This window comes from Ictalurus furcatus, chromosome 26 (genome assembly GCF_023375685.1).
Source record: "Ictalurus furcatus strain D&B chromosome 26, Billie_1.0, whole genome shotgun sequence".
In the NCBI taxonomy this organism is placed as follows: Eukaryota; Metazoa; Chordata; class Actinopteri; order Siluriformes; family Ictaluridae; genus Ictalurus; species Ictalurus furcatus.
This window is the reverse complement of record NC_071280.1, coordinates 5,613,311-5,729,371: the sequence shown is the minus strand read 5'-3', so window position 1 is coordinate 5,729,371 and position 116,061 is coordinate 5,613,311. Positions and strand designations below refer to the sequence as shown.

At 38.0% G+C, this 116,061-nt stretch overlaps 5 protein-coding genes and 1 long non-coding RNA gene across 7 annotated transcripts; 1 reads left to right on the top strand and 5 right to left on the bottom strand.

Moving 5' to 3' along the window:
- Window positions 1-6,354: 6,354 nt before the first annotated feature.
- On the bottom strand, window positions 6,355-21,740 carry LOC128601771 (sodium/potassium-transporting ATPase subunit alpha-1). The gene is made up of 22 exons (XM_053615139.1): window positions 21,570-21,740; window positions 15,200-15,319; window positions 15,034-15,093; window positions 14,697-14,900; window positions 14,477-14,590; window positions 14,256-14,390; window positions 14,032-14,149; window positions 13,614-13,882; window positions 11,440-11,748; window positions 11,094-11,228; window positions 10,804-10,996; window positions 10,507-10,682; window positions 10,288-10,424; window positions 10,046-10,196; window positions 9,775-9,943; window positions 9,534-9,688; window positions 9,324-9,447; window positions 9,035-9,180; window positions 8,831-8,961; window positions 8,624-8,725; window positions 8,345-8,436; window positions 6,355-8,037 (listed from the first exon to the last, which is right to left on the bottom strand). The coding sequence occupies exons 1-22, from the start codon at window positions 21,579-21,581 to the stop codon at window positions 8,009-8,011; spliced, it is 3,081 nt and encodes a 1,026-aa protein (XP_053471114.1). The 5' UTR covers window positions 21,582-21,740; the 3' UTR covers window positions 6,355-8,008.
- Window positions 21,741-23,439: 1,699 nt separating this feature from the next.
- On the bottom strand, window positions 23,440-30,415 carry LOC128601980 (sodium/potassium-transporting ATPase subunit alpha-1). Its single transcript, XM_053615465.1, has 22 exons — window positions 30,322-30,415; window positions 30,092-30,202; window positions 29,869-29,928; window positions 29,502-29,705; window positions 29,269-29,382; window positions 29,047-29,181; window positions 28,844-28,961; window positions 28,474-28,742; window positions 27,710-28,018; window positions 27,057-27,191; window positions 26,778-26,970; window positions 26,515-26,690; window positions 26,274-26,410; window positions 26,050-26,200; window positions 25,783-25,951; window positions 25,532-25,686; window positions 25,309-25,432; window positions 24,530-24,675; window positions 24,298-24,428; window positions 24,072-24,173; window positions 23,744-23,835; window positions 23,440-23,591 (listed from the first exon to the last, which is right to left on the bottom strand). The coding sequence occupies exons 1-22, from the start codon at window positions 30,331-30,333 to the stop codon at window positions 23,563-23,565; spliced, it is 3,072 nt and encodes a 1,023-aa protein (XP_053471440.1). The 5' UTR covers window positions 30,334-30,415; the 3' UTR covers window positions 23,440-23,562.
- A 5,825-nt stretch (window positions 30,416-36,240) lies between these two features.
- On the bottom strand, window positions 36,241-46,153 carry LOC128601978 (sodium/potassium-transporting ATPase subunit alpha-1). The gene is made up of 22 exons (XM_053615463.1): window positions 46,058-46,153; window positions 45,648-45,749; window positions 45,484-45,543; window positions 45,181-45,384; window positions 44,953-45,066; window positions 44,738-44,872; window positions 44,385-44,502; window positions 43,693-43,961; window positions 43,281-43,589; window positions 42,100-42,234; window positions 41,818-42,010; window positions 41,506-41,681; window positions 41,270-41,406; window positions 41,031-41,181; window positions 40,670-40,838; window positions 40,433-40,587; window positions 40,211-40,334; window positions 39,971-40,116; window positions 39,768-39,898; window positions 39,569-39,673; window positions 39,126-39,217; window positions 36,241-36,447 (listed from the first exon to the last, which is right to left on the bottom strand). Exons 1-22 carry the CDS (start codon window positions 46,067-46,069, stop codon window positions 36,419-36,421), a joined length of 3,066 nt encoding a protein of 1,021 aa, XP_053471438.1. The 5' UTR covers window positions 46,070-46,153; the 3' UTR covers window positions 36,241-36,418.
- Window positions 46,154-54,014: 7,861 nt separating this feature from the next.
- LOC128601979 (sodium/potassium-transporting ATPase subunit alpha-1) lies at window positions 54,015-65,807 on the bottom strand. The gene is made up of 22 exons (XM_053615464.1): window positions 65,715-65,807; window positions 65,520-65,612; window positions 65,244-65,303; window positions 63,295-63,498; window positions 63,096-63,209; window positions 62,880-63,014; window positions 62,201-62,318; window positions 61,832-62,100; window positions 61,350-61,658; window positions 60,992-61,126; window positions 60,710-60,902; window positions 60,429-60,604; window positions 60,202-60,338; window positions 59,690-59,840; window positions 59,430-59,598; window positions 59,194-59,348; window positions 56,751-56,874; window positions 56,499-56,644; window positions 56,259-56,389; window positions 56,051-56,152; window positions 54,360-54,451; window positions 54,015-54,087 (listed from the first exon to the last, which is right to left on the bottom strand). Exons 1-22 carry the CDS (start codon window positions 65,724-65,726, stop codon window positions 54,059-54,061), a joined length of 3,054 nt encoding a protein of 1,017 aa, XP_053471439.1. The 5' UTR covers window positions 65,727-65,807; the 3' UTR covers window positions 54,015-54,058.
- A 6,795-nt stretch (window positions 65,808-72,602) lies between these two features.
- On the top strand, window positions 72,603-89,565 carry LOC128602452 (uncharacterized). Its single transcript, XR_008384842.1, has 3 exons — window positions 72,603-73,015; window positions 78,351-78,492; window positions 89,282-89,565. It is a non-coding gene; the product is annotated as an uncharacterized LOC128602452 (long non-coding RNA).
- Window positions 85,372-93,750, bottom strand: LOC128602442 (sodium/potassium-transporting ATPase subunit alpha-1). Of its 2 annotated transcripts, none has more exons than XM_053616242.1 (22): window positions 93,643-93,750; window positions 93,375-93,485; window positions 93,218-93,277; window positions 92,748-92,951; window positions 92,451-92,564; window positions 92,232-92,366; window positions 91,199-91,316; window positions 90,793-91,061; window positions 90,129-90,437; window positions 89,812-89,946; window positions 89,532-89,724; window positions 88,939-89,114; window positions 88,685-88,821; window positions 88,441-88,591; window positions 88,176-88,344; window positions 87,941-88,095; window positions 87,722-87,845; window positions 86,407-86,552; window positions 86,166-86,296; window positions 85,884-85,985; window positions 85,662-85,753; window positions 85,372-85,540 (listed from the first exon to the last, which is right to left on the bottom strand). In XM_053616242.1, the coding sequence occupies exons 1-22, from the start codon at window positions 93,652-93,654 to the stop codon at window positions 85,512-85,514; spliced, it is 3,072 nt and encodes a 1,023-aa protein (XP_053472217.1). In that variant the 5' UTR covers window positions 93,655-93,750; the 3' UTR covers window positions 85,372-85,511. The 2 variants fall into 2 exon arrangements, with proteins under 2 accessions (XP_053472217.1, XP_053472219.1); XM_053616244.1 differs by having other exon boundaries at window positions 93,375-93,482; window positions 93,643-93,735.
- Window positions 93,751-116,061: the final 22,311 nt, after the last annotated feature.

The window sequence follows — 116,061 nt, the reverse complement described above, 5'->3', positions numbered from 1 at the left end:
GGTGCTTGCGATTTTCAAACTCACTGCAGACTTGGGTCACGATGTCATCACATTCAGCCAAAGCCCTTTTCAATTCACGTTCTTAAAAAAAAATTGTACAGTTAAAAGGTCTCAGTGACCAGCAAACATCATCGTGAAAGACCGCACAAAACAATTTGGTGCTATTTGCAATTTTGCCAATTCAAGTACTTTTCTAAAAATGTAGAAAAAAGCTGCAGCAAAATCGAGCATTTTTGGCCGAAATAATAATAATAATAATAATAATAATAATAATTAAAAAAAACGTGTGCGAGATCCTGTATGGGACTAAAATATACATGATCTGCTAGTGGGTACTTTTGCTTTGTGGCAACTTTACCAAGGAGAAATTTGACCTGTGAATAAAAGTAGAGCTACACGCATACAGTTCCCTCCACTAATATTGGCACCCTTGGTAAATATGAGCAAAATTCTTTTGTTTAATCTTTTGTTCAGAAAATTCTCAAAAATACTCTGCTCTCACGGATATCAAACCATTGCAAACAAAACACAGGTTTATTCCAAAAATATGTTTGTTAAATGTAGGTGTGCAACTATTATTATTGGCACCTTTTTAGTCAATACTTTTAGCCTGCTGCCTCTCTTTGCCAAAATAACAGCTCTGAGTCTTCTCCTATAACGCCTGATGAGGTTGGAGGATACATGGCGAGGGATCTGAGACCGTTCCTCCATACTGAATCTCTCCACATCCTTCACGTTTCAAGGTCCACACTGGTGGATTCTCCTCTTCAGTTCAAACCACAGGCCTTCTATGACTTGAAGTCAGGGGACTGGGATGGTCATGGCAGGACCTTGATTTTGTGGTCAGTAAACCATTTTTGTGTTGATTTTGATGGATGTTTTGGATCATTGTCCTGCTGGAAGATCCAACCACGGCCCATTTGAAGCTTTCAGTCAGAGGCAGTCAGGTTTTCATTTAGTATGTGTTGACATTTTGTTAGGATACATGGCCTCATTAGTAACCACCATATTTAACCGTGGGCATGAGGTACTGTTCCATACGGCTACCTCTCTGTGTGCACCAAATCCACCTCTGGTGTTTATTACCAAAAATCTCTATTTTGGTTTCATCTGACCATAGAACCCGATCCCATTTGAAGTTCCAGTAGTGTCTGGCACACTGAAGACGCTCGAGTTTGTTTTTATGATGAGAGTAGAGGTTTTTTTCTTGAAACCCTTCCAAACAGCTTGTGGTGATGTCGGTGACTTCAGATTGTATTTTGGAGACTTTCTGACCCCAAGACACAACTAACTTCTGCAATTCTCCAGCTGTGATCCTTGGAGATTTTTTTTGTCCGCTCGAACAGTCCTCTTCACAGTGTGTTGAGACGATACAGACACACGTCCAATTCCAGGTTGATTCATAACATTTCCAGTTGACTGGAACTTCTTAATTATTGCCCTGATGGTGGAAATGGGCATTCGCAATACTTGTGCTATTTTCTTATAGCCACGCCCCATTTTGTGAAGCTCAACAACCTTTTGCCGCACATCACAGCTATATTCCTTGGTTTTATAATATGCAAGAGAGTGACTCCTGGTATATGCTATCAAAAGCTTTTTTCAAGTCAATGTAATTGATGTAAATTGTGCTGTTCCACTCTGCATTCTGCTCCAAGACTTGCCTCAGGGCAAAGGGCTGGTCTACAGTATGCAGGACTTTCTTTTTATAAAAGCAGTTTGCCTGGTATACTGCTTTCATATCGATCCTTCTGGCTGCTGCTTCTGCCTCTAATGCAAGCTGTTCAATGTTTCCCTTGCCTTTTCTAACCCCTGTCATAACCTCCTTACCCTTTTCTGAGTGCTCCTTTTGAATTTTTTTTTTTTGATTTTTTTTAAATTTCTAACGAACAAAAAAAACATGCAAATACAGGTCAAGAGCTTCAGTTAATGACTGGGGGGAAAATTAGTGCTAATTTGTGCTAAACCTAAACAAATTTCACAAATACAATCTGCTTTGCAAAGGAAAACTCGACTCTCGCACAAAAAGAAAGCGATTTTGCAAATACAAAGGGCAATTTGAGAGAAAACAAAGCGGTGTAACAAATAAATGTAGTGTCTCACAAACATAAAATATGAGCCTACGGCATATACAAATTCACAAATAAATACAATCCATTCTACAAATCTGAACAATACAAAATTCAATGTATACAAATGCATACGTCGCCGTTACGTTTGTGAGAGACGTGAATGTTTTTGTAAACGATTTTCTCCACTTGAATTTGTCGACGCAGGATTTCTCGCAAATGCACCCAACCCTAACCTTTTTCCAAACCAGCAGAGAGAGAGATATATATATATATATATAAAAAACTACACCAGTCCCCCGGGAGAAGCATTACAACACACCTTACACTACACCAGGTATACAGCCAATGAAAACGAGAGCGTTTCAGTTGACACAGCTGAGTTTCTTCCTCAGTTTATCAATAATTAACCCTTTTTGTGTGGGTTTTTTTTTTTTTTTTGCGCAACCACTTGTTGCAACCCCCCTTCAGTGCATCATAAACGATCTGAGCATGCGTAAAGCTCATGATTAATTATTTTCCTTCACAGCGGGTTTGTACTTGAATTCACTCTTCTGTGGGTGACACAAGCTCGGAGTTGAATTCACCTACTTTCAGATTCTGTTCGACTGCAGACGCGTAATTCCAAGCTGGCTACGAGTTACTACACAGATATCTATCTGGCAACCACTCAGTACATACAGCACATACTGTATAGGGCCACATAGTTTTATTTTTTCTTCTTTTTAATTTCTGTATATTTTAAACTTTTTTTTTTTCCCCCAATAAACCTGAAATTCTGAAAAAGAGAATAGTCTTTGACTGCATATGTCAAAACAGAAAGGAAAAAAAAAAATCCCCCGTGTAATGATATCAACAGGTCCACCTCAATATCCTTTAAAATGAAACTGTATCCCCGATGTAACGTAACGTGTGTTGTAATGCTTCTCCTGGGAGACTAGTGTAAATTGACGTCGTCTTCTGGTTATGAAGAGGAAGGGTTAGGGTTGCTCAGCTGGAGAAAATCTCCCACAAATGTACCTGAAACATATATATTTGTATTCATTGGATTTGTTCAGAGAGTTGTAGAATGAATTGTATTTAATTGTGAAATATAAATATATATATATATATATATATATATATATAATATTTGTGAAACAGCACATTCATTTATTACACCTGTGTGTTTTCTCTCAAAATGGCGTTTGTGTTTGCAAATCCAGTCGAGTTTTCCTTTCCAAAGCAGATTGTGTTTGTTTGAGAAATGGTGGATTTGTTTGTTTAGTTTTGGCACAAATTTATCTCCACGTTTACCACCCTGGGCAGGGCCCTGCCTTCTGATAAGTACAGCATTGAGTGCAGGCATTAAGACAATGACTCACCTTTTGGGGCCACCAACAGTCTACACCTGCACTGTGTGTCCTGACACCTTTCTCTCATAACCAGCATTATCTTTTTCAGCAATTTGTGCTACAGGAGCTCTTCTGTGGGATTGGACCCGATGGGCTAGCTTCACTCCCCACATGCATCAGTGTGCCTTGGACACTCATGACCCTGTCACCGGTTCACCGGTTGTCCTTCCTTAGGCCACTTTTGTTAGGTACTAACCACTGCATACCAGGAAACCCCCTGCCCAGAAGACCTGCTGTTTTGGAGATACTGTGACCCAGTCATCTAGCCATCACAATTTGGTCCTTGTCACAGTTGCTCAGATCCTTGCGCTTGCCCATTTTTCCTGCTTCCCATACATCAACTTTGATTATCTCATCACAATGGCATCTGTCAAGGTGTGGGATATATTTGGCAACAAATCAGCCAACATGGCAACATGTTATTCACGTCACCTCTCAGTGGTTTTAATGTTATGGCTGATTGGTGTCTTTTTTTTTTCTTTATTCAAAAAAGTAAACCAACATTCAGAAACCAGGTGAGAAAAAGTAAGTACACCATATAATTCAGTAACATGTAGAACCAGCACTAGCAACAACAACTTGAAGTAAACATTTTATTTTTAAAGAGATTTTTGGAGAACATTTGACCCACTCTTCTTTACCACATTGCTTCAGTTCATTGATGTTTGAGGGCATTCATTAGTGCACAGCTTTCTTAATGTCCCGCCAGCAACTCAGTGAGGTTGAGGTCTGGATACTGACTTGGCCATTTCACCACGTTGATTTTTTTCTTCTTTAGCCATTCAGATGTCGATTTGCTGGTGTGTTTATCCTGTTGCATGACCCAATTTCATCCTGGTTTAGCTGCTGAACAGAAGGCATCAAATTTGTCTCAAGACTATTCTGGTATAAAGTGATGTTCAGTGTTATCTCGATGACTGCAAGTATCCCAGGTCCTGCGGCCGTGAAACAAGCCCAAATAATCAACCCTCCACCACCGTGCTTGACAGTTGGAAGTTGAAAAGAAAAAAAAAAAGGATTAGGTGGCAGATGTTTTTAGATTGTCTTTAATGAAACCTCTGTCCTTCACACTGTGTCTGCATGGTGTTTCTCTCCTCATTCTCTCTCACTCTACTCACTAGCACCACCTAGTGGCAAGAATCAATGGCATTAACAGTATATCATGTAGACACACCATCCCCGCAAAACAGAAATAAAATCCACTAATTCTCACCGAACAATGCCCTGATTTATATATCTATACACAAGACTGGAATAAACCTAGCTCTAAGTCTGTGTCCATGATGACATTCTCTGTTAACATAGTAATATCCAGAATACCAGAACAGATGTCTGAAGTTACTATATCCAAATTAAATATAATTACACAGGCAACAAAGAAAAAATGCTCTGTCTTTTGTGTGTGTGCAGGAGGGTATGTGTTTAAGTTTGATTTTCCCCCCTCAAGTTTTCCTGAAAAAACTGTGGGATTTGTGTGTTCTTGCTGATCGTCTCAGGTTTTTCTGTCCATTCTCTGAGTCAGCAGGAACTGAAATCTCAACTGGCTTCAGCATCAGGAAAACGCTTTGCTTGAGCCAGATGTAAAGAGTGCTAACTCTTGCCATAGTCTAACATGATGTGTTGGGCTGACTTGTTTCTCTATCTCCACTGGATCACTGAACTTGAGGCACCCTTCGGCCAGTGAAATGGTTTCCGCACCTGCACTCTGTCCACCTCTCTCGGCATCGCTATAGAGCTTCATGTGTGATTGCTCATGAGCAACTCCCTCGCGTACATCTCGAGCATGACCGGGAGAACGAGGAGGCATGATGAGTCCTCATTTTTCAATGATGGAGCAACTCAAAGGGTGAAACATCTGTGGAGATGCACGTGGAGTGGAGTGGTGAACTGGAGACCCTGTTGAGGGCTCTATTGAATCGTTCAGTGACCCCACTGGGTGCAGGATGGTACACTGAAGTGTGGATGCGAGCAATATCTACATCTATGACATAAAAACTGACAAACTGCTATTCAAAATGGTAGCCCATGAGAGATTTGTGTACTTGCAATCCCATGGTTCAGTGTCAGTGGGACTACACTATCCATTCCAAGTATGGTGTGCAGCAGGGTGTCTGGAAAAAGCACAGCTTGCAGAAGAGCAGCAGATATCTGACTTTTGGCACAACTCACACGCAGCGACTTGAGGCTGTTGTAGCATACTGTCCACGTCTAACTTTGAAGTAAGGCAGTGGCCGAGGGTTTACGACTTTAGATGAAGCAGGACATTTCTTCGCATGCTGTGTGCACAATGCAGTCAATTCCAGACAAGAAGAAAAACAGTTTCAAACTACTGTGGTGAGATTGCAGGCTGTGCTGTTGACTTATCAAGCCAGCACGGTACACGACGTCATACGTGAAGCACAGGAAGTGATCTCACTATCGGGTGATGCACATTCCTGCCTGATCAGAATATTGAGTCCGAATCAATTTTGTGGGCCATGCGTTTGACAAATTTGCTCCGAAGAGAACACTTCCAAAAGAACTTATGCCCAAGTTCCACCCTTTCTCTTAGCAAATAATCTCCCCTGGATACTGTAGACTTGTACTAAAGAAGTGCTGCTTGTAATGATAATAATACTGAACATTCTTTTAAAACACTTAACATCTTTATACGGTACACAATCGTGAGAGAAATGATTTATAATCCCACTATCGTAGAAGAGGACGGGAGTTTTGTCTCGTCACTGTCGTATCTGGCTTGCTCATTAGGAATCCAGTTCTACCTCTGGATTTCTGTAAAGCTGCTTTGTGACAGCGTCTATTGCTAACAGCGCTGTACAAATAAAACGGAGTTGAATGGTTGCGTTACATGAAACGTAGGGTAATTCCATAAAATGGCTCAGGAGACACAATACAACAGTTTGTCTTTTTATTGAGTTTATTTAACAGTCTTCATTCACATAGGGAATGCATTTATAGTAATGACTTACATATCAAGGAGGTCATAAACAGAAGATTATTGGCAAGCTCATATTTCCTGCATTTTTATCAAGATTTCAAAAAGTGGTAATGCCTAAATTAGGCAGAAATAATGACTGTACACACATTTCCTGGTCCCCAAGCACTTTCTCTGCCCCATGATGAGCTCGCTTCACACTGGACCCAGTTGCCGTTTTGTTTCGTATAATTCTTCATTTTCCAAGTCATGCAAAATCATGCACACTAAATACATGGTTTCAAATGCAAATGACATATTTTTCTTCCTGCTTTAATGTCATATCAGGCAAAAGCATACACCTACATAAAAAGTAAATCGGGTTCATGCTTATTCTTATCGTGTCAAAACAGAATGTGCTGCAATACCTTTTTCCTTTTACTGATCTTTTAAAATGTTTTTTTTTTTTTGGGGGGGGGGGGGGGGGGCGACGAAAAAGGTTGATGTGCCAGTTTCATTTGTTTTGCCAAATATTTGTACAAATCAATTAAGAACAGCACAGCTGAAAGCGTGTAGCTGAAGATTGAACCTAGACAAGTATATAGTTGTTAATGGTCTTTCCAGTGTGGGTCTCTGTTTTAGAAGAGCGGAGAAATTTTGGTTAAGTGGAAAAGATCAAGGAATTAAAAAAAAAAAAAAAAAAAAAAAAAAAAAAAGCTAATTTGCAAATTTAATTCTTACACACAGAGGAAATGTGACCTCTGTAGCCATGTGTCATTAAATAAAGTTAGACAGCACCACGGCCCATTTGCTTAAGGTTTCCTTTGTGTGTGTGAATTCCGAATATTCCCGAGCCATGATCACATGTAATGTGAGTTTAACAGAATTAGCTTTAAACATGATAAAACAGCTTTTGCTTACATGCTGGGGAGCCACGGTCACGTGCTTCCCTCCAAAGTACTGTATATAAAGAGCAGACATTAAAACCCACCCAGGAATTGGAAGCATGGAAAGACAGACCTCAATGGCTCCAACTTGGACTGTAAATCTGAGATCATTTTGCACCATGAAAGCATTAAAGCTATAAATCACATTTATAAAATGATCTGATCTCACTTTCAGAAATGGATGCTGCAAAGAGGAAGATTTAATTATTCCCGTTCTGAGCTAACAGGGATACACCGAGTAAAACTACTCTTTACATGTTTTTAAATTTCTTCTTCTTTTTTTTTTTTTTTTAAAAAAAAAAGAATTATCTAGTAAGTGGGCACTTTAACGCCCTTGAGCAAGACCCTCTCAAACTGCTCAGCTCTGTTTGTATCCTGTATCAGTTTTGTAGATCTATTCGGACAAACTGTGACAAATATATGAATGTAAAGCATCCAAATGATACCAAATGTGAGAAACGACTGGGAGTTTATTTATAAATCACAATTTTAAAAATGTAGAAAATTGGTCCGGCTTCAGAAACAAGGCACGCAATGTCTTGGTTCATGATCTCCATGTTTGTGTCAAGCATTCCCTAGAGATGTAAAGATTTGTGTGTATATTTAAAAAAACAAAACTGCATTACTGAGGTTAAATTCCAAGCAGCAGGACAGCCATGCAAGCAATCTTGTGGACAGGATGCTCTAGTAATAGGTTTCTCTCTCCACCCAACCTACAGCAAAACAGACAGTCCTTTAGTCATCACAGATCCAGTATGTAGCGCATGAAATAGAACTGCTGAAAAATCATGACCACATTACCCCTTCTATTTTGTACTAATTAATGATGCTCCTGATTTATATGTAAATATATAAATTGTTAAATCATTCATTACATGAGCAATTGGGATTCGTTACGGATAAAATCGAATCTAGATCCGGATTTCTGTCAAGCTACTTTGTGACGATGTCTATTGTTAAAAGCGCTATACAAACTCAACTGAATGACACAAAAGTTTTTATCCCCCACCCAACACTCACCTCCTGGACTGCGTCGGATGATGAGCTTTCGGATTTCATCATAAATAAAGATAAGAAGTGAGTAGGGGAAGGCACAGAACCACCAGTTTGGTCTGGAGAGGATCAAGATCAAAGATCGAATGTTAATAAATACACCTATTTGCAAACTAAGTGTTGGTTGTATCCAAGGTGGATTTGACCTCTTGGTAATGAGACCGTTCTGCTTGAAATGTATAATTCCTCATACTAACGATTAATACGTTCAAGCATATATGAGTAAGGTAAGCATAAGGAACTTACTTGAGAGGATACATTCTAAGGGCAACATCCATTCCTGGGCAGTAGGAGAGAAAAGCTGCCAAAGCAGTCTCCTCAAACAGCCCAAAGATGAGAATTTTGTTCCTGCATTAACAAGAAGTGGTAAGCTTTAAATCGCAGATCCAGATAAAAATCAATCGATTGAATTTTGAATACTATTCCAGGATGTATTATGGTCTCTCTACTTACTTCATTCCTTGTTGGAAGACAGAGTTCCTCCTGGTCTTACAGATGATCAAATCTGCCCATTGCACGACCACAATACTGATAAAGAATGCAGTGTGGCATGTGAACTCCACGATCTTCCTCTGCTCATATGTCTGGAAAGAATTTGGACACGTTAAAACGTAAAACTTGGTGAGTAATTCTTTTTCGGTATTTAATTTCACTTACCCATTGCTGCCCGTAGCTATCTTCCAGGTCATTCATATATTTGTCATCCCAGAACACGCGTATACCCAACAACGTAGAAGGCAGGAATCCATTTTCAGCCAGAATTACAAAGTAGGTAAAGAAGCCAGCAAGTGCTTGAATCATGCCTGTGAGAGAAAACACGAGAGATCAGCATATACAAGAATTTCTTTGGAGGGTGGAGGGGGAATCTCACGAACTCATGACAATTATCTTTGGAGAATTTATTTAAATAGTGCTCATAAAAATCAGTGAAGTGGCAGAGGTTCACCAATCTGTCCATAGGCCATGCTAATAAGCCTTTCATTGACCAGCTTGTCCGTCTTGGGGTTTCTGGGTTGCCTCTTCATGATGTCACTCTCAGCAGCCTCATAGGCCAAGGAAATGGCAGGTACCTTGTAATGGGGACAGAGGTGATAAAGCCCAATTTAAACACCAAACAATTCTGCTAAAAACAAGCTCTTACACCAGTTATACTTACCATGTCTGTACCAAGGTCAATGCAAAGAATGGTGACTGTGCCCAGAGGAAGAGGGATGTTTGCAATTATAAAGAAAAGAAAAGGTGTGATCTCGGGAATATTACTCGTCAAGGTGTAAGCAATTGACTTCTTCAAGTTGTCAAAGATCAGGCGGCCTGGTGAAATAAAAGTCAACTTTAGGTTGTGATATTTTTGCCGCTGAAATATCGATTATTGCTATTATTTGCTTTGTGTCCTGTACCTTCCTCAACTCCAGTAACAATAGAAGCAAAGTTGTCATCCAGGAGAATCATATCAGCAGCCTGTTTGGAGACATCAGACCCAGCGATACCCATTGCGACACCAATATCAGCCTTCTTCAGAGCAGGAGAATCATTAACACCATCTCCAGTCACAGCCACAATGGCACCCTGTTACAATAAAATATACCATTTGTACACCGTGGTCTTACCATTATTTCATTCGTTATTCTCACATCAAAATTCAACAGCAGTAAGCTCATCAGCAATTACCTGTCGCTGGCAACCTTCCACAATAATCAGTTTTTGTTGAGGAGAAGTTCTGGCAAACACAATCTCAGTGTGGTGTTTCAATACATCATCTAATTGCTCAGGGGTCAGGTCCTTAAGATCACCACCATGAACCACACATGCCTTGGCATCTCTGAAAGTGAAAATCAGTGAACAGTTGACACGCACAGCGTATTTCATCACAGACCCGATAAGAATATCCAAATACAAGAATTGCACACTACCTGGGGTTGACCTCATTTATTGGGATGTTCAGACGAGCAGCGATGTCTTCCACAGTTTCATTGCCTTCAGAGATGATACCCACACCCTTAGCAATAGCTTTAGCTGTGATTGGATGATCTCCTGTGACCATGATAACCTAGGACAAGGTAAAAAGTTTTACAATTCAAACCATTCCACAAATTATGCAAATCATTATACCTTGATGCAAATCATTATACCTTGATTCCAGCACTCCTGCACTTGCCAACAGCGTCAGGTACTGCAGCACGAGGAGGATCAATCATGGACATGAGTCCAAGAAAGCAGAGATTCTCAGTGGGGAAGTTCACATCTTCTGTATCAAACTGGAAGTCCTCAGGGAACTGATCATCAGGAAGACTGTAATGGCAGAAACCTGTGTAACAAATGGCAGACTTGTTAGCAACAATCTGATCATGCGTAACCCTTTTTTTGTTGTTGTAATAACTCAACAACAAATTGTTGACAGAGTTGCATTTACAGTAACAGAATATTACCCAGCACTCGTTCTCCCAGGCCCCCCAATTCTAAGTATGCGTTCTGGAAAGCATCTTTCAACTCATCATCCAGTGGTTGCTCTTTCCCTTGAAGCATAATAGTTGAACATCGATCCAGAATCCTCTCGGGAGCTCCTTTCATTACTAGCAGGTGTTTGCTCTCTCCATCACTGGGGTTCTTGTGGATGGACAGCTAATGGATAAAAGGCCATTGTAAAAAGACATTAGCAAATTCATACTCACAGAACGCAAACAAACTGCATATTGTAGAAGTAGGGAGATCATGTTACCTGGTATTTATTGGTGGAGTTGAAAGGGATCTCTGCAATCTTTGTGTATTTATCCCTCATTTCTTTCACTGAACCACAGCAAAGCTCAATACATTTCAACAGCGCGGACTCTGACGCATCACCAGCTGTATCTCTCTGCGGAACAGAATTATGACAAATTGTGTATTGCAAAATACCTTTTATGAGTAAACATGTTTGATGCAATCATCCGATCAAAAAACGGCTTGGCAAGTGAAAATCCTGGGAAAATGGGTAAAATAATGAATATCTGACATTAACATTTTACGCTACAACTTACCAAAAACAGTTTAATGCGTCTTACAAACCGTGTGCTTATGAACAATACCTTGAGTATAGGAACGTTTTCTTGATCTGCGAGGAAGACTGCACGATTGCAGAGGCCAGCAATTCGAGCCAGGCCTGCCCAAGTGGGAGAGCTCCTGTCAAATGCAGTTCCACTTTGGTTCTCTGTGGTATCTGCTTCATGAATTTGATTGTCAAACCACATATGTGCCACAGTCATACGGTTCTGCGTCAGAGTTCCTGTCTTGTCTGAGCAGATAGTGGAGGTGGATCCAAGTGTTTCTACAGCTTCAAGATTCTTTACCAGACAGTTCTTCTTTGCCATACGCTTGGCAGTTAAAGTCAAACACACCTGTGCACAGGGACGATGAGGGACTGATTAGAACTCGGCTAATAACCCAGTTTATGGAAGGTTGCATCTTTCATATGAAAACTGTTGCATGGAAAATAGCATACTCTTGTTCTTGTCAGTGTTTTCCATAATGAATGTTCACCCACTAGTGAGTCTGTAACAAGACTGCAATGATATTACGGAAGAGTCACTGAAACAGGCCAAGAAATATCACACAAAATTGATCTCAAATGTAGTTGGTGTGACGCTCTGCGCCAGGTGATTACCTCACATGACCGTCACTGATCAGCTGCATGAATCTACAGTGCTGGGTTTGTTACACCTAGCCTAGACACTTCATACCATTCAGTTTTTCCCTTATGATGGCAGGTGGTACTGTTAGCCTCTTTCAAAAAATGCTAACCGAATCTCTAAAAACAGTGGTCACCAACAGTGATCTGTTCCTGGAGATCTACCTTCCTGCAGGTTTAATCTCCAACCAAAATCTAACTCGCAGAATTTAGTTGATCTAGAACTTCTTAAGGCAGTGACTAGATTGTCAGGTGGGCATGATTATGATTGGAGGTAAAGTTTCCAGGAAGGTAAATCTCCAGGAACAGGGTTGGTGACCATTGCCGCAAATATGATGATAGAGATGCCAACATGGTTCAATCTGTGAAAGAATCTTTATATATATATATATATATATATATATATATATATATATATATATATATATATATATATATATATATATATTTTTAAATATATTATATATATATATATATATATATATATATATATAGAGAGAGAGAGAGAGAGAGAGAGAGAGAGAGAGAGAGAGAGAGAGAATTCAATACTTGCACCTACAATATTTGCTCCTAAAATGTTTAAAATAAGGTTTTAAACATTTTTCACAGATCTAGAACATTTAAAGAAAGAAAAGGTTTTCTTTTTATATACCTTAACCTTTTCATATACAACCCCAATTCCAAAAAAGTTGGGACAGTATGGAAAATGCTAATACACAAAGAGGAGTGATTTGTAAATGTACTTTGACTTATTTAAACAAAAACTAACGGATATCCTGACATGAGCTCGGAAATACTTTGGGAAACCTTTGTCAGTCAACAAGTTAAGGCTTTACTGTGCAAAGCAGAAGCCATGCATCAACACTGTCCAGAAGCACCACTGACTTGTCTGGGCTCGGTCTCGTCTGAGATGGACAGCAGCACAGTGGAATCGTGTTTTGTGGTCCGACGATTGAACATTTCAGATAGTTTTTGGACAAAACAGCCGTCGTGTTCTCCAAGCCAAAGAGGAAAAGGATCATCCGAGCTGTTATCAGCGTCAGGTCCAAAAGCCAGCGTCTGTCATGGTATGTGGGTGTGTCAGTGCCCATGGCATGGGTAACGTGCCCATCTGTGAGGGAAGCATTAATGCAGAAAGATATGTACACATTTTGGAGCAACATACACTTCCACCCAGAGCGGCACAACACCAAACCACATTCTGCCCGGATTACACACGCATGGTTGCGTAAGCAGAGAGTGCGGGTGCCAGCATGCCCTGCCTGCAGTCCTGACCTGTCTCTGCACCCAAGCACTTAAGTGTTATTAAAAGAAAAGGTGATGTTACACAGTGGTAAACAGTCGACTGTCCCAACTTTTTTGAAATGAGTGTATATTTTAAAAAAATAAAATTAAATTCACAAAGTAATAATGTGTTTTCAATATAGTACAGGGTGAATTTAATTTTCAAATGACTTTTTGGTGTTTTTTTTTTTTTGCATTTTCCATACTGTCCCAACTTTTTCAGAACTGGGGTTGTACCTAAACATTTCATCTACCTAGTATTTCAATACTGAGGTTTAAACTGGTACTTACAGTTACAGTAGCCAAGAGACCCTCTGGCACATTTGCAACAATGATACCAATGAGGAAAATGACTGCCTCTAGCCAGCTGTATCCAAGAATCAGTGACAGAATAAAGAAGGACACACCAAGGAAGACAGCCACACCAGTGATAATGTGAATAAAGTGCTCAATCTCAATAGAGATGGGGGTTCGGCCAACTTCCAGACCAGAGGCAAGAGTAGCGATACGGCCCATCACGGTGCGATCGCCAGTGTTGATGACAATACCTCTAGCTGTGCCTAAAGGGAAAACAAGCAGATTTATTATTATACAACATTTATAATAATAATAATAATAATAATAATAATAATAGCATAAGCAGATAAGATAAGCAGTTTATGCTGAATTATACATGAATATAGACTCGAAATCTGGAACAGAACGGTACCTTCGACACAATTAGTAGAAAAAAAAGCAATGTTCCTTGTTTCCAAAGGATTTTCATTAGAGAAGTCTGGAGTACGAGTCTGGGGCTCCGATTCACCAGTGAGTGAGGAATTGTCCACCTAAAAAGGAGGAAGGCCTCAAATGAATGAGTCACAATAGAAAGAGTTGGGTAGATATGATACGAGGCTGTCATGTTCCACTTCACTACAGTTAAGTCATGTTCACCTTGCACCCATGGGCCGAAATTATACGCAGATCAGCAGGAATTCGGTCTCCACCCTTAACCTCCACAAGGTCTCCAACAACCACATCCTCTGCATTGATGCTCATTTTCTCACCGTCACGGATGACCAAGGCTTGCTAAACGACAAAGCATTGACACAGTAAAGAACAATACAACGGGTTCTACAAGTTTGAAATGGGAATGAAAATACCATTTTCAGTACCTGAGGAACGAGATTTTTGAAGGAGTCCATGATCTTTGAGCTCTTCGCCTCTTGATAGTACGAGAAACAACCAGTGATCATAACTACTGCGGATAACACAATACCCAGGTATAACTGTAAGGCAGTGAGACAGAGATTGAAAGAAACAGGGATCAATCATCTTTGCATACAACATGCCTCCAATCTTTTTTTTCCTTCTTCTTTAAATAAAGATCATTACATTATCATTTGCTGGTTCGTCTTCTGAAGCTGCTTGAATTCCATATGCCAGGAAACAAAGAATAGCTCCGATCCACAGAAGAGTGGAGAATCCACCAAAGAGCTGTTTGCAAAATTTGACCCATTCTGGGGTGGTGGGAGGGGGGGTCAGGGCATTGGGTCCATCACGTTCAAAGATCTCTTTTGCACGAGCAACAGTCAATCCCTAGTAAGGAAAATACATAGTTAAACCCAAAACATAGAATACAAATCAAGTTAATATGGAACATTAAAAGATTCTACTAGTATTGGTCATATGACATATTACAGATAAGTGTCTAAACAAAAAGCAGGCTTACCCTGATGAGATCACTGCCATACTTCCTGTTAAGCTCCTCGGGAGTCAGCTTATGATCATCCTATACAGTTTTCATATTTGCAAAAAAAAAAAAAAAAAAGTCTTTGAGTGTAAATTTAAATTTTGACCAAAAGGTTTCACAGGTCATGTGCCAGAATATGACTCACCAAGTCCACTTCCTTTTTAAGTTCATCCATATCCTTATCCTTGTCCTTCTTGCCCTTGGACTTGGATTTCTTGCCCCCCTGTTCTGAGGTGGCTGCCAGCTCATACTGTTCCCGACCTTCCTGTGATGGACCAAACAGGAACACTTAGAATTTAGTCCATTACGAAAACCTTACAATACAACAAAGGGAAATATTTATTTAAAATAAATAAATAAATAATAATAAAAAAATATTAAAGGCCAATTTCATTGGCTGCATGTGCAAACATAGCAATTACGATGTTTATTTATATATCACACACACACACACACATATATATATATATATATATATATATATATACACACACACACACACACACACACACACACAGTTGAAATACTGAAGTAAATATTGAATTAATTCAAATCACTACATATTTAAAAAGAGTATATTGTTTAAAATGAGAACTTTTCTTTCATAGAAGTATTTGTTGCAGTGGCCGAATCATAAATTGCCATGTCATAAATAGTGGTTCTCTTCTTTTCAGTGATACGCAGGTGTCAGAAATGGAACGTTGTGCAGCGCCACCTTGTGTACTGGGGTATTTCTGCTTTTCAATAAGCACCATCTACTGTTGGGTAATGAATGTGCACTTTGATTCAGCACATCGCCGGCATTTAACGCTTAGCTGTGAACGCAAAACATGTCCCGGTGGGAACATGCCTTAACGTCACTCATCACTGATCTTAAAACTAGATGTGTGCGTGGGCCTGTTTTTAAATCCTAATTCAGACCACTCGCACAGTTACTTTCGCTTGTACCTACCCAAAATAATGTTCTAATAAACTTTAACAGCCTAAAACATTAAACAAGTCATTTATTCCAGTGATCCTGTCCAGAATAGAGCAGTTCCTGAAACCTCGCCATAGCCTTAGCTCACGAGATTCATATTTGTTACCTGCTATGATGCGGATGAGAATAAAAACCACCCACTCCTTAAATAAAAAAAAGCTTCTTGATGAATGACAATGCAAAATAGCAAAACAAATCAAAGTGCCACCATCACCACATGGTCGAGTGTGTTCAGGACTGTTTTTGCAAGTTGTAACTAGGGTGTATTCAGACTTATTTGTTTAAACAAAACAGTTTGGCTCCATTTCTGAACAAGGAAAATCACAATTCTAGCTGGTATATTCAAGATCTGCACCAATTCTTTCCTGAATCATAGCCCCTGAATCTTAAGAGTCATCTGTTAAGCTTGATACGCTCTTCACAAAACAGCTTCACTTCCTCTGACGCACGTTCACAGGAGAACCACGACACAGGCACGGGTTGACGTGAGAGCAGATGTTTTTTGTTGAGTAGACAAAAAAAAAAAAAAAAAGCAAGTCCTCCTCTAGGTCAAAATCTGCAGACATTTTGTTACAAAGATTGTTCCATGTGACTCAGTTTGTGTACAGAGTCCCTCTTCCTCTGCTGTAAACAGTGCAGCCCTTCCAGGTCCCGTTGTATCATGAGAATGCAAGAGTTGCACTGTTTACAGCAGAGGAAGAGGGACGCTGTACACAAACTGAGTCGCATGGAAAACAAACAAACAAGTTTACTCTTGTGAACGTGTATCAGATCTATGCGGAAATTAAGATTTTGTGAATAAAGATTTAGATTTTAGTTTTTTGCGCACACAAATCATTCGTTTCAAGTTATAAAATGACTAACAAACTCCGTTATACACTTTTTGGCGCTTGAAAGTTTTGGTAACTGGACTGTAAATGGAGGCACATAAATTTCCCAGGTTTCATTCAAAAAATTTCGTGTTCCAAAGATGAATGAAAGCCTTGTGGGTTTGGAACGACGTAAGGGTGAGTAACAGATGTCAGAATTTTCATTTTTGGGTGAACTATTCCTTTAATGTCAAATATAAATACAGCGCCCTCCACTAATATTGGCACCCTTGGTAAATATGAGCAAAGGCGGCTGTGAAAAATAACAGCCATCTTTGCTCATATTTACCAAGGGTGCCAATATTAGTGGAGGGCACTGTATTACTCACTTCTTTATCAGCTGTCACTGAACAGAAACCCTGAGCCAGTTTTACTCAAATGTCATGTAAAACAACAACAACAACAAAAAAAAACAAAACAAGGAAACTAGGCAAGCCTAGTTGTGCTGGACTGTCACCAGCTGCATAGCATTTGTCACAAGTTTCAGCAGATGCATCACAAACTGTACCTGGTACTGCTCAATGCTTAGCAAGATTGAAATTCACCTAGCTAGACTCAACAAAGGGACTCACTGGAGTCAGTGAGTGAAAATGGCTCCTCTAGGCCGGCCTGATAGGTGGTCTGGCAAAAAAAAAAAACTGATTGAATTGACTGAATACGACTGCATACATTAGTTCCATAAGAATGAACCGATACATTAACAATTTGTTTCTGTACATCCAACATAATTTGAGAGTGTATGTTCCAAAACCCTGAATAAATTGCTCACGCCAGCACTGGAACAAACCTGGATTGCTGGGGTACTGAGGCACCAACATTTACCACTGTACTATTCTACCACACATGCTTTAAATCCCGTTAGTTTAATACTACGGTTATTTTGTGCAGTCAGTGCGAACATCTGCACAATGTAACTGGATCATGTTGATACTACTAAACTAAAATTTATTCGAAAATAAATAAACAAATAAATAAAAGAAAAAGGTCCGGCTAGATAAAATATAAACATGATACAAACCCTCGCATACAAAAAGCTCCTGAAAAGCAACTAATATGACTGAATTGAGTTACCTTTTAATGCCTAATTAATCATTAGATTATGGCTATGAATAGGAATTTTGATTAGGCCGTTTTGTTTGGTAGGGTCCCTTCGAGTTACCACTTTTGACCAGCGCGGACTCATGTATATCTTGTGTATATTTTGTGTGTGTGTGTGTGTATATATATATATATATATATATAAAGTTTTGTTGTTTTGCCACAGAGAAAGAGTACCAAATTAGACAAAAGGGAATTTTTTTTATGCAATAGGTCATTTTAGCCACGTGCTGTATGTCTGATTATATTTTCCATAATTTCAGAAGAGCATATTGTGACAAATTATTGAAATATACATCATACTAGTCTTGCTCAGCTCTAATCTAAAAGACCAGTAGGTTTGCAGCCAACAACTAAATGATTGTTTTTGCTCTTACTGTCCATTGTCTCCTCTGTCTGTCTGTCTGTCAGCATGTACAAACACTTTTCACCAGCATGAAAGGAAAGAATAGCCGCTTGTCATTTGTTTGACGTCTATTAGCTTTCCTGATCAGCCAACCAGAGAACTCATTCCCTAACCAGCTGTAGACACTGAGTGTACATTTACACGACAACGATGTACCGAAAACGGAAAAGTTTCTCCTTTGCATTTCTTGAAAAGCTCCGCGTACAGACGACAACGTAGTAAAAACGATCCCCCTTCGCACAGATCTGTGAAAACGACTAAAAACGCTGTATTATGCATGCCAGGCCAGTAGTTGGCGATGTCACTATGCACATAGGCATTCACGTCCGCCATATTGATCCGGGAAAGACTGCCCTATAAACAAATACAAGTAAACAGGGGATCTGTGGTTCTTCTGGATTAAAAAGCACAATGACGTTTACATTTCTCAAACGATTTCAATGGTTTATGATCTACGTGGAGCACAGAAAAAAAGTTCCGTCTCCAGTTACTGACGATCTCGATAGTTAGACTTGGAAAATTATTCATTGTCATAAGGAATTGTGGAAAAACTCACAAAAGTTATGTGCATAAAGTTTTTTTTTCATTGTGGAAATGGATTTTTCTGTCTTCAACCCCATCTTTAATCTTGTGCTCCGGGTCTGAATTCTGTTAACAGATCTCCTTCATTTTTAAATACTGAAAAAAATCTACATAGTGCAAATGGTCAGACACTGGCAGTCAATATGCGTTCTATATTTTAGTACCAATTACAGGATACAGAAAGAGACCTATTTCAAGTTGACGTCCCCACGTCATGCGGCGGCAACACCGTCTGACGCCCGACATTTCTTCAACACAGGCTTACCGGGGCCAGCTAACTTGGGTTTTAACGATGTGACGACACATGAATGCATGACCATTATACTAGTGCAAAGATCAGTACTATACGATTCCTTCTACTTCTTTCTCTCTTCTTAAACCAGCTTCATTTTAACGTGATCTTTTTAGTAGATACATTTTATTAATACAAACTATTAACTGGAAATATATCTGGGTTTGCATTAAATATAGAACGTGAACGATCACATTATGGAACGAAATGTACTTTCTCCGATATCTGAACAATGCGCTCGCACGTGCACCACTACCCCCCTCCCCACAGGGGCACTAGAGCCACACCTCTAATCATTTTGAAAGGTGTCAAAATGACTGGGGGGGGAAAGTCACGTGTTATATTTAAACACTTTTAGGAGCTGGACAGTTTGGGGAGGGGGGTTGGGGATTTGCCAGCTACATTTAAGGAGAGGAAAAAAAAAGAAAAGAAAAGGAATACTCTATGATGGCAAACCATATCGCAAGGTACACAAAATTCCCGAACGGCAGCAGAGCAGAATCAAATAGGCAGGGAGGAACGTGTTACGCCACACTGCATCTGCTCCTTGAGGCCGAGCACCAAAAAAGGAAACGGCTAAGCCAGCCTCCACAGAGATGTGGGCGGCCGCTCCTCTCACTTGTAGAGACGAGAACGGCTGTAACAAAAGGGTCTCACAAGTAGTGACGGCTGAATGGAAAGAATGTTCTCTTTGGAGTGACATGATGATGGCCTTAAGCTCGGTCAACTCTCAAGGAAAAAAACGGGGAGGGGACATGAGAGAACACAGCTGTGCCCAAACACCTGTTCCTAACGCTAAACTGCTGCCAGTTATGAAGTGGGGGTGAGAGAGAGAGAGAGAGAGAGAGAGAGAGAGAGAGAGAGAGAGAGAGAGGGAGAAAGGGAGGAGCAAGAGAGGGAGGAAGAGGGGGGGAGGAAGGTACACATACACGGAGACAAATGAACATGCCTGTGGCTAATTTCATTTTTTTTTTTACACTTCAAATGGAAATGTTAGTGTAACCCTTGCCATGCCACTCCCCTGCTCCGTCAGCCATGACTGGGAAAGAACATTCCTAATCACCACTGCGACTACGCGGTGCGTTTCATCTCAACACCCTCCGTGAGGAAAGCCATCAGCTGGTGGGGGTAGTACAGGACGACAGGGGGGCGTTGTTCAATGCACCAAACCACCTCTCAGTCCCCTGTCAGTGAACGTGGAACTGAAGCGCGTCGGCGATGCTGCCGCTCGACACACCTTCAGTACACGTCAAAACCACTCGCGCCCGGTTCCCTTACACACTGAACACAACGATTTAAAACAAAACAAAAACCCCAACAGAGTCGAGCTTTCCGCGTCGAATAATAATAATAATAATAATAATAATAATAATAATAATAACCCTCTTTAAATAATGAGAAATCCTATCAAGTGAACGCGTTGTGTGGGGGTTCCTGCAGCAGCTCCCCGCTTTTAGTCAGTGGTAAGATGGGTGGGTGAGGGGCGGTAAAGACAGGAGACATGATGGCTCCACGTCTCCAACACCAACACGCTCAGACTGACGGAGATACAAAACCCCGCAGGAGCAGACGGGAAACAGACAGCCACACTGTCGCAGCAGTCCGGTCAGGAGAAGCAGCTGCTCATGCTCTGCGTCGAGAAAGCGCCATGGAGCGGAACTAGGAAAGGCTGAGAGAAACCCATGAGCGACTCTGGTACATTTCCACTTCCTACCGTTCACAACGTGTCGCGGGGGAAAGCCAGACTTCACGTAGAGACATATATATATATTTATCACAGCAAACCTGCTCAGTACTCCCAAAAAACCTCTATGCTGAGCTCTCAGGGCGTCGAGGAGGAGATTTAGAAGAGCTGGTCAGGTCACAAGACTAAATTTTCCTTCAACGCATTCAAATAGGCCAAAGCATGAAGAACTGCCGCCATCGCAGGAGAACTTCACTAACAATCTGTACTGAAGCTAACCTTTCGACCTGCCCACAGCACAAACAAGTACACGTTCTCACACCAGAACACCATCACCTGTTGCTCTTTACTACTAAATCTCCTGCTGTGTGAGAAATCGGACGAGTTTTACATTAACCCAAACCTAAACCCACCGACTGAAAGAACTGCGGAAGTGCAGTGTGGAGAAGACATCCAGACTCTCCATGATGCGTTCACCAACAACAAATCAATACAACAGCGTATCATGTTTAAACCAAATGCATTTGGTTATGAAAAATAAATATATATATGTATTTAATTGAAAAAAATATATATATATATATATATACTAAGCAGACACTTACTCCGCGTCCCATTTTACGTCTTTGGGTTTGTTTGTTTGTTGTTTTTTTTTTTTAAAAATAAAGATGAGAAATACTGTGTGTTCAAAAGCAAAGAGTTAAAAATGATTTAAAAGTCAGAAAATGAAAACTTGATGGCGGATTGATACAGGCGCCCCTGAACGCGTCCCCGGCCACACGTGTCACTCCAACCAGACACGCACCGACCAGCGGCGCGCGCGCGGTTTCACTCCTTTATACCGTGACGTCTGCTTCTTTTGCCATGGTAACATGGAGTGGGTGGAGTCTGCGGCAGTGAGACGTCTGATTCTGCTGTAGTGCACTTTATAAACTCAATGGTTTTTGTGGCGTTTTCAGCTAAGTTAAGCAATGGACGTATACTGTAGGAAAACAGATTGGTGGCTGAAATGATATAGTTCTTAGTTAGGCTTTCTAGATGTTCCTTTTTTGCAAAAATTTGACATGAAATAAAAATATATTAAAATTTATATTTTGCGGTATGCGGATGATTTTAAATATATATTAGCTGAGCTTCTTTCATTTACTAGGCTCTACAGTGCAGTGTATATTCAGTAATGTTTACGTGGTTAGCACGTGCGCCTCACACCTCCAGGGTCGGGGGTTCGAGTCCCGCCGTGGCCCTGTGTGTGCGGAGTTTGCATGTTCTCCCCGTGCTGCGGGGGTTTCCTCCGGGTACTCCGGTTTCCTCCCCCAGTCCAAAAACATACATGGTAGGCTGATTGGCGTGTCCAAAGTGTCCATAGTGTATGAATGGGTGTGTGAATGTGCTCTGTGATGGATTGGAACCCCGTCCAGGGTGTACCCCACCTTGTGCCCCATGGTCCCTGGGATAGGCTCCAGGATTCCCTGCGACCCTGTAGGAAAATGGATGGATGGATGGAATATATTTTTTCAATAAGAGTTTCAGTCAAGTGTAAGTTACGTATAGAAAGTGAATGCTAAAAAATATCAAATATTTACACACTGCAAGCTATAACCTATAAATGTGTTGCTGTGGAAACAAACATGAAGAGAATGATGTGCCCTGTGTGGGACTGTTAAACTGCTGCAGTAATAACGAGACCTTAAAGGCCTGCTTCAGTTCCAGGGTATTTTGCGTGATATATGATACCAATGTGTGTATATATATATATTTATATATATATTTATATATATTGTAAAGATATATGTGATGATTTAGCTATTGCAGTGACAGAAAGCAACACACTCTTGTAGAACAGAAGCCTAATCTAATAGCCACTATAATCACTTGTTATCAGATACAGACTATTGCTTCTTATCTAATTGGATTGCAGAACTGTAGTTGAAATTTTATTTTATGACAGTAATCAATACACTAGGTAGATAAGTTTGTAAGTCATTTCAAGAAATCAGGATTTTGTTGGATCGGCATACCTTTTGTATTCCTAAGTTAACACATGTCATTGCTGTGTCAGCAGTGTAATCCTCTGTGCACTAGTCTCTCAACCAGTTTTTGGCACAGTCATAGTGATTCACTCTGTTTGGAGCACATGGCGTGTTCTGATACATTTCATCCAAATATGAGACACCTATGAGAGTCACAGTTATGAGTTTGTTATGACACATATTGCACTGTACTGTACTATTATGCTGATGTTTTGGAAACAAGTATGCAGTGTTTGTTAGTGCTGCTGTGGTTGCTTGAAATAGGTCTCTTCTCTTTTTGTATTACTTCATGTGGCTAAAGATAGACAGTCAGACTAGTACTCTAGCTTTGACGACTATATATATATATATATATATATATATATATATATATATATAGGCATGATTTTATTTCTGGATAATAATGTTTTATCATGTCAGAATGAAATATAATAAACACACCATACACATTTCTTTTCTGAGTTCAGGTCTGATATTTATTGCATAAATAAAAATGCTTTATTTTCAGCATTGCACAATGGTTAACTGCGGACTGCGGGCGTGTTCATAGCATAGAGGTCGTTGTGGTTTAATAGTATGTCTCTTTTTCTAGCCAACCTACAAAAAGGGGAAACAGAAATGAGAGAATGCCCCTTTATCATGGAATGACAGATTTTCATGAAATCGATTTCACAAAAATAGTACGTGTGAATCTGTATTTATTGTTATCTATTGAGAAAGCAGATAATGTACGTGATGTCTGTTCTTACCTCCTGGGTTCCGACGAAGGTAGTATTTTCTGACCTCGTCATAGATGAAGATGAGGAGTGAATAAGGCATAGGACATAACCACCACCATGGTCTAAAAGAGATGGACAGTGAACATTACAGCTACATTGAAGAACATTACATGGGCTAGGGTTAGAGTTTGGATCTAGATTGCTATTTGTCTGCACAATGAACTTAGGACATATTGCAATAGAAATGGGTGACTACCATCAATAGATCATACAAACACATCCAAATAAATCAAATTTCTATTGTATCTTCTGACCTTATCTCTGGAGAAAAAAAAACATGCAAAATAAACAAACTTACTTAAGTGGATACATTCTAACAGCAACATCCATCCCTGGACAGTATGACAGAAATGCAGCCAAAGCTGTTTCCTCCATAAGGCCAAAGTTGAGCACTTTGTTACTAAAGAAAGTTTAATGAAAGATGAATGAAATCCCTCACAGTCTATACTGCATCGATGAAACAGGAATTACAATAAAACGCTTTATTTTCTCTGATAGCTTGATATAATTTCTGTTATACATACTTCATGCCCTGGTGTATCAGTGAGTTTGTCCTCGTCTTACAGATGATTAGGTCAGTCCATTGTACAATCACAATACTCATAAAAAAAGCAGTGTGGCATGTGTACTCCAGAATTTTTCTGTGCTCATAAGTCTGAAGAAAAAAAAAAAAACAAACCCAAACAATTAGAGAGGTTCACCAAATGAGACATTCCTAGTCTTTAATTCTTGATTGCACTGATATATATTACATACCCACTGCTGGCCATAGCTGTCCTCCAGGTCATTGTTATATGGATCATCCCAATTTACACGCAGTCCAATCAGAAACAAGGGCAGGAATCCATTCTCAGCAAGGATTACAAAGTAAGTGAAGAATCCACCAACTGCTTGCATCATCCCTATAAAAAAAAAGGCAAAGCAAACTCAAAATGAACTTTCCATTGATTCATTCATCTTCAATAACCATTTTATCGTGGTCAGGGTTGTTATCTTTCCCAGGAACACTGGACGTGAGAGGGGATTACAACTTTTAATGAGGCACCGCATAACATTACAGTGGCCCTTGCACACAAAAATTCACATGTTGGGGCAATTTTAGAATAGCCAATTAACATAATCACACGTTTTTTGGTGGTTGGAGGAAACTGCGAAAAAAACAAATTGGACATGGGACGAACATACAAAACGCCACACAGACAGTAACCCGAACTCAAGATCGAATAGGGACCCTAGAGCTATGAGCCGGCAAAGATACCCACCATAAAAATAATAATTGTGGTTAAATTGTGGAAATGGTTAAATGATACACAAAGCTGGGTAATTTGATGATAACTTTAGTGAATACTTTGGTACAGCTGAATACGTACCAAGTCAGGTGAAAAAATCTTTAATTTTCTCACAACTCTTCTCAAGGACCATTGCCACTCTTATAAGTACATATTTCCTTCAGTAATTCTGACTATGAAATCATCTGTGAGCAATAAACCATTCCTAGAATTATCACAAGTGTGTTAGGCAAAAAGTTAGCTTACCAATTTGCCCATAAGCCATACTGATGAGCCTTTCATTGACTAATTTGTCGGTCTGGGCATCTCTAGGCTGCCGCTTCATGATATCACTCTCAGGCCCTTCATAGGCCAAAGAAATAGCTGGCACCTGTAGGATTAATATAAAGCCACGTCGATTAGTCACCTATACACAATTAACTATAGCATATGATGAAATCATATAATGATGAAATCTCCTCATTCTCACCATATCAGTTCCTAGATCAATACATAAAATAGTGACCGTTCCCAGAGCGAGCGGAATGCCCGCAATGACGAAGAAGAGGAAGGGTGACATCTCAGGGATTTTACTTGTCAACGTGTACGCAATGGATTTCTTCAAGTTGTCAAAGATCAGTCGGCCTGGTAAGATAAGTACATTCAATATCATTTCAATGTGAGGATTCTGTTTTCACAAGAACTGCTTGTAAAATGTAATCACAGATTCAGATTGTATACCTTCTTCTACTCCAGTGACAATAGATGCAAAGTTGTCATCCAGGAGAATCATATCAGCAGCCTGTTTGGAGACATCAGACCCAGCGATACCCATTGCTACACCAATATCAGCCTTCTTCAGAGCAGGAGAATCATTAACACCATCTCCAGTCACAGCCACAATGGCACCCTATTGGAAGGAAGAGAAAATATACATAAAATGAAACAATTCTTCAGTTTTTGCATAATAGCTAAACTAATTATTGACCTAAAATTGTTTTATGGTACCTGCCGCTGGAATCCTTCCACAATAATCAGTTTTTGCTGAGGAGATGTTCTGGCAAACACAATCTCAGTGTGGTGTTTTAAGATTTCATCCAGTTGCTCTGAGCTCATATTCTTTAGATCACCACCATGGACCACACAGGCCTTTGCATCTCTGAAAAGCCAATTTTCTTTAATATTTCATAAAAGTGAACAAACACACAGACAATTTACAGCTTTGTGCTTACCTGGGGTTGACGTCTTCCACTGGGATGTTCAGCCGAGCAGCTATATCTTCTACAGTCTCACTGCTTTCAGAGATGATACCCACACCCTTAGCAATGGCTTTAGCTGTGATTGGATGGTCACCAGTAACCATGATGACCTAAAAAGACAGACGATTCTTCGATTGCAGTAGCATGGTTTTGATATTATGACTCCTGCGTCCGACATATGACGCATGTAAATGAGAATGAAATAAGGCAGTACCTTGATTCCCGCACTCCTGCACTTAGCTACAGCGTCAGGTACTGCAGCACGAGGAGGATCAATCATAGACATGAGTCCAAGAAAGCATAGATTCTCAGTGGGGAAGTTCACTGTCTCTGTGTCAAATTCAAATCCTTCAGGAAACTGATCATCAGGGAGGCTATAATGGCAGAATCCTGCAAGAAAAAAAATCCATTAGTCTTTGTATAGCCTACACTGCACCTGAGAATTCACTGCCAAAACTGTACATTAATGTGGTTTACCTAGCACTCTTTCTCCAAGACCACCCAGTTTCAAATATACGCTATGGAAAGCATCCTTCATCTCATCATCCATTGGCTGTTCTTTTCCTTGAATCATAATGGATGAACATCGATCCAGGATCCTCTCAGGAGCTCCCTTCATTACTAGCAAATGCTTGGTCTCTGAAGAATTTGGGTTCTTGTGGATGGATAGCTATTGTACACCAGATCAGTTCATGTTAGAGTTCCAGTATCGTTTAATAGTCTATATAAAAAAAAAATTTAACAAAAGCATAGTACCTGATATTTGTTGGTGGAGTTGAAGGGGATCTCAGCGAGTTTTGCATAATTGTCTCTCATGTCCTTCACTGAGCCACAGCAGAGTTCAATACACTTTAATAGAGCAGACTCTGATGCATCTCCAGTGGTGTCTCTCTGCAAAATGTGCAAAGTTTGAAATGACGCTAAATATTTGCTTGCAAATACTCTCAACCCTCAAAAATATGATAAAACGACATGATTTAACTGTGCTCAGTTTACTAATCAAACTGTTTTAATCTAATTAAAAAGTCCTCTAGGCCTATACACACCTGGCCAGTTTGCTTTTGCTCACTTGTTTGCACAGAATTGTCTGATAAATGCTACGTGGGTGGTGCATAACAACATCAACCTTGTGATTGTTGAGGGTAAAGCTTAAAAAATGAGAAATTCTGGTGAAATAAATGCAGACATTGGAAAGTCTCCAATTATTAATACTTTGTACAGTCATTGTACAATGCCCCTGAGGACCAGCATTGACCTAATTTTGATATAAATCCCTGGATTTAGGGTCTTTGGGCTTGTGGCTTTAATTCCAGTGTTGTTTGGATGACACATATTTTTATAAAATATTACATTCACATTGTACTAAACTTCAGTGATGACTTTTAGTGGTGACTTTTGCATGGACATACCCTAAGGATTGGAACATTGGCTTGATCTGCAAGGAAAACTGCACGGTTGCACAGGCCAGCTACACGAGCAAGGGAAGACCATGTGGCAGAGCTCCTGTCAAAAGCGGTTCCACTTTGGTTCTCGGTGGTATCGGCTTCGTGAATCTGGTTGTCAAACCACATATGTGCCACGGTCATACGGTTCTGGGTCAGAGTTCCTGTCTTGTCTGAGCAGATAGTGGAGGTAGAGCCAAGGGTTTCTACGGCTTCAAGATTTTTGACCAGGCAGTTCTTCTTCGCCATACGTTTGGCAGTTAAAGTCAGACACACCTACAATAATCAAGCGAAAACTGAGTATTGTTCTTGAGAAAAACCTGAGAAATGCAGAAAACTAGTTAATTGCTTTTTATGCATTTCATGCAGGTCAGAGAAAATATCTAATGTTTCAAGAAAAACAATGTTAATATCATCATAACATGCACATCCATGTTTAAGTGATAAGGCATAAGTGAGATATATTTGTAAGACACATTAAGTAGCAACAATGTTGTCAAGTACTCTATATCTTATTGTGTCTTAAAATGCAGAAATAGCCATATATCATTTGGCCGATTTTAGTTAGTTATAGAATCATTTGAAATACAACAACAACAACAACAGCAACAACAATTACTACTACTACTACTACTACTAATAATAATAATAATAATGTGAGTTAATCAAATCTAGTTACACAATTAACATTGCATAGCATATTTAAAATAATATGAAATATTTTTACTTACTGTAACTGTGGCAAGTAAACCTTCAGGCACATTGGCAACAATGAGCCCTATGAGGAAGATGACAGCTTCCAACCAGCCGTATCCAAGAATCATTGACAAGATAGAGAAAGTTCCAGCCAGGAAAAATGCCACACCAGTGATGATGTGGATGAAGTGTTCAATCTCTATGGAGATTGGTGTCTGTCCAACTTCAAGGCTTGAAGCTAGGATAGCAATACGACCCATCACAGTGCGATCACCTGTGTTGATCACAATGCCTGTAGCAGAGCCTGAGGAAGAATTGCATAATGCAGCACACATTTTATTTACATTAAAAATGTTTTAAAATGGTTTTTTTTTGTATCTAAAATAAATGACAGTTTTCATGTACCTTCAACACAGTTTGTAGACAGGAATGCAATATTCTTTGTCTCTAAAGGATTTTCATTAGAAAAGTTAGGGGTACGTGTCTGAGGCTCAGATTCACCAGTAAGGGAGGAATTATCCACCTGAAAAGTTAAGGAAAAACTTGAATCAAGTATAATTTAAAAATGACGTTCTTATAGGACAATCTGTGATTGCTTCCTCTCCTACCTTGCATCCTTGTGCAGAAATAATTCGGAGATCAGCAGGAACTCGATCCCCACCCTTAATTTCCACAAGGTCACCAACAACCACATCCTCTGCATTAATGCTCTTCTTCTCACCGTCACGAATAACCAGAGCTTGCTATAACACAATGTTTCCAATTCCAATAACTTTTGTGCATGTGCAGCAAGTGGAAATTGTATTCGCAATACCATTGAGTTCATATACCTGTGGAACAAGTTTCTTGAAGGATTCCATAATCTTTGAGCTCTTAGCTTCTTGATAGTATGAGAAGCATCCTGTGACCATCACCACTGCTGCAAGTACAATACCCAGGTACAACTAAAAGGGGGAAATATATATTGAGCCACATCCTGTTAATCATTTATTTCACGTTTTATAATGAGTAAAGTAAAAAGCAAGTCAAGATTTTACAATCCACATAAAAATGTGTTTCATACATTATCGCTAACAGGCTCACTCTCTGTGGAAACCTGTATCGTATAAGCCAAAAAGCAAAGGAAAGCTCCAATCCACAGCAGTGTGCAGAATCCACCAAAGAGCTGTTTGCAGAATTTGACCCATTCTGGGGTTGTAGGAGGAGGTGTCAGAGCATTCGGTCCATCACGTTCAAAGATCTCCTTCGCACGGTAATTGGATAAACCCTTAATGAAAAAGGAAGTATTAGTTAAGTGTTAATGTAAGCAAATGCTATCATAGATCTATTTTATTGATCCTGATTTAAAATCTAAATGTTGTTGTAAGTTCGCTTTTTGTTCGGTGTAAAAACAAATAGATTCACAAATATTACATCTTTATACTACTCACTCGAATGAGATCAGTGCCATATTTACGCTGAAGTTCCTCCAAGGTTAACTTATGATCGTCCTGCATGGTAGAACAGTTAAATCAGAAGCATTTTAAATGCACTTTTCAGAGAAGTTTCGTTTCCTTGCATATTTAAGTATCTTAACAATTGTTAAGTTGATAAGAACAGTTTTCACTCATGCTGGACATTATTGGAAATTGTTATTTTGGAGAAAATCCTCACCAAGTCCACTTCTTTCTTCAGGTCTTCCAGATCTTTTTTATCATGCTTTCCTTTCTTCTTTTTCTCCTCATTGTCAGATGTTGATGCCAGCCGGTACCTATCATTTCCTGCCTGTGTAAATGTTCAAAGAAATGGTAAACATACAAAAAAAAAAAAAAAACTATTGAAAATAAAATCAAGACAGATCCAAAAGTGATTAGAAGAGCTGTACAATGGTACAAGCCACTTACTCCTAACCCCATTCTTCTCCAAAAACGATCAGTATCCCCCCTTGTACTCCCCCTTTCTTCAGAGAGACATTGGAGTCTCTGTGTCTCAAAATCAGTTTGGCCAGCTTTTATACTCCAACATCTCACCTGGATGAAGAGGCGGAGATTCAGATACAGTTGGGACATACAGGCAGGTCATTAGAACATCTCAATGACAACCAATCAAAGACATCTATGAAGTGGGTAAGTTTTTTGTGGACACATTTAAAAGTATTTTAGATACATAAGATGTTTATACAGGTAGGTCGTATGAAGTCCTCAATGACAATTAATTGCTACCGTTGCTATATGTAAAAATAGGCATATTTAATAAAAAGACAAAGAGAGCTAGATTAATTAATATATGTATATATATATATATATATATATATATATATATATATATATATATATATATATATATATATATATATATTAATGGGATTTATTACATGTATAGGAAAAGGAAGTACCAAAGACAGGAATGAAATTCATATATTTTTGGTGGAACTATAACAGCTGAACAATTTAGTTAATAGTCTGAATAGTTTATAAATAGTTTGGTAGAAAAAGAATAAATAGATGGGAACTATTATAGCCAAATTGGCCGGTGTAAATGTCAGCAATCAGCTCATTTATCTTACCACGCATGTTTGAAAACTGATCAGTTTATTTTAATTGTCTGTTTCATACTATGAGGCATGAGTGGCTGAGATCTTTTGACACACGTTAGATGCCATTAATGAAGTTAATTACATTAAAGCCTAAAATTCACTCATTATTGCAGAAGGTTTACTGTAAACTGTTCTTTGTACTATAGTAAGAGCAACTGTATACAAAATGGTGTCATCTTCATATGGATAGTGTAGATTCGTGAACAGTTCAGTGTTTATACTATGAACATCTCGGATGTGGACGATGTGTTTGTGGACAAATTTGTAAGTACTTTGGTTCTTGTCATTGAGAACCTTAAATGACCTCCTTGTCATTTAAGATGCAGGTTGAACAAGGTATAATTCAGTTTTCCACCTGTACTCCAAACTCCTCCTCTTCAGGTGAGCTGGTGGAAGTGGCATACAAGAGACCTCAAAGGTACGTACAGTGTAATTGGTATGTCTCAGCAAAGTATAATATATAGTGGGGTATATTATGAGTTCAAAAAGAAGGGAATGGTCTGTCCTACCTGACGGAAAATCAGCTAATGAAATGGGGACAACAAAATTGGGAAAAAGATTTTAGTTGTTAAGAAGGATGCAGAAAGATGAAGGAGTTGTCAGGGCTATACTGTGATGTTATAAAGATGAGCGTACAGGCAAGGTTGAGCACTGATTGAATGATGTAGTCATGGAGAGAAAATGTAACCGGATCAAATGGTACATGACAGCGGTGACGAAAATAGCATGGCTGACAGGACATTATGTGAAGAACAACACACACAATTCAATGGTTAAACATTAAACATAAGCTACCTTTTTAATTAACAAATATTTCAAACTACATTTTATCTTCAAGACTGTTAAAGTCTCTCAATTATTCTTGTAATGAGATCCAACAATGCTGAATGGTAGAATTACACAAACTCCTTTTCGAGGACATGTGAAATGCAAAATTTTATGAAATCTTGAAAAAATATTTATAAGAGGCACTGAGTAATTCATAACAGTTACTGAACAATATGCTTTAAGATGAATAATATAGAAGACGTAATAAGATAGAAGATGAATAGAAGATGAATAATAATATAGAAGATGAATAATAATATAGAAGATGAATAATAAGACATGACAGACTGGGATTTTACTAATAATAAAGAATACTAATAATAAAGAATACTAATAATACAGTGCATCCGGAAAGTATTCACAGCGCTTCACTTTTTCCACATTTTGTTATGTTACAGCCTTATTTCAAAATGGATTAAATTCATTATTTTCCTCAAAATTCTACAAACAATACCCCATAATGACAGTGTGAAAGAAGTTTGAAATCTTTTCAAATTTATTAAAAATAAAAAACAAAAAAAGCACATGTACATAAGTATTCACAGCCTTTGCCATGACACTCAAAATTGAGCTCAGGTGCATCCTGTTTCCACTGATCATCCTTGAGATGTTTCTACAACTCGATTGGAGTCCACCCGTGGTAAATTCAGTTGATTGGAAATGATTTGGAAAGGCACACACCTGTCTATATAAGGTCCCACTGTTAACAATGCATGTCAGAGCACAAACCAAGCCATGAAGTCCAAGGAATTGTCTGTAGACCTCCGAGACAGGATTGTATCGAGGCACAGATCTGGGGAAGGGTACAGAAACATTTCTGCAGCATTGAAGGTCCCAATGAGCACAGTGGCCTCCATCATCCGTAAATGGGAGAAGTCTGGAACCAGCAGGACTCTTCCTAGAGCTGGCCTCCTGGCCAGACTGAGCGATCGGGGGAGAAGGGCCTTAGTCAGGGAGGTGACCAAAAACCCGATGGTCACTCTGACAGAGCTCCAGCGTGTCTCTGTGGAGAGAGGAGAACCTTCCAGAACAACCACCATCTCTGCAGAACTCCACCAATCAGGCCTGAATGGTACAGTGGCCAGACAGAAGCCACTCCTCAGTAAAAGGCACATGACAGCCCGCCTGGAGTTTGCCAAAAGGCACCTGAAGGACTCTCAGATCAAAGACTGAACAAAGATAGAACTCTTTGGCCTGAATGGCAAGCATCATGTCTGGAGGAAACCAGGCACCACTCATCACCTGGCCAATACCATCCCTACAGTGAAGCATGGTGGTGGCAGCATCATGCTGTGGGGATGTTTTTCAGTGGCAGGAACTGGGAGACTAGTCAGGATTGAGGGAAAGATGAATGCAGCAATGTACTGAGACATCCTTGATGAAAACCTGCTCCAGAGCGCTCTGGACCTCAGACTGGGGTGAAGGTTTATCTTCCAACAGGACAACGACCCTAAGCACACAGCCAAGATAACAAAGAAGTGGCTACAGGACAACTCTGTGAATGTCCTTGAGTGGCCCAGCCAGAGCCCAGACTTGAACCCGATTGAACATCTCTGGAGAGATCTGAAAATGGCTGTGCACCGACGCTCCCCATCCAACCTGATAGAGCTTGAGAGGTCCTGCAAAGAAGAATGGGAGAAACTGCCCAAAAATAGGTGTGCCAAGCTTGTAGCATCATACTCAAAAAGACTTGAGGCTGTAATTGGTGCCAAAGGTGCTTCAACAAAGTATTGAGCAAAGGCTGTGAATACTTATGTACATGTGCTTTTTTTGTTTTTTATTTTTAATAAATTTGCAACAATTTCAAACAAACTTCTTTCATGTTGTCGTTATGGGGTATTGTTTGTAGAATTTTGAGGAAAATAATGAATTTAATCCATTTTGGAATAAGGCTGTAACATAACAAAATGTGGAAAAAGTGAAATGCTGTGAATACTTCCTGGATGCACTGTAACTCCACCAATAAGTTAGATTTATTTCATAGACAGCTGTTTATTTTGAAAGGATAATTACTGTATATATACATTTTACTCACAACCTAGAGCCACAATGTGCAATGACGACCAGTTAGTTTATTCTAACGACCATTAACCCCTGTAAGCCACAATATGATCTTCAGTTAGTTGGAATTGTGGGCAAAAACTTAAATAATAATAAAAAAAAGTATAATTCAGTCACCATGCATATACCATTAACAAATGTTTATGTGTTGAAACAAATTTTCACAATCTGCCTAAAACTGGAGATTTAAGCTTTCTCTACAATAACGGTGTTCAGTGTCAGAGCTTGGTAACAGTCAGATGTGAGGATGTTCCTTTAACATTTTTTTTTTTGGCCACAGTAAAGTCTACGGATGTAGGACAAAGGGTTTTTTGGTTTCTCTGTAACATTCTGTTTTTTTTCTTATTCTTTAATAAATATAAAATTGCATTTGTTGGCAATTGTTGTGCTATAAGAGGAATACTTCAAAGAACATGCTGTTATTCGTAAATAATCATCTTCAGGGTGACATCCGTCATATTTGTCCCCTCATATTTTATTCTTTACTTGTTGTAGGGTTTGGGCCTGAGCGTTTTTTAAGTTGCATGTACATAACATTTATGTAGGCTATGTAATAGGAACTGCAATAACTGGCCTAAAGCCTGGCTAATACTTGGCTTTGTTGAGAGATAATTGAAAAGCTCACTTCCTGGTGTGTCTCTATACTGAAAGAAAAGCACAAAACCTATCTTTGCTCTGGATTTAACATAAACTTTACCACCATGTCAATTTAAACAGGATATATTTTACCTGGGGTTATCAATCTATCCATACATGGCAATGCAGAGTCTGTAAAAATGACTGACATTATAGATTCAGATGGGACTAAAATCCCAGAGATACATAAGAGTGACATTACCCCAACATTATCCCACCTCCCCATGTAAAACTAATCCAGTCTAAATAGTACTATATAGTGTTCAAATAGCAAAAAGGTGCAAAAGGTCAACATGTGTAAATGTTATTACTATGAATCATGAAAATCATCTACAACCTTTTTTCTTTTTCAATTATTATTATTATTATTATTTTTAAAAACACAGCCCACTTTAAGGAAGGAATTGAAGGAATTCGATTAAGCGGTACTTCTGTTCAGAGAGTAAAACAGAGAGTGTGGTAGTTATTTTATGAAATATGCATAGTCTTTCACATTACTGAGGATCATAGTGAAAATAAAGGGAATATATAAATCCTATTTTGTGCACTTAAGAAGAACAATGATTTACTGTTGTGCTCATCAATATACGTACCCCTTGCAGAATCTGCGAAATGTTAATAATCAAAATCAAAATCAAAATCAGAGGGATCATTAAAAGATTGTATTTTGTTTTTTATTTAGTGCTGCTCTGAATAAGCTATTTCACATAACAGATGTTTACATATAGTCCACAAGACACAATAATAACTGAATTTACACAAACGAACCAGTTCAAAAGTTTACATACCCTTGATTATTAATACTGTGTGTCGTTACCTAGATGATCCACGACTGTGTTTATGTTTTGTGATAGTTGTTCACGAGTCCCTTGTTTGTCCTGAGCAGTTAAACTGCCCACTGTTCTTCGATAAAATCCTCCAGGTCCTGCACATTCTTTACTTTTCCAGCATCTTCTGCATATACGACCCCTTTCCAACAGCGACTATATGATGTTCAGATCCATCTTTTCACAATTAGGACGATTGTGGGACTTGTACACAACTATTACAAAAAGTGCAAATATTCACTGATGCTCAAGAAAGCAATACGATACATTAATAACTGGGGGGGGGGGGGGGTTGAAGGATATTGGATGATTGGTGTGATTTGTTATTATTTTAATTAAAGATCTTATGTTTTTCATTTAGTACTGTCCTTCAGAAGCTACATATGATATTTACATGTTTCCCAGAAGACAAAATAATAACATATTACACCGATCATCCTGTTCAAAAGTTTACACCCCCCAAAGCTCTTAACGTATTGTGTTGCTTTCTAATAATGTGAGACTCCTGGCCTAAATTTTTGTCACTGTCACTGTTACATGGGGATCTTTTGTCCACCAATTGAAACAGCACTGGTTGTTCAACAACTTAAGTTAGAAACAATAATATAGAAGGCTGCTTCAGTCTGGCCTCAGGCAAGTAAGTAATGCAATTAATGTATGTAATATTCATTCTTTCAGCTGCAGTAACCTCTTTGTCTTGGTCAGGGTTGGAGAATAAAGGATATGGGAGATACCATGCTGCCATATTGTAAGTAGCAGACTTACATACTAAAAGTATGATTCCAATATTTACCAGTGCTTTAAAATATACTAGAAAAATGCTATTGTAAGGATGTTTGAGACTGTTGCATCCCTAAATGAAACATTGTAACCTTAATGCAAGTCTAAATCAGTCCTCTAGACTATATTTAAATACATATCATTACAGCCCATGGATAGCTTATGTTTATTTAACATACAATTTAATGTCCATTGTGTTGTATGGATGAAATAACATGGTTGGGACATTGTGAAGGTGTGGGCAGCAGGTGGTGGTTGGTATAGTGGGTTGCTTTAATAATAGGTCTCCTTTTCCACCCAGCCTGAGAAAAGAAACAGCATTTTTTATAATGTGATGAAAAGAGCAAATTGTTCACTTGCATATGCATAAAATGTACAACATTCCATCCAAAATCAGCAGTATGGAAGGTGATTTATATTACAATATGAAACTTTGCGCAGTATATGAGTCCAGTACAGTGTGGTGATGTGGTGCTTTAACACATCTACCATTCCTGTTAGTTAATCAAGTTAAATCAGGAAATTACCAAACTGTACTGATACTCCAAGACTAAAATTTTTATCCCTGACCTAAATTGTATGAGTAACAGTACTATTACCAAACAACTGTCTGAGGTCATAAAACAAGCCCAAAAATAATGCATAAGACAAAAGCTTACGTACTGACAAATGATGCTGTGGCATTTTTATTACTACTTGTGGTGAAGAGTAACTTAGTATTAAAAAGTGGTTGGGTGAGAATTAATACAGTATACAAAAGATGTGGTAAGAGATATAAAATCATATAAACTCCACCTATTCCTGTAAAAAATTGGTTCTAATGATAATACAGTGAGCACTGATGGGGATTGACTGGGGGTCCCAAGAAACAACAATAATATTGGCATGAGTTTGAAACAAACTGGATTTGAAAGTGAGTTGGCCGACTGCAAGGTGTTAAACTCCACCCACATCAGTGCAGAAAATAAAAAAGAAGTAGAACTCACTAATTTGTATTCCAGAAATACCCTTAAAATACACTCACCGGTCATTTTAAAAGGAACACCTGTACACCTGCTCATTTATACAGTTATCTATTCAGTAAATCATGTGGCAGCAGCACAATGCATAAAATCGTGCAGATCCAGTTCAAGAGCTTCAGTTAATGTTCACATCAAACATCACAATGAGGAAAAAGTGTGATTACTGTGACTTTGATCATGGCTTGGAGGTTAGTGCCAGATGGGGTGGATTGAGTATTTCATAAACTGCTGATCTCCTGGGATTTTCACACACGGCAATTTCTAGAGTTTATACAGAATGTTGAGACAAACAACAACATCCTGTATGCGGAGGGTCTGTGGGCTGAAATGCCTTGTTGATGAGAGAGATCAGAGAAAAATGACCAGACTTGTTTGGGCTGACAGAAAGTCTACAGTAACACAAATAATCACCCTTCATAACCATGGTGAGAAGAAAACCATCTCGCAACACATCAAAATTGAGGTGGATGAGCTACAACAGCAGAAGACAAGATCAGGTTCTACTCCTGTCAGCCAAGAACAAGAATCTGAGACTATCATGGCCACGGACTCACCCATGCGGATATGCTTTTCTGCTCACCACTATTGCAAAGAGTTATTGTTTGAGTTTGTGAGTGGTTGTATGACTGATTGTACTATATACTTCCTGGCAGCTCGAACCAATCTGTCCTTTTTCCTCTCACCTCTCTTATCAACAAGACATTTCCACCCACCGAACTGTCAGTGTATCTGCATGATTTTATGCATTGTCCTGCTGTCACATGATTGGCTGATCAGGTAACTACATGAATATGCAGATGTACAAGTATTCATAATAAAGTGGACTGTGAGTGAATACTTCAAAAAGTAAGGAAGCTATTGAACAAAGACTATATTCATATAAATCCTACAAACATTCAACCACTCATACATGAGATATATTGAGAAAAATCTCGGATGCACAGATAGATATCCTAAAAAAATAAAGACCAATGCCAAATTTTATATTGCAACCTTAATAATTTTACTGTTACTCATCCACACCCATTTAACAGTTTCCTCTGCAACTGTATTAGAATGTATAGTTTCTGCCTGAAACTCACTGCAAATTATTTTATTAAAAAAACACACTTATAGTTGAGAAAATAGAAACTTTCAAGGCTCTGTTGCATAACAGAAAATGAGTTTTAATTCCAGTCCCACATCAGAAAACAGAGGTTAGTTAGTTCTGAAACACTAAAACACAAAATTCTTAATATGTATGTATGCTGTCGATAAAAGCATCTGTTAGGCCACATTAGACATTTTTCCTCAGATGTTTGACAACTTTTGCTATTAACTATTTTGCACATTATGCTAATAGCTACATTACATTAGAAGTCCTGTATGATTTGAATGTACTGTATTGTACTACAGTTTTAATTTTTTTAGCTTTTTAGATTAGATCAAAAATATATGTCAAATGCATCCCTGAACAAGTTATCATTGAGCCTAGGAATTTTGTGGACAGTGTTACTTATTAAAACTTCTTTGGTAATATTAACTTTTTGTCACACAACCGTAGCAATGTTAACTTTTTCAAACATCGTACTTCTAAGCTAATTTGAATACAGTTACTTGAACATGTCACTTTTTTTTTTTTTTACTTTATTTATGCTTTTATTTATTATTATTTTTTTTTATCTTTCCCTTTCAATTTCACACTGTATGAAGCCTAGAATGGTAGAAACTCACCACATCTTTTGAAACCCATAAAACAGAGTGAATTTTTAAAAATCCTCTCACATAGTATTGTTGAGCACCTTACTACTCTATTAGGTAAATAAGAACTGCTTCACTTGGCTTGCACATGAACAACACATATCAACACAAAGATCTTGTCAATGAACATCACTAATTATACTCTTATCAGTACTTTGGTAAGCTATAGTTTTGTTGAAACAAAGAAAATACCCACACAAATACAATAGGCAACATACCTCCTGGATTTCGCCTGAGAAGGTATCTTCTTGTTTCATCGTAGAAGAAAATGAGGAGTGAATATGGTAAAGCGCATAATAACCACCATGGTCTGTGAAGATAAAAGTATATATATATATATATATATATATATATATATATATATATATATTTTTTTTTTAATTTTTAAGTGTTTTGTACAGACAAAGCTTGTAATATAACCATATTGGTACACAACATCCAGTAGTAATACATAATAATGCAATATTGGGATCTGTTATACATTTGTTAGAATATATATGATATGAGTACACAGTGGAGATGTCAAATGTGGACCTTTTGTTCAGAACTCAGAAACATCAACATAGAAAATCAAAGTGTAGTTTTACACAGAACTTCCAAATAGAAATTTTGTACAGTTCTTTTTAAAATGGGTAACGTGAAGACTTTTTCAACAACTTACTTCAATGGATACATTCTAAGAGCGACATCCATTCCTGGACAGTAGGATAAGAAGGCTGCAAGTGCTGTCTCCTCGAAAATACCGAAGATGAGGACTTTGTTCTTCCTTAGGGGAAGAACATACACAGTTTCTCTGATTGCATGTCCTAGGGGTTTTGTTTTTGAAAACAAGTCATTTATTGAGTCATTTATTTACATACCTCATGCCTTGCTGCACAATGGAATTAACCCTGGTCTTACAGATGATCAAGTCTGCCACCTGCACTACAACAATACTGACAAAGAATGCAGTGTGGCATGTGTACTCCAGAATTTTTCGGCTCTCGTATGTCTGCAGCATAGAATGTGAATTAGAAACAATTAAAGTTTTGTTTTTTTATTCATTTATCTTTGTAACATATACCCATTGCTGGCCATAGTCATCCTCCAGATCATTGTAATTTCTACTGTCCCAGTCAACACGCAGTCCTGTCAAAGTTAGTGGCATGAATCCATTCTCAGCAAGGACCACAAAGTAGGTAAAGAACCCTGCTGCTGCCTGCATCATTCCTAGTAAATCGGAGAAAGACATGATGAAAATGGAATAAAAAAAAGTTCTACAATTTTCTAAAGATCATGCATTGTGAAATAAATACATTCTTACCAATCTGACCATAAGCCATACTGATGAGCCTTTCATTCACCAGTTTGTCTGTTTTGGCATTTCTGGGTTGCCTCTTCATGATATCACTCTCAGCAGCCTCATAGGCCAAAGAAATAGCAGGCACCTGGACAAGTTTACATCACAAAAACATCGCATGTAACTCAAAATTCAGATATGATGGTTTGTTAATTCTGTTAAGATGGCTTGTTGCTGAGGACTTACCATATCAGTTCCTAGATCAATACATAAAATAGCGACCGTGCCCAGAGCGAGCGGAATGCCCGCAATAACAAAGAAGAGGAAGGGTGACATCTCAGGGATTTTACTTGTCAACGTGTACGCAATGGATTTCTTCAAGTTGTCAAAGATCAGTCGGCCTGATATGATAATTACACTTGAATTAGAAGAGCTGAAATGTGCAGACAACTGTGGAAATTAAATTTCAGCAACACCTCGTACCTTCTTCTACTCCAGTGACAATAGATGCAAAGTTGTCATCCAGGAGAATCATATCAGCAGCCTGTTTGGAGACATCAGACCCAGCGATACCCATTGCTACACCAATATCAGCCTTCTTCAGAGCAGGAGAATCATTAACACCATCTCCAGTCACAGCCACAATGGCACCCTGTTGATAGAATAACATATGTTCCCACATTAAATTTTGACACTGCCTTATCCCAAACATTTAAACATTACATGCCATAAGCAATGTAGGAATGTACACAAATGTAAAATGTGATTCTTAACCTAAATAAAACCGAACACTTCAAACTTATATTCATTAACATATTTCATCAAAAATAGTGGATCATCGTACCTGTCTCTGGAATCCTTCCACAATGATGAGTTTTTGCTGAGGAGAAGTTCTGGCAAAAACAATCTCAGTGTGGTGTTTAAGGATGTCATCCAACTGCTCTGGTGTCATGTCCTTCAACTCTCCACCATGAACAACACAGGCCTTTGCCTCTCTAAATAGAAGTTTGAAATTAAGTAACTCTATGACAACCCTGGTAATTAACTTTCAAAATAATAATAATAAAAAATGTTCCACTTCACCTGGGGTTGACCTCTTCAATGGAAATGTTCAGACGAGCAGCAATGTCTTCCACAGTCTCACTGCTTTCAGAGATGATACCCACACCTTTAGCAATAGCTTTAGCTGTGATTGGATGATCTCCTGTAACCATGATGACCTGGAAACACGGACAAATATTTAAATATGTGACAATGATCATCTAATTACATTTTTATGGTGTCATGGATAGTACATATACATGAATTAAAAAGTTTACCTTGATTCCTGCACTCCTGCACTTAGCTACAGCGTCAGGTACTGCAGCACGAGGAGGATCAATCATAGACATGAGCCCAAGAAAGCATAGATTCTCAGTGGGGAAGTTCACTGTCTCTGTGTCAAATGCAAAGCCCCCAGGGAACTGATCATCAGGGAGATTGAAATGGCAGAATCCTGCAAGATGGAGCGTAAAATGTTACATTTTTCAATTGTTCATAAACATGGAATCCATGGAATCACATGAATTTGGACTTTTAGCTGTAAGTTGTCATACAGGCTCATGTCTACATAATTTTACAATAAAAGATACCTAGAACTCTTTCTCCAAGACCTCCTAGTTTCATATATGCATTCTGGAAAGAATCCTTCATTTCATCATCAAGGGGTTGCTCTTTCCCTTCAATCATAATAGTTGAGCACCGATCTAGGATCCTTTCAGGTGCACCTTTCATTAAAAGCAAGTTCTTGCTTTCTGAGGCATTTGGGTTCTTGTGAATTGAAAGCTAGCAAAAGACAAATCAGATGTTGTTAGGACTATCAAACAATGAACCAAACAAATAAACAAACAAACACCAAACAAAAAAAGAGATACTTGATATTTGTTGGTGGAATTGAAAGGGATCTCAGCCACTTTTGTGTATATGGCTCTTAGATCCTTCACTGAACCACAGCAGAGCTCAATACACTTCAGCAGGGCAGACTCTGATGCGTCTCCTGCAGTATTTCTCTGGAAGGGTACACAATAGTATTCATTTACAAGTACTGACAGCTCAAGTCATTTGAACTGCCAAATTACTCAAGCTCATTTCTTAAATATCAATATATTTATCATACACTTAACATACAAAATACACCATCACTTTGAAATGAGATAATCAAGCTCCCAAGGAGCACAGAAAATTTTTTTTATCCTCTCTTGACTACCTGCTACAGATTGCATGGAGTCAATCCCTTGCAATCTCCTGATACAGGCGTCCATGCCTGGGAGACACACTCATGCGCATCAATTTGACCTTATATGCACTCCTGGTTTGGACAGTGTTTCGGCTGTAATTGGCATATTGGCATATCACATGGTGAGCTTATTCAATTTAGTACCGGTTTTATTCTCCCACTAAATCCAAATTTCTCATTATAACCAGTCCTTTCAAAAAGCCTACGTGCACCCATTAAAACTCAACTTTGTTCTCTTTTACTCTTCCCGACCGAATGGGAATGAGAATCACTGGTTGCTGGCTTGTGAGGCTACATAAGAAAGCTTTGACAATCGGTTATCAATAACGCACAGTGCAGGCTAAAAGCTGTTTTTATTACCATTAACAATATTTTCATATCCCGTAACTGCTGTGCAAGTAGTTTTTGCACTTTTTGAAGCTGCCACCGTTCTTTCTGCTATGTTCCCATAGTCCATGCTGTGTTTTAGAGTTACTGAAGAAATCAAACAGGTTGTGATGGCACTTAAGCCCAGCCCCGACACCACTCCTCAAAAACTGCCTTTCAATATACCATTATCCAACTACTCTTATCTCAGTTATGTCTTGTTTATTTTTAAATGATGATTATTTTTTATTTGCTATTTGTTACCTGCTTATTGTTGGTCACTCTAATGCAACCTTACGTGTGAGAGAGACATCATATGACTGAAACGTATTATGGGATTTGTTGCTGTGCTCAGTAATGAAATATTAGTTCTCTTTTGATTACTGCAGGCACAGCAAACAAATGGTTGTTAAGACTGCTAGTCTAAAAATTTTTAAAAGGGATAAGTCCTACCGTAAGGATTGGAACATTGGCTTGATCTGCAAGGAAGACTGCACGGTTGCACACGCCAGCTACACGAGCAAGAGCAGACCATGTGGCAGAGCTCCTGTCAAAAGCGGTTCCACTTTGGTTCTCTGTGGTATCGGCTTCGTGAATCTGGTTGTCAAACCACATATGTGCCACGGTCATACGGTTCTGGGTCAGAGTTCCTGTCTTGTCTGAGCAGATAGTGGAGGTAGAGCCAAGAGTCTCCACTGCTTCAAGATTTTTTACCAAACAGTTCTTCTTCGCCATACGTTTGGCAGTTAAAGTCAGACACACCTGCAATGTGAAAATAATATTTTTGTTAAAGGCCATGTCAACATTCAGTTACAATATTTAACGGTCTGATTCTGCTAACATAACATAACAATGAAAGGCTTACAGTTACTGTAGCAAGTAGACCCTCAGGCACATTGGCAACAATGATTCCAATAAGAAAGATGACAGCTTCCAACCAGCCATATCCAAGAATGAGAGACAGGGTGCAAAATGTGACACCCAGAAACACAGCCACAGCAGTGATAATACGAATAAAGTGCTCTATCTCTATGGCAATTGGGGTCTTTCCCACCTCGAGGATTGAGGCCAGGGTAGCAATTCGACCCATCACGGTGCGATCACCAGTATTAATGACAATACCTGTAGCAGAACCTTAAAAAGAAAAGCGCATTTCATTAAAATTTTTTAATTAATCTCAGTTTCCTTTTTATTGGTAACAAGTAGAATAAATTCACTGCAATTACATTTGATTAGTTTAGTACTTTAAACAATACACATTGTCACAATACGGCTTTTTTAAAACAATCCAGATGTAGACTCCCTAATGACCAAATCAGCAGTAACAGTGGCAAGGAAAAACTCTCTGAGACGACATTAGGAAGAAACCATGAGGGGAAAAATAGCTTTATGCATATAGCTTTATATCACGCATGAGGATTGTCTATTTTATTTTATTTTATTAGCTGTGTTCATTATTTTACATATTGAATGGCTAAGCATTTCACTGAACAACTTTCTATATATGTTAATATATATATATTTTTTTTTTTATAATTTTTGAGATTTTGTTGTTACCTTCAACACAGTTTGTTGAAAAGAACACAATATTCTTCGTCTCCAGTGGATTATCATGGGAGAATTCAGAAGTACGAGGTTGAGGTTCAGATTCTCCAGTAAGGGAGGAGTTGTCCACCTAAGAAAATTTCTCACTTGTTTAGAAAATTCACAAATGTTTTTTAAATAAAATAATAAAAATAATTGAGAAATGTAGTATGTAACAGTAACGGCAGACTCAAATTTCACAAAGTATAAATTCAAACATTTAGATAAGTGAAATACAATGAAAATGTTCATTTTCATTCACAATAATTAGCTATTTACTGAAGTAATTGTTATTTACTTATTTCATAGGCTGTTGAGAATCTTACCTTGCATCCATGTGCAGCGATAATACGCAGATCAGCAGGGATTCGGTCTCCACCCTTGATCTCCACCAGGTCACCAACAACCACATCCTCAGCTTTGATGTCTTTCTTTTCTCCATCACGAATTACTAGTGCTTGCTATGTAGTATATATGAAATGAAACCATGTCAAAAATCACTAGATTTTTCCAGTAATATTTGATATCTCTATTTGAATACCTGTGGCACAAGATTCTTGAAGGAATCCATAATTTTTGAGCTTTTAGACTCTTGGTAATATGAAAAACCTCCAGTGATCAACACCACTGCAGCCAGAACAATACCTAGGTACAACTGAAGAAAACAGCAGAAGTTATTACAAGATTTACATTACATGTAGTTACTACACCTTACATAAGCCCTGTACAAAACTTTAATATTTAAAATGAAAGAAATAAAACATCTTACATTATCATTTGTTGGTTCACTCTCTGTATTCATCTGAACAGTAAAAGCCAAAAAACAAAGAAAAGCTCCAATCCACAATAATGTACAGAATCCACCAAAGAGCTGTCTGCAGAACTTGATCCACTCTGGGGTTGTAGGAGGAGGCGTCAGAGCGTTGGGTCCATCACGTTCTAGGATCTCTTTTGCACAGGAACTGGACAAACCCTTACAATAATCATGACATAGTAATATTAGAGTTTTATCTAAAATTTAAGAATATATGCATACTTAATGATATGTACAGTGTATTTTTGTTATGCATACCCTATTAAGATCAGTGCCATATTTTTGGTGGAGTTCATCCAAAGTCAGCTTGTGATCATTCTGAAAATGAGCAGTACACCTTAAATATCAAACCAATGACCAAAAAATAAAAAGACACAAACAAACCCATGCAAATCGTGTAAAGTATGTTGGTGGTAAAATACCAGATCCAGTTCTTTCTTCAGATCATCCCTGTTCTGGTCTTTATTGTCCTTTTTGCCCCCACCCTCAGTGTTAGCAGCCACTTTGTATTTGTCATTCCCCCTCTGTGTAAAAAAAATGAACAGCAGAATTAGTGAAAGTATATTATACACTCTTAAGGGTCCCCTTAAAGATTTTTAAGTTGTCTCTCTGGGGAACGTTTCATAAAAGTATCATAAGCGGTTATCATAAGGTATCATAAAGAGCTCCTGCTAGACCCCTTTTGGAAGCAAAGGACTCTTATTTCTCCAGTAAAAATTTTGAAGAATCCTTTACGAGTCCAATTTGGTTCTAAGAGTATAACTATAAGAACATATGAAAAATGTAGTTAATATAGTAAAAAATATTTTCAAATTGGCTACAGTTAACTCACTCCCAGTCCCATTTTCCCACGTATTTTATTCAAATTTTAGCAGCTGTCCTTCTGCCCTCCAGTCCTCTTGTCTGTGTGCAGATGCAGCAGAAATTCTGCATCACCACATCAGGATTATAGATCTTTATACTCCTTCCTTTCACCTGTCTAGTGGGTGTGGTTTGGGTAAAACTGGACATAGGGGTAGGAAATTGTCTACCTCACAATGTCTACATGACAACAAAACAAACAAAAATATTCCCTCAACATCTGAAATGTTTGTGGAAAAGTTTAAAAAAAAAATTTATTTGTGATACACATTGTTCCTATACAGGTGGATGGCTCTTAAATTATTCCTAAACATGTTGTTCCTGTTATTGTAGTCTATAATAACTTTGTGAGGAATATGAGCACGCACAGTTATCTCCAACAACTAGGAAAAGGCTGAATTCTTTAACTTAAAATTAATTTGTGTAAGACAGGTGGGTGTTGTATTCTAGTGTCAAAATAAAGTAAACTAATTCCTTTAAAATAGAATTAGTTAATATGTGTGTAAGTTTTATTTTTATTTTTATTTTTTAAACATGCCCAGTGAGGCAAAGAAATCAAGTTTATTTCTCAATCTTTGCTAAAGGTACAATGGAATGTGGAATACAATGATTTGTTTAGACTATAAGGACTATGGATAATTTTTTCTTATTATGTACGAGTAGGCAAAGTTGAAACCACATGAACGCTTCCCTCACAGCTCCAGGGTCTCTGGTTCAATATAACGGCTTGCGTTACAGTCTGTGTGATATTTTACATGCTCTCCCCATGTTTATTTCAATGGTGCTATATAGATTGGCCACTCTAGCCTTTGGCCTTTAGACCCTGCATCCATTATAATGGACTACACATTATTTAGGGATTGTTTTTCTTTAAAATACCTAAATTAAGGCAAAGTTTACTAATTGGATTGTTAGACACTCATTGTGAGGTCAACCTATCATAACCTATATATAACCTTTTTAAGAGAAGCATGGCAGGTGTAGTAAAGCGACAGAAGAGTAAAGATTTTTCACAACTTCTTTATACATGTTTTTACAAGTTGATCCCTACTTAAAATACTATGAAAATAATAACTAAGGTTGAAATGAATAATTATTACTATTAATTAGTATTTAGTCACAGGTTTTTTTTTTTTTTTTTTTTTTACCATGTCCATTTCAGTGGACATTATGTCTTAACTGATGTCCATTACCATTTGCATAAATGTAAAGATATACAATATTAGTAATGCTAACAATTACAGTGTTTTTTAATGATATTTATGAACACGAAATGTTCACATAGAATACATGTTTGTATTTGGGCCACAAAGCATTAGAGATCCTAGAACGTTTGGCAGACAGAAATCTGTCTGAAATTGAATCGCTGTGGTCTGAGCATGAGGGTGAAGATCCAGCGAGGACAGGTGGTTAATATTGAAACATCAAAAGAAAAGAGGAAAACTGTTTTGAAAAACAACAATTCATAATTGTATTTAAAGTCATATAATCATGATTATGAATATGAACATAAGCCACAAATAAGTAAATAATAAGAAATTATAACAAATGTATAAAACATAATTGCATAATAATAATAATAATAATAATAATAATAATAATAATAACAACAATAATAATAATAACCACCACCATCATCATCATAACAACAACAACTACAACAACAACAACAACAACAACAACAATAATAATAATAATAATAATAATAATAATAATAATAATAATAATAATAATAATAATTATAATTATTATTATTATTATTATAATAATTAAGAAATAATCTCTGGGAGTTAATTTGTGCCTGCTTCCTGAACAGTGTTTGTGCGGTACCAATATTTTTATATTTGTATAGCATTGTCTGGAAAATTCTTGTGGTAACTTTGGAAATTGCTCCTAAGGAGGAACTTGTGGGGGTCCACAATTTTTTTGAGGTCTTGGCTGAGTTGATTGTATTTTCCCATGGTATCAAGGGCAAAAAGGCACTGCCTCTAGACGTATTCTTTTTTACAGCCACAGGTGCACTCCCAATTTACTCCTAATTATGTCAATTATTAAAGCAAAAGCTTCTAGAAGTCATTATATGAATTCCTGGAATCTTCCATACTATTTAAAGAGACAGTCAACGTGGTGTATGTAAACGTTTGACCCACTGGAATTCTGGTCTAATTAATTAAAGTTGAAATAAATCTGTCTCTAATCAATTGTTTTTAAATGACCGGTGTGAACAAAGTAGATGCTCTAATTGACTTGCCAAAAGAAATGTATAGGAACATGAAATGTATGGAGTTTTGAACAACTAAGATTGAATATCTTTACTTGAGGTACATATAAACCCTTTGCCTCAGCTCACTGCACTTCATGCAAAAAGTCCAGTCTTGCTGTTCCATGTGGGTTTTCTACTGTTCCTATTGTTACGTTAGCTGTTTTGTTTGCAAAGTTTTAATTTTTTTATTTTTTTTACAGAGTGTTAGCCTGCAGAGTATAAATTAAGAAATACAACAGAAAATATAACTCCAGAAGAAAGAATGTTATATTTTGTTGACAAAAAAGAAGCTAAAAGAGACCTTTCTGCACTGTAAAATATTAGCTGAAGAAAGCAGAAATGCAGATGATCTGTCAAATGTTTAAGTATTAAAAAGCACATTTAAATTTTTTCTTGTGCCTAGAATGTGAATCAGGTCTGAAATTGTTCCTAGGTACGAATGAGTGTGTGAATTAGTGTGTGTATTGTGCCCTGCAATAAACTAGCATCCCGTGCAAAATGTATCCTTGTGTTTGTCCGGGATGGACTCTGGATCCAACACAACCCGGTTACTTTCACATTTTTTTTAATGTGAAAATATTTACCACAATGACAATGAGGCATGATACAAATGCACAAATTAAAAGGAAATATGAAAACAATGTTAAATAATATATAGCACATTACCACAACACGATGGTTTGCGGATAAACTTGGCTTTGTATACGATACACACCCACAATGTGGGCAAAATATTCATCCGAATTTTCCAAGCATTTCAGTCAGAGAATGAGCTTTTCCATGATTCTGTTGACACAATTTCATTTTCGCAGAACTTGGCCTGGAACTCCCAGAACTTGTGCATTTGCCTTCCAGAAACAGAATTTTTCAGTTAACCCATATTGAAAACTGTATCTATTCTAGTCAGGTGTCCAGGTGAAAATAATTTTGTTTTAAAAGCATACTTATACCTTCATTTAAATGAGTGGAAGGGAGCACCAACCAAGATCATTCTTATTATATGATTTTATTTATTTATTTATTTATTTTTAAAAGAAAGTGCTTCATGAAATATGACTTATTTCAAAACTAGGTTATTTGTGTATAAAAGTGAAATTCTCGGATAATCTATTCTGGGATATTATGTGTTACCACCAACATAGTGGTAAATTGATTACTACTCTATATTGGTACTCTAAATTACCCCAAGGTGTGAATGTGTGTGTGTGTATGTGTGTGTGATGGACTGGCATCCCTAGTTCATTAAATATAAGTTGTGCATTAATATTTGTAATTTTTGAAAAATTATTTGCTGTAGAAGTTGTGTTTATTTCTTTTCACTTTAAGAATACATGGAACATGTAATTTGGGCAGGGGTGCATATATATATATATATATATATATATATATATATATATATATATATATATATATATATATATATATATGCACCCCTGCCCAAATTACATGTTCCATGTATTCTTAAAGTGAAAAGAAATAAACACAACTTCTATATGTATAACTTTATATAACTTTATATGTATATATATATAGTTTAGTCAAATACATTAAAATCAAAACCACATGTTTGCTCTTGCTCTAATATAAGTTGGGGTTCAAGTGCACCACTGCTCAACAAATGTATAATATTATATAAATTTAAGTCCACAGTGAGGATGATGGTCAGCTATTGCGTGCTTGCCAAGACACAAACATATCACCAGGCCAATTTTGTGATAGAAAAAGTATGGATTCCCAGGTATAAATCTCAATTTCATTACAAATTATATTATTGGCAACAACTTGAGTGAAATGTTGAATCTTTGAAATATTTGCATGAATTTCAGAGTATTTAGTGTGTCCCCTTTTTGCGTTTATGACTGTGCACTCGAGCTGCATGGACTCCACAAGTTTGTACAAAACCTTAGGATCCATTTTAGATCAAACGTTTGACCTATGTTTCAATAGGAGAGATTAGGCATGAGGAAAATCTGACCTTTCTGTACAAAGCAGTCAACATGGTCAATATCACAAATTTTCTTACATTTAAATAGGGATATAAAAATAATATAGAGTCTTGAAAATGAAATATTCTAGATATTAACCGCTTACTTTCTTTGTTTTAAAACGTTGACCCCACTATACATGTATGAACCCATCAGTGTTTATTTTAATCAGGGATTGACACAAGAGATTATAACTGGTGCAGTTGTATCTTTCCAGCAGTGTCTAGAAAAGTGAAGATGCTCAAGTTTGTTTTTGGATGAGAGCAGAGGATTTTTTTCTTGAAAAAAACAAAAAAAATCCTACCAAACAACTTGTGGTGATGTAGGTGACTTCGGATTGTAGTTTGGAGACTTTCTGACCCCAAGACGCAACTAACTTCTGCAGTTCTCCAGCTGTGGTCCTTGGAGATTTTTTGGCCACTCGAACCGTCCTCAAACCGTACTCGAAAAGTGCGTTGAGACAATATAGACACACGTCCAATTCCAGGTTGATTCATAACAGTTCCAGTTGACTGGAACTTCTTAATTATTGCCATTTTTTCAATGCTTGTGCTAGTTTCTTATAGACACTTCCCATTTTGTGAAGCTCAACAACCTTTTGCTGCACATCACAGCTATATTCCTTGGTCTAACTCATTGTTATGAATGACTAAGAGAATTTGGCCTATGTGTTTCCTCATATTTATACCCCTGTGAAACAGGAAGTCATAGTCGAACAATTTCCTGTTCAAAGTCATCCGGGTGTACTAAAACTTTTATATATATATATATATATATATATATATATATATATATATATATATATATATATATATATATAAATGGAAATATACTTCAAATATATTTTTTCACATATATGCCAATAATTGTTGCTCACCTATATTTAACAAAGATGTTTTTTTTGATAAACCTGTGTTGTGTTTGCGATTGTTTGATATCAATGAAAGCAGAGTATTTTTTGAGAAGGATAAACAGTAAAGACATTTTTTTTCACAGCCTTCTTTGCTCATATTTACCAAGAGTGCCAATACTAGTGGAGGGCACTCTATCAATCAGTCAATCTATCTATCTATCTATCTATCTATCTATCTGCATATTTGTCACTGCTAATTTCCAAATTAGTGTTCATCTCTTGTCGTGGACACTATAGTCATCCTGAATTTCATTGTCTCCATGGTTATCTCATGATGTTTGAGATGCTGCCTAAATGGTCTGTGGCTATCAAAACAAATGGTGATCAAAATATTTGGAAATAGGATGTAATTACTGCAGAATCACCAATACATGACAGTGTGCTGCTGGCCACAATGATGTAAAGCGAATATGCTACTGCTAAATGTGACGTACACAAAATATATGGTCACATTTTATGTTATTTTGTTTATGTTTTTAATTTGGGAATGTTATTTACGTATGAGGAATATTGTAATATGAGCCAAAAGGGTCAATTATTGCCTCTTGGTGAAACTACAAGGCATCTTTATAATACACTTTGGGCATTTCAGTGTTGCCATTAGGAACCAGTGTGACACTTTGCTTCTCACGGGACCTGATTTACGAGCAGACTCTTGTTGCTTCCTCTGTTTTACAGGAAATCTCATCTGTTTATGGGTTCTCAGTGTGACACCTGTTTCATTAAACAAACAAAGAAATGTACTGAGCTAAAAATAAAATAAAATGTTAACAAAACATATGACAGGAAGTCTGCAGTTCTTCATTATGCCACAAATTTTATCAGCATACATGATTATAAAAGATGCCTACTCTGACATTTTGACTGCTCCACCAATCAAGACAGGCTAAATCTGGTCATGCACTGAAGCTGGTTTGAATGTGAATGTCTTTCTCAATATGTGATTTTTCTCCAGTGCATACACTCCTAAGCACTGATTTAATTCCACTGAAACAATAGTTTGTGATTCTAATGCAATGGTACATTGCAAATCACACATCTGGTTGAAAAATGGCACTTGAGAAAGAAACCTTGAGAGGAACCAGATTCAAGACAGAACCCATCATCATCTGGGTGACACCAGATAGTGCAAGTAAATAATTTCCCTTTTTATAACTGTATGCTATATAGCCAAAAAGTGCAATTATGTAACCAGGAACTGATGAGCTTATGAGCAACTTATGAATATGAGCACCAGTGTTATTTCTGAATTCATTATAGTTTTAACTTGAAGTCTATTTTGTTGAAGTTACTGTTCAATGATGGAGACTTGAGTGCAAAACTGTTTGTAGCAACTGTAGTCCTAAGGCTATCCAAGAAAAAATGTCCACAGCCATCTTTATGATTTCTATCCCGTACCATCCACAGTAATCTCATTGATCTTTGGGCTTTCCATATGGGGTTATCTTCAGCAGCAGTTAGTAACTTTTTCATGTGGTTTTTCTACTGTTCTTTTTTCTGTAAAAGAAAAAAAATGATGTGTAAGGAGTGGACAATTGGCTGCAGAGGTGCAGAATAGGACACAATATAATTATTGGAAAGGGTTGCCTTTAGATGGAGGCAGTGGTGGCTCAGTGGTTAAAGGCTCTGGTAAGATCAGAAGGTTAGGACAAGCCTCAGCACTGCCAAGCTACCACTGTTGGGCCCTTGAGCAAGGCCCTTAACCCTCAACTGATCCATTGTATAAATGAGATAAATGTAAGTCGCTTTGGATAAGGGTGTCTGCTAAATGTCGTAAATGTAAATGTAAATGTAGATACCCCAGAACAGGAATTGAGGCATGGGAATCGGTCATATAGGGAATAGGGCATGTTGTATAAAATTGCCAGAGATGAAGCAATTCACATGTTGATGCCAAATCCCAGTGTACTGCATCAATTTGCAGGAATGAAAGAGGGTAGGAAGGAAGGAGAGAAAATTAATCTGCAATATTGGCCATAGTTCATATTGTTCACAGGCCTGAAGTTTGACCGTGCTATGTTTGTGAATTATGCTGATAAAAAAATTGGAGTATGCACTCTAAGAGTTTAAGAAATTGTTTACATTACTGTAGCCATTAGTGCTACCCTGCTATGAAAACTGCTGACCAACTCAATTTAGTCCTTTTGGATATGCACAAATTCAAACAATTTGTATATGCACTCAGGGGTTTAAAGATATATTTTTCTCTGTTTTCACTTTGTATTTACCAAATATGTCGTTTTGCTATGAGCATTGGTTAAAACTAGTGTTTTTATTCACCTTTCACTCTACAAGTCTTTCTATCTTAGCTGAGTTAATGAGAAGTAGAATGAAACATAATTAGAAAAGTGCCTTAAAACTGCATTTTGTATACTATTTGCTTTGAATAGATCCTAAAATATTATAAGTTTGCAACAAATTCTTTGACTGTCATAAACCGATCATTTACACCATCATTTACATCATCAAAATGCAACGTTAAAAATAATGTTTCAGTCTCTCATAGCGCAAAGCTATGTGTATTGAGATGCATTTATTGATCAATTGCTCTCCAAGAAAATACAAGTTTAGTCTGTGGTCTTGTTGTTGCAATAAGGAAACGCAATAAACACAACACAAGTTGCATTACTTGACTTTATTGGTCTGTTGAATATCATTACTTACAGTTATTTCATACCTTAAATAATGAATTTACATTGTTTTAATAATTATTGCTTTACTGCAATTAAAAATTAAATCCACCATATGCATACTTATTATGGATTGCTTAATGTGTGTCCATGGAAGTGGAAGTAAGCAAATCTTCTTTATTTAGTAATATGTTTCCTTTTCCACCCAACCTTTAAAAACAGAGAGAAAAACAGAATTATCTGCCAGCACTTTTCTCTATTTCCTTTATTGATGAAACTATATGTAATATTTCTATTGCTCATTGATATTTATTGTATTATTTGTACAATAGTTTTATCCAAAACTGACAAAATATTTCAAGTTGGAAGCAATATAATAAATTTTTAAAGGCACTTAATAAACTCAGTAAGTATATTATACTTGGTGCTCTCTCAGCATTTTCATAAGCCAAAATGAACATTGCAAACATATCCGTCCTTACCTCCAGGGTTCCGTCTAAGGATGTATCTTCTAGCTTCATCATATATAAAGATGATGAAGGCATAAGGTAAGGCACATAACCACCATGATGGTCTATAAGGAAAAATAGGTCAATAGTTATAATAGGTCATTATAAATGGCCTCTGCCATATAGTCCCTCCATTTTTACAGGCTCAAAGGTAATTGGACACTTTGGCAGTTGGACAATTTCATGTCCAGGTGTGGCCTGTTTCCTCATTATTTCACGACAAATTAAGGAGATAAAAGGTCTGGAGTTGATAGTGTTGAATTTGTATTGGATAGCTGTCCATTGGAGCTCTCAATATGTGGTTCAAAGAGGTAAAGAAGGCTATCATCAGGCTGAAAAAAACAAAAGAGATCTATCAGAGAGACGGAAGAAACATTGGGAGTGTCCACGTCGACAATTAGGTAGATTGTTATAAAGAAAGAATGCACTGGTGAGCTGAGCAACACCAAAAGGCCTGGAAGACCATGGAAGACAACTAAAGTGGATGATTGCAGAATTCGTTCCTGGGTGAAGAAAAACCCTTTTACAACATTTAGCCAAGTACAAACACTCTCAAGGAGGTAGGCATATCATTGTCACTTCATGAAAGTAATTTCAAAGGGTTTACCTCAAGATCCAAACCACTAGAATCATTCAAGAACAGAAAGGCCAGATTATACTGTGCTAGAAAACATCTAAAAAGAAACCCAGCCTGCCCAATTCTGGAACAAGATTTTTTGGACAGGTAAAACCAAGATTAACTTTTACCACAATTATGGGAAGAGAAGAGTGTTGAGAAGTAAAGGAAGGTCCAAAGCACACCACATCATCTGTCAAATATGGTGGAGGAGGTGTTATGGCATGGGCGTGTATGGCTGCTAAAGGAACTGCGTCACTGGTGTTCATTGATAATGCGACTGCTGATAGAAGTAGCAGGATGAATTCTGAAGTGTTTAGAGGTATACTTTCTGCTCAGATTCAGTCGAATGCTGCAATACTGGATGGTGCTTCAGAGTACAGATGGATAGTGACTGAAAACATACAGTGACAGCAACCCATGAGCTTCTTAAGGCAAAAAAATGGAGTGTTGTTAACTGGCCGAGTCAGTCACCTGACATTGGGTAAGACCAAGGAATATAGCTGTGATGTGCAGCAAAAGGTTGTTGAGCCTCACAAAATAGGAAGTGGCTATAAGAAAATAGCATAAGCATTGAAAATGCCCATTTCCACCATCACGGCAATAATTAAGAAGGTCCAGTCAACTGGAAATGTTATGAATCAACCTGGAAGAGGACGTGTGTCTATAACATCTCAACACACTCTGAAGAGGATGGTTCAAGTGGGCAAAAAAAAAAAAAAGTTAGTTGCATCTTGGGGTCAGAAAGTCTCCAAAACTACAATCCGAAGTCACCTACATCACCACAAGTTATTTGGAAGGGTTTCAAGAAAAAAGCCTCTACTCACACAGTTGGGTCCATAAGTGTAGATAGATAGATAGATAGATTAGATAGATAGATAGATAGATAGATCGATAGGTAAATTGAGATTGGACGCTTCCTTGATTTTTTATATTCCCTTTGTTTCTTTTTTTTGGGGGGAGTGTGGTAAACATTTTGTAATTAAATAAAAATTGTAGTATACCTTTATTTTTTTTACCCCTTAAATTATAAGCAAGGCACACTTACTTCAGTGGATACATTCTAAGTGCAATATCCATGCCTGGACAATATGACAGAAAAGAAGCCAAAGCTGTCTCCTCCAAAAGCCCAAAGATAAGGATTTTATTCCTGAAAGAAAATGGTAAGGATAGTGAAAATAGTCAGAATTTGGCAGGTAATTCTGAAATATGACTCCTCATTAAATATCACAACTGCTTGAAAGTGATTTACGTACTTCATTTTTTGTTGTAAAATGGAATTCATCCTTGTTTTACAGATGATCAAATCAGCCCACTGCACTATCACAATGCTGATAAAGAATGCTGTCTGGCATGTGTACTCTATAATTTTTCTGCTCTCGTAAGTCTGCGAAAATTTTTTACAGTACATGCATTTTGAGTAGAACAGTGTAGATAGAGATGGTTTAACAGTGTTTATATTCAAATCCATTCTGACCCATATTTGAAGGACATACCCACTGTTGGCCAAAGCTGTCCTCCAAGTCATTCAAATATTTATCATCCCAGTCAATACGCAATCCTATCAGGAATGAGGGCAGGAATCCATTCTCAGCAAGGACTACAAAATAAGTGAAGAAACCTGCAGATGCTTGCATCATTCCTAAAAATAGAAAATAATGTTGATTCCATTAAAATGACTGTAATCCAGGTCTGAATGCCTAATTATATTAAATTCAATATACTTTACAGTGTCTCAGTCATCTTACCAATCTGACCATAAGCCATACTAATTAGCCTTTCATTCACTAGCTTGTCTTTTTGTGGATTTCTGGGCTGTCTTTTCATGATGTCACTCTCAGCATGTTCATAGGCCAGTGAAATTGCAGGCACCTGCGTAAAAAAAAAAGAAAGAGTAAACGAAATGTAATGCAATTTTTTTTTTCAATGAGATTCTGTCAGGTACTAGTATATCCCTACCCAAACCTATATTTCAGGCTTCGTGACGATAGCTCAGGGGTAGCCCTGTCAAATTCCTGCTGAAATCTGGTTGGCCAACTGTTATTTATTTATTTATTTATTTTTTTAATTAGGTCATCGTCCAAAATACACTTATAGATTAACACGTAGCTGAACTGAATTACCAAAATACCAGATCAATTTATTTGGGAGAACCCAGAGAATCTAGAGAAAAAAGAACTTATTATAAATGTTTGCGATATAGTGCCATCATTATGTCAATTGGACTCATCTAGCTTGCATGAGTAGCTGGATTACAATAGGGAGTTCTACCTAGGGAGTACGACTTATGGTTTGGTCTCCACTATTTGTTTTAGGGGATAGCAATAATAATAATAATAATAATAATAATAATAATAATAATATATAGCTGCAAGCAGCAATTAAGGGGACCAAGCACTTTGTGGCCCCAAAACAATGGTGGAAGCCCAGAAGTAATTGGGACTATCACCACTTGTTCCCAAAGATATACACTAAATTTAAAGGCAAAATATTAAGCGATTGATTAGCTTGATATCAACATGAAATATCGCCTCACTTACTGTTTTTGGTAGCCCTTCCAAGTTGCAAATGAACTCAAAGCTTATTTGTTAATTTTAGGTCATGTTACTAAAGACATGTGACAAATTTACAACCTCAAATCCTGTTTCATGGCTTAGCCATCAAATTTGTTTCCTGGTTATGGACAAAACATCCTACAAATCAAAAATACAAGAAAAAATATTTGTTTGGATTGGGCTGTAATATAATACTGTGATACAAATTTTGTGCTAATTGGACAAATTCAAATTCTTTACATCAACACCAGTCAGCAGCTTCCAAGAAACTACTAAAAAATGTCATGAAAATAGTCATGATTTGATTTTACATGATTTAGGCTACAAAATTATGAGCAGTTTTACTAATTTGTGAATTATATCACCACATAGTGGGTATTTAGGCAAAACATCTTGGAGTCCCTTATGACAAGGTTCTTTACTCACACCCAACTTAGCTTTGGTCTGAAAAATTGACACTTTTGCTGAGATATGGCTTCATTTCCTGTTTGGTGACTTTGCTTACAAATTTGTTTGGCCTTTATGGATGAAACACTCCTCCAAACAAGAAGCTGACAAAAAAAGTGTTATTCTGGTCTGTCTCCTGATGCTGTCTTCAACATTTCATGGTAATTGGAGAAAATTTATAGGAAACGAAGCAAAAAAAAAAGTTTTTGGAAAAATAAAAAGTGACTTTTTGTTTGACAAATCAAAATTCAATGCATCATCAACATTCTCAACACTCAGCAGGTTCAGGGGGAATCGTGAGAAACAAGAATCTCGATTGGATGTTTACCATTTCAAAAGTTCTAAGGAATTTTATGAATTTGTGAATTATAGCGCCACATAGTAGTGAATTTAGTTTGGTCAAGATTCATTACACTGCTTCTGAGATGCTCTTACTTCTAATTTGATGGCTTCACCATGAAATACATCTGTGTGTTTTGGTTGAACCATTTATCATATCACAAATCCGAGAAACAAGTTTTGTTTGGGTTGGTCCTCCTGTTGTGCTCTTCAGAAATTCATGATTATTGAACACAAATTGTAGGAGAAGAAGTGAACATAATTTTTTTTTTTGTTAAAATTAAAAAATGTATGAAGTTTGGGCAAAATATGTTGCATTGTTGCTGAGATATGCCGTCACTTCCCATCTGGTGACTACTGTCAAATTCGTTTGCATGTTCTGGATGAATCCTCCCATATATGAAAAAATCTCCCAATTTTATGATCCAAATTTGGGGATGAATGGACAAATTTTGTAGGAGAACAAAATAAACCTTGTTTTTGAAAAAGTTCTAAATGGCAGAAAATCAAACATGGCAGAAGTTAATGCTGTGGTGTCTGTTTAATTTGGCTTCACCCAAAGAATCATAGAAAAGTGGAATCATGTTTCCTTAATAGTGCGTTGCATGGTTCTTTACTGTAAACATCTGTCCATATTTGCTCTGTTGATGATGCTACAGGGCTTGTGTCGCGTACACCTAAATTGCTGTGAAGGTAGCTGAGACTGTCCTCTAACACTGTGCTAAATTTGATAATAAAAAAAAAAGTGTATGAAGCGTTCTATAGGCTGCCATAGTCTTCCATGTGGAATAATAATAATTAAATAATAATGATAATAGTAGTAGTAGTAGTAGTAGTAATAACTTCTTACCATGTCCGTTCCCAAGTCAATACAAAGTATAGTGACAGTGCCAAGTGGGAGAGGAATGCCAGCTATGATGAAGAGGAGGAAGGGGGTAATCTCAGGAATGTTACTGGTTAAGGTGTAAGCAATTGATTTCTTCAAGTTGTCAAAGATGAGACGACCTAGAGAGGGAATTATATTTACGTTAGTTATTTGGCTTAACTCAAACCAAACTTGAAAGACATGCAATTAAGTTTTTTAACCTTCTTCTACTCCAGTGACAATAGATGCAAAGTTGTCATCCAGGAGAATCATATCAGCAGCCTGTTTGGAGACATCAGACCCAGCGATACCCATTGCTACACCAATATCAGCCTTCTTCAGAGCAGGAGAATCATTAACACCATCTCCAGTCACAGCCACTATGGCACCCTTTCAGCAAATAATGTAAACATATTTACTGAATGAAAGGTTAAACTCTCACTTTATTAAAAGGATTATTAAAACTAAAAGTAGTTCATACCTGTCTCTGGCAACCTTCCACAATAATCAGTTTTTGCTGAGGAGACGTTCTGGCAAACACAATCTCAGTGTGGTGTTTTAAGACATCATCCAGCTGCTCCGGTGTCATGTCCTTTAACTCTGCACCATGGACGACACAGGCCTTTGCATCTCTGCAAAAATGTCTGGAGTTAGTCTGGTGTCTTTTTACTCGTTTTACTTGCATGCTGCATTGTATTTATGTATGTTGTAATATGTTTTAGCATGTGTTTATATGTTTAGACATGTCCTTTAATGTGTTGACTGAGTCTTGAATTAAGCCCTATTGCTAATTACCCCTTTTGCAAGCTAAACTAAACTAATGTCAGTCAAATTGACTCTTTCAGTGAAACTATGCAGTCCATATTTATCAATGAAACTTTCTAGAGTCTCTAGCGAATGATTGAGGTCCTACTTAAAAGACTACTGAGGCACCACTGCATCGCCTATTTCATAATAGACGTTTCTTAGAGCAAATGAAGAATTCCAGGTAACCTGGGGTTGACATCTCCAACAGGGATATTCTGACGAGCAGCAATGTCTTCCACAGTTTCATTGCCTTCAGAGATGATACCCACACCTTTAGCAATGGCTTTTGCTGTAATTGGATGATCTCCTGTAACCATGATGACCTGGAAACAGGAGATATGAGAGAATGATAATCTAATTACATTCTTACAAGGTGTCCCGTGTAGAACTTTTACATGAACTAAAGAGTTTACCTTGATTCCTGCACTCCTGCACTTAGCTACAGCGTCAGGTACTGCGGCACGGGGAGGATCAATCATAGACATGAGGCCAAGAAAGCATAGATTCTCAGTGGGGAAATTTACTTCCTCTGTGTCAAATGCAAAGCCCTCAGGGAACTGATCATCAGGAAGACTGAAATGGCAGAATCCTGGAATGCAAATAATGGCACAGTGTATAAAACATACCAGTCAACTTACTATCAAAATATCAAGTTGTCTGTTTTACACCTGTGTATTCAATTACATTTTCTCACCTAATACCCTTTCTCCAAGGCTCCCAAGCTTCACGTAGACATGTTGGAAAGCATCTTTCATCTGTTCATCCAAGGGTTGCTCTTTGCCATGAATCATAATGGTTGAGCATCTGTACAGAATGCTCTCAGGGGCTCCTTTCATTACTAATATGTGGTCAGTCTCTGAGGAGTTGGGGTTCTTGTGGACTGAGAGCTTATGTATGACAGTTAAACTTCTGTTAGGGTTAACAATAGGCATCAAATAATCACATAAAAAGTTATTTTAAGGTTAAACCTAAACACCTGGTATTTGTTGGTAGAGTTGAAGGGGATCTCAGCAAGCTTTGGATACTTGTCTCTCATTTCCTTCACTGAGCCACAGCAGAGCTCAATACACTTTAACAGGGCAGACTCTGATGCATCACCAGCTGTATCTCTCTGTAAGATAAGGAAATGCACAAAATAAGAAATGATGGGAGTCTTCTTGTTCCTTGGTAGCATGGTGACAAATGACCTTGTACAGATGCAAAGGCACAGCTACTATATGCTCAAGTAGTTATAAAAAGTTTGAAAAAAGAGACCAAACATTGTTTAGGAAAGTAGTAGACCAAAGAACATTGAAGAAAAAAAATGACCAAACAACTTTAATAATTAAACAAACCTTAAGTATTGGAACTTTGCTCTGATCACCAAGGAAGACTGCACGGTTGCACAGGCCAGCTACACGAGCAAGAGCAGCCCAAGTGGGAGAACTTCTGTCAAAAGAGGTTCCACTTTGGTTCTCTGTGGTATCTGCTTCATGAATTTGATTGTCAAACCACATATGTGCCACAGTCATACGGTTCTGGGTCAGAGTTCCTGTCTTGTCTGAGCAAATAGTGGAGGTGGATCCAAGTGTTTCTACGGCTTCAAGATTCTTTACCAGACAGTTCTTCTTTGCCATACGCTTGGCAGTTAAAGTTAAACACACCTGTAAGAACATATATTTAAATTACTATTTTTTAAAAAATATAAGTACTATTGGCCACGTTCTTGGTTCTTGATTTTAATTTAAAAAACGGACTTTATAAAGATTACTATGTTAACTTTGACTGAATACGTTTATGTAGAACCATCATGGACATTTTTAGATACAGTACTTACAGTAACTGTAGCAAGCAGGCCCTCAGGCACATTGGCAACGATGATTCCAATAAGGAAGATGACAGCTTCAAGCCATCCATATCCAAGAATAAGGGACAAGATGAAGAAGGACACACCCAGGAAAACAGCCACACCAGTAATAATGTGGATAAAGTGTTCAATCTCTTTGGCAATTGGTGTCTGTCCACCCTCAAGACTTGAGGCCAGAATAGCAATACGACCCATGACTGTGTGATCACCTGTGTTGATGACAATACCTTTGGCTGTACCTGAGAAATAATCATTTTTTTTTTTATTTAAATGTACATTTTATTAACAATCTTTTGTTTTGTAAAGAACTTATTTTATAGTTCAAGTGTATATTTGTACCTTCCAGGCAATTTGTGGAAAAGAACACAATATTCCTTGTCTCTAGAGGGTTTTCATTTGAAAAATCAGGAGTACGAGTTTGCGGCTCAGATTCTCCAGTAAGAGAGGAATTGTCCACCTGCAAGGGCAAAAAATATGAGCGGTATTATTTTGTTACATTTTAAGTTATTTTGATTTCTATTAGTTCTACAAGACTTTGACTTGACTTCTTCCAAGGATTTTTCCCCAGTGAAGGTTAACTTTCACAAGGAGACTAAACCAACTTACACTGTATGTGTTTGTCAGAAATCTAAATCACTCACTCACTCGCTCACTTTTAGTTACCACTTTACCCTTGTCATGGTCATGGTGGATCCTATCCTATCATGGGACAACAGTCCATTGCGGGGAACTATGCACATATGCATTCACACACTCATTCACACTCTATCATAGCCAATCCACCTACTAGCATGCTTTTGGGAGGTGAGAGGAAACCAGCGATCCCAGAGGAAACCCACATGAACATGGGGAGAACATGCACAAAAACTTCACACAGAAAGTAACCTGAGATCAGGATGGAACCTCGGATCCTGACCCTCGGCAATGCACTACCCAAGTCAAAAATCAATGGACTTAACTTTCTGTAAAATGTACTGTATGTGTTTCTTTGAACTATATGGAAGAACTCTTGTCTTACCTTGCATCCATAAGCAACAATAATTCGCAGATCAGCAGGAATTCTATCACCACCTTTGATTTCCACCAAGTCGCCAACAACAACCTCTTCAGCGTTAATACTTTTTCTCTCACCATCACGAATAACCAGAGCTTGCTATATAAGAAAAAATGCAGTTAAATGAAGGCCGAGATGTAGACATTTTATAATCTTTGGTATAGCTTCTTTGTATTTTACATGGGGAACAAGATTCTTGAAGGAGTCCATGATCTTTGAGCTCTTAGCTTCTTGGTAGTATGAAAAGCACCCAGTAATCAACACCACTGTGGCCAGCACAATACCTAAGTACAGCTATAAAAAAGTAAATATTATAATTTGTTTAGAAAAAAAAAAATCAATTAGTTATATAAACTAAAGGAAAATGAAAGTTTCTTACATTATCATTTTCTGGTTCATTATTAGTAGTAATCTGAATTGCAAAAGCAAAGAAACAAAGAAAAGCTCCAATCCACAGTAGTGTACAGAATCCGCCAAAAAGCTGTTTACAGAATTTAACCCATTCTGGGGTGGTGGGAGGAGGCGTCAGTACATTGGGTCCATCACGTTCAAGGATCTCCTTTGCCCGGGAACCAGACAAACCCTTCAACAATAGGAAAAAATTCAATAAAATTAGAAATGAGTTATTAATTAGTGTTTTTAGTTATTTGTTTTTAGACATCAGAACGATTAAGTTTCAATTTAAATTTACTGAGATGAAAAATTATTTTGTAAAATATAGCATTAACAAATAGTTGTAGCACCACTATATTATGTCTTATTACAGTGACAAATGAAAGGAAAACCAACATGTCTTCTTAATGTGTTGGGCCACCAAAAGCCTCCAGTACAGTATTATTTTCATCCTTATCAAACTGTTCTGTGAGCTCTCATGTACTGTGGTTGGGGAGTCTGTCATCCTGGAAGAGAACACTCCCATCAGCCTAGAAATGTTTAATCAAAGGACTTTGTAATGATCTTTTCCACTAAGGATTGAAGTGGACCCAAACCATGCCAGTTAAATTCCCCAACAGCATAATGGAGCTACTATTTTTTTAAAATCTTTGTCACTGTATATTATGTCTTAAATTATGTTTAAGATTAAATTACAAGGTATTAATATGAAGAATTTTAACAACAGGGTCTTCGGATATGGGAAATGTGCGGCACCTTGGATAGTACACCAACAGATTTATTTTTCAAAGACATAATTTATGGCCACAAGAAACTAAACCAGGGTCACAGAATTGTTGTCTAATGTATGCACATAATTCCCTTTTCCCTTTACAAAAATTTCTATTGTAATTTATCAAGTGCTAAAATTGTACTCTCCTCCATTGTACTACAGTTATATCAAAACAGATATATTATTCTTTCTTGTAAAATAGATTCATTTTGTATTTCAAATGTATTTCTTTTACATTGGGGGAGATTTTTTTTTTTACTGTGAGTTAGTATACTCTGAGTTGTTATTTTATTTGCCTTATGCAACTTTATAAAAAGTTCATGACTCTAACAAGCATTTTAAAGGTGCAGGGTTTCGCCATTGTAAAAAGGCTGTTTTGGCTCAAGTCACTATTTATTGTAAACCAGTTGCAGGACAACATTCGATTGCATGGCTTCTAAGCATCCTACAAAAACTGCTCACAGAAGGCTATCCGTATATGATAAAATTCTCACAGCATTCTATCTCATAAATTTCCCACAATCCCACAAACGAGCGAATGTCTCTCAACGACCAGATTTCATATGGCACGGTGATTCTCATGTTAAAATACAACTACTTAAACTGAACTGTAGTGTACCAAATGTCTGCTTGGTCACAACACAAATGAACCAGAAACAAAACATGGTCACAGTTGATTGAGATTGATTGAGAACTATAAATAGCTAATTGAAAATGGGTAAAATAAATAAATAAATAAATAAACCATACTATGAATTTCAGGACCTCAATTTAGTCTGGCATCATTAAATTATTTAATGATTTATTATTTAATGCTGTGGCTGCTCCAGACCTTCGTACAATGGATTGTAAATGGATTATTATTATTAATTTTTTTTGTAACGGAACATTTAGACATTTACTGGATTTATAAAATGTGAATGCTTCCACCCATAATTGGAAAATTCTCTAAAAAATGACCAGAAGTGGACAGACTCACAATAACTATGTTTAATATCACTACACATGGGAATTTCCTTCCATAAAACATTTCTAACTATATAGCTGTAAAATATCTGGTCATTAGAAATTTACTGGTCATTAGAACATAAAGGTTTTAGAGGAGTTTAACCGACTTTTTTTCAGTGATTAATTGCATTTTCTCTTCCAAGTGATCTACTCACTCTGTTAATGTCAGTGCCATATTTATGGTGCAGTTCATCTAAGGTTAACTTGTGATCATCCTGCAAGGGTAAATATGATTTAAATATTAGTCAGACAATAAACATTCCATCAAACCGTTTTCATCATTCCATTTTTGAGACAAAACATAAATACAATCATATAAAATATTTTAATGTATTGCCTTAGGTAGAATTTTGATATTCTGTGATCTGTAAAAAAAAAATGTAAATAAAATAAAAAAATAAATAAAATTAAAAAAAAAGTGCAATTCTTACCAGATCTACTTCTTTCTTAAGTTCATTTATGTCCTTCCGCTTTTTCTTTCCGTCTTCTGAACTTGCTGCCAGCATGTACTTATCATTTCCGGTCTGCACAAAATTTGTAAAAGATTAACATGAAAAATTCTAATGCCCAGTTTAAAATCATAATTAAATTGCAATGACAAAAATCAAAAGGCAATTACCACTTACCCCAAACCCCATTTTAAGTTTTTGCCTAGTAACTGATCAAAGTATGTGCTTGTCCAAACCTGGCAGAGAAACCTTTATATCTTAGCGATTCACCAGTTTGAACGGGAGGAGTTTTGGTCAAAACTGGTGGTATGTCAGTTTAATTCCTCCATGGCAACCAAACAGTTTCCCAAAACACCTGGGAAAGGGGTGAAGTGTTTGTGGAAATGTTTTTAAAGTATTGTACATACACAAAGGATCCATACAGGTAGGTAATTTAAACTCCTCAAGTGTGTTTACATAGTAATATACCAATATTACTCACCAATATATTAATATTTATCGCATAAACAAATTCTGCACATGACCATCTACATATCACATTACTATATTTAAACCAATATATATATATAAAACACACATAATTAAAGTCTTATATATATAATTCAGTAAGACTTTAATTATGTGTGTTTTTTATAGGCTTACAAGAATTGTACATTAACCAACATCCATAAACTATAAAATTAATGGGCGCCTGCCCATCACACTCATATCTGATTTTTGAACATCACACTCCAAATTTAGTCCACCAATTCTGTTATAATGGAACATGGCTGTGGAGATTTGTCCATTCAGCCATTATAGCCTTATTATAGAGCATTATAGCCACAGACACTAATGTTGGGTGAGGAGACCTGGTGCAATCAGCATTCCAGTTCATCCTAAAGGTGTTCAGTGGGGTTGAGGTCAGGCCTCTGTGCATATCACTTGAGTTCTTCCACTCCAACCTTGGCAAACCATGTCTTAATGGACCTTACTTAATGGACTTCAGCATTGTCTTGCTGAAACAGGTTTGGGCTTCTTAGTTCCAGTGAAGGGAAATTGTATTAAAAGGTTGTCCACAAACATTTAGCCATATGTTGTATTTATAAAGGCTTATTCATAAATTAATTCTATGTAATGAACACGGCATTTGCCAGTCGACCTTATCGCTGAGTTAAGTGGCATTGTGTTATAATTTCGAGTCTGACTTACATTCAAACATCATGACAGTGTACTTCTGGTATATCAGACATAATGGTAACAATGCCACATGTCAAAAATCAAAGACAATTTACATAACATAATTTGCATAACATATAATGCCATGCCATTGCATCGAATAATCATAAAAAAATTAGCAGCAGACTTAAGACATTCGCTTTATTTAAAGGTCAAATAAAATATAGATCACTTTTTATTACAATATAACTGCTCTTGTTGGTAAAACCATGACTATGCCTGAGTTTTGTGTGCAGGCTCTCATGCCAGTGTTACCACCACATACCAGGTATACAAGACACTGAAGGGAATCATTTGCAAATGCATACTTAATCTAAATATGTTTACCCAATTTAATTGATATTTAAGTTAAATAAATGTATGAGGTCCTTCATTAAAGCTATTAGCTTTTCTTAAGTTAGATATGTTAGAATGGACAGAGTGAAAGAAGCTTCCTGCTTACTCTTTGCCAGGGCTGCCATGATTCAGGAAGGAGCACCAGGCATGGAGTTCCATGAAGGCTAAGTCGATAACATTTGGGTTAGGTTTAGGGTTAGGATGGTAACACAGGATTGTATTCTGGATCTGCACTCAGAATTCACATCATCAGCTCTCCAGCTTCTCAGTGTGAAGTCCTAATCAGAGCTTTGGATTACCAGATAAAATGCAGATAAATTAATAAATGTGATCAGAAGGTTGATTTAAAACAATATCACTGCTCATATCCCTGAGAAACGATGTTTTTATGGTATTTATTGTGGGTGTGGTACATCCCTGCCAAATTAGAAAACCAGGACAATCACTCAATCAATCAATCAATCAATCAATCAATCAACCAACCAACCAACCAACCAACCAATCAATCAATCAATCAATCTTCATTTCGGATGAGAGTGTGGTATTTGTAGTCATTTTTTAATGTTTCTAGTAGAGTATTTATTTCAGTCACTCAGTTTTCAGTTATATTATATGCTATTATATCCATGAAATAATCCATGCTTTTGTGGATACACATCACAAAGCTATTTAGACTTCCCAGAAGAAGCTTACATTGTCCATGGAGTTTGCTGAATATCTTTGCCATTTTAATCAATACCTGGGTCTGTTATCAAAATATTTTCGGTCATGATAGTGCCAATCCCTTTGTGTATGATGGTAGAGATTTCTGGTTTGATTTGCTGGTCAATCCTGGTATGTAGCAAACGAATTTAACTTTGACACTTAAATAACAGGGAAAAAATGGTTTATGCTACCAGAAGTGTAATATTATATAAAACAAAAAAGCTTTAATTAAACACAGATTGTTATTAGTAATTCAGTTGTTAATTTTTATGTATGTGTTAATGACTCTTTTTCCAAAGTACAGTATAAGATACAGTATCTCACAAAAGTGAGTACACCCCTCACATTTTTGTAAATATTTGATTATATCTTTTCATGTGACAACACTGAAGAAATGACACTTTGCTACAATGTAAAGTAGTGAGTGTACAGCTTGTGTAACAGTGTAAATTTGCTGTCCCCTTAAAATAACTCAACACACAGCCATTAATGTCTAAACCGCTGGAAACAAAAGTGAGTACACCCCTAAGTGGAAATGTCCAAATTGGGCCCAAAGTGTCAATATTTTGTGTGGCCACCATTATTTTCCAGCACTGCCTTAACCCTCTTGGGCATGGAGTTCACCAGAGTTTCACAGGTTGCCACTGGAGTCCTCTTCCACTCTTCCATGACATCACGGAGCTGGTGGATGTTAGAGACCTTGTGCTTCTCCACCTTCCGTTTGAGGATGCCCCACAGATGCTCAATAGGGTTTAGGTCTGGAGACATGCTTGGCCAGTCCATCCCCTTCATCCTCAGCTTCTTTAGCAAGGCAGTGGTCGTCTTGGAGTTGTGTTTGGGGTCGTTATCATGCTGGAATACTGCATACTGATCATGCTCTGCTTCAGTATGTCACAGTATATGTTGGGATTACTGGAACCATGTCCTGTGGTCTGATGATACCAAGATAAACTTATTTGGTTCAGATGGTGTCAAGTGTGTGTGGTGGCAACCAGGTGAGGAGTACAAAGACAAGTGTGTCTTGCCTACAGTCAAGCATGGTGGTGGGAGTGTCATGGTCTGGGGCTGCATGAGCGCTGCTGGCACTGGGGAGCTACAGTTCATTGAGGGAACCATGAATGCCAACCATGAATATTTTAGATAAAAGATTCTTGAATTGGGGGTACCGTAAAGAATGGGTTGAAAATGCTAAAAAGAAATTTGATACAGTGTGTACGAGCTAAGGTTAATAAAAAGCATCTTTTTAACGCTCCTATTTACACTGTTAAGTACTCAGCATTAAGTCCGGAGTTCCGTAAAAGTATTAAATAGGCACTGGCATATTATTTCTAGTGATCCTAAATTATCAGGTATTTTTAAAGAAGGCCCCGAATTGGTTTTTAATCGTCAAAACTATCTCTGAGATTTGCTTGTTAAATCTGAATTTCCTTCTCATGCAGTTAAACTAGGCATTCAGACTCTTCCTCCAGGTAATTATAGGTGTGGAAATTGCGCCCAGTGTGCTTTTACACATAGATGTAATTCTTTTAGTCATCCAGACACTGCTCGTAATATTTTGATACATGGTGCTATTACCTGCTCCTATACTCATGTGATCTATCTTATTCGTTGTCTTGCATATGTTGGAAAAAACATCTCCAACATTGCGTAATCACATTAGCGAACATTGTAGCAACATCAGGACCGGAGCTATGCACAGTCCTATAGCGTCATATTTCAGACAAACTGGTCATAATGCCAGTGCTTTGCAATACATAGGTATCGAGAAGGTAAAAATAATCTTAAGAGGTGGTGATTATGAGCTGAACTGTTATGAACTGTTACAAAGGGAGTGTTTTTGGATTTATTCTTTAAATACGTTGTCACCATTAGGGCTGAATGAGGTTTTCGATATTAATCCTTTTCTATAGTGATTTATGTATTTCTTCATGATCAAATATGTATTTTTTTAATAATTAAAGATATTGTTAAAGATATTCTTGATACTACTTTATAATAAATTATAGCTTACGAGTAAGAGAGTGAAATATTTAATATCATATTCTTGCGGTTTACCCTTATGTGGATTGTTTTGTTTATTGTTATCATTTATTTTGTGTCACATGTTTTGTGTGCGAGTCTAATTAAGGTGATTACCTGCTTCTATAAACAATTCTGCTATAAACAGTTGCATTTTATTCCACATGGGTATTGTGCCTGATGAAGACCTGACAGTTGAAACGTTGCACTTTCAATAAAAAGTCGTTTGGAGCTGTAAATACAGCGTGCGGACATCACGCTTCTTTATTCCATATTGTTTTTTTTTGTTGTTGTCCTGCACCTGAGCCCAATTAGAGTGCATTGGATGTGCACATCTTTGTTCTATTTTAGATTCTCAAGTGTGTTTTGACCATGAAATCACACCGAAATGCTACCAAGAACCAAAGTTTTTATTTATTTTGACTTATTTATTTATTTATTTACCAATAATTCTGTACTGATCTGCACTTTATAGATTCAAATGCAGCTTAAAGTGCGTCGGAGTAATTCTGTAAATAAAAAGGGGAACACAAATGAAACACAATGAAGCTTAATAAAACGCAAATAAAAATCTTAATAGAAGGTTTTTTAATTAAGAAAGAAAAAAAAATCTACATGGTATTAGCTATTGTCTGGAAATAAATGACCAGACAAAAAGTTGTGACAAAAACCAGAACATTCACACCTACAGTATGTTTGATAGACATGAAATGAGGTTCAAACTGTAGGAGAATTAAAAATGTACAATGAACCCAGCAAAATTGTTGAGTTTAGGAACATGACGACCAGTTATACAAGTGGGTTGTTGGACAAAAGTGACCCACTCTCTTCCACTACTTATCCTATTGCCTTTAAAACCATTATGAATCACCAGTACTCATTTCCTTATTTCAAAGATCCATATGTTAGCCAAATAAAATATTTGAATGCCCTCTACCTAAAATGGCGATTCATTTTGCATTTATAAAACTGTTATGAAGCACTAATGTACTACTAATGAAAACAATGCAGCAATTTCAAGATAAGGATTCAAAAATTACAGTAATCATCTCAACCTATAATGATAATTGAGGGTTGTACTTTCTTTTCTTTTTCATGTTACAATTAACAATTATATAGACCCTAGCGTCACCTCGTGGGTTTGTATATAAGACGTTTATAAATTCTGAAGCATCGGTTTACGCAGTGCTTATGAATGTGTTATACACTGCCTATGTAGGTACCCTTCAAATCGTGCCACTACTATTATACAGCTGGTCATGCAGCAGATGCTTAGTTTGGAGAAGTATAAAATATTTATTTTAAATTGTACTAAATTATTGAATTCCATATACTCTTAAATCATGCTATATTATTTAAACTGTCTTTTAATTTCAGTAAAATGCCATTGTCTGCATCTGTCAGAACAATAATGATTCAATATGCAAGAAAATCTTGTGAAATAAGTAATATGCAGAGACAGCTAATGTAAAAAAAAAAGATATATTTAACTTGTCAGCCAGACTGTCTTCACCATTGCATACCTTGACCTTCTCCAAAGGTGTTATGCCAGACTACATCATTTCTTAATACAAACTATCAAAAATACAAAGCTGAAATAAAAGCCGCATAAGCTTTTAGTGTCTGAAGTGAAAATACTTTACTGATTTACTCCCATTTTCTTCTCAGTAAATGACATTTCTGAACAGTGTCCTAAATGTCAGACCTTTTGGAACCTCATAGAAAAACTAACAATAGAATATTACACTGAGGACTGTTTCTGCATTATTAAAATTTTAAGAATCGTTTCAACTTTCTTCTCCGAAAATTTCTATCTTTGTAAAGTCTTTGCGATGAGTTTGAGAGCGATGAGATTTCTACGATATATATAACTACAGCAATTAGGTTTACGTGTAGAACTCATCGGCTTATGTAAGTACAGTCTTCTTCTCCATAGTCTTCCTCCGTTTCTTTCTTTTCTCAACAGTCCTCTGAGATTGACGTCAACTTGGATCTATGCAAAATAAAATGCATTACACATAAAGGTACATTATAACAGGTATGCACATAAAAATACTTAAAATGCAATGAAAACCAAAGCGTATGTGGAAAAATATTCGAAACAATGATTTTTAAAAAGAATAAAAATGATTTAGGAAATATTCACCAATAACTCAAGTTGCCTTTCTCCAGTTAGGGAAACACGATTGCCCTTTATTGGTGTTTCTAAGAAACATTCTAAGGTATGTCACAAAGCCACCATCTTACCTGTCTGAAGGGGAGGTGTTCTGAGTAAAGGTGAATCACAACAAAAGACTTCCCTAAACATGTTAAAGGTGGGGGAACTGTTTGTTAACAAACATTTAAGTATTTAGACACACCAGGTGTCCATGCAGGTAGGTCATTTTAAGTGGTCAATGACAACCATTTAAAACCTATTAAAATATGAGGATAATTTATTTGATTGTTTTGTTTTGATGAGAAGTATAATGAGGTCATTGTAACTGAGTAAAACAATTATGACGGTCGGGTTTTCTACGAAAAATCACTTCCATTCTAAATCACGATCACAGTCGAACAATAAAAATCCACATACAACTCTCACATGTTATTTCTCTCTTTCATCTAGAAATAAGGAGCTTCTGAATTAAGCTTGATGGGCCTTGATAACCCCATACTTTCATTTGATTGTTTTTGTTACTGAGAGCAAGACATTTATAACTTTACAAATGGTTTTGTCTCTGATGAACTTCACTGTGGCTGCGGTACTAGTACAATGAGGGCGGAGACAGCACATATCACAAAGAATACTATAAACATCACAGAGGTGGGTGAGCTGTTTGTGGACAATTTTAGGGACACAAGACAAAACATACTCACCAGATAAGATCAGAGTGATTATGAATATACTTCTTTAACAGAGAACACAAGTGCAGAGATAGTCTGCACTTATATAGCGCTTTTATCCAAAGCGCTTTACACTGTGTCTCATTCACCCATTCACACACACTCACACACCAACGGTAGCAGAGCTGCCATGCAAGGTGCGTACTTGCCACCGACAGCAACTTGGGGTTCAAGGACACTTCGGCATGTGAAGTCATGTGGGCTGGGAATCGAACCGCCAACCCTGCGATTAGTAGACAACCCGCTCTACCACCTGAGACACAGCTGCCCCATGATAACGTGAGGAATGGTTCCTGTGAACAAAGGCTGTTATGGTGAGTGATTTAAAAAAAATTTTTTTTTTTTTTTTTTTTAATGATAGATTGTAAACTCATTCAATGTATATTTAAAGTTCTGACATAGCATTCAGTGTTAAAACTAGTTTGGGCAGAGTTTGAAGCATTTCTCAAGAGATTCAAAGGAGGACAGCAAAAGAAGCACTGAAGGAAGACTTAAAAATTGCAGCTTTGAATGTTGGAATTTCTCAAGTAAGCTAAAGAATTTATTGGATTTTCCATTTTAAATGTAATCTTTGCTTCTGAAGACAGTATTATAATCAGCATTTTTAAAAAAAAAAAAAAAAAAAAACATCTTAATACAAATATTGATCATCTAAATTTGTATTAGATGAGATATCAATAGCCCAAGAGGTAAATGTATTTGCTTAAAGGTTTTTCTTTGATATCTTAGGAAATTTAATAGGGATTATCATGTGTTTCATTTAGATATCAACTTTGTCACAAATGTTTCTCCTATTCCTTAGGGCAAAGACTGAGACAAAAAGAGACATGAGAGTGTTCATAGCAAGGCAAATGCTTTACCTTATATTGTTAACAATAGATTTTACTGTAATTTACTGGTAACAGGGTTACCAATAAATCACTGTAAACATCTATAAATATATTTACAGTAAAGTAACTAATATCTTACACTGTATAAAATAACACGACGTATTCCAGTACATTTGCTCATTTGGCTGATATTTTAAAAAGAAAGAAAGAAAGAAATAGCATCACACAGCGTTCTAATCGGCAACTAAACACCTTAACCAATGAGTCTACAACTTATGCGACTAACTTGTGTTGATTTAATGCAGTCTTTTAGTGTGAGTTAATTCAGTGGTAAAGGTTGTTTGATCAGTGTAAGCTCAGTTGTATCCTTCATTAATTGTAAGTTTTGTTTTTTTTTTTTTACTACTATACTGCTTAGTTTACGAAGTCAAATTAATTTTTGGCTGAAGAGATGTACAGTTAAATCAAGTTAGAATGATATTCAAGTAAAACAAAATTTAAATCTCTCCTCCAAATGCAATTTTAAATGTTTGATAACAATGTATTTGAACATATTAGTATAACATTACTGTATTAAAGCTCGCTCACATAAAAGCATGATTAATTTAATTAAATTAATTTAACAATATTTAAGTAGACCAGATATATTCCATATATCATACTCAAATACTAATTCAACATGTATAACTACATCTACAACTAAAATAATACTTATAATTAAGAATATTTGGCACAGTGTATATCTACCATACCAAAAATACACTAGTATTCTTATTTTCATTTATACTTACACAGCACATCAAAAGTAATCTCTCCAAATATACATTCGTGTGCTTGCAGTAAACTTGGTAGTATATTTGAATCAGCTTGATGCATCATTAACTTGGCATATGTGAGAACAGTAGGTGACTTTGTTACAATCTCTACTAATACTCATTCTGGGGTCTTTTCTCTCAGGAGAAAAAGCTGAGACACAGGAGACACTTCTCTTTTAATTCCATTTGATCTCATTCCTGTCTATACAGATAATATGGTGATCTATTTTTAGGTTGTTTTTTTTCCTTATGTAAAAAATAGCAAGTAATACAATTTATAATGAAAATACATTTATAATGATCTTTATACTATATATAATGTTATACTTTATAGAAACTAATGAGAATGTTTGGGTGTTTTTGACATAAATGGTATAAATCATACAGCTAGAGTAATTCTGCCCTTTTAAGGGTGTACAATGTTTAACATATTAATATTACAGATTAGTACTGGACATGATATATTAGAGTGGTGGAGACGTCAGTTGGACATAGACTGACTCACTACTTAACTGAAAACAAGACATTTCTACATGACCTTGGCTCCATAATTCGCTAAAACTTGTTAACTTAAACCTCTACCACAGACCCACTTCCACATTCTATTATAACTGCCTACAAGACATTAAACACTGGCTGACGTTGAACTTTCACAAGTTAAACTGTGACAAGACCGAGCTCAGGATCTTATCCTGCTCTCATCAAGGTTTATGATCTCTGCCTAGATAGAGATGCCATCAGAAAATTCCCTCCACCACTGATCAGAATCTTGAGCGATCTCTTTCTTTTCAGTCACACATGAACACTGTAACCAAATCAGCTTTCTCCCACCTTTGTAATATTGCCCGTCCCCACCCTCTCTCAGCTTTCACGTTGCAGAAAAACTGATTCACCTCTTCTTACCACTCTGAACTTCTCCTGTACCTGATACACCTTCCCATTCCCTCAGATGTTCAGGTACTGGTCATCTTACCATCTCTTTCACAAAACTCTCTACAGATAGGTAGAGGGCACAACACCCTGTAGAAGTCTGCAAAACTCACACTCCTTCTCACACATAACTAATTTAATGTTAATACAGCTACTGAAGTATTAGTTACTGTCACTCATTCACATTTTAATAAGGAAAGATTATTATATAACCTTCTGACTGAATACAATAAAAGTTGGAATTATTAGTTATAGGGTGAATATTGCTAAACTAGGATATGTTTGAAAATAGTACTTTTTCGGTAACTTTTTACCATCATCCCATTGCAATATAATCTAACAGGATACCGTTATTAAATTAAAAATGATTTAATATCTTGCTTACACTATTCAAAAGCAAAACTCAGGGAATACCTAGCACAGGGAGAATGGCATGTCTTAAAATTTCTGTCTCTGACAGGAAATTTACACCGTTATACAAGCTGTACACTCACTACTTTACATTGTAACAAAGTGTCATTTCTTCAGTGCTGTCACATGAAAAGATATAATCAAATATTTACAAAAATGTGAGGGGTGTACTCACTTTTGTGAGATACTGTATATATATATATATATATATATATATATATATATATATATATATATATATATATATATATATATATATATGTGAATGAATCATTCTTGATCACAAATAAATTAGAGCACAGTAGAATTCTTTTCTTCGAATATCCCAGCATGTTAGGGTCAGAGTGTGTCCTGGAGCAGAGAGAGTTAAGGGCCTTGCTCAAGGGCCCAACAGTGGCAGCTTGGCAGTGCTAGGGATTAAACCCCTGACCTTCCGATCAGTAACGCAGAGCCTTAACCACCAAGCCATCACTGTTTGTAATCTCACGCACCCTTTAATTAGTGTTATGGCCCAGTCTAGGTTGGGCCGCACAGAGCAACCAGCTCGGGATTCAAGTTGATTGATCTTTAAATAAGGGAATAAAAATGCAAACAAGGTTGTGTGGAAAAAGGTTGTGGTATATTGTAACAGACAATATATAGATATAATTGTACAAATAACCAACCAGGCGTATCTTCAGGGTGGGCCAAGGCCAAAATAATAAACAAAAGGATTCTATGATTAGGTAGCTAGCTTACCTAAAAGAAAAGAAAAAAATTACAAATATTCTTCCCTAACTACCTAAGCAAAGAAACAGAGACAAAAGGAACCCTCTCCCAAAAGAAATGGCAGCCACACCCCTACTGCCGGTGAACCAAGTGAACATATGTATATATGTATATATATGTATATATATATATATATATATATATATATATATATATATATATATATATATATATATATATACACACACAAGTGAAGAGGATACTCAATAACAATATAGGGATAACCAAACTCAAAGTCGAAAACCAGGCAAAAGTTAAAACCAGAACAGCAGTCAAAATACAGAGTTAACCACGAGGGTAAGCAACACAAATCTCCTAGCAACAAATCACACAAACACCTCCAACATCCCACACATTCTCACTCTGTCTTCCTCTTTAAGTATGGCCGCCAATCTGTGAGGTCATCCTGGAGGCCGGAGCAAGGCAGGCTAGGGCAGGCTGGAAAGTCTGGGAGGGAGTTCGGACCTGCACAAAAAATGTCACGGCACAAAAAAAAACTTCCCTTCCCAAGATAGCGGGTTGTAACATTAGTCTTTGTGAAGTCTTGCTCCTAGGTAGCTGTGATGACAATTGTAAGCCTTTTGATTCTGTGTTTTTTTCTATGGATTTTTTGTTTGTTTTGTTTTTAAAAATTGGTTCCATTGCTATTTGTGTTTGCTGTCATTTTCTTCCATTGTTTTTGGATTTATGTATTTGGATTGCTTGATATTTAACAAAACCTGCACTTGCATCTGACTCCACTGTCTGCTGGAGAGTGTGTGCAAATAAGAGGGTTGCATATATAATGTAATATATATATAGTGTATATTTCCTGACATTAATCAGGAGTATGGATTTTTGTCTGTATAATTTGTACTGCAGTGCTTTCCCTAGAAATAGCATAACAATGTTTTATTTATGTCCAATAAATACAGCTTACAGTAGCTTACAGCTAATAAAATGAATCTTGGCTAATGTTTATGAAAAAAAGACCAAAGTAAAGAAAGAAAAAGAAAAAAGAGCTCTGGGGTTTCGAGACAAAACCTGTTTTGTATATTAGTGCTGTTGTGAGGGATCGTATTCAGGGGGTTGAATAATTTTAAAACTGGAGAAATCATCATAAGTTGCATTTTCAGTTGAATTTGGGGAAACCACTTGAAGCATTCATTTTGTTGAACTATTTCAATTGCTTTTGTTTGATTTGTTCATTGTAAACAGCTGAAAGGCTGTACATTTTGACAACAAACCTGATTTGCTCTGGGGGTTGAATACTTTTGATTGCAACTGTAAATTTAGAACTTCTGTTACACATGCTTTGATAAATGAAACCCCTGACTTCAACTGAGACCATATGCGGTGTGTGTCTGTGTGTGTGTGTGTGTGTGTGTGTGTGTGTGTGTGTGTGTGTGTGTGTGTGTGTTCGTGTAGCCTGTTTGCAAACAAAGATGGGAAAGGTCTGATTTTATGGTTATCCTGTCTTTTTACAATGTTGGCATTCACCTCCAAACATCATGTTACATGACCATAACCATTATTCAGCTTCACTGTGCTTGGGGAATGATTGTTATGTTTCTCTATTAAGTTTCTCTGAATTGAGTCTTTTATGAGATAAATATAATATGTGCTATAATTCTGATCATTAACAGTGGAGGCAATGATTCAGTTTGGCAAATTTGGATGGCATTCAGAAGATTATTAAGCCTGTTTTTAGATGAGCTTGGAATAGTTTACCAGGGTACATTTACTGGTCCACTTGTCATTTCAAAGCAGCTGTGATGTTATCCACAGTAGCTTTGATGTGATGCTAGTTTTCAATACGCGGATAATTAAGACCCACCTGAATATGCTCTCTTGTACTAATGCTTAGTTATTGGGGCAGTGTGCTGTATTACTTAGCCGCTCTTCCATGCGTGCAGGATTTCTGAAGAAACATGAGCCTGTCACAGCTACATCACGATGTACCAGAGTTTGAAGGAAGGCAGCGTCAACAGCAATGCACAGAGCAGAAAACAGTCATCAAAAGTGACATGAATGACATCACATGAAAAATAATCCATGGTAAGTCTTATATCATGTTTCACAGAGTGGAGATTAATACACAGTAATTACAAAGTAACCATGGTGATGCAGTTACATTCATCTACTTGTGGTGTAATACTGATTTGTTACAAACCAATTCTCTACGAGAGATAATGCAACATTTAGTTCTGCTCCACTAATTTGATCGGAATGAATGGAATGAAGTTGTGTTCCAAGAGTGTTGATATTTAGTATAAAAGCACTGGTACAGTTCACTGCTTGGGTCAATCTGCTCGTCTGTGTTTGCTATGTAAGGTATAACAACACGGTAAAGATACAACAGCTTGCGGTTAGCAATTGATGATTCAGTCTGGTAAAAATCTGCAGTGCTGGAGGATATACCTGTAAATAATAATGCATTATGTTAGTCCTGATTTGTGAATTATGACGACATAGTCTTTGACTACAAAGACCACACATATTATACTCATGGTCTTTCTTTTCTAAAGCATATCATGTCAAAAGCTATCCACTAAGAGGAATAAAATCAGCTTCAAATTGACTAGACCGATTTGTGAAAATTTTCACACTCCTGTTTTTGTCTGTCAGTCATGTTTTTAGTCCATCACTCATTCATTGGTGAGCCTGTGTGCTATCAGGGAAGCAATTTCCAATAAATATATTATATAATGCAAAACATTATAATTGATAATAATTTGTGGGATGATTGTTTCAATTTCATTTCTCACACCTCCAGGGTCGGGGGTTCGATTCCCACCGTGGCTCTGTGTGTGCGGAGTTTGCATGTTCTCCCCATGCTGTGGGGGTTTCCTCGGGGTACTCCGGTTTCCTCCCCCAGTCCAAAGACATGCATGGTAGGCTGATTGGCGTGTCCAAAGTGTCCGTAGTGTATGAATGGGTGTGTGAGTGTGTATGTGATTGTGTCCTGCGATGGACTGGCACCCTGTCCAGGGTGTACCCCGCCTTGTACCTCATGCTCCCTGGGATAGGCTCCAGGTTCCCCGTGACCCTGAAAAGGATAAGCGGTATAGAAGATGGATGGACGGATGGATAACTAACAAAAATGTGGTCAGAAGAAAGAACACTTGGAATGTGTTAAACTTTTTAGAATAGTAAGAATAAAAGAAATATAGACATTAAAAAGCATCACAGGTCTAACGAAAATGCACACTGTCAAGGACTGTTGGCGTTTTCTGATTTCCTCTACCTCTCTCAGGGTCAGGTCTGTGCATTTGGTACACGTCCATAGTGTGCATGCATCACACTGCACCTGAGTGACATCAATTCAATTTCAGATTGATTCTTGACAGCAGAAACCTGTCATTCTAACAGTTCTATTATATAACAGTATAGAAATACTGTGTGAGTATACACACAGTCTACACTAGAAATATTCACAAAGTGGATGCCAAAAGTGCCCTAATATCCCTAAAAAAATCCTTCAGACAACTGTCTGACATAATTAATATAGATATGTGAATAACATAACACAAGTGTTACATATCTTCTTATATGTGAACATTTTCATTAGTTTACATTTATTTATGTTTTCTTAATATTTAATCAAATTGAAACTGTCATGCCACAAAACATTATAATTTATTATGTTTTGCATGATAATATATATTTATTGGCCTCCCACAAACATTCTCAACTCAAAATGAACCTAAGGTTAACTGAAAAAAATGAATTAATGTTTCAGTGCTCTCACTGAAATGCCATATTACTTCATATGGCTGTGAGTTACTGATCGGAAGGTCAGGGGTTCAAGCCCTGGTGCTGCCAAGCTGCCACTGTTGGGCCCTTGAGCAAGGCCCTTAACCCTCTCTGCTCCAGAGGCGCTGTGTCATGGCTGACCCTGCACTCTGACCCCAGCTTCCTGACAGGCTGGGGTATGCGAAGAAAAGAATTTCACTGTGCTGTAATGTATATGTGATCAATAAATACTCATTATATCTTTGATTCGTCTGTCCAGAGCATATTATTCCAAAAGACCTGGTCTTTGCCTATATGCTCATTAGCAAACTGTAGCCTTGCAAAGGCTGTTCCTGGCATGCCTCTCATGCAGGTCAAATCTCTTTCTGGTTGTAGAAGCATGCACTTTGACACCAACAGTTGCAAGACTTACTAGCACATCCTGTGATTACATTTTGTGGTTCTTGGAGACTTCTTTTTGAATCAGACGGTCTGCTTTTGGGCTGAATTTGCTGGGACGGCCAGTCCTGGACAAATTGGCAATCATTTGAAATCTGTGTCATTTGTAGATGATTTTCCTTACAGTGGAATGATGCATTTCAAATAATTTGCAGATCTTTTTAAATCCCCTGCCAGACGTTGGCTATAGGCATCTACAACCTTTTTTTTCTGAAGGCCTTATAAAACTCTTTGGATCTTTAGATTTGAGAGAGGTATAAAGTAGATATAATAATGCATTACCTAAGCAGGTTCTAATCACTTCTTGAGCACATGATTCAAATTATATGGATTTGAAGGTGTGATAAATTTAGGTTGTATTTACTTTTTTTTTTATGTGACTGATCTGTTTTTTTTTTGTGTGTGTGTGTTAAATTCTGAAAATTACTACAGAATGTCAATTTTATGTGTCATTTGATAGAGTGTGTCACCCTTATTAACAGGCACTGTTTAAAAGAAGATCAAATGTTTGCTTGTCCAAATGTGTTAAAAACGCCAACAATTTCCATGGAGTGTACTTACTCACCTCTACTCCAAGAAAACCGCATCTGTGCCAATTCTGATGTCAAGTATTGGAGCTAATATACAACCCATACAAATACCTCAGTGTTGCCAACTCTCATGAGACAAATAGACAACTGCAGCTTCAAAAACATGCCCAATATTATTATAGCCTGTTACAGCCGCAATGTAAGCAGACTCAATGAATGAGCCTGCAACAACCACTCGCAGTTTGAAAAGCAAAAGCAGAATGTATGTAATCAAAAACCATCAAACGACAAGCTAGGGAAGACAGGCACTATCCACTCATCACTGATCACCTGCGAGCAGAATATGATTGGAGAGATGGAAAAGGAGATTACATTAGAACCTTAACTACTATTAGTATATGAGTATGTTATGCTTGTTTTTTTTTGTTTGGAAATCCGTGATTTTTTCAAGCAACAAGAAGCCCAAAGTTGCTTATTATATGCAGACATGGCAACTCTGATAAGTGTACCTCAAACCATCAGATTCATCCATGCAGAGCAAAACCCACTGGAAATAAAACCTCTGCAAGCAACCTGCAATTTTATGCTTCAAACAGAGATGGCGATAGAGAGGCACAACCGTATAAACACAAATGTGGCACACAAGGGGTTAGAAACAACAAATAGCTCATATCCATTGCTACTTGGGGAGGCGAAGGGGGGTAACTGCAGATGTTTTTACTTCCTTTTGCAAAATGTTCTTAGTCTATATAGGCTACATTTAAACACAAGCCAGACAATCTATTAGATGAGCATTCTAAAAAAAACATAATATTTTTCCATGGGAAGGTGAGGAAAAAGGCAGGTAATACCATCTGAATCAGTGATTTTTTTCTCTGTTTTTCCTTGAGAAACTTCCAGCAGAAATTACCTACTGTTTTTCAGCGAACTCAGTTGGGTTCTGATAATGTTACTCCAGCGAGAAATGTCTGTGACTGTGTATATGGGTATCACCCTTTTGCTTAAAAAAACTTTTTGACTGCTGCTACTCATCATATTTAGCCATTTTAGCTGTCAATGATCTCTAATCTCTAATGAAATGTTGTTGCTGTTGGTCATATCACTTTGTCTACATGTTTCCCTGGGGGTTTACTACAACAAAAAGAGAATAAAGTTAACCAAAAGGAATCAAAAGAAAGACTGAACCCCTGCAGGATGATTACATTCATCACTATAATGACACATATGGTGGCCAGTATGTTTATGTCACATTAACATACAGTATCTCACAAAAGTGAGTACACCCCTCACATTTTTGTAAATATTTGATTATAACTTTTCATGTGACAACACTGAAGAAATGACACTTTGCTACAATGTAAAGTAGAGAGTGTACAGCTTGTATAACAGTGTAAATTTGCTGTCCCCTCAAAATAACTCAACACACAGCCATTAATGTCTAAACTGCTGGCAACAAAAGTGAGTACACCCCTAAGTGAAAATGTCCAAATTGGGCCCAAAGTGTCAATATTTTGTGTGGCCACCATTATTTTCCAGCACTGCCTTAACCCTCTTGGGCATGGAGTTCACCAGAGCTTCACAGGTTGCCACTGGAGTCCTCTTCCACTCCTCCATGACGACATCACGGAGCCGGTGGATGTTAGAGACCTTGTACTTCCGTTTGAGGATGCCCCACAGATACTCAATAGGCTTTAGGTCTGGAGACATGCCTGGCCAGTCCATCACCTTCACCCTCAGCTTCTTTAGCAAGGCAGTAGTCGTCTTGGAGGTGTGTTTGGGGTCGTTATCATGCTGGAATACTGCATACTGATCATGCTCTGCTTCAGTATGTCACAGTACATGTTGGCATTCATGGTTCCCTCAATGAACTGTAGCTCCCCAGTGACAGAGGCACTCATGTAGCCCCAGACCATGACACTCTCACCACCATGCTTGACTGTAGGCAAGACACACTTGTCTTTGTACTCCTCACCTGGTTGCCGCCACACACGCTTGACACCATCTGAACCAAATAAGTTTATCTTGGTCTCATCAGACCACAGGACATGGTTCCAGTAATCCATGTCCTTAGTCTGCTTGTCTTCAGCAAACTGTTTGCGGGCTTTCTTGTGCATCGTCTTTAGAAGAGACTTCCTTCTGGGACGACAGTCATGCAGACCAATTTGATGCAGTGTGCGGCGTATGGTCTGAGCACTGACAGGCTGACCCCCCCCACCCCTTCAACCTCTGCAGCAATGCCGGCAGCACTCATACGTCTATTTCCCAAAGACAACCTCTGGAGATGACGCTGAGCACGTGCACTCAACTTCTTTGGTCGACCATGGCGAGGCCTGTTCTGAGTGGAACCTGTCCTGTTAAACCGCTGTATGGTCTTGGCTACCATTCTGCAGCTCAGTGTCAGGGTCTTGGCAATCTTCTTATAGACTAGGCCATTTTTATGTAGAGTAACAATTCTTTTTTTCAGAGAGTACTTTGCCATGAGGTGCCATGTTGAACTTCCAGTGACCAGTATGAGGGAGTGTGAGAGCGATGACACCAAATTTACACCTGAGACCTTGTAACACTAACAAGTCACATGACACCAGTGAGGGAAAATGGCTAATTGGGCCCAATTTGGACATTTTCACTTAGGGGTGTACTCACTTTTGTTGCCAGCAGTTTAGACATTAATGGCTGTGTGTTGAGTTATTTTGAGGGGACAGCAAATTTACACTGTTACACAAGCTGTACACTCACTACTTTACATTGTACCAAAGTGTCATTTCTTTAGTGTTGTCACATGAAAAGATATAATCAAATATTTACAAAAATGTGAGGGGTGTACTCACTTCTGTGAGATACTGTAATTGTTGTTTATAAATACAACCCCAATTCTGAAAAAGTTTGAACAGTATGAAAAATGCCAATAATATCAAAGAGGAGTGATTTGTAAATGTACCTTGACTTGCATTTAACCAAAAAACATATAAAGAGTATTTGATGTTTTACCTAATCAACTGCATAGTTTTTTTTGAAATTGATGCATACAACACGTTCTAAAAAGGTTGGGACAGGGGCAATTTAGGACTAATAGCGATGTGACAAGTTGAAAAAAGAAGGTGATGTGAAACAGGTGAGGAGATCATCTGATTGTTGTATATAAGGAGCCTCTAAAAAAGGCCTAGTCCTTCAAGAGCAAGGATGAGTCGAGGCTCGCCAATCTGCCAACAGATGCATCAGCGGATAATCCAACACTTTGAGAACAACATTCCCCAAAGACAAATCGGTAGGATTTCGGGCATTTGACCTTCTACAGTGCACAATATAATTAAAAGAGTCAAGGAATCTGGTGAAAGGCCAAGGCCAAAACCCACTTCTGAATGCGTGCAATCTCCGATCCCTCAGACGTCACTGTCTTAAAAACTGTCATGAGTCTGTAATGGATATCCTGACATGGGCTCGGGAATTTTTTGGTAAACCTTTGTCAGAAACACCATTCGCCACTGCATCCACAGATGCAAGTTAAGGCTTTACTATGTAAAGCAAAAGCCATACATCAACACTGTCCAGAAGAGCCGCCGACTTCCTCGGGGATCGGCCTCATCTGAGATGGACGGTAGAGATTGAGAATGTGTGGTGCATTATGAAGTGCAAAATAAGGCAACAAAGGTCCTGTACATTTGTGCAGTTGAAGAAATGCATAATGGATGAATGGGGGGAAATTCCGCTTGCTAAACTTAACCAACTTCAGTGCCCAAATGCTTAATAAGTGTTATTAAAAGAAAAGCTGATGTTACACAGTGGTAAACAGTCGACTGTCCCAACTTTTTTGGGGTGTGTTGCAGTCATCAAATTTGACAAGTGAATATTTTCAAAAATTAATTGAACTCACAAAGTGAAATATAAAATAATGTGTTAATAATGTGTTTTCAATACAGTACAGGGTGAATTGAAATTTCAAATGACTCTTTTTTTTTTTTTTTTTGCATTTACCATACCATCCCAACTTTTTCGGAATTGGGGTTTTAGAAAGGGATGCTCAACAAGTATAACTGTGTTGATCAAGTGTCTGCAGTTGACAGAGTTTTGTAATAGTAATATTTTAAAAATATTTTTGTAATAGTAATAAGTTTTGAATATTTGGTTATTTATTATTATTATTATTATTATTATTATTATTATTATTATTATTATTATTATTATTATGCATTGTGAAAGCAGTCATTTCTCAATATTACTTTCTTAATTCACCTTTATTAAAATAATAGTAATATATTTGTATGATGCAAAATGGGACTGTATACTTTGTGTGCCCATTTATTTCTATGGCACTGTTCATTCATCATGAACTTCATAGTTGAGAAGAGGGTTTTCTTAGTAGTATGTCTCCTTTTCCACCCATCCTAAAACAGAGAACATATACCGGAATATCAAAACAATGTCAGATAAACGAGGAACACAACTTAGTTAGTTTGTCGCAAAATGCACATCATTTCAACATTCATAAGAGTTATTTGTTCTTACCGCCTGGGTTCCGTCTAAGGAGGTACCTTCTTGCCTCATCATAAAGGAAGATGAGCAGTGAATATGGGAAGGCACAGAACCACCAGCTTGGTCTAAACGGGATGAATAATAGTTATATAACTGGCTATACTGTCAATGTTTGTGGAGGAAGAATTAATTTCCATACACATTCAAATATACTGTACTTATGGTATTATAAATATATGTGTAAAGCAAACTTACTTCAATGGATACATTCGAAGAGCTACGTCCATGCCTGGGCAGTAGGATAAGAAAGCTGCCAAAGCGGTCTCCTCAAACAACCCAAAGATCAATATTTTGTTTCTAAACAACAATAAAGAAGTTAAAAGGGATTAGAATACAAAGAGCAAGCTACATAAAATGCAAGCCATTTTAACATTTCTTTATTGCGGTTATAAAGTACTCCATTGACTCACCAAAACTTTATGATTGCTTAATACACTTAATATGCTTAATATACTTTCTATAACTTTGCTTACGTACTTCATTCCCTGTCGTAGGATGGAGTTCCTCCTGGTCTTACAGATGATCAGATCAGCCCATTGCACAATTACTATGCTGACAAAAAATGCTGTATGGCATGTGTACTCCACAATTTTTCTTCGTTCATAAGTCTAAAGTAGCAATGAGGAAAGGACAACATGTAATGGACTTGAATGTGCAGTATACATGAAAGGAAATTCTGTATTTTAGCTCTTTACAGTCATGTATAAGTGTTACACACCCATTGTTGGCCATAGCTGTCTTCTAGATCATTGTAATATTTATCATCCCAATTAACACGCACTCCTATTAAGTCTGCAGGCAGGAATCCATTCTCAGCAAGAATCACAAAGTAAGTGAAGAATCCTGCAGTAGCTTGCATCATTCCTATAAAGACATAAAAAGTCATAGAATTACCATTCATATTTTTTTTACTCTGTTTTCTCCCAATTGGGTCATTTGTCAGTTCCCACCCTCTAGCTAGCTCTCTCCTATTGCAAGAGAGCCACTCACCGGGGACAGTGAGGGCTAGAATGTGCTTCCTCCAAGACACATGAAGCTAGCCACCACATTTCAAATGGTGCTCATGGTACATCACAGGGCAGCTGAACACACTCACAGGAAATCAATCTTTTCCACAAGCATGAATTCCCAACTCAAAGATGCCAACAACTGTGGAGGGCCATGCTCAGCACAGCAGTGACCCCACCTGGGTAGTGGCCTGGTACTGTGTGTGGTGGTGGCTTGAGTGGATCAGTCACTGCAGTGTTAGTGTGTGTTTTTAAACAACTCAATGTTACTGGTGGTTTTAGAAACAGCCACCACCCAAAAACAACAACAAAAAAAAAAATCCAGCTAATAGCAGTGCTGACACTGATGATGTCTAGAAGACAATTCCACACTGTACTCGAAAATGGATGAGCCACAGATCATAACAGTACACCAATGTGCAACAACAAGTGTCTCTTATAAAGTGTCCAGTCTTTAAAAATCTCAGCAACACCATCGTGTCTGACATAGAGCCGCACCCATGTCAATGCTGTGCTGTGCTCCACTATCTACTGATAGACAGGTAGAGGGGATTTACAATGTGTGCATAGTAATAAATGGGCTACAGTATGTAACTGTTCACCTAGGAAGTGCACCAAAATTCGGTAACAAATTGAAGGAAAGCATTGCGGTTTGGTTATGAAGTGGGGTCATTTTGCTGGTCTAGTTTGAGTCGACTTGTCTACTTAAACAGAAAATCAGTACAAACTTATTCAGGCTGATCATATATCTTATGAAACATTTCTATTCTGATGGTATGTTTCTATCCCCATCCACGGGCACAAGGGCGCACTGAATGAGAATGAAAACTAATGGTTTTGTAAACTAAATAACTAAACTTTGTTGGCCACAAAAAAAGGTACTCTTATTGCGCTATATACTGAAAGACATAATTAAATACATGACTGTATATTACATATATAAATATATATGACTGTAAGTCTGGGTTGAATATATAGATGTATATGACTATCAAAGGTTTCTTTGCATAGAAAGCGCTTTCTTACCAATTTGTCCATAGGCTATACTAATAAGTCTTTCATTCACCAGCTTGTCTGTTTTAGGATTTCTGGGCTGTCTCTTCATGATGTCACTTTCAGCAGCTTCATATGCCAAAGAAATAGCAGGAACCTGAAATATGAGTAAAAGTCACAATTATCCCATCATCTTTATAGTCTTATATTGGGGGGGATCCACTTATGTTTCTACTCTGATAGGAATCTTACCATGTCAGTTCCTAGGTCAATACATAAAATGGTGACAGTGCCCAGAGGTAGAGGAATATTTGCAATAATGAAGAGCAGGAAGGGGGAAATCTCAGGAATGTTGCTTGTCAGAGTGTATGCAATGGATTTCTTCAAGTTGTCAAATATCAGACGGCCTGGAGACAGAGTAACATTTTAGCAAAATACAGATTAGCGTTGTCAACCTGATAGATAGATGTTCTGTAGATATTCCTACCTTCCTCAACTCCAGTAACAATAGAAGCAAAGTTGTCATCCAAGAGAATCATATCAGCAGCCTGTTTGGAGACATCAGACCCAGCAATACCCATTGCTACACCAATATCAGCCTTCTTCAGAGCAGGAGAATCATTAACACCATCTCCAGTCACAGCCACAATGGCACCCTGTAATCACAACAAAAATATTTCAAAATTAAGTAATTACAACAGCAACGTTCAAAATTCGGACATAAAGCTAATTTTGTACTGTATTAATTGTACCTGTCGCTGACAACCTTCAACAATTATCAATTTCTGCTGTGGAGAAGTTCTGGCAAACACAATCTCAGTGTGGTGACTTAGGATGCCATCCAGTTCTTCTGCGGTCATATCCTTCAAATCTCCACCATGGACCACACAAGCCTTTGCATCCCTGTAAATAAGCATTGCTTCAGCTACAATCTAAACAACTTTGAAACACTTCAGAAAAGACTTTAGACGCATTATTCGAAGATATTGCAGTTACCTGGGGTCGACATCTGCAACAGGAATGTTTAAACGAGCAGCGATGTCTTCCACAGTCTCATTGCCTTCTGAGATGATACCCACACCCTTAGCAATGGCTTTAGCTGTAATTGGGTGATCTCCTGTAACCATGATGACCTGGAAATGCAAATATATTTGAGATCTTCTAATGCATCATGTAATTATGTTGAAAATCAATCATCTAATTATGTTGTGAAACATACATTGACAATATGAGGAGCTAAAGCACTGTACCTTGATTCCAGCACTCCTGCACTTGCCCACTGCATCAGGCACTGCAGCACGAGGAGGATCAATCATGGCCATGAGTCCAACAAAGCACAGGTTCTCAGTGGGGAAGTTCACTTCTTCTGTATCAAATGCAAAGCCTTCAGGAAACTGATCATCAGGGAGGCTGTAATGGCAGAAACCTGCAAAAGAAAGCAATTCATTAATTCATTCATTTCTTTAGTTAACATCTTCAGGAACTACTTTATCCTGGTCAGGGTTATGTTAGATCCAGCACACACATTTTTAGACACATTCACACCTACGACATTTAAGTGTAGTTAATCTATTAACTGCATGTTTTTTTCAGAGGTGAGAGGAACTGGTGGAAATCTACATGGACTTAGGAGAACAAGCAAAACTCCACACATGATTGAGCTCAGGATCAGATCAGGGACCTTGGAGCTGTGAGGCATCAATACTACCCACTTTGACACTGTGCCAATATGTGTTAATATGCTAAGGTATAGGGTACTTGGTCTTTTCTACCAATAGAAGGCCCATTCTTTAAGGGGTGAATTAACCATCCACTGTTATGCCGTTTGCACAGTGTGACCTACCTAATACCCTTTCTCCAAGACCTCCCAGTTCCACATAAGCATTCTGAAAAGCATCCTTCATTTCATCATCTAGAGGTTGCTCTTTTCCTTGAAACACAATTGTTGAGCATCGGTCTAGGATTCTCTCAGGAGCTCCCTTCATTACGAGTAAGTGTTTTGTCTCTGAAGCATTGGGGTTCTTGTGGATTGAGAGCTGTGGACAATCAGATGGTGTTAGGACTTACAATTTTCTTACAACTGCCTTTTTTCCGCTAAAAAACAGAATGCATGAATTAAATACCTGGTATTTATTGGTGGAGTTGAAAGGGATCTCAGCAATCTTTGGGTATTTGTCCCTCATGTCCTTCACTGCACCACAGCAGAGCTCAATACATTTCAGCAGAGCAGACTCTGATGCATCACCTGCAGTTTCTCTCTGTAAGAGAATAAGATATTAGATTTATTATAGAATATTTGCCCTTAAAATATACTTCTTTGGCCTCTTTCTAGTATAATAATATGGTGGTTATCTGATGAGTTAGTTGTAAAAAAAGATTTTTAAGAAATAGATTCATGGAGAGGAAAAAGAATAATAGAAGGTTTGATAGTATGGCACACCTTAAGGATTGGAACATTGGCTTGATCTGCAAGGAAGACTGCACGGTTGCACAGGCCAGCTACACGAGCAAGAGCAGACCAAGTGGGAGAGCTTCTGTCAAAAGCGGTTCCACTTTGGTTCTCGGTGGTATCGGCTTCGTGAATCTGGTTGTCAAACCACATATGTGCCACAGTCATACGGTTCTGGGTCAGAGTTCCTGTCTTGTCTGAGCAGATAGTGGAGGTAGAGCCAAGAGTCTCCACTGCTTCAAGATTTTTCACCAAACAGTTCTTCTTGGCCATACGTTTGGCAGTTAAAGTCAGACACACCTATTGGATGCAGAAAACTGTTGATGATCGTTGGGTTGTGTTTAATTTAAAAATTTCAGTGAGGTTACATCTAATTGCTGAGAGCTTCTCAAAATGTGGAAAACATTAACAGAGAATATTAGAAAAGATATGGTAATCTATACCAATGGGCCACACAGTGCCCAAATGAAATCCATTTTGCACAATGACATTCACTTAAAAAGGTTTCCAACTGGAAAGTTACTACACGACAGCATACATTTTGTACATAATATAAATTTTTTTGTACATATTCCAGCACACTTGGCTTATTTTAGGCTTATTTTACACATGCATAAGTACGACTGAAAGTGAACAATAATTCTATTTTACTTACAGTAACTGTAGCAAGCAGACCCTCAGGCACATTGGCAACGATGATTCCAATAAGGAAGATGACAGCTTCAAGCCATCCATATCCAAGAATAAGGGACAAGATGAAGAAGGACACACCCAGGAAAACAGCCACACCAGTAATAATGTGGATAAAGTGTTCAATCTCTTTGGCAATTGGTGTCTGTCCACCCTCAAGACTTGAGGCCAGGGTGGCAATTCGACCCATCACAGTGTGATCACCTGTGTTGATGACAACACCTTTGGCAGAACCTGAGAACAAGATATCATATTATATATATATATATATATATATATATATATATATATATATATATATATATATATATATATATTATTTCATATATTTCATCTTTCATATCTTTCAAAATAGCAATTTATTTTCCTACCTTCCACACAATTTGTAGAAAAGAATACAATGTTCCTGGTTTCTAGAGGATTGTCATTGGAGAAGTCAGGAGTACGTGTCTGGGGCTCAGATTCACCAGTAAGGGATGAATTGTCCACCTGAAAGGTAAGCAAATTAAGTAAGCGAAAGCAATTTGCAAGAAGCTAGTGCCTTGTGACCATATATTTTGGTGGGGCAGGACGGCATTGATAATGACAAAATGAATTTGAGAGGCTATCACACTTGTAGATACAGATCTGGTGAACTTTTAGAGTAATGGGCGGTTGAAAGTTGACAACATACAGTCATCTGTTATATAGTAGCAGCTCATTTTTAGTGGTTTTAGATATAAAACGTCCCCACCCCCTTTTTCCTACTTTATTCCAGGTAATACAATTGAAAGGGACATATTTTTCTTCTTTTTTCAGCTTTTGAGCGGCAAACAAGTATTTCACAAATATTTCTAATGTACAGACATTATCCACACCATAACTCCCTTTTCACTCTTCCAATATCTTACATTACAAATGGTTCTGAACATTACAGACACAGTCTGCACTTTTTTAGGAAATTTATTAGACTTAATTCTGATAATTAACACGTAATCTGCCAACCCTGTCATTAACTGTCATGTTTGCTGTTCCTTCCCCATTGAAATTGTTCATAAAGTGGTCATGGGGCAGTGAGAATTTTACTCCTATAGGCCTCTATTGGGGCTTGTTGTAGTTCCCATTTTTGACCACTAGGTGCAATAATAACTCTGTAGAAGCTAAGTTTAGCAGTCAGCTTGCTGCCCGACATTTGCACAACATCCAGGAAGGCAGACAAACCAAAGGAAAATCAGCTTATGTCTGTCAAATAGTGACACGGTTAAATCACTGCTCACTCAAAAGAGATAATTAGGATTGCAACAGAATTTAAAATGCATGGAGATAGCAGTTCACAAATGTGTTGGAATAAAATCTGGAATTTCAGTGTTTGTAGTATGATTAATTAGTCAACATAGTGATTTGCAAGAGTTTTAAGGATGTCACCTTGCATCCGTGTGCAGCGATAATGCGCAGATCAGCAGGGATTCTGTCACCACCCTTAATCTCCACAATGTCGCCAACCACTACGTCTTCAGCATTGATACTCTTCTTCTCACCATCACGGATAACCAATGCTTGCTGAATAACAGAAAAAGAAATGTCTATAACTGGTTAAATGATCTCTCTCCACTTTCTCAGGGGAATAATATTTTATGTTTATACCTGAGGGACAAGGTTCTTAAAGGATTCCATGATCTTTGAGCTCTTAGCCTCCTGATAGTATGAGAAGCAGCCAGTGATCATTACAACAGCAGATAGGACAATTCCAAGATACAGCTGGAGAAAAAAATGAATGTGGGTGTGAGACAGAAAGAGAGAGAGAGAGAGAGAGAGAGAGAGAGAGAGAGAGAGAGAGATGGTTTGGAGCAGGGAGAGGGGGGCAAAGGTGTTCTATTAATATAATGCGTAAGTAGATACCACTGGCATTTTCAAACAGCAGGCATCATTTATTTTTCTTACATTATCATTTGTTGGTTCATCTTCGGAGGCAGCTTGGATTCCGTATGCCAAAAAACAAAGAATAGCTCCAATCCACAATAAAGTGGAAAATCCACCAAAGAGCTGTTTACAGAATTTGACCCATTCTGGGGTTGTAGGAGGAGGTGTCAGAGCATTGGGTCCATCTCGTTCCAGGATTTCTTTTGCACGAGAAGCAGTCAAACCCTTACAAAAAGTATGAAATTATGTTAGAAATTTGTTAATGGAAATAAATGAATGTAATAATATTCATATAACACACAACAGTCATAATCAGCTCCTTTAAGCGTTGAACATTTTTAAGTGTTTTCAACGCTTTTCTTATAATTGATTATACATGATAATGTTGGCATGTGTCTAAAAGTGTGGAATGTGAAGCAAAAAATGCTTCTTTTTTGATTTATTTATTTATTTTTATATTTTAATAGATAAGACACCTAACCTCTACTCACTCTGTCAAGGTCAGTGCCATATTTGCGATGAAGCTCATCTAAGGTCAACTTATGGTCATCCTGCAGGGAAAAATAAGAAGACATAACAAAAATGTTAAAAAAATGATCATTTAACATTAGGTTTCTGAATTTTACACCATAAGGCGGAATTTCTCACCAGATCGACTTCTTTTTTCAGATCATCCATGTCCTTCTCCTTTTTCCCCTTTTTCTTCTTTTTCTTCCCATCTTCTGAGGTTGCTGCTAATTTGTACTTATCACTGCCCTTCTATGAAAAATGTGGCAAAAAAATTATACATTCAAATAAAAAGTCAAATAATATATTGATTGCAGCATTACCAAAGCACAAAACATATCAGCAATATCAAAATTCATCCAAATTAAGCAAAACTCATGAAAGAAGTTAAAATTTTTTAAACACTTACGCCTAATCCCATTTTGTCTTTTTAATTTATTCAATGTTGAGCAGGGATTTTCCTATTCCAGTCCTCTGGAGACATATGAAAGCTCCTGCTGTTCCCAAACATGCTCACAAACCTTTATATCCCACTTGCTCACCTGCCTGCAGGGGAGGAGATTTGAGTAAACTTGGACAGGATTGGCAGATGTGTGTTTTTTTTTTTTTTTTTTTTTAATTTATAATGTATGATCTATTTAACCTTCATTCCCACATTTGAACTTTCAAGGACAACCACTAGCAAAGGACAACCAAAGTCCTTTTCTGTAAAAGTCTACCTAGTTTTATGGAGTGCTATTGCCAAAGAGTCTGTAAATCATTTACAAACACATACACCTATATATTGACTGTACTATATTGCTTGTACTTAACTGCTGTTTCCTCTTTATTTAAACTTTTCTTTAGGAATATTACAGAAAACACTTTCCCATCCCTGGAAACCATCAACAAAATCTCACTCCACTATAATTAAAGTTGAGGAAATAGTAAATCATGAACACCTACCTTGGCTCACAGGTCCTAGATCATGTTTAGTAAACGGCTGGCTGTTTGTTGTGAGATGGTGCAGAATAGCTAAGATAAGAGCAGTCATTCTGATGTACTTCCCAGGATCCCACGATTCTCACATTCTTTTCAGCACAGTATAAATTTGGCTGCCAAAACGTCGATTTGCATGTGAATTCACCTGAAACATCTCTCCCACCATTTACAAATAGTGTGTCATGTTAGATACCTGACAGACTGTAAGAAACTCCGTATTACTGAATTACCTGGTACTGCAAGAACTGAAACGCATACATATGAAAGGGATCTAAACAATGACCACTCAGTTGGCTGAAATGCAGATTGCAGGTATATCAGCTTGTCTTTAACACCGAGAGCAGCTTTTAAAAATTATTTCACCTTGTTAAAGATTAAAATAGGTATTGTTCCACATAGTTACATTTTAATAAACGGTATTTCTCCCTCTCATAAAACTCCAACATTTATTAACTTGGAACTGCCTGAGGGAGAGAGTGAGAGCCATTATAGTGGAAGAACCAGTTTTATGCAAGCAAGTGAAACAGACAAGACAAGTAACAATACACTCGCGCACAAGAATTTCACTGCAGATAGGTTAATAATAATGTCGGATTGCCAGGTATCTAACTGGTTCAGGAATAGAACAGTGTATCCACTCCCCTTAAAAGTGCAGTGTGTTTTAAGGGTGTCTTAACAACTACATACACACATGTATACATTTACTAATCTCAATTATGAACAATGAATGAATAAAGAAAACCACACAGACTGATCTTATATGAACTTCGTAACAATTAAAACATGCACTGGATATTGAATTTGTTTTCATATTACAACTAGTACAAATGCAAATCCTGTGACATTAACCTTCGTAAATGTTTATATGAATTGAGTAAAGTGCTTTGTTTCAAATTTCAAGCCATGAAGAAAGAAACAGTTTTTAGTATCTCATTGTTTTGAATCTTAGGTACAGTCATCTTTATGTTTTCGATTAATCTAAATATTTCACTAATTTTACCTAATTATAATCTTTTTTTTTTTTTTTTTTACACTAGGTCTGGTGTGTTACAGCAGGGAAATCTGGTAATGCATCAATTATCACAAATAACCAGCAAACACTATATTATGCGTAACAGTGCTGCTTCTTGAACTATTATATAAAACAATAGTTTTCTCCTTCTGCTTGCCATATCCCATTATTATTTATTCTGCATCATTTGTGATTCCTACATGTGACAGTAGAATAGAGTCAGAACATGTGTTTCAGTCTTGTCATGAGACAGTTCTTTGACAATGAATGACTAGGGCTGAGGCACATACTGTATCTCAGAACTGGAACAAGGGCACTTTATGAAGTCCTCCTGGTACAACAGTTGGCATTTTATTTGTTACTTTTCTGGCTGATACTGAAAAATGATTTCCGTCTCAACATCGACAGCAAACATAAAAGCTTTTATAGGACCCTGGAGAGCTCAATCTGTCTCCATGTGACTCTTTCAGTCACATGGTCATAAATGCACCAGATGGAAATTTCAGCCACAGACGACAGACGAAGAGGAAGAGTAGTGGCAGCAGATCAGGCACCACAATACATATTTCACTTTGTTGTCTCTGTTTGAACTTGTGCTATTCAGGGATTTTTATCAAATAATGGAGTGTTAAACAAAGTGGTGAACGTACAATAATCTTGTACCTTCTGCATTGTTATTTCAAAGAGACTTTGAACCTTTTTTTTTCCTAAGGCATGTAACATATTCGGCTTAACGAAGTGGGGGGAGGGGAGGAGTAATCCAAAGTAGATATGTGAATAGGTTTAGTTTAGAATATTAAATGAAAACTATGTGCAACACTGGTATTGAACTGTCTTTTTTTTTATTTCATTACAGTCATATATGTATAAGTTTGAAACATAACCATGAGGCACAAATAGCTAAACAATAGAGTCTCTGTACCACAGAATAACCCAATGGAATGTCAGGAGTAAGTTTCTGAGTGGCCATAGTCATTCATCCACACTGGTGCTTTTGTGTGAGTCAGGCATGGTGCTTGTAAGAGACCATTGTTATCTTCTACTGCCGAGGAGAGAGAATTGTGTGTTCAGGTTACCAGACTATAACACCACAGTTCCCAACAGAATTTTCCACTTTTCTTCTTTAGCAGAATGACCTACTTATATCCTTCCTGCTCTTGGTGTTTTTCTCTTCAACAAGCATAACTTATTTTTTACCCTGATGTTCCATATACAAAAACTAGTGTAACATGTTGCTGAAACACTATGATAAATCACGAGAGGGAACATTTTTCTTATAATAAAAAACAAAGAAATTTCCAAAAATTATGACATACTGAAATTGCAAAATACTCTTTAATACACGATAATAATGTATTTGACAATATTGTGATTTTGTATTCTAAGAAAATCTATTCTATTTCAATGTAGGTTTGTTTGTACAACACTATGAATGGTTTCTTAGCATGCTGTTTCAAGCTAATCTCTCCTGTAACAACAGTGTTAGGTGAAGTCAGCTCTGTATGGAGCCTCCTAGCACTGTTTTTTGTGATATAGAATGAGTAATATATGCATAAATATAGACCAAAATTGTAATTAATTCAGAAGACTTAGACTTCAAAAGTTCTATGTTCTTCATATTTGTATTGGAAGCCTGTTGCTCAAGAGGTTGAATGACACTAAAATTGTTCAAACCTGCTAGTACCTTACATTATGGTATTACAGTTTTATATGACATATTTTATTGATTTGAATAAATCAGTGAAAACACGTTAACTCAACTGCTGCAGCAAACTATTTTAAAAAGTAACTTTTTTTTTTGCAAATCATACAATCACAAAACACACAGTTACTTTATATTTGATGAACTAAAAAAAATTATAATTGTGACTGGTGCAAAAGTTTGGACACCTTCCAACTGTAAAGTCTCAGAACTTAATTAAATTTATTGACTAATTAAGACTGTCATATCGCAGCAAACCAGCAACTACAGTTCCCAGAATTCAACACAAACTACAAACATGGCCGACGAGGAATACACTTGCTCCCACACATGCACACGTGCAACATCTCCTGAGTTCTGATCACGGACACCTGCACCCAATCACACATACACACACAGTATAGAAGTGGCAGTTGGAACATTACAAGTTTGCGAAGTAAACGCTCAGCAGCCCCGTCTCTGTCGTTAGCCAAGCCTTATATTCCGTGATCACTATTCTGTTTTTGATCCCTACTTTGTTCTTTGACTACGATTCTCTGCCCTGCCTAGTATGGCCTGTTTGCCTGATCGGCTGACCTCTGCTTGCCCCGTGACTACGATTTCTGCCTGCTCCTTGTATTTTGTGTTATTCCTACGTTTGGTTTACTTTGCTTCCGCCTCAGGTACCGTAACGTGACAAGGACTCTTTATTCAGGTCAAGAATTGTCATTGTGAATAACAATTCCAAAGCATAATAAATTCAATGGCTCCTCAAACCTTGTGCTAACATTCAACATCTATGGGCTCCTCAGTAGATGACTGAGGATCTGAAAATAAAGCTAGTTGATAAAGCCTACAAAGATATTAAACTGCTACCAGCTTGCAATTTCCATTATCGGAAATGTCATTAATGGAAGTTAAAGTCAAGACAAGATCTGAAAGAAAGAAAACTGTCAAATCGAACTGCCTATATGCTGGGCAGAAAGGCAAAGCAAAACTCTCATATAACATTAAGATAAGGACCTGCATGAAGGTTTAGCTGACACAGGAGGGGTGGTGCACTGTGCAGTGTTGCTTGCACAAACATGATCTGCATGGAAGAGTCATCAGAAGGAAACCTTCGGTGATGGGGCTGTGTAGCCGGTTCAGTGAGATTGGGTCTGACTGTCTGATTTTATTGATGTTGTACAGAATAAACCTACAGGATCGTGCAGTTCTTGAAATGTGTCTGTAAAGGTCAAGTATTCATCGAAAGTAACCCCAAGGTTTCTGGCTTTGCTGTTTGGTTTGAGTATAGTTGAGCCAAGCTCAAAGAGGACAAATAGAGCTGGGTGTCATCAGCATAGCAGTCATATAAGAAGCCATGAGACTCAATCACTGATAGGACTCCACCCAGTGCAGAGCCTTTCCAATGATGCCTATGCTGCAGAGAGTTGACAGGAGGATCTGAAGATTCAGGGTCAAAGGTAGCAGAGAGGTTCAGTAGAATGAAGACAAATGATCTTGAGGTTGATCTTGCTAGTCGTAAGGCTTCAGTGACAGAAAGCAGAGCAGTCTCTATGGAGTGACTTCTTTTGAAGCCAGATTGCTTGGTGTCCAGGAGGTTGTTCTGTGTGAGAAAAGTGGAGAGTTGATTAAAAACAGCTCTTTCAAGGGTTTTGGACAGAAAAAGGAGGAGGGAGACAGGTAGTTGTCAACAGCAGCATGGTTAAGTGTTGGATCAAAATAATGCCTTCTTGGTGGGTGGATCTATTTGCCAGTGTTACTAATGTATTGCACAAGATTAGTTAATCATCAAGAAGTGTGACTGTCTCTATAAAAGCAGAACTTCTGGTAGATTCTTGTTTTGGAGTAATAAGGTGTGTTTCTATGAAAGGACATCAGCCATGACATCAGAAAAGTAATTATTGCTGCATACCACTATGGTTATAAGGCCAAATACAGTGCAGGGTCAGACCATTTAATGATCATAGACATAAAGAAAAACCCAAATGCCACATCATGTGACCTACAGACCTGCAGTAAGCACATTAAATGTTTATGTTCATGACAGTACAATCAGAAAAAGACTGAAAAAGAATATCTTTCATGGAACGGTGACTAGCAAAAAGGCCCTTCTCTCCAAAAAGAATATGGCAGCATGAGTTAAGTTTGCAATATTGCATCTGAACAAACCACAAATGTTCTGGAATGATGTCCTTTGGACTGATGAGAACAAGATGTTTGGTTATCATGAACAAGGCCATTTTGGTGAAAACCAGACATAGCATATCACCACAAACAGCTAATGTCAACTGTCAAGCAAGGCAGTGGAGGACTGATGTTTTGGGCTTGTTTTGCAGTCACAGGACCTTGGAAACTTGCAGTCACTGAGATAATGAGAGACAAGGATGAACTCCACTTTATACCAGAATATTCTTCAGACACATGTGAGGCCTTCTGTCCAGCTTAAGCTGGGGCAAAATTGGGTCATGCAACAGGACAGTGATCCCAAGCACACCAGCAAATCGACATCTGAATGGCTAAAGAAAAATCAAGGTGTTGGAATGTCCAAGTCAAAGCCCAGACCTCAACCCCATTGAGATGTTGTGATGGGATCTTAAGAGAGCTGTGCATAAACAAATGCCCTCAAACATCAATAAACGAAATAAATTGTAAAGAAGAGTGGGTCAAATGTCTCCAAAAGGAAGTGAGAGACTGATAAACTACTATAAAAAATGTTTACTTCAAGTCGTTGTTCCTGAAGGTTACTGAATTTTACTGAAGGTTCCTACATGTTACTGAATTACAGGGCATACTTATTTTTCCCACCTGGTTTCTGAATGTTGATTTACTTTTTGGGAAAATAAAAATTACTACATGAAATACTTCATGAATTCTGTTGTGTTTTTATCACCTTGGGTTATTTAGCTTGTTTATAGAAGTTCATGAGGCCCACACAATTGTTATTTATCATGACTGCATTTGTTACTGCCACTGTGACAGTATGACCTTCAGCTCCCCATTGCAAATCATTTGACAGACTCATGGAGAGAGAGAGAAACTACATTTGCTGCTGGTTGTTAAAACTACTTATTGAATTCCCTGTACACTATTTCAACTATTGCAAACAGTCGGCCTCGTTTATCGATATCTTAGCAATGTTGTATGTTAATGCTTGCAAACACCAAACCAAACAAAAAATTTCCACCAGACTTACAGAAGTTTCAGAAATGCAGATTTTCTACGTACTTGCATGTGTATGTTGATGAAAGGCAGTCACTCGTAAAGCACAAACGTGTTCCTGACACAGTTCAATTGCATTTAGTAACGCCCACAAATCTCCATGATAGTAAAAACTCAGAGAGAGATCGAAGAGCATAATGAGGACAAAGTAGCAGGCAGACTCCTAATTTCCAGGGGCAGTGAGAATCACCTGTATACAGTACACATATACAGTATACATGAATGTTCAGCAGGTTCGAGCCTAAGCTTGGGTGATTGTGTGGAGTTTCTGAGCATGTTCCCCCTATGTCCACATGGGTTTCCTCCGGGTTCTCCAGTTCCTCGAACCTCCCAAAAACACACAATTAGGTGGATTGCCCCTAGGTCTGAATGAATGTATGAATGTGTGTGTGTGTGTGTGTGTGTGTGTGTGTGTGTGTGTGTGTGTGTGTGCATGATGCTCATGATAATGGGATTACTGAAAGTGAATCAGTGAATATTTCACTGTGCAAATGTTATTTTCAGAATATGAAACAGATCCATCATTTGCACTTGAAGCCAGGCCAAGGACATAGCAAGGAATGCCATGCACAAGAGGAGTGGAAATGTTTAGTGTTGGCAATCAAGTGGAGGTGGAGCCTGTGTTTATATTACACACACTCCATCTGCCCTTGACGTGCTGTGTCCTGTTGAAACTTTCCTTGAGCCAGATATTCCTTTGATTCATTAACTTTGCTACTATTAAAATAGAGTCTTAATCCGCAGGTCAATGTGTACAAAATAATTTCATACTGAAAAGATCTTTTGAGATGATTTAATCAAACGAACTTTGGACACTAACACAAGTATTCTACAAGTCACAGGCATAAGGGATTTGAGCTTTAAACATTTGTGACAGTACTGCCAGAGCCACATGTAATTGTCAAAAATCAGCAAGGTATTTGAACACAATGTTTTATCGGTGTCATGCTGTTACAGATTTGTCCTTCATCGATCAAATATTCTGCTTCTTGAAAATGATATGAAGGAATTTCTTTCTCTTCTGATCTCTACTTCAGATAGTTCACAATGTGATATGCTTGAGTGGAATGTGATGACTCATTAGGGGAAGTTGTCATAGGAAAATTCCACAAATCTTTGTCTCTTCTGCCTTTTTTCTAAGGTTGCAGACCCCTTACTAAGTACCAAGTATTATCAGTACAGGATGAACCTTAATCCACAGCACATTCCAGAAATAATGTTAATGTCTAAATATAGGACACTTATCAGCATTTCTTTACATAGAGCTATGATACAAGACATGTTTCCCTTCTTAAAGCTGTTCTGGTGGCTCATGGTGGACCAACACCATACAACTTGCCTGCATATATAATGCTGTAATCTGATGCTCTGTTTTTGTGCTTGGGCCAAGACCATGAAAATGGAGGCCTCTGATACTATTTAAAGTTTTCCATAGAGGTCTTTAAAAAAAAAATGAAGGAATGAGTCAAATAAATCAAGTTGTCAGTTTGTTACACATACCAGCCATACACACACAGCACATGACAATTTTATCATGTAAAACTCTTATATAGTTCATTTTGAAGTTATGCCATTATTTAATAACTGTATGACTGAAGACATCTGTTAAGACGTTTGCTACTATCTACCGTAAATAGAAAGAGGATCACCACAAGACCACAATAATAGTTGGCTGCTTGTCATATCTCAGCCCAGCCATGACTCGGTTCCCCGAGTAACACCACGTTCAGCTGACTTGTTCTCTGTCATTATCCAAGCCTCATCTGGCGTGTTTATTGCAAAGTGACTTTGACCATTGTTTACGTTCCCGACCTTGATTTCTGCCTTGCCCTGTTTTGTTTTGTTTGCCTGATTGCCTGACCCTAGCCTGTTTCTCGACTACGAACTTTGTCTATTCCTCTGGATTATACTGCTTGAGTCTGTTGCCCGCATGTGCTTCCGTATTCAACAACGGTACGTGACAGATTACTTCGCCTTCCCATGGAAGCAGCGGGTGATCTGCGGTGGCATCAAGCCGTTGAAGGCCACCGTCGGCTGATTAGCGACCAGAGACAACAGCTAACCAACCTGACTGAGCAGATGGCTAGGCGAGCTCAAGCCGCGATGGCCGCTACACTGACGACTGCGCATTTTCCTCCCATACCGGCGCCGGAGAAATATGACGGCGATCCGGCACGCTGTCGGGGTTTCCTCCTCCAGTGCTCCCTGTTTTTCTCCAGCTACCCAGGCATGCCGGAGAGTCGGAAAATTATCCATTTCATGGAGCTATTGACCAGGAGAGCTATACTCTGGGCCAACGGCGAAATGGGAACAGGGAGACAGCACCATCACTACCATGGATCAACTGACGGAACAATTTCAGATTGTCTTTGATCACTCTCCAGACAACAAGGAGACCAGGGAAGAACTACTGACCCTGAAGCAAGGGACACGCTGCGTTGAGGATTATGCTTTAGAGTTTCGTACTGTCGTGGCCAGGAACGGATGGAACCAACCCGCACTCAAGACTATGTTTCGCCAGGGATTGAACCCTGATATAGTGACAAAACTGGCATGTCGCAATGATCAGCTAACTCTTGATTCACTCATTAGCCTGGCTATTTGCCTAGACCGCCTGCTACAGAGCCGCTGCCCAGGACGCATCGAGGCGGTTGTTGCGGTGCAAAGTCTCCACGCTGAACCCATGCAGCTGGGGCGGGCGCAGGTTAACACGGAGGAGAAAGAGAGACGGCGTCGTGAGCTTCATTGCTTCTACTGCGGTGAGAAGAGGCACTTCGTCAGACAATGCCCTCTCAAACTCAGAGCGTATTTCAACCTGCATTTTTGCTGCCGAACATAGTAGAATTCTCAGGACTGTGTTGTACTTTAGAAGCGCTGATTGACTCTGGAGCGGAGGGAAATTTCATTGACCAGACCACCATACAGCAGCACAACATCCCCGTTCGTCCACTAATCACACCACGCCAGATTCAAGCCATTGATGAGGCCCCCATGGGGGAGTTGTTTATCACGCATTGTACTGAACCACTCAACCTCCGGACCAGCGCACTCCATCAGGAGAGCATGGTGTTCTACGTCACAGTGTCTGCCAGACATCCAATGGTCCTAGGCCTCCCCTGGTTAGAATAACACAATCCGGGTATTTCATGGGCTCACAAGGAGATCACGCACTGGTCCCCCCATTGCATCAACCATTGTCTTCAGACACCCGTGATCACCTTAGCAACCACCTCCATCGAGATCCCAAATAAAACCACCACAGTCCACATTCCAATCGAATACCAGGACCTCAGTGAGGCGTTTATCAAAGAAAAGGCTAGTGGATTACCACCTCATCGGCCCTACGACTGCTCCATCGATCTACTTCCGGGAACTACGCCACCCCGAGAAAGGGTTTACCTACTATCACAGACTGAACAGAGAGCTATGGAGGAGTACATCCAAGAGGCACTACAACAGTGTTACATAAGAACCTCTACGTCCCCCGCCTCCGCAGGATTCTTCTTTGTGGATAAGAAGGGAGGAGGGCTACAACCATGCATAGACTACAGGGGTCTTAACCAGTGCTGTATCAAGTATTGCTACCCTCTTCCATTAGTACCAGTCGCTCTAGAACAACTTCGTGCTGCCACCATCTTCACAAAACTGTTTGTTTGTACTGTTTGTTTTGTTTTAGTTGCAGATCCCCTGGTCCTCAGATTCCTCAGCTGGTCTCTAATGTTTATGAGTTGATGATGCAGACATTTTCTTTCCAACAATTTTTTTGCCCTAAAAGTAATAATAATAATAATAATAATAATAATAATAATAATAATAATGTCACGTCTCAAGGTATATATATATATAACACACACACACATCTAGTAGCTCATACATATATACAGTGCTGTGAAAAAGTATTTCTTCATATGAGTATGAGGATTTTGTGTATATCTCATTTTCAGAAATGAAAACAAAATCTAAGATAAAAAAGGCAAGTGGAGTAAACACAAAATTTTTAAATGATCATGCTATTTACTGAAGCAAAAAAACTGGGCATGTGTGAAAATGTATTTGCATTTGTAATGAGGTTGAGCTGGACTAAACGCGACCAGGCCTGATTACTGCAAACCCTGTTCAATCAAATCAACACTTCAATAGAACTTTTTCAACAGCATGAAGTTGGATAAAAGGTCTTACCCAGTAACACATGATGCCAGAATTGAAAGAAATTCCAGAAATTATGAAGAAGAAGGTGATTGAAATACATCAGTCTGGGAAGGGTTACAAAGCTATTTCAAAGGCTCTGGGAATCACAAAAGACCACAGTGAGAGACATTATTTCCAAATGGAAAAATTTGGCACAGTACTGAACCTTCCCAGAAGTGGCTGACCTTCCAAGATTCCTCCAAGAGCACAGCAACTACTCATCCAGGAAGTCACAAAAGATCAAAGGACATCAAAGGACCTACAGGCCTCTCCTGCCAAAATGGCATCCATGGAAGAGTGACAATGCGCAAACTACTGCTAACTCAGAAGAACATTAAAGCTCTCTGAATTTTGAACACACCTTGATGATCCTCAAACCTTTTGGGAGAATGGTCTGTGGATTGATGAATTGAAACTGGAATGTTTGAAAGACAGGGGTCGTGCCTCTTACCTGATGGGACTGTTAAGGGGAAATGTATTGGCATGGGCCATGGCCATCCAGGACAGTCAACCTACTCTGTGAGCAGTGTGGCTGAGTACTCTGTCGAGTTCTGAATCATAGCTGCAGAGTCCAGCTAGAATGATGTGGATCGTCAGGGGGCATTTCTGAGTGGACTCAGTGACCAGGTTAAGGATGCACTGGACATTAAAGATGAATCGGACTCCCTCAACTCACTTATCTCCCTCGCCATCACACTAGATAACTGCCTGCAAGAATCCAGGCCCCCTCACTCCTCTCCTGCTTCCTGCCTTCCTTCTTCTTCCCCTGCTAATACAGCCATCGAGCACCCACCCAGTCTGAGCCTCCTACAACCTCACTCCAACCAGGGAAAAGCCCATCAAGTCGGCTTGGACCCAGTTTACGCCAGTGGAACTCACCCGGAGATTGTAAGCAGGTAAATGTTTTAACTAGGTCATTTTCTTGCCACTTGCCCACTTTGGCCAAAAGAGCATTAAGCTCTTTTGTCCATTGGGTTCCATGGTCTCTGACCATGGAACCCAATTCATCTCAAAGGATTGGAAGTCTTTCTGCCATGCTCTCTGTCCTCTGGTTTCCACACTCAGACTAATAGTCAGGTGGATTGGGCCAACAAGGATCTCAAAGTAGCACTTTGGTGTGTCACCGCCTGCAACCCCATCATCCTGGAGCATTCAGTTTGCTTGAATAGAGTATGCTCATAACTCCCTTTCCAGTGCAGTCACCAGTATTTTTCTCTTTGAGTGTTCTCCGGTTATCTGCCTTCCCTGTTTCCTGTCTAGGAGAATGACATCGCAACCCATCTGTCCAAACTCATATCCATCATTGCTGCAAGATTAGGAGGGATGCCTACTCTGCCCTGCTCTGCTAGCAGACCACAACTGTCGCCTTGCTGACTGCCATCGGACTCCTGCATCCAATTACCAACTAGGTCAGAAGATTTGGCTTCCAAAGACATCCCATTGAAGACTAGTTCTAAAAAACTTCTTGCTACCTGGGTCCCTTTGTAATTGAGAGCATCATCAACCCCTCTGTTGTGAAGCATAAAATGCTTAGGTCCATGAGAATCCACTCTTTCTTCCATGTCTCTCAGCTAAAACTTGCCTTCTGTGCCCTCCACCCAATACCCCTCCACCCGCTGGTGGATGATCACCCTGCCTACACTGTCAGGTGACTGCTGGACGTGCACCATTGTAGATGGGGTCTGCAATACTGGATACAATAATTGGAGACTTGGGTGCCCGGTTCCTACACACTGGACCCCTCTTTCATCTGGGTTTTCTATTAGGCCCATCCAGACAAGCCTGGCAGGTCACCTGGAGGTACTGCCATGTTCTGGGCCAAGGTTCCTGTTGTTTCCCCATTTCCTTGTGTTTCTCCACTTCCCCCTTTCCTTGTGTTTCTGGTGTTTGTCTCTCCCTGTCTTTTTGTTTGTGTGTGTCCCTGGCATGGCACCCCACTCTTCTCCCCTTCCTGATGAGTGAATACACCTGCTCCTCATGATTTCACCAGACTGCATAGACAATTAATTTTGATGAAAAAGTTCTAAATTCACATAATGTTAATGGAATGTATAATTATTTTACATAAATAGACTGTATTTTTCAGCAATATATGCTTGCTTTTTATATTTACTTTCCAAATCCTTATTTATCGGTGACCTATAGGTATTGTTTGCTATGCACCCAGATCACTTTTTTCATTTATTTCAGTGTAACAGTATTTGACAAGCCAACTCAGTTCTACTGCTGTTAACGTAGGTAGCGTGCAGGTTAATCAGTAGTGCAATGTTGCACTCTGTTCAAACCAGAGTATTACCAAACCCAGTTACAGTGTAATGGCAGTACAGGGCAATGCAATGGGCAATGGAAACTCAGTGTTTATGATGTTGGACTACTGATTGCAAGGCCATGAGTTCAAATGGCAGCATCACCAAGCTGCTACTGCTGGCGCCTTGAGCAAGGCCCTTAACCCTCAGCTTCTCAGTTGTTTGAGATTACTGAGGATGGTACCACTTAAAAACCACGAAGATGGCTTTAGACCACAATTCATATTAACAATTATGCTTTGATGGTTTAGGTTTAAAATTGGTATGATAGTTTTAGGACTGCAATAGCTACGAACAGTTTTGCACTGAAGTCTCCATCAGAGAGCAGTTCATAACTTCAAGAAAACAGACTTCATGTGAAAACTGTAATGCATTTCCTGGTTACACAACTGCACTTTTTTACCTTGTGGTACACATTTATAGAAGGGATTTATTTATAATTGCACTATATGGTGTCACCCAGATGAGGATGGGTTCCTTTTTGAGTCTGGTTCCTCTCAAAGTTCTTCCTCATATAATCTCGGGGCGTTTTTCCTTGCCTCTGTTGCCTCTGGCTGGCTCATTAGGGATAAATGCATACATTTAAAATTTATATCCTGAATGTATTTATTTCTGTTATAAGCAGTTTTGTGACAATGTCCATTGTTAAAAACACCATACAAATACAATTGAATTGTATAAATGAGATAAATGCATGTTGCTCTGAGTAAGGGCTGCTGTAAATGCAGTGCAAGTTATTGATAATTCAGTATGCTTAAATTTCTGCTCTGAGACAATTTTTTTTAGCCCCCCCCCCTCCCCCCTCCCAATTATTTTGTTGCTACTTTTATGAGTATCCACAGGAGCTTGACACATTTTAATTGGTCTGCATAGGCTAGATAAGAAATAATCAGTGTTTATTGCGAAGACAGATATGAGGAGTGGGGGACAAACAAGAAAGAGAGAGTACATGTAGTCCCACTTGCACCAACGCCCTATGATAACCTATTTTGCTAAGCAACCTCAGACACCACTTTAAAGATTAACATGCATGAGGTCCATGAAACTTAAAAATTACTTCAATTAAATCTCAGCTAAAGTACAGTAGTTAAAACATTGTTTTAAATGGAAGAGGAGCTTTCTTCAAGAATAGAGAGTAGTAGCAGTAGGCCTGCAATGCAAGCATAGTTTAAGTGTGGTATGCACATGTTCCAATGTCCTCCTGGGAAAGATTCAATAGTGCATTCTCTCCTTATCACAAACTAGGCTGTTGTTGCACCATTGTTCTTGTTAGGATGGATAAATCTACCAGCTGATCTTAGCATCTGATTTTTACACTTTGAGCCTGTGGTCCAGCATAATCCTAGTGCACACCTTGGCAACAGTCTTCATCCCCCTGGATTTTAGGTTTTTCATTTTCCACAGGCCTCCCTGTCAATGTAATAAATGTCAACTGTCTCCAAATACACACTCAGTGTCCAACGGTGAGAGTATAAACATTATATAAAAAATATCCAGCTTTAATCGGCAAGTGCCCTGACAAATCTAAAAGTACCGTGGGACATCTCTGTGTATAATTTCTGTATAGTTCATAAATGAAGTCAGACGTTCATTGTTGTCAGATGGTAGTTTGGTAGATTGGCTCTAATTAGATTATTAAGTACTGTAGATCCACTCTCGGTAAAAAAGTATCTTTAGTGTCAGAATAATCACTGATATTAACAGTTGCCTACGCAGTTGTCTGTCTTATATATTAAGTGTATCCACTACTTTTGTATATATTTCTATTGACATATATTTTGTATTATATTGACGCTTATACTCAGGCACTTGCACACATAGACATCAAACACCTTTTTATTCCTCAAGAGAAAGTGCCCTTTTTTCTGGGGTGCTTTTTTTTTTTTTTTAAATAAATGAATGAAAAAGTATTGGCAGTGGCATAAATTTTATGTTTCGCAAAGTTTCTTGCTTCAGTCGTTGTGGTGTTGATTCGCATTGTTTCTAGATTATTGTGCAGAGTGATCAGATGCATTTTTAAAATTACAGAATGCTTCACTGGCCAAAAAAAGAACCTTATAACAAAAACTCAAATTTCACTGTTTTTTTGGCCCTGGCACAACATGACCAGCTAACATCATTTCACTAATCATATCATCAGCACATGGGAAAGTGCCAACGAGTACTACTCAGGTAAAATCACTATCATTGTGATTGGATTATAAAAGCAGACTGATTGCTATAAAAGGAGGGAAGAAGTGCTTCCAATCATTGTGTTCTTGTGTTAGCAATGGTTACCTCCAAAGAAAGACGTGCAGCCATCATGGCTTTGCATTAAAATGGCCTCACATGCAAGGAAATTGCTGCAAAGAATATTGAACCTGAAAGAACCATTTACCGGATCATCAATAACCATTTACTGGATCAGCAAGCACCAGGACTGTCTCCTCCTGAGGAGTCAGCTACAGAATCATGTCCCCACCAGTGCAGAGCTTGCTCAATATTGGAAACACGTGGGTGTGAGTGTATCTGCACGTACAGTGAAACAAAGACTTTTGGACAATGGCCTGGTGTCAAGAAGGGCAGCAAAGAAGCCACTTCTCTCCAAAAAAAAAAAAAACGCATCGAGGACAGACTGACATACTGCAGGAAGTTCAAAGATTGGACAGCAGAAGACTGGTGCAAAAGTTATTTTCTCTGATGAAGCACCCTTCTGACTGTTTGGAACATCTGGAAAATCGATTGTCTTAATGCTACCATGAGTCCTGTGTCATGCCAACAGTGAAGCATCCTGAGACCATCCATGTGTGGGATTGCTTTTCATCCAAAGGAGTGGGCACTCTCACATTTCTGCCCCAAAACACTGCTATGAATAAAGAATGGTATCAAAATGTCCTGCAAGAGCAACTTCTCCCAACGATCCAGGAGCAATTTGGTGATGATCCGTGCATTTTCCAGCATGATGGAGCACCATGTCACAAGGCAAGAGTGATAATGAAGTGGCTCGGAGATCATTCCATTAAAATTTTGGATCCGTGGCCAGGCAACTCCCTGGATCTTAATCCCATAGAGAACCTGTGATCAATCCTCAAAAGGAGATTGGACAAGTTGAAGCCCACAAATTGTGATCAACTTTGAGCAGTAATAAGGCAAGACTGGATCGGCAACTGTCAGTATTTGGCCCAGAAGCTGATATCCAGCATGCCAGGTTATGAAGAACAAGGATCAACACTGTAAGTGCTGACTCTTTGCATATATTGAATGATTTTTGCCAATAAAATCCATTAAAACTTATGAAATACTTAGCATTGTTTTCCAGTATACCATAGAAACATGTGAAAAAATTATATAAAGATACTGAAGCAGCAAACTTTGCAAAACACAAAATTTATGTCACTGCCAATACTTTTGGCCATGACGATATACAGTACATATCCCACTCTCTCTCCACTCTCCATCTCTCTCTCTCTCTCTCTCTCTCTCTCGGTCAGAAAAAACAACATATTTTGAAATTTACCCCTTTTTTTCTGACTTTACATAAATGAAAAGACACAAATTCTGGTAATCAGAAGGTCATGAGTTCAAACCCCAGCACTGCCAAGCTGCCACTGCTGGGCCCTTGAGCAAGGCCCTTAACCCTTAACAACTGCTCAGCTGTGTAAATAAGATAAATGTAAGTCGCTCTGGATAAGGGCGTCTGCCAAATGCCATGAATGAATGTAAATGTGAATTTCAAAATAATGGCACAAAACCAACGTTTAAGGAGAATAACATCCATTTTCTATACTTTTGCTGTATAAGCAATTAGGAACTAATACTTACTACCCATACATAGTATTATTAAACTGTGTGCATGTTTACTTGTGTGTTTGTCCAAGAGAGCAGAATTGGTTGGCTGTCAGAGTGGGAGGGTGACATACTTTTTCTGCCATGTCACAGTGACAAGCCAATAATGGGGCTCTATGAGCTCATGTATGTGGAAGAGGATAGTGCTTTCCTCCAAGTGTATTACGCTGTCTTGTGATGCATCATTTCAAATGCAACAGTTTGAAAAGATGTGGTTGGCTTGCTTCATATCTCAAAGAGAGTATGTGTTAGCCCTCACACTAGGCTTGTGTGATATTGGTTTTGTCTTTATGGCAAAATAGTGACTTTCATCAGTATGGAACATTCTGTGACTTTAGTAGTATAAGGACTTTGATTTTGGATCACGATTTGGATTTGTCTGCCTGCTTCTCTTTAATAAAAGCCCTTTTCTGTACTTGCATCCGCCTGCTTGCCCGATACGTAACAGAATAGTTCACCTCCCCCATGGATGCAGCAGGAAGGCGAAAGGGTTGACAATGCCAGCATTGGATAAAAACATTTTTCTGCACTTGCAGTTGCAGGCATTCAAGAAAGTGTTTATTCATGCCATGTTTCCGCATCAGATATGAGAATGAAATGAAAGTATTGTTCTGGAGAATGTGTTAAGATGAGTAAGCCCTTTTTCTACTCATGTGGAGTGGTTTGGGTGTTTTATGGTAGCCAATAGAAACTGCTGTGGTTGGGCTTTTGAAACAAGGTGGTGTTTGATTATTGGGCGGATGAGTGGTAGATCTGAAATTAGAAGGATGATGGCATTCTAATTTATTTGCATAGCATTGTTTCAGCTTCTAGCTATTTTAACCGTTTCAGCTTCTAGCTTGTCTGTCTAATTGGGTTTTTATGCATTTTATGTTTTATATCAGCTTGTTTTCTCTTTAAATTTGAAACGTAAACTTTGGAAACATATCTGTTTTATTTAAGTGATATATAAGCAAATAATAGTAATACTAGTACTACTACTACTCCTACACATTAGAGGCATGTATAGGTATTGGGATCATGCTGGGCCCAACAAAAAAAAAAAGGTCACGTAAATGCAGGGCCTTACCCAAATCAAAATCTTACTGTGAGGCATAGCATTTGGAGACACACGTTGTTTGCGCACACGTCAAGTAAATGTTCTCACGATTACTTACACATTTATATCATAGCTGTGTCCAATGTTAGCCTATAATATGTGCATTGCATTTCTCTCAGCAAGAAGTTGAAGTCTGTCAGCATGTGTTTGAGAGCTAAACATAATATGCGGATTAATGGTGTTTTTACATATGCTGTGTTTACTTCTAATCTATTTGTAGATGGGAGAATAAAGCAGCTGCACTCTTGGTGTGGACCAAAATAACCTATCCAAGAAGGTCTGCATGAAATGGTCTTGTTTCAGTTCCAAGTGAACTCTAGTGAGTGATTGCATTGAAAAAGTGATTCTACGCTGAATCAGTCTGATTGCAGGAAGTGAACCAAACATGCCATGGGTTTTGGATTGTGACATGGATTTGCTGGAACTACCACAAAACTATGATTCCCATCAGCCACTGTAAAGCACATAATCACATAATCACATGACATGACTGGTTACACCTGAGTCACATTTTAGTTAATTAGCATGGGTATATAAGTGACGCTTTGTACAGCACTCTTTGTCTTTCCTTGCAGGTTATGTTTTCATGTCGTATGGTTTCTCATGATTATGCTTCTTAACAGTGTGCCATGAGTTCCTAGTTTATGTTTTGTGTTTTGTTATGGTCTTTATTAAACTAAGATCTGCACTTGTGCCCAACCTGCCTCCCATTTCGTGACAGAACGCAAGAACAGAACAAGGGATTTTTTTCAGCGTCCAGAAGGCTCTTCTATAGAGGAATTGACTGAGGTAAAAGCAAGAGGGGAGAGAATCCTGGATTAGGGCCACTCAGTAATGGCTCGACGCTATGCGTCCCTTCAGGAAGTATTTTGAGGAGGGGGCTTCCAACCTGGCTGGAGTCATCTCCCACCATCCCTGCCCCACCTTGATCTCTCTGAGATCAAACTATGATTCCCATCAGCCATTGCTATGCACATGATCACATCACATGACTACACCTGAGTCACGTTTTGGCTAATTAGTCATGTTTTGTACACTACTCTTGAGTTGTCTTTCCTTGTACGTTATGCTTTCATGTCTCATGTGTCTTCTCATGATTATGGTTTCTTAACTTTGTGCCATGAGTTAATCATTTGTTTGTTTTTTTTGTTTTTGGTCTTTATTAAACTAAAAACTGCACTTGCATCCAATTTACCAAGACAGGTTGCGATATTTTTGTTGACTGATTTTGTGGACTGAACCACAAGGTGCAAACTGAGCCAAAGGACAGAGCTGTGGCTCTGCATAGGCTTGGGACATCTGACAATAGTTTTGGGAATCAGTAATAGATTCCAACTAACTGACCAATGGCAATTATTGGGATTACATGTCAAATCTACATGAATATACATAAGTATTCACCCCCTTTGCTGTGAAAACCCTAAATTATGTATTCTGTAACAAGACCTAGTCAAATGTTAAGCTAATGAGGAATTACATATCAGCAACACATTTAGTCAGTTATGGCCCTGAGTTTATTGCTCTATTTTACCCCCTAGTGGAATAACAGAGACTAGCGCTTAAAAAAATCTTTCAGTTCAGTTACAGTCCACAAGATGATTTTGATTTAGTACATGCGTTCTAAAATAATTTATTGTGCAGGATTTGAACCTGTGTCCTTCCAGCCCCAGAGCGTGGGCCATATGTTTGACAACCCTGATTTAGACTGTATCACAACTTCTCCAATATATGTGAAATGCCTAGCAATGTAACACAGTGCCACTTTCCTACTTTCCCACTTCAAATCTAGCACAATTCCTAAAAATTTAAACTGCTACACTTTTAGAAAATGTAGAACCCTTAAACATTTGTTGGTTGTCTATCTGAGGAAACCCCTGAAGGCTCTATTTAGAACCCTACAGAAGGGGCTTCCCCCTATGAGTTAGAATGAGGTACATTTATTTACATTTACATTTGTTCATTTATCAGACGCTTTTATCCAAAGCGACTTACAAATGAGAAAATACAAGCAAAGCGATATATCAAGCGGAGAACAATACAAGTAGTGCTACCATACAAGATCCGTTAATTGAGTTCCAGAAGAAGCAAAGTGCGCAGAGTAGAGGTGTAAGTGTCAGAATAAGGGTTTTTTTTTATGGGTTGGTTAGGTGTTCACGGAAGAGGTGGGTCTTTAACTGTTTTTTGAAGATGGTGAGAGATTATGCGGTCCGGATTGAGGTTGGAAGTTCATTCCACCACTGAGGAACAGTTAGTTTGAATGTTCTTGAAAGGGACCTTGAGCCACACTGACTAGGTACTACTAAGCGTCAGTCGTTGATTGATCGCAGATTGCGTGAGGGAACGTAAGCCTTCAGGAGAGAGATGAGGTAGGAGGGTGCTGTTCCAGACAAGGTCTTGTACATGAACATCAAGGCCTTGAATTTGATGTGGTAGAATTTGATGCGATTGAATTTGATGAAGTAGAACTGTTCTAAAAAGCTAAGAACCCTTATTTATCCAATGAAGTCTTAACAACCCCCTTTTTTTTTTTCTAAACGTGTGTCCTTGAGAAGCAGGACATCTAAGCTTCACAAGCTGACAGATGTTGCTGAGACTAAAAAGGCCACTGTTTCCCACAATTCAGTGTTGTTTTAGCCAGCAGGCTGAGTGTGTGGTGAAAAGGGGCCTGTGGTGTGAGTCAACATAGAGAGCAGACATGACATTCCAAATGCACCTCACTACTCTAGCTATGTTTGTTCAGATGGAGCGATGTGCTTTTCCTCTTGCACTCTCTGACTGTTCTTTCTCTCAAAAGCAGCTGCAGTCATGTCACATCAAAATACAAAACATCAGATGCAAATATGCTATACACCTACTTCAGTATGTTTTATTCAGTCATTAGAAGTTAAAGGAATAAAAATAATCAAACAAACTGAAAAACCTTTTAGTAACATTTTTGTCCAGATTCCAAAAGTAAATGTGTGTGTGTATATACGTACACACATACACACACAATACAAGTACATGTACACTATGTATATGGCCAAAGGTATGTGTGCACCTGACTATCACGCCCGTATGTGAGCCTTCCTCAAACTTTTAACATTAAGATATTGTTTTACTGGAATTAAAGGGCCCCAAACCTGTTCCAGCATGATAATGCCCCTGTGCAAAAGGCGAGTTCCACAAAGACATGGTTGGCTAGGTTTGGTATGGAAGAACTTTAGTGGCCTGCACACAGCCCTGACCTCAACCCTGTTGAGTACCCTTGGAATGAATTGTTACTTGAACTGCACACCAGGTCTCCTTGCCTGACATCAATGCCTGACCTCACTAATGCGCCTGTGGCTGGGTGGAAAAATCCCCCACAGCCACGCTCCAAAATATAATGGAAAGGGGGGAGGGGTTAAATCTATAATGGGATGTTCAACAACCAGTCAAGAAATTTGTATGAATAGTTCTTTCACCATGATTCTAAATTATCTTGTATTATTAGACATTTTTATTTTCCATAAATAAAGAATATTTGTGACAATGAATTAAATAAATATGCACTAGAATTTCCTCAAGTTTTCTCAAGTTTCCTCCCACTTCTCATCATGTATGGCGCCCTGTGATGGACTGGCATCCCATCCAGGGTGTATTCCTACAAGGGATAGGTTTTCGTTTAACTACAACCCTGACAATAAAGCAGTCACTGAAGTTACTGTCTGTGTGGACAGTTTCTGTGCACATCTCCAGTTTCCTGCCACCTCTAAAAAAAATGATAGTAGGTGGGTTTGCGCCTATACGTGTACATAAAGGAGGGGGTGTGTATGGTCGTGCTGCAATGAACTGGCATCCCATCCAGGATCGGCTATGACTCTGACCAGGAAGATGGTTACAGAAAGTGAGTGAGTGATATACAGAGATCTTGCTCCCTCTGCTGGTTAACATGCTTTTTTTATTATTTTTTATTTATTTATTTATTTATATTTTTTTTTTGCTTTTGTGTTAAAATGATTGAGGAAAGAGATCTTTTATAGAAGATATAACACAAGTATAAAGGGAGCCTTGAAGATATATTTAATGATACCATACAAGTCACATAGAGGAGTACCATCAGCCGCGGCTTAAAGAAAATTACACGTTAGGGCAGAATAATCTCAAATTTGACACTGCTTCAAGTCCTCTCCTCTCCACCAATAGCTGGTGTGTTTCTGGAGCACTACAGCTACAGTCGCATCATCTAGCTGGACGCTACACACTTGTGGTGGTTGAGGAGATTCCTCCATACAATGTAAAGTGCTCGGAGTGTCTAGAAAAGCGCTATATAAATCTAGGGAATTATTATTATTATTATTATTATTATTATTATTATTATTATTATTAACAACATGTGATATAGCAACTATACAAGCTATACAAGCCCCATACTCTCATACTTATATTTCCATTTGTTAACCCAGCCTAAAATGGATATTTAATTATTGTAAGGAAAAACGGTTGGAATTCTGCTATGTGTTTGTGAGAAGAAAACTTGCAGTGTGATT

Bases quoted from the DNA above. Each gene is read 5' to 3' on its own strand.
- LOC128601980 (XM_053615465.1), bottom strand. The intron at 28,019-28,473 runs GTAAGTAAAAAT...TGATTATTGTAG, and splicing joins GTTTACTTGCCACAGTTACA to GTGTGTCTGACTTTAACTGC. The intron at 26,201-26,273 runs GTAAGCACAAAG...TTGGCTTTTCAG, and splicing joins GTGGAAGACGTCAACCCCAG to AGATGCAAAGGCCTGTGTGG.
- LOC128602442 (XM_053616242.1), bottom strand. The intron at 88,345-88,440 runs GTACAATTAATA...TTGTGATTACAG, and splicing joins TTGAAGGTTGTCAGCGACAG to GGTGCCATTGTGGCTGTGAC. The intron at 86,553-87,721 runs GTAAGAAAGCGC...ATGTCTTTATAG, and splicing joins TATAGCCTATGGACAAATTG to GAATGATGCAAGCTACTGCA.
- LOC128601771 (XM_053615139.1), bottom strand. The intron at 13,883-14,031 runs GTACCGTTCTGT...TTTTCCCTTTAG, and splicing joins TTCTACTAATTGTGTCGAAG to GCACAGCTAGAGGTATTGTC. The intron at 10,683-10,803 runs GTAATATTCTGT...TTTGTTACACAG, and splicing joins CCTGGGAGAACGAGTGCTGG to GTTTCTGCCATTACAGTCTT.
- LOC128601979 (XM_053615464.1), bottom strand. The intron at 60,605-60,709 runs GTGAGAAAATGT...TTTGCATTCCAG, and splicing joins CCTTGGAGAAAGGGTATTAG to GATTCTGCCATTTCAGTCTT. The intron at 56,645-56,750 runs GTAAGATGACTG...TTCTATTTTTAG, and splicing joins TATGGCTTATGGTCAGATTG to GAATGATGCAAGCATCTGCA.
- LOC128601978 (XM_053615463.1), bottom strand. The intron at 44,873-44,952 runs GTATTCAAATAG...TATACTACATAG, and splicing joins TCAAGAATCTTGTGCCACAG to CAAGCACTAGTAATTCGTGA. The intron at 41,682-41,817 runs GTATCTTTTATT...TCCATCTTGCAG, and splicing joins TCTTGGAGAAAGAGTTCTAG to GATTCTGCCATTTCAATCTC.